This window comes from Mirounga angustirostris, unplaced genomic scaffold (assembly GCF_029215605.1).
Source record: "Mirounga angustirostris isolate CCGP_5_RB_7025 unplaced genomic scaffold, mMirAng1.0.hap1 SCAF_15, whole genome shotgun sequence".
NCBI lineage: Eukaryota > Metazoa > Chordata > Mammalia > Carnivora > Phocidae > Mirounga > Mirounga angustirostris.
In genome coordinates, this window is record NW_026991723.1 from 30,704,172 (window position 1) to 30,848,350 (window position 144,179).

General features: G+C 37.3%; 2 protein-coding genes across 2 annotated transcripts; one reads left to right on the forward strand and one right to left on the reverse strand.

The window, feature by feature from the left end:
* Window positions 1–21,189: 21,189 nt before the first annotated feature.
* ZNF782 (zinc finger protein 782) lies at window positions 21,190–87,043 on the reverse strand. Its single transcript, XM_045882386.3, has 5 exons — window positions 86,940–87,043; window positions 84,729–84,784; window positions 79,813–79,939; window positions 30,443–30,538; window positions 21,190–24,232 (listed from the first exon to the last, which is right to left on the reverse strand). Exons 1-5 carry the CDS (start codon window positions 86,950–86,952, stop codon window positions 22,359–22,361), a joined length of 2,166 nt encoding a protein of 721 aa, XP_045738342.1. The 5' UTR covers window positions 86,953–87,043; the 3' UTR covers window positions 21,190–22,358.
* Window positions 87,044–91,373: 4,330 nt separating this feature from the next.
* LOC123849340 (large ribosomal subunit protein eL32-like) lies at window positions 91,374–91,804 on the forward strand. Its single transcript, XM_045881938.2, has one exon. The coding sequence runs from the start codon at window positions 91,397–91,399 to the stop codon at window positions 91,802–91,804; it is 408 nt and encodes a 135-aa protein (XP_045737894.1). The 5' UTR covers window positions 91,374–91,396.
* The last annotated feature ends 52,375 nt before the right edge of the window (window positions 91,805–144,179 follow it).

Consider the following 144,179-nt stretch of genomic DNA (forward strand, 5'->3'; position numbering starts at 1 on the left):
TAAGCAATTAAAAGACAGTTTCTAGAGTTTTAAAAGTTAAACTTCTAAAGTTCCTAAGTTCTTTTTTTTGTTTTAAAGATTTTATTTATTTATTTGACAGAGAGAGACAAAGCGAGAGAAGGAACACAAGCCGGGGAAGTGGGAGAGGGAGAAGCAGGCCTCCCACTGAGCAGGGAGCCCGATGCGGGGCTTGATCCCAGGACCCCGGGATCATGACCTGAGCCGAAGGCAGACGCTTAACAACTGAGCCACCCAGGCACCCCAAAAGTTCCTAAGTTCTTAAAGAATACAAATGTTTTAAAAATATAAGTCTTCTCAGCTCCTTTCTAGGAAACCCTACCTCTTCACTCCTATCCCATGCCTGAGACCCTGCTCCACACCTGAGAAAACCTGGCCTGGGCGTGCTGAGATAGGCCACAGACCCATCCTTCCCTACCCCGCCCTGAATCCAGTGCTGTCAATGTAGATGCAGCACCAGGACAGTTACTAATAAATATTTGCAGAGGGATACTCTGAAGCTATAAAACATACTGTTTCTCCTTAAAGTATCATTCACCAGTTTAGCATTCATTTGTGGATCTTGTCTGATTCAGTTATTACTCTGGTGTTCTAATGGTGATTTTTAATTTCCCTCATTAGTCTAAGAAAGCATAAAGCAGGCTGTGATGTCTGGGAGCTGGTCTGACACTTAGAGAGAGCCTGGCTGTGAGTAAAACTGTCTGGAGCTCATAGCTAAACAGTGGTGCTTTCTTGCTGGACCTAAACAATCTCACTGAACACAAGCAGATGAGGTCATTTTGTGACCATTGTGATGTAACACAAACAAGATCACTGTTTTGCAAGAGTAAAGACAAAAACAAGGCTGCTCTGCCACTCTCAAAATACCAAGCATCCCCCTCTCTGCTGTTACAAGTGACTGTTGCTTTTTTTTTTTTAAACAACACCCAATCCTGAACAAACTCAGTGGCTTTGGAACCAATGCAAAATGAACGAACTAAAGCTCAAATCCTATAACTTCTTTCTAACACTCTCTTACTGAAACCCTTTATCATTCCCATGTAATGTGTACTCTATCTCATTTCACTGACTATTAAAATCTAAATTGTTCAATTTGCATGTGTGTTCTGAATGTATTTGGCTAAATTACATTGACATCTTCTATAGTTATTGATTGGAATTCTGCAAGGAAGATTTGTCCCTTCTCCCCTATGTACTTATTTATTCAATCACTTGTTTTTATCTGTATGGACACATGGAGATTTATTTCACTCTTTGGGCTACAATCCATTACTATATTTTTTATTTTGCTGAATATGTGCCATTTTTGGCCATTGGGAGCTCTTTCAGGCTGGTTCTGTGTCTTTTTTTTTTTTTTCTTTAAATAGGCATTACTTTGTAGAACAGTTTTAGGTTCACAGCAAAATTCTGCAGAAAATACAGAGTTCCTGTATACTTCCTGCCTCCACATATGTACGGCCTTCCCCACTATAAACATCCTGTACCAGAGTGTGGTTCATTTATTACACTTGATGAACCTACATTGATATATCATTATCATCCCAAATCCACAGTTGACATTAGGATTCACTCTTGGTATTATACATTCTATAAGTTTTGACAAAGGTATCCACCATTAAAGCATCATACAGAATAGTTTCATTGCTTTAGAATCCACTGTGCACTTCCTGTTCATCCTTGCCTCCCCTCCAACTCTTGCTAACCACTGATTTTTTCCTGTCTCCATAGTTTTCCTTTCTCAGAATGTCATTATATTTGAAATCATATGGTATAAAGCCTTTTCAGATTGGCTTCTTTGACTTAGTAAGGTGCATTTAAAGTTCCTCCATGTCTTTCCATGGTTTGACAGCTCCTTTCTTTTTAGCACTGAATAATCTATTATTGTCTAGGTGTCCCACAGTTTATTTATTCATTCACTTAATGAAGGACATCCTGCTTATTTCCAAGTATTAAAAATTATGAATAAAGCAGTTATAAATATCCATGTGCAAGCTTCTGCATGGACTTAAGTTTTCAACTCATTTGGGTGAACCCCAAGGAGCATGAATGCTGGATCAGATGGAATGAGTGTGCATAGTTCGTAAGAAATTGCCAAATTGTCTCCCAAAATGGCTGAACCATTTCGCATTCTCACCAGCAATGAATGAGAGTTCCTGTTGCTACTCATCCTCACCAGCATTTGGTGTTGTCAGTGTTTTGGATTTGGTCATTCTAATAGTTATGTAGTGGTGTTTATTGTTGTTTTAATTTGCAACTGCCTAATAACATAGGATGTTGAGCATCTTTCTTTTTTTAAGATTTATTTATTTGAGAGAAAGAGAGAGAGCACGAGCCTGTGAGCAGGGGGAAGGGCAGAGGAACAGGGAGAGAGAATCTCAAGAAGACTCCCTGCTGAGCATTGAGTCCCACATGGGGCACAATTCCAGGATGAGATCATGACCTGAGCCCAAATCAAGAGCTTAACTGACTGAGCCACCCTGGTGTCCCTTGAATATCTTTTCTTATACTTGTCATCTCTATATTTTCTTTGGTGAGGTGTCTATTCAGATATTTTGCCCGTTGTTTCATCAGGTTGTTGGTTTTCTTATTGTTGAGTTTTTAACAGTTTTTTCTATATTTTATTTTTTTCCATATTTATTTATTTTTTTATTATGTTCAATTAGCCAACATATAGTATATCATTAGATTTTGATGTAGTGTTCAATGATTAATTAGCTGAATATAACACCCAGTGCTCATCACCACACATGCCCTCCTTAATATCCATCACCCGGTTACCCCCTCCCCCTAACCCCCTCCCTCCTGTAACCCTCAGTTTGGTTCCTGGAGTCCTGAGACTCTCATGGTTTGTCTCCCTCTCTGATTTTTTCCCATTCAGTTTTCCCTCCTTCCCCTGTGGTCCTCCACATTATTCCTTGTGTTCCACATATGAGTGAAACCATATGATAATTGTCTTTCTCTGATTGACTTATTTCACTTAGCATAATACCTTCAGTTCCATCCATGTCGATGCAAATGGTGGGTCTTCATCCTTTCTGATGGCTGAATAATATTCCATTGCATATATATTTTTTATTTTTATTTTTTATTGTTATGTTAATCACGATACATTACGTCATTAGTTTTTGATGTAGTGTTCCATGATTCATTGTTTGCGAATAACACTGAGTGCTCCATTCAGTACGTGCCCTCTTTAATACCCATCACCAGGCTACCCCTTCCCCCCACCCCCCTCCCCTCTAGAACCCTCAGTTTGTTTCTCAGAATCCATAGTCTCTCATGGTTCATCTCCCCCTCTGATGTCCCCCCTTCATTTTTCCCTTCCTTCCTATGTTCTTCTTCTTCTTCTTCTTCTTTTTTTTTTTTTAACATATAATGTATTATTTGTTTCAGAGGTACAGGTCTGTAATGCAATAGTCTTGCACATTCACAGCACTCACCATAGCACATACCCTCCCCAATGTCTATCACCCAGCCACCCCATGCCTCCCACCCCCCACCACTCCAGCAACCCTCAGTTTGTTTCCTGAGATTAAGAATTCCTCATATCAGTGAGGTCATATGATACATGTCTTTTTCTGATTGACTTATTTTGCTCAGCATAATACCCCCCCATTTCCATCCACGTTGTTGCAAATTACAAGATTTCATTCCTTTTGATGGCTGCATAATATTCCATTGTATATATAGACCACATCTTCTTTTTTTTTATTATTATGTTGTGTTAATCACCATATATAACATCATTAGTTTTTGATGTAGTGTCCCATGATTCATTGTTTGCGTATAACACCCAGTGCTCCATGCAGAATGTGCCCTCTTTAATACCCATCACCAGGCTAACCCATTTTCCCACCCCCCTCCCCTCTAGAACTCTCAGTTTGTTTTTCACAGTCCAGAGTCTCTCACGGTTCATCTTCCCCTCCGATTTCCGCCTCTTCATTCTTCCCCTCCTGCTATCTTCTTCTTTTTTTTTTTAAACATATAATGTATTATTTCTTTCAGAGGTACAGATCTGTGATTCAACAGTCTTGCACAATTCACAGTGCTCACCATAGCACAGAGCCTCCCCAATGTCTATCACCCAGCCACCCCATCCCTCCCACCCCCCACAACTCCAGCAACCCTCAGTTTGTTTCCTGAGATTAAGAATTCCACATGTCAGTGAGGTCATATGATACATATCTTTCTCTGATTGACTTTTTCGCTCAGCATAATAACCTCCAGTTCAATCCATGTCATTGCAAATGGCAAGATTTCATTCTTTTTGATGGCTGCATAATATACCTTGTACATATATACTACATCTTCTTTATCCATTCATCTGTCAGTGGACATCTTGGCTCTTTCCACAGTTTGGCTATTGTGGACATTGCCACTATAAACAGCGGGGTGCACGTACCCCTTCGGATCCCTACATTTGTATCTCTGGGGTAAATACCCAGTAGAGCATTGCTGGGTCGCATGGTACCTCTATTTTAAACGTTTTGAGGAACCTCCATACTATTTTCCAGAGTGGTGGCTGCACCAGCTTGCATTCCCACCAACATTGTAGGAGGGTTCCCCTGTCTCCGCATTCCCGCCAACATCTGTCATTTCCTGACTTGTTAATTTTAGCCATTCTGACTGGTGTGAGGGGGTATCTCATTGAGGTTTTGATTAGGATTTCCCTGATGCCGAGTGATGTTGAGCACTTTTTCATGTGTCTGTTGGCCATTTGGATGTCTTCTTTGGAAAAATGTCTGTTCATGTCTTCTGCCCATTTCTTGATTGGATCATTTCTTCTTTGGGTGTTGAGTTTAAGGAGTTCTTTATAGATTTTGGATACTAGCCTTTTATCTGATATGTCATTTGCAAATATCTTCTCCCATTCTGTCGGTTGTCTTTTGGCTTTGTTGACTGTTTCTTTTGCTGTGCAAAAGCTTTTTATCTGATGAAGTCCCAGTAGTTCATTTTTGCCCTTGCTTCCCTTGCCTTTGGCGATGTTTCTAGGAAGAAGTTGCTGCAGCTGAGGTCGAAGAGGTTGCTGCCTGTGTTCTCCTTTAGGACTTTGATGGACTCCTGTCTCACATTTAGGTCTTTCAACCATTTGGAGTCTATTTTTGTGTGTGGTGTAAGGAAATGGTCCAGTTTCATTCTTCTGCATGTGGCTGTCCAATTTTCCCAACACCATTTGTTGAAGAGACTGTCTTTTTTCCATTGGACATTCTTTCCTGACTTGATAAAGATTGCTTGAGTTGAGGGTCCATTTCTCTGCTCTCTATTCTGTTCCATTGATCTATGTGTCTGTTTTTGTACCAGTACCATACTGTCTTGATGATTACAGCTTTGTAATAGAGCTTGAAGTCCAGAATTGTGATGCCAGCAGCTTTGCTTTTCTTTTTCAACATTCCTCTGGCTATTCGGGGTCTTTTCTAGTTCCATATAAATTTAAGGATTATTTGTTCCACTTCTTTGAAAAACGTGGATGGTATTTTGATAGGAATTGCATTGAATGTGTAGATTGCTCTAGGTAGCATTTACATCTTCACAATATTTGTTCTTCCAGTCCATGAGCATGGAATATTTTTCCATTTCTTTTTGTCTTCCTCAGTTTCTTTCATGAGTGTTTTATAGTTTTCTGAGTACAGATCCTTTGCCTCTTTGGTTAGATTTATTCCTAGGTATCTTATGGTTTGGGGTGCAATTGTAAATGGGATTGACTCCTTAATTTCTTTCTTCTGTCTTGTTGGTGTATAGGAATGCCACTGATTTCTGTGCATTGATTTTATATCCTGCCACTTGACTGAATTCCTGTATGAGTTCTAGCAGTTGTGGGGTGGAGTCTTTTGGGTTTTCCACATGAAGTATCATATCATCTGCAAAGAGTGAGAGTTTGACTTCTTTGCAGATTTGGATGCCTTTTATTTCTTTTTGTTGTCTGTTTGCTGTGGCTAGGACTTCTAATACTATGTTGAATAGCAGTGGTGATAGTGGACATCCCTGCCGTGTTCCTGACCTTAGGGGGAAAGCTCTCAGTTTTTCCCCATTGAGAATGATATTCGCTGTAGGTTTTTCATAGACAGCTTTTATGATATTGATGTAAGTACCCTCTATCACTATACTCTGAAAAGATTTGATCAAGAAAGGATGCTGTACTTTGTGAAATGCTTTTTCTGCATCTATTGAGAGGATCATATGATTCTTGTTCTTTCTTTTATTAATGTATTGTATCACATTGATTGATTTGCAGATGTTGAACGAACCTTGCAGCCCAGGCATAAACCCCACTTGGTCCTGGACCATTTTATGTACTGTTGGATCCTATTGGCTAGTATTTTGGTGAGAATTTTTGCATCCATGTTCATCAAGAATATTGGTCTGTAATTCTCCTTTTTGATGGGGTCTTTGTCTGGTTTTGGGATCAAGGTAATTGTGGCCTCATAAAACGAGTTTGGAAGTTTTCCTTCCATTTCTATTTTTTGGAACAGTTTCAGAAGAATAGGTATTAATTCTTGAAATGTTTGGTAGAATTCCCCTGGGAAGCCAGCTGGCCCTGGGCTTTTGTTTGTTGGGAGATTTTTGATGACTGCTTCAATTTTCTTAGTGGTTATGGGTCTGTTCAGGTTTTCTATTTCTTCCTGGTTCAGTTTTGGTAGTTGATACATTTCTAGGAATGCATCCATTTCTTCCAGATTATCTAACTTGCTGGCATAGAGTTGCTCATAATATGTTCTTATAATTGTTTGTAATTCTTTGGTGTTGGTTGTGATCTCTCCTCTTTCATTCATGATTTTATTTATTTGGGTCATTTCTCTTTTCTTTTTGGTAAGTCTGGCCAGGGGTTTATCAATCTTGTTAATTCTTTCAAAGAACCAGCTCTGTTCTACTGTTCTTTTGGTTTCCATTTCATGGATTTCTGCTCTGTTCTTTATTATTTCTCTTCTCCTGCTGGGTTTAGGCTTTCTTTGCTGTTCTTTCTCCAGCTCCTTTAGGTGTAGGGTTAGGATGTGTATTTGAGAGCTTTCTTGTGTCTTGAGAAAGGCTTGTATTGCTATATACTTTCCTCTTAGGACGGCCTTTGCTGCATCCCAAAGATTTTGAACAGTTGTGTTTTCATTTTCATTTGTTCCCATGAATTTTTTAATTCTTCTTTAATTTCCTGGTTGACCCATTCATTCTTTAGGAGGATGCTCTTTAGCCTCCATGTACTTGAGTTCTTTCCGACTTTCCTCTTGTGATTGAGTTCTAGTTTCAAAGCATTGTGGTCTGAAAATATGCAGGGAATGATCTCAATCTTTTGGTGCAGGTTGAGACCTGATTTGTGACCTAGGATGTGATCTATTCTGGAGAATGTTCCATGTGCACTAGAGAAGAATGTGTATTCTGTTGCTTTGGATGGAATGTTCTGAATATATCTGTGAAGTCCATTTGGTCCAATGTGTCATTTAAAGTCTTTATTTCCTTGTTGATCTTTTGCTTAGATGATCTGTCCATTTCAGTGAGGGGGATGTTAACGTCCCCTGCTATTATTGAGTTGCTGTCGATGTGTTTCTTTGCTTTTGTTATTAATTGGCTTATATGATTGGCTGCTCCCATGTTAGAGGCATAGATATTTACAATTGTTAGATCTTCTTGTTGGATAGACCCTTTAAGGAGGATATAGTGTCCTTCCTCATCTCTTATTACAGTCTTTGGTTTAAAATCTAATTTGTCTTATATAAGGATTGCCACCCCAGCTTTCTTTTGGTGTCCATTAGCATGGTAAATGTTTTCCACCCCCTCACTTTCAATCTGGGGTCTCTTTGGGTCTAAAATGAGTCTCTTGCAGACAGCATATTGCTGGATCTTCTGTTTTTATCCAATCTGATAGCCTGTGTCTCTTGATTGGGGCATTTAGCCCATTTACATTCAGAGTAACTATAGAAAGATATGAATTTAGTGCCATTGTATTGCCTGTAAGGTGACTGTTACTGTATATTGTCTGTGTTCCTTTCTCGTCTATGTTGCTTTTAGTCTCTCTCTTTGCTTAGAGGACCCCTTTCAATATTTCTTGTAGGGCTGGTTTTGTGTTTGCAAAGTCCTTTAGTTTTTGTTTGTCCTGGAAGCTTTTTATCTCCCCTTCTATTTTCAATGACAGCCTAGCTGGGTATAAAATTCTTGGCTGCATATTTTTGTCATGTAGTGCTCTGAATATATCATGCCAGTCCTTCCTGGCCTGCCAGGTCTCTGTGGATAGGTCTGTTGCCGATCTAATGTTTCTACCATTGTAGGTTACATATCTCTTCTCCTGAGCTGCTTTCAGGATTTTCTCTTTGTCTCTGAGACTCATAAGTTTTACTATTAGATGTCGGGGTGTTGACCTATTTTTATTGATTTTGAGAGGAGTTCTCTGTGCCTCCTGGATTTTGATGCCTATTTCCTTCCCCAAATTAGGGAAGTTCCCTGCTATAATTTGCTCCAATATGCCTTCTGCGTCTCTCTCTCTTTCTTCTTCTTCTGGGACTCCAATTATTCTAATATTGTTTCATCTTATGGTATCACTTATGTCTTGAATTCTGCCCTCGTGATCCAGTAGTTGTTTCTCTTTTTCTCAGCTTCTTTATTTTCCATCATTTGGTCTTCTATATCACTAATTCCCTCTTCTGCCTCATTTATCCTAGCAGTTAGAGCCTCCATTTTTTATTGCACCTCATTAATAGCCTTTTTGATTTCAACTTGGTTAGATTTTAGTTCTTTTATTTCTCCAGAAAAGGTTTCTCTAATATCTTCCATGCTTTTTTCCATCCCAGCTAGTATCTTTAAAATCGTCCTTCTGAACTCTAGTTCTGACATCTTACTAATGTCCGTATTGATTAGGTCCCTGGCAGTCTGTACTGCCTCTTGTTCCTTTTTTTGAGGTGATTTTTTCTGTCTTGTCTATTTGTCCAGAGGAGAATAGATGATTGAGAGAACAAAATGCTAACAGGCTAACAATGACCCAGAAAAATATACACTAAACAAATTAGATGAGACCTGAAACCAGGGGAAAAGAAAGGGAATAAAAAAAGAAAAAGAAAAAGAAAAAGAAGACAAAAACAAACAAACAAATAACAGAATATGATCAAATATGATCAGGCTGGTGCATAGATCAGTGCCACACACTAGATTTTGGGCGTATTTTGGTCCTTTAGAAGAACATGCCTCCCAAAATTTTAAGGAAAGAAAAACTTATATATGTACAAAAATAAGGGTTAATATGATGAAGTGGTGCAATATGAATGTAAAGATGATAATTATAAAGGATTTTATAATAGGAATTGATAAGATAAGAAGTTTGTTGAAAGAAGAAAGAAGAGGATTTAAAAAAAAAGAGGGAGAGAATGTGATCAGGCAGGAGATTAGAACAAAGCCATACACTAGAGATTTAGGGTATATTTGGTCTGTTAGAAGAAACTGTATCCCAAAATTTTAAAGAGAGAACAACTTATATATATGTATCAAAAATAGGGTTAACTACTATGAAGGGGTAGAATATGACTCTAAAAATGAAAACTAAAAAAGGTATTTTAAAAAAGGGATTGATAAGATGTTGGTTGAGAAAGGGAAAAAGAAAAATTCAAAAAAGAAAAAGGAAAAAGAAAGTTTAAAAATATTAACTTTGAAAGCCTAAAGAATCATGGGGAAAAAGCCATGAATTCTATGTGCAGTATTCCCCTAGCGCTGGAGTTCTGCCATTCTCATTGATCGGTGAACTTGTTCTCGGTTGGTGGTTCTTGCTGATCTTCTGGGTTAGGGGCCTGTTGCTGTGGTTCCCAAATGTCTTTGCCGGAGGCGGCATTGCCCCGCCCTTGCCCAGTCCAGGCTAAGTAATCTGCTAGTGTTTGCTCTCCGGAGCTTTTGTTCCCTGAAAGCTTTAAGTTTGGCCTTGGAGGATGAGAGTGAAAATGGCGGCCTCCCAATCTCTGCCTCGGAGGAGTGGAGAACTCGGGGCCGCACACCTCAGTGTGCCCCCAGAGAAAAGCAGTCAATCACGCCCATCTCCCCAGTCTCCTGCCGCGCCCCGTGCTCACCCGGCCTGTGACCGAGCATTTCTATCTCTGGCACACGACCCTGTGTGGAGTCTCCAAACCCAGCAGATCCCTGCAGTGCGCTCCCACGCCACTCCTCCCAGTGGAGGAAGAGGAGTCTCCCCGGATCTGCCACTTTTTGGGTTCCTGCTGGAGGAGCAGTGGCCCGACTGTGCCATGGATCACGGTTTATGGCAACCCCAAGCTGAGAGCCTGCGCCGCGGCTCCAACTCTGTAGCCAGCTTCCCTGTTTTGATACCTGGGAGTTCTGCCATACTCAGGCAACACTGGTCTTTCTGTGACCCCAATGGTCCTGAGACCACACTGTCCCAGTGAGGGTTCCACCCCCCCCCCCGCTTTAGCCACTAGAGCGACGTCCCTCAGCGGAGCCGACTTCTAAAATTTCCAATTTTGTGCTCTGTTGCTCTATCACTTGCCAGTAGTGGCTGATGGAGGCCCCCTCCCCTGCCTTCTATCATCCCAAATATTGCCTAGGATTCACTTCTCCACATGTCCTACCTTCCAGAAAGTGGTTGCTTTTCTGTTCAGAGAGTTGCTGCTATTCTTTTCTTCGATCTCCTGTTGAATTCATAGGTGTTCAGAATGGTTTGATCCATATCTAGCTGAATTCCTCGGACCAGAAAAAATTTAGGTCTCCTACTCTTCCATCTTGCTCCTCCACCTCCATTGTATATATGAACCACATCATCTTTATCCATTCATCTGTTGAAGGACATCTTGGCTCCTTCCACAGTTTGGATATTGTGGACATTGCTGCTATAAACATTGGGGTGCAGGTACCCCTTCTTTTCACTACATCTGTAACTTTGGGGTAAATACCTAGTGGTGCAATGGCTGGGTCATAGTGTAGCTCTATTTTTAACGTCTTGAGGATCCTCCATACTGTTTTCCAGAATGGCTATACCGGCATGCATACTCACTAGCAGTGTAAGAGGGTTCCCCTTTCTCTACATCCTCACCGAACATTTGGTGTTTCCTCTCTTGTTAATTTTTGCCATTCTAACTGGTGTAAGGTGGTATCTCATTGTGGTTTTGATTTGTATTTCCCTGATGCAAAGTGATGTTGAGCATTTATTCGTGTCTGTTAGACATTTAAAAAAAAATTTTATTATGTTATGTTACTCACCATACATCATTAGTTTTTGATGTGGTGATCCACCGTCCATTGTTTTCTTATAACACCCAGTGCTCCATGCGGTATGTGCCCTCCTTAATACCTATCACCAGGCTAACCAATCCCTCCTCCCCATTCCCCTCTAAAACCCTGTTTGTTTCTCAGAGTCCATAGTCTCTCATGGTTCATCTCTCCCTCCAATTCCACCCCCTCATTTTTCCCTTCCTTCTCCTAGTGTCCTCCATGCTATTCCTTATGTTCCACCATATGATAATTGACTTTCTCTGCTTGACTTATTTCACTTAGCATAATCTCCTCCAGTCCCATCCACGTTGATGTAAAAGTTGGGTATTCATCCTTTCTGATGGCTGAGTAATATTCCACTGTAGATATGGACCACATCTTCTTTATCCATTTATCTATTGAAGGGCATCTTGGCTCTTTCCACAGTTTGGCGATTGTGGACATTGCTTTTATGAACATTGGGGTGCATATGGCCCTTCTTTTCACTATATCTGTGTCTTTGGGGTAAATACCCAGGAGTGCAATTGCTGGGTCATAGGGTAGCTCTATTTTTAAAATTTTGAGGCACCTCCACACTGTTTTCCAAAGTGGCTGTACCAACTTGCATTCCCACCAACAGCATAAGAGAGTTCCCCTTTCTCCACAACCTTTCAACATTTGTTGTTCCTTTCCCTGTCAATTTTTGCCATTCTAACTGGTGTAAGGTGGTTTTGATTTGGATTTCCCTCATGGCTAATGATGATGAACATTTTTTTCATGTGTCTGTTAGCCATTTGTATGACTTCTTCAGAGAAGTGTCTTTTCATATCTTCTGCCCACTTTTTGACTTGATTATTTGTTTTTTGGGTGTTGAGTTTGAGAAGTTCTTTATAGATCTTGGCAAGGGAAACAAAAGCTAAAATGAACTTCCAAAAGTTCATTTTAGCTTTTGTTTCCCTTGCCTTTAGAGACATGTCTTGAAAGAAGTCGCTGTGGCCGATGTCAAAGAGGTTACAGCCTATGCTCTCCTCTAGGATTTTGGTGGATTCCTGTCTCACATTTAGGTCTTTCATCCATTTTGAGTTTATCTTTGTGTATGGTGTAAGAGAATGGTCCAATCTCATTCTTCTGCATGTGGTTGTCCAATTTTCCCAGCACCATTTATTGAAGAGACTGTCTTTTTTCCATTGGATATTCTTTCCTGATTTGTCAAAGATTATTTGACCATAGAGTTGAGTGTCCATTTCCGAGGTGTCTATTCTGTTCCATTGATCTATATGTCTGTTTTTGTGCCAGTACCATGCTGTCTTGATGATCACAGCTTTGTAATATAGCTTGAAGTCAGGCATTGTGATGCCCCCAGTGTTGGTTTTCTTTTTCAACATTCCCCTGGTTATTTGGGGTCTTTTCTGGTTCCATACAAATTTTAGGATTGTTTGTTCCAGCTCTGTGAAAAATGTTGATGGTATTTTGATAGAGATTGCATTGAAAGTGTAGATTGCTCTGGGCAGCATAGACATTTTCACAATGTTTATTCTTTCAATCCTAGAGGATGGAATGTTTTTCCATCTCTTTGTGTCTTCCTCAATTTCTTTCATAAGTGTTTTGTAGTTTCTAGAAAATAGGTCCTTTACCTCTTTGGTTAGGTTTATTCCTAGGTATCTTAGGGTTTTTGGTGCTATTTTAAATGGAATTGATTCCTTAATTTCTCTTTTTTCAGTCACATTGTTAGTGTATAGAAATGCAACTGATATCTGTTCACTAATTTTGTATCCTGCCACGTTGCTGAATTGCTGTATGAGTTCTAGTACTTTGGGGGTGCTTTGTATATTTTAGATAGCAGTCCTTTATCAGATATGTCTCTTGTAAATTTTTTCTCCTAGTGTGACTTGTCTCCTCATCCTGTTGACAGTGTCTTTTGCAAAGCAGAAAATTTTAATTTTAATGAAGTCCAGTTTATCAATTCTTTCTTTTATGAATCATGAGGTCTTTGGTGTTATACCTAAAAAGTCATTGCCAAACCCAAGATCATCTAGATTTTCTCTTATGTTATCTTTGCACTTTACATTTAGGTTTATGATCCATTTCAAGTTAATATTTGTAAAGGATGTAAAGTCCTGGTACTTCTTTTTGATGTGGGCATTCAGTTGTTTCAACACCATTTTTTGAAAAATCTGTCATTCTCCATTGTGTTACTTTGTTCTTTTTTCAAATATCATTTGACTATATTTGTGTGGGTCTATTTCTGGGCTTTCCATTCTGTTCCATTGATCTATTAGTCTTTTCTTTCACCATTCTTTCTGCCCCATTGTCTTGATTACTTTAGCTCTATAGTAAGTCTTGAAGTGGATAGTGTCAGTCCTCTGACTTTGGTTTTCTCTTTCAATATTATGTTGGCTAGTCTGGGTCTTTCGCCTCTCTATATTACATTTAGAATCAGTTTGTATCCATAAAATATAAATATTTCTGGTATTTTGATTGGGATTACATTTAATCCAACATTGAATCTATACATCAAATTGGGAAGAACTGACATCCTGGCAATATTGAGTTTTCCTATTCATAAACATGGAATGCCTCTCCATTTGTCTAGTTATTCTTTTATTTCTTTCATCTGAGTTTTGTAGTTTTCCTCATATAGATCTTGTACATTTTTTGTTAGAATTATATTTAAGTTTTTCATTTTGGGGCAGTGCTAATGTAAATAGTATTGTTTTTAATTTCAAATTCCACTTGTTTAATGCTGGCATATAGGAAAATGATTGGCATTTGTATATATCCTGTAGCCTGCAACCTTGTTATAATTGCTTATTAGTTCCAGTTTTCTTGTTCATTCTTTCAGATTTTCTACATAGGCAATCACATCATCTGCAAACAAAGATGGCTTTCTTTCTTTTTCCCCAATCAGTAAGTTTTATTTCCTTTTCATGTCTTAATGTAAGACTTCCATATTGTTGATTTAATTTCTTTAATAGATATAGTCCTACTCAGATTGTCTATTTTTTTCTTTTCCGTTTAAGATTTTATTTATTTGAGATAGAGAAAGAGAATGAGCAAGGATGAGGGGCAGAGGGAGAAGCACACTCTCTGCTGAGCAGGGAGCCCAATGTGGGGCTCAATTCCCAGACCCTGGGCTCATAACCTAACCTGAGGCAGACACTTAACTGACTGAGCCACCCAGGTGCCCCTAGATTGTCTATTTTTTCTTGTGTGAGTTTTGGTACATTCTGTCTTTTGAGGAATTGGTTCATTTCATCTAGGTTATCACATTTGTGGCCAGAGTTATTTATAGTATTCCTTTATCATCTTTTTAATGTCCACAGCATCTGTAGTGATGTCCTTTCATTTCTGATATTAGTTACTTGTGTCTTTTTTTCTTTTGACTGGGTAGAGGTTAATCAGGTTTATTTTTAAAAGAATCAGGTTTTGGTTTCATTGTTTTTCTCTATTTGCTTTTGTTTTCAATTTCATTGATTTCTGCCCTAGTTAATACTTTTCTTTTGTTTACTTTGGATTTGTTCTTTCTTTTCTAGTTTTCTAAGGTGGAATCTTAGATGATTGATTTTAGAGCTTTCTTCTACAAGGCTACAGAGTTCCCTCAAAACAGTGTTTTCACTGCACCCCCCAAAATTTGATAAGTTGTTTTTTCATTTAGTTCAAAATATTTTAAAATTTCTATTGAGAGTTCTTTGACTCACATGTAATTTAGAAATGTATTGCTTAATCTCCAAATATTTGGGCATTTCCCAGCCTTCTTTCTATATTGATTTCTAGTTTAATTCCATTGTGGTCTTAGAGCATAGATTGTGTAATTTTTGTTCTTTTACATTTATTAATGTTTTAGATGTAGAATGTGGTCTATCTTACTGAATGTTCCATGTGAGCTTGAGAAGAATGTGTATTCTGCTATCATTAGGTGAAAGAGTCCGTAGGTGTTAATTATATCAGTTAATTTATGGTGCTGTTGAGTTCAACTATGTCTTCACTTGTTTAATGCCTGCTGGATCTATCTATTTCTGATAGAGGGCTGTTGAAGTCTCCAACTGTAATAGTGGATTCATCTATTTCTTCTAGCAGTCCTATCAGTTTTTGCCTCATGTATCTTAATTCCATGTTGTTAGGCACATAGACATTAAGGATTGTTGTGATTTTTAGGAGCAGAGAGTCCCTCCTGTGCTCGCTGACCACAACCAATTTCCCTGCTCCACTGCTTGGGCACTCTATTGGTTCAGGCACCCCCGTTGGTTCTTGTCTCCTGGGATTCTAAGACCACAATGACCCACCTAGAATTCTGCCCTTTTCATCCCCTGAGCCCTTTTCAGAAAGGGGTGTCTCTCCCTGGAGCAGATTTCTAAGGGTTCCGATTTTGCACTCTGGTGTTATATTACTTTCCAGTAGCCAGTTTGTGGAGGCCCCCTCCCCCCTCTATTTATCTTCTGACATTTCCTCTCAGATTCATTTCTCCACACCTCCTACCTTGCAAAAAGCAGTCGCTTTTCTGCTTGTAGAGTTCCAGATATATTTTCTTACATCTCAGGCTGATTTTGTGGGTGTTCAGGATGGTTTGGTAGATATCCAGCTAAATTCAAGGGACCAGATGAAACAAGGTCCCCTACTCTTCTGCCATGAGACTTACTTTACATCCAAAGACAAATTGGTTGATATTGAAAGGATAGAAAAGATATTCTATGCAAACAGTAACCAAAAGAGTGCAGGGATACCTGTATTATCAGACAATATAGTCTTTAAATAAATAAAGGTTATTATGCGAAGTGAAATAAGTCAATCAGAGAAAGACAATTATCCTGTGAGTTCACTCATGTGGAATTGAAGAAACAAAACAGAGGATCATAGGGGGAGGGAGGGAAAAATAAAATAAGATGAAATCAGAGATGGAGACAAACCATAAAAGACTCTGAACTATAGGAAACAAACTGAGGGTTGCTGGAGGGGAGGTGGGTGGGGTGATTGGGTAACTGAGTGATGGGCATTAAGGAAGGCACAAGATGTAATGAGCACTGGGTGTTATATGCAAATGATGAATAACCGAACTCTACCTCTGAAACTAATGACACACTATATGTTAATTAATTGAATTTAAATAAAAATTTTAAAAGGTTATTAAAAATTATGTTAATAAAAGTTTCAATACAGCAAGCTATAACAACTATAAATAATTACACATATAATAAGATCAAAATAAGAAGCAAAAATAGGCAGAATCAAGGGAGAAACAGATATTTCTATAATAACAAGGAGATTTCAATCTCACTATCAATAATGATTGTACAACCAGACAGAAGATAAGGAAACAGAAGACTTGTGCAACGAAATAAAAAAACTAGATCTAACAAACATTTATAGAACACTGTACTAAACAACAGAATACACATTTGTGTCAAGTGCACATGGGGCATTCTTCAGGAGAGACCAAACATTAGGGCACAAATTAAGTCTCAATAGATTGCAAAAGAAAGGTATTATACATAATCTCTTCTATGACCATAGCAGGATGAAGTTAAAAATTAGTAACAGAAGGAAAACTGGAAAATTCAAATTTGTGGAAATTATAAACAACACTCTTAAACAAACAATAGACCAAGTTAGAAATTACAAGGGAAATGAGAAAATACTTAGAGACAATGAAAAGGAAAAGACAATATATCAAAATTACTGGATTCAATAAAAACAGTGTTGGGGGTGAAATGCATAGCTAAATAATATAAAAACATTGGAAAAATATGCCAAAGAGCAGGCTAAGCCACACTTACTTTAAAACATTGCATTTTCTTCCACAAAAATATAGAATAATATGAAAACAAATTACTAGTGTGTTTGATTGTTAGAAGCATCATTCAAGCACTCCTTTCTTTGGTAAACCTCTATTAAGCAGGGTGCTGTGCCCAGGCTTAACAAAGTGTACACTTAAATGTGGTCCAGAGCTAAAGTCATACCAAATGTTATCTGTAGTTGCTTTGCCCTCCTTCAGGTGCAGAGGCCACTCTTGCTCTCAAAGACCACACAGAAAAGAAGGCAAATGTGTGGGAAGTGTTGCTCAGCAGTCTCAGTGGTGCAACAAGCCAACCATTACAGCTGTTATGATCCCCAGGACCCTGAAACTGCCCAGCACTATAGCAGGCATCAAGAGCAGGCATCAATCTCTGCTGGTGTCACATGGTTACCAACCCAGACTTTCCCCTTCCATGAAATCAGGCAGTACCAGAAATCACAGACATATGGATCCTCAACAGTCTTTTACAAACAGTCTGAGAAGTTGCTCAAACCTTGCAGCCTGACCTGTACTTCCAGAGTAGGTCCATTAGGGCTTTATAGGAAGCCCCCAAAGCCCACATGGTTGGCCTGTTTGAAGACACCAAGCTCTGTAGCTATCTATTCCACAAGGCATAGTCTTGTCAGGTCCTACAGTTGCAGTGGGGCTTCTATGGGACAAGCACCTGGTCTGTGGGCCCATGATAGGAGGTTTATCCTCTTATGGGGATACAGATGTTGGATTTTGCTTTTCCCAAGGATGTTACTAAAACAGATAATGCAAATGAAAAAATTAAGGACTGAAACACTGGCCCTCATAATATTTGGATATAAGGCATTTATGCAAGGAATAAGGTTTAGCAATTAAAACTGATGTCAACTTAATGATTTCTGTTGCAGACTTATGTTCAGTGGACACCATCCTTTCGCTATAATCTTGTATGCTGTTTTCCTATATCTTGTGAATACTGTCTTCTGCTCTGTTCCAATAATTTTGACATAAAATAAATTATGCTATCAAGCAAAAGACTGCTTTTGGGCTCATCATGCCATTTGATTTCACCTCCTCTGGCTCCTAAAACATTTACAGGTAGGGTCATGCCCACACCACTGATGAGAATAAGTTTTTCTTAGGAATATGGAAGGGCCTCTGAAAATTGAGCTCAATGTCTCCTCAAGTCCTTGTTAAAATTTTCCTTCAACCCAGAAGATGAGTTCTCAAACTGTGGCCCAAGTCATGCCCCCATGAACTCCATACACTGGCAGGGGATCTTCTACTACTTGAAATGGTGTTTTTTCCAGGTCCTGACACACCTGTGATGAAGAATGTGAAACCTCATGGCTTTTGCCCATGATTAGAGACAAGTCAGGGGCAGATCTCTGAGTCCTTTTTTTTTTTTTTTTTATGGCAGTCACCATGTGATTCCATTATGCAAAAGAACTCAGGATGTAGTTCCTGTGTTAAAAGGCATTATTGGTCACACATGAAATCACTTTCAATACAACAGGGAAACAACTTAGGGCAGTGGTGGTATCATATGCTAAAAGCATTTAGAAAGTGTGTATGTGTGTGTTTGTGTTATTAGTACTATCCTCAAGTGTGGCTTCTTTCTAGAATGTTTATACATCTTGTGTATATGCCTGCTACCCTGGACTGTAGCGGAGAACCCAAGTGACAATACTTCTTAGTTCTGGCTTCTAAAAACTTCTATCAGAGAGAATATTAGGGGAAAAGGGGGAGATGTAGACTCATTGGCGGTAGGGGCTTTTTATGTCTTTGTTCAAAAACAATTTCCTGGGAACTAGACACTTAATGTTTTGGGCTTAGTCATGTCAGCAAGTTAGCAGAGCCCAAGGTTTCAAGCACTTTAGGGATGGTGTCATCAGATAGAGTTAGAAAAATTGATGCCATCATAATGTGAGGAACTCCCATCCAATCAAGGCTAAGTCTCCTTTAGGTCTAGTTTATCCTTTTGTTTTACTATGAACTATAATCTTGCTTTAAGCTTTTTTAAAGAACACATTCACTTTGATTTTTAGCATTAGTAAAATAATGATGAGAGTTATTATTTATTGCCCATTTACTCTGTGCCAGGTTTGGTTTTAAGTGATTGACATAGATTAATTCAGAAAATGCTCCCAAAATGGATTGTAGGTAATTACTATCATTATGCACCTTTCACAAATGAGGAAACTGAGGAACATAAAGAACTGACTTGCCCCAGGTCAAAGCCAAACAGGAGGGGGAAGGGAATAAATACCCAAGTAGTAAAGTCAATAAGCCCCTTGGCACATGCTGGGTCTCATAATATACATAATAAAGTTCACTTTTATGATTTTTAAAATCAACTGTACTAACACATAATTTATGTAAAATAAAGTGCATGCATTTTTTGTACATTTTGATGAGTGGCACTTATTCAGCTTTGTAAACACTATCATAACCTAAATATAGAACATTCCATCACACTAGAACATTCCCTTGTTCCTCTATCCAGTGAATCCCAAACCCCACTCCTAGGCAACCAATGATGTGCTTCCTATCCCTCTATATTAGATGCCTTTTCTAGAATTTCATAGAAATGGGATCATACAGGTTCTTGTGCTTGGCTTCTTTTCCCAGACTAACCTTATTGAGATTTATCAATGTTGATACATCCATTAGTAGCACTTTCTATGCTGAGTGTTATTCCATTGTAAGGTAATATCACTATTTACACAATTTATCTGTTGATGGACATTTTGGCTCTAATTTGGCGCTACTGTGAATAAAAACTCCTTGAACATCTTAATAAAATTCTTTAAAAAAACTTAAAAAAATTTTTTGGTACAGTGTATGTTTCTTTGGGGGCAAATATCTAGAACTAAAATTGTTGTTTGTAGGTATGATACCGTTAACTTTATAAGGAACTATCAAAGGGATTTGTAATACTATCACATTACAATTTTATTTTGCATTCCTTGATGACTAAAGCTTTGGACATCTTTTCTAGTATTTATTGGCTATCTATATATCTTCTTTTCTGAAATGCCTGTTTTAATCTTCTGTTTTGCCCATTTTAACTAGGTTGTTTGTATTATTATTGCATTATAATTTTTAAATCTGTATTAGTCTCAGAGGAAGAACTTAGTGATTCATCAGCTGCATACAATACCCAGTGCACAGTACTTCAAGTACCCTCCTTAATGCCCATCATCCAGTTGCCCCATCCCCCCACCCACTTCCCTTCCAGCAACTCTGTTTGTTCCCTATATAGGGTTGAGTCCCTTATGGTTTGCCTCCCTCTTTGTTTTCTTATTTTATTTTACCTTACCTTCTGCTATGTTCATCTTTTTCATTTCTTAAATTCCACATGCGTGAAATCATACAGTATTTGTCTTTCTCTGACTGATTTATTTAGCTTAGTATAATATCCTCTGGTTCCATCCACATTGCTGCAAATGGCAAGATTTCATTCTTTTTGATGGCTGAGTAATATTCCATTGGATATGTATGTGTATGTGTGTCTGTGTGTGAATACCACATCTTTATCCATTCATCTGTTGATAGACATCTAGGCTCTTTCCATATTTTGGCATATGTTTTAAATGTATTGGTGACCCTGAGATAATATAAAAGTACACACAAAACATTGTTTGGCTTCTTTGAAAGGAAACTGTTTAGTAACAATAGTCTTTCCTATATGCACATGTCAGAAAGAAAGAAGGAGAAATGAAATGTAGTATGGGATTCTGACTTTTCAGCTATTTCCTGTAAAAGGTTTGTTATTAATCTACATGTGGTAAAATGTAGCTGATGTCAGAACAGTTACTGAGCAAGGGGTACATAATTCTATTATAATGATGTTGAGTTCCAGTACACATATAAATACCTGGTAAGTGGCAGGCATGTATACAAACTCACATAGATAAAAAATAGAGAACTCAGAAAATATTCACATACATTCCATGCTGTTCAGTTTATGCAATTTATTTCTTATTCTTCTAAAGCATCTTATTCTAGTGAATGTCTAGGTTATCAATATTGTTATGTTTGTTTTCATAATGAATATGAAACAATAGTCTTATGGAACAATTTCTAAGCAGACGCTATTACTTACCTTTCTCAAATTGATAGATTCTCCCCCTGTAACACATTCTGAGAAAGATTAAAGTTTGATAACTTGCTGAAAACTTTCATACATTTACAATTCAATTATCAGATAGTTAATGAAATATTATTTTTTTGGTAAAATATTTCCTAGGTATGTTGAAATGTTGAATTTCTTCCACTGATATTTACCTGACCGATGAGGAGTTGTTGTGGATAAAAACTATGGTCATTCAGGATATTGTCAGGGGTTTCTCCTGTGTCAGGTTTCTGATATATGCTGAGTTCAGATATCCACAGAAATCATATTCATAGGCTTTATTAGTTGAGGGTTGGTGAGTATATGTTAGTATAAAGTATACCCAAGCCTGTAGAAACTCAGTAGAGAACAAGTTTATTTCCTCGCTGCAAAAAGGTGGTGTACATGGAGGAGAAAACTCCATTCCAGTCACTCTTTACCCTGTTTCCTTGCATCTTGTATTCTCCCATCTTCAGTGCATGAGCCCCATGGTTTCACTGGTAGTAATCTCCACTCCATTCTGATAAGGGACAGGAGAAAAACTGAGAATTTGAGGAATGTATTAAATGAGACTGGTCATTGACACCCACATCCACATCCTACTAGCCAGAGGTTATTAATATGACCCCATTTGGATGATACTGGTTGAGAAATTTGGACGAGGTGTGGCATGAGGGAAAAGAGTAAATGGTTATTGGTGAACAATTAATAGTCTATATGGCATATGGGGATTACTTCTGTGTAAGTCAAATTGAGGGCTGATTTGTAATAGAAGAATTCCCCACATCCATTATTTCATTTTTTTGTCTGTGTTGAAATACTGTGAGTTCTTTAACCTTTAAGTATTTTCTGTTGTACTGAGAAAGCTGGCTTTTGGCTAAAGGTTATCAAACACTTATTACATTCTCAGTTTTCTCATTATCATTTCTCTGATGATGAGTAAATTTTGATAACTGACACAAAGTTTTCACATTTTTATTACATTCCCAGACCTTTTCTGCAGTGTGAGTTTTCTGAGGATTGAGTACAGAGTACTTCTCACATTATCTTTGTAATTTCTTTGCTGGGTGAGTTCTCTGATCCATGATGAGGACTGCACTCTGGCTGCAAGACTGCCCATATAAAATATATTCCAAGAATTTCTCTCCTGTGTAAGTTCTCTGATGTTTTTGAAGGTATGTATCTTGCAGAGGAACTTGCACTTGTTTATTCTATCCATCGGGTTCTCTTTCTTTTTTATATTGTGAGATTTGATTTCTGGCTCAAAGTTTTTCCATATTCTTTACATTCATATACTTAACTCCCTGTGTGAGCTTTCTGATGTTCTCTAAGGCTTGATTTCTGGCTGAAAGTTTTCCCGCATTTATCACATTTATAGGGTTTCTCCCCTGTGTGAGTTCTCTGATGTACTCTGAGGTTTGACTTCTGGCTGAAAGCTTCTCCACAGTGATTACAATTAAAGGGCTTCTCTCCTGTGTGAGTTCTCTGATGTTTTCTTAAGACTGACTTTTCACTGAAAGCTTTTCCACATTCATTACATTCATAGGGTTTCTCCCCTGTGTGAGTTCTCTGATGTCCTCTGAGATTTGATTTCTGCCTGAAAGTTTTTCCACACTCATCACATTTATAGGGCTTCTCCCCAGTGTGGGTTCTGTGATGCACTCTGAGGTTTGATTTCTGGCTAAAAGCTTCCCCACAATGATTACATTTATAGGGTTTCTCCCCTGTGTGAATTCTATGATGTCCTCTAAGTTGTGATTTCTGACCAAAAGCTTTCCCACATTGATTGCATTTATAGGGCTTCTCCCCTGTGTGAGTTCTATGATGTTTTCTTAGACCCGACTTCAGTTTGAAAGCTTTCCCACATTCATCACATTTATATGGTCTTTCCCCTGTGTGAGTCCTCCGATGATTTCTTAGGCCTGACATGTGGCTGAAAGATTTTCCACATTCATTACATTCAAAGGGTTTCTCCCCTGTGTGAGTTCTCTGATGTACTATGAGGATTGACTTATAGTTGAAAGATTTCCCACATTCATTACATTCATAGGGTTTCTCCCCTGTGTGAGTTCTCTGATGTATTCTTAGACCTGACTTTGCACTGAAAGCCTTCTCACAACCATCACATTTATAGGGTTTCTCTCCTGTGTGAGTTCTCTGATGTTTTCTTAGGCGTGACTTCTCACTGAAAGTTTTCCCACATGCATGACATTTGTAGGTTTTCTCCCCTGTGTGACTTTCCAGAGGCTGAATCAGGAATGAATTCATAGTACAGGATTTTCCACATTCATTACATTCATAGGGTTTCACTGTTATGTGAGTTCTCTGATGTATGTTGAAAGCTGACTGGCAACCTAATGTCTCTGTACATGTGTCATAGTCAGAGGATTTGTCTGTTGTGTGAGTTCTCTGATGCACTGGGAGGGCTGGATTATGGCTGAAATTCTTTCCATATTCAAAGGGTTTCACTCCTACATGAATTTTCTGATGTTCTCTAATGTGTGATTTTTGGCTGAAAGGTTTCCCTTCTGTGTCAGTTCTTTGAGTGATCCTACTGAAATTATTTCTGTTTTCAGTACATTGATATTCATTAAATTCATAATGACTCTTCTCCTCTGGATTACTGCTATGAGAGACTATAAGAGTTGATTTATCACATTGTTTTCCCCCAAATTTACTGAATTTATAAGATTTCACTTTTGGGTGGGTACTCCCAGATGTAATGAGGGCAGTCTTTTCAAGGAAAGCTTTTCCACATTCATTGTACTCAGAAGCTTGCTGCAAAGTCTGAATTGCCTGATGCTGAATGACTTTCTCTTTATGACTGAATGATTTCACATTTTTACTATAGACAAATGATTTCTTTCCAGTATTAGTTCTGCCCTCCTTAATACTGAGGAGCCATTTCTCACATACAGTAAGCTCATGAGCCTTCTTTCTTGAATACTGACAGTGTGGAGTCAATGAGCTGAGACGCAGGTAAGTAGGCTCTGTAGTGTCAAATTTATAGGGCATTGTTCTTGCAGGTAAAATGTTTATGTCCAGATTACATGGTTTTTCTGAAATCTCTTCTGCTGTAGTCAATGATTTGTTGGTGAATAAAACTTGCCACAAATATTTGCCTTGGTTTTCTAGGCTCTTCTCTGAGAGTTGATTAGGTTGGGAGTCTTCTAGAAATGAGAAAATTAAAAATACTTTAAGATATTTAACACACTTCTTATGGAATGGGACTTATAGATATATGCCCTATTATGTATTTGATGCCTCAGTTTCCCAACAATAAAGTAATTCCAAGTATATAGTCTCTTTTTGTTAAAAAAAAAAAAAGCTTTTTGTAGTAGCAAGAGAAGAAACTAGAAAAAAATATACATACGTATTTGGCCTCTTAAAATATAGTTTTCAGAATTGGTTAAAGAAGAAGATATAAAGGAAAGGAACAATTGAGAATGGAGAATATATTCAAGAGAGTTAGATCTTGGGAACAGAAAAGACAGGAAAAAAGTAGTGAATGGGATGAATTCAACAAAGATTATGGAACTAAGTAGATTAAAAGGCTTCCAATGGATTTATCGGAGGTAGAATTTGCATTAGGGAAAAATACAAGTCTAGATTCTTAGTCAAATATAGATTAAAATGGTAGCATAATCATTAGACTATATGATTACGGTTGGAGCTCCATTTTTTCCAGTCTATACAAAACACTAAAACTAATTTATAACGGTACCAACTAACTCATGGTGAAAGAAAAAAAGTTTGCCACGCTTTAATTCTCTCTGTGGTATCATTCACAGAAACATAAGTGTATCAGTATAAATAAAAAAAAAATGATGGGCATTAAAGTAATTTTTCCACCTATATTGGAGTCACTGCTCTATCCTGGTTCTGGTACTTTGTTATTATTGTCCAATAGTGAATATCTCTTGGTCATCAAACCTTAACTTTTCTCTTTTCAACTTGCTCATAATTTTCCCCAAACTAGTCTTGCTTGCCCAATCTTTGATTCTGTTTTTCAACATATCTAGTTTTTTTTTTTTTTTTTTGACTGTGAGAACCTTAAGGATCATGTTTCAAACTGGCCCTAAAAACTACAAATATCCTTTATATTTATTCACCATAAGTTTCTTATGCATAGGGGTGCCTGGGTGGCTCAGTCATTAAGTGTCTGCCTTCGGCTCAGGTCATGATCTCAGGATCCTGGGATCGAGCCCCGCATCAGGCTCCCTGCTCAGTGGGAAGCCTGCTTCTCCCTCTCCCACTTCCCCTGCTTGTGTTCCCTCTCTTGCTGTGTCTCTCTGTGTCAAATAAATAAATAAAATCTTAAAAAAAAAGAAAGCTTTAAAAAAAATTTTTCTTATGCATATTTGACTGTTATTGCCCTGCTACTACCCACACTCCTAGCAAAAACGTCAGGCCTATGCTAAAAATACTTGAAAGCCTTGAATACACTGCCCTAGGTGCCAAGAGATGAAAGATTTAAGTGATTCAGGGCAAATTTCACACTAACATGTTCATTTTGTGTTCTAGCTACCATTCCACCAGTCCAAAGTATTTTCTGCTCTAATCTTGCTATCAGTCCCCATTAAATGGTTCTTTTCCAGCAGTAACTTTATACTCACACTCTTTCCCTAAATTGCCCTCCATTCTAGTCTTAGGACTATAATAAATCTAGATGCCCTTCAGGTACAGCAAAGCTATCTTCATTAAACTTAACAACAGAAAGGCTTCTAATATCTTCTCACAAATTTAAGCAACATTTATTTTAAAATCTGAAAGAAGTATCATTCTGCCTGTATCATTCATTTCAACAAGGGATATATAGAGAGTACCCATATTTGTGACTCATGATTTTTAAAGTAAATATCATAACCCAAATCAGGAGGCATCTTAAAATTGATGGCAAGCCAGTAGTTAAATGGGCAGCATTTTCTCTTTCTTGGTTGTACTTAAAATACTGGTTCATCTTTTAATCAACAGTACCTATATTATATGAAATATATTTTATGCAGATTTGCTCACTTTTCCAAAATGAAACCTTCACTGTGATATTCTTTGCATCCTTCCGTAATACGTCAGTGGTCCATAAAAAGCAGTGTGCTTCAGAATTACCTAGAGAGCTCTGCACACACAAGGGCTCAGATCAATTGCTGATCTACACTTGAGGATTCAAAAATCCTAAAAATTTGACTTGGGCATTAATTTATGAATAGTGTCTTCTGAATTAATCAATATGAAATAATTATCTCCATCTCATTTTGGAATCAACCCACAATGTTATTAAAAATATTTACCATATAATACATACCAAAGTAGAAGAATGAAACAGACCATTCTTTTGGGGGGAATGATAATCCAGGTGAGAAAAGGAGCTCATCTCATTCAATAACCGTATCTAGCACAATAACTGTATCTGGCACAGATATTTTACTATCTTTTGACACATCCATCAAATGATTTAAGAGTTTACAGAAGAGATAAAATAGGCTAAAATATTCCAAGATTATATTACAGAAGTAGGAACCTGTCCCCAAACTTATAATGAATAATAGTGCTTTCTTTCCTTTTTCTGGCTGAGGTTAGCTATTTTTTTTTAATTAATTAATTTATTTGAGAAAGCAAGAATGAGAGAGAGAGAGAGAGTACATGAGAGGGGGGAGGGTTAGAGGGAGAAGCAGGCTCCTCGCTGAGCAGGGAGCCCGATGTGGGACTTGATCCAGGGACTCCAGGATCATGACCTGAGCCGAAGGCAGTCGCTTAACCAACTGAGCCACCTAGGCGCCCCAGAGGTTAGCTATTTTATTTACTTTTATTTCAAGGACTACCTTTTGCCTTATAATTTATACTATTATAGTTTTTATTACATCTTTTATTTTTTATTATTATATGTATATAATAATATAAGTATTATTTACTTTTATTACATCTTCCTTGCTTGTTAAAAAAAGGACACTTGATCCGTGTTTTTCAAAGGTCAACTGGTCAAGGGGTGCTGACCACCCCCCATGCAGTTGGAAATCTGTGTATAACTTCTGACTCCCCAAAAACTTAACCACTAATAGCCTACTGTTGACCAGAAGCCTTACAATAAGATAAACAGTTGATTAACACATATTTTGTAATTTACATGTATACTGTATTTACATGTATACTGTATATGTAATTTACATGTATACTGTATTTTTACAATAAAATAAGCTAGAGAAAAGAAAATGTTATTAAGAAAATAAAATACATCTACAGTAGTTTATTGTATTTATTGAAAAAAATCCGTGTATAAGTAGATCTGTTCAGTTCAAACCTGTGCTGTTCAAGGGTCAACTGTATATGAGATTAAAAATTCTGCACTGCTTTATCTACAGTCCAAAGGTTCTAATAGACATGTTTTTCAATAAGAACTTTTTCTGAATATTGTATAATTTTGATTTACCTTTTGATAAAATAGGTTTTTGAAAGATATATATTCATCATTGATTTTAAGAGAGGGATTTTAACTTTTCTCATATTGTTTGCAATTTACAGTGTTATTGAAAAATACTATCTCTACTTTGTGGAATTTATTGTTATCCAAAATACTTTTACATTTTCTCAGTGTTCCAAGGACATTTAAAAGGAGGTTTGTTCTTTGTTTTCAGAATAGAGTTTTGAAAGACACTTAATAGATTCATTTTATATTTATAATGTCTAGACCAGAGGTTGGGAAACTCTCTGTAAAAGGCCAGAGAGTAAATGTTTTGGGCTTTGCTGGTCATGCAGTCTCTGTTGCAATTATAGTTGACCCTTGAACAATGTGGGGATTAGGGGTGCCAACCCCCAGTGCAATTGAAAATATGCATGATAATTTTTGAATCACCAAAAACTTAACTATTAATAGCCTGCTGTTGAATGGAAACTACCAATAACATAAAGTTGATGAACACATTTTGTATATTACATGTATTATATACTGTATTCTTATGATAAAGTTAGCTACAGAAAAGAAAATCATAAGAAAGAGAAAATACATTTACAGTACTGTACTGTATTTATTTGAAAAAAATCCACATAGAAGAGAACCTGAGCAGTTAAAGCCTATGTTGTTTGCATAGTTCAAACCAATGTTACTCAACTCTGCCCTGTAGTGTGAATACATAAACAAATGGACATGGCTATGTGTTCCAATAAATGTTTCTTTACCAAAAAAAGCAGCAGGCAGGATTTGACCTGGGGCTAGTTTTCTGAGCCTTATTCTAGACTCCACTGAGTCTGGTATGAAATCAGAGGGGCATATTAAGGTCTACTATATCTAATGTATACCTACTTCTCCTTATATCTCTTGCCAGTTTTTGTTTTATGATAATTTTGCTGTGATAGTTTTGTTGATAATTTATTTGGTACACTAATATTCAAAACTTTTATATGTCCTTTAAAAACTTTTTTAGCTTTATCAAAATATCCTTTTTTTTTAAAATCTGTTTTTGACATGAACTGATTCTTAAGTATTAGTTAGGTAATTAAATTTGAGTTTTAAAATGCTTTTGGCTTAACAATTCATGACCATATTTCAAACTTTATACATTACTTTTTAGGCATATCTCTTTGATACAATCTGATAGCATGTTTTCTTAATAGGTGAATTTAATTCATTTACATTAGTTGATATGGCAGGTATGCTTACCTTACCGTATATTATGTGGTGTGTTTGCATAGCTTTCGTGCAACATGTTTAACACAGCAGGCCTGAGACTGTTACCCTTAGATGGCTGACTTGCAAGATTAGCCCATGGCTGGCATCTGTGAACTTAGATTTTGAGATGGTTCCCAAGAACCTAGTCTCTAATGAACTTTCCAGGTAGACAAAATTCACTGCTGGGGGTCTTAGAAGCTCACACCTGGTTTCCTCTGGACTTTGCCCCTTTTCTCTTTGCTGATTTTGCTTTGTACCAATCATTTCATGTTATAAATCTTAGCTATGAGTATGACTATATGCTGAGTAACAAAGAATCAATGAATGGGGTATGTGGTAGTTGTCCTGGGGACTCACTCTTTTTTTTTTTTATTTGAAGTATACTTGACACATAATATTATTGGGGACTCTACACAACTTTCTAAGAAACTTTACTAGTAACAGGTCTGTTATCTTTGCTCTATCACACATATTTAACTTCTAATAATTAGGAAGGCTGCAGTTTGCTCCAGTAGTTATCCTTTCTAATTATGTTATGTAATTGCTTAATCATCTATACATTTAGATGACATCTAGTAACTCATTATTATATAATGAAAAATTATGGTTCCTTTCTCTTTTCTAATTTGCCTATTCTCAATTTTAGTAGCTTTATTAATTTTTCTTAGTTTTTATCTTTTTACTGTTAAGAATATGGAATTCATTATTTAACTTTTCAGCTTCAAACGGAATACTTAGTTCCCATCTTTGCAGCAATGTCTGCAATAGCCAAACTGTGGAAAGAGCCGAGATGCCCTTCAACAGATGAATGGATAAAGAAGATGTGGTCCATATATACAATGGAATACTACTCAGCCATCACAAAGGATGAATACCCAACTTTCACATCAACATGGATGGGACTGGAGGAGATTATGCTAAGTGAAATAAGTCAAGCAGAGAAAGTCAATTATCATATGGTTTCACTTATTTGTGGATCATAAGGAATAGCATGGAGGACACTTGGAGAAGGAAGGGAAAAATGAAGGGGGGGAAATCGGAGGGGGAGATTAACCACGAGAGACTACGGACTCCGAGAAACAAACTGAGGGTTTTAGAGGGGAGGAGGGGTGGGGGGATGGGTTAGCCTGGTGATGGGTATTAAGGAGGGCACGTACTGCATGGAGTAATGGGTGCTATACGAAAACAATGGATCGTGGATCACTACATCAAAAGCCAATGATGTATTGTATGGTGACTAACATAACACAATAAAATAAAATTAAATTAAAAAAAAGATGAGAATATGCTCATGCTTACAACCTACTCCTTGTGTTAGCTGGCCCCTTTCACATTTTATTAGATCTATTATTTTTATAATTTAAAATGTAAAATCCGGGGCGCCTGGGTGGCTCAGTTGGTTAAGCGACTGCCTTCGGCTCAGGTCATGATCCTGGAGTCCCGGGATCGAGTCCCGCATCGGGCTCCCTGCTCGGCAGGGAGTCTGCTTCTCCCTCTGACCCTCCCCCCTCTCATGCTCTCTCATTCTCTCTGTCTCAAATAAATAAATAAAATCTTTAAAAAAAAAAAAAAATGTAAAATCCTCTAAAAGGACAGTGCTGAAAAACATTTTAAACTGCTCACTTCCAGCTGATCGCTTTGTTTTTGTTTTTGTTTTTTTTTAGCTGATCACTTTGGATCTAATTTTTTGGATGCCTTCTGCCAGTATTCAATAACTCACCTGGGGAGCTTTTTCTTAGAAATTCTTTCTTTAATAACCATGGATCTTCTCCTTGTTCCAGTGTGAAGATCAGTTCTGGTTTTGTAAAGCAGTACCCTGTAAATGGGAAATAATTTAGCACTTGAGTTAGCTGCATATGTTTCACTGTTTCTGAATATGAAGGAAGGTATAGTTTCAAAAATGGCACATTCAGGGTGCTCACTACAACTTTTCTGGGAGGAGAGTGATCACAAAAAATATTTTCTAATGCTTATAAAGGATCAATCTTATTAAACCCCCAAATCACAAGCCTAAGTAATATTAAATTCTAAAATGCTCAATGTCTGTGTTTTAAAGAAGAGATTTCAGAAGGACTTTCCAAACTGGCCATAATAGAGTAAAAGGAACTGATTTACTTCTCCATATCACACATCTAAAAAAGTGTACAAACTATATAAAATGGTTATTAGACTTTAGACACCAGGCAGTGCAGACAGGAATACCTGACAATAGGAAATCAAATGAGGTGAGTCCTATGACTATCACGTGTTGATACAAAATGAACATAATCTTTAAAAAATTTTAAAGAGAAAGGAAGAGTTTTATTTGAGCCCAAGTTAGGACAACTGCCAGGGATACACAATCTTCACAAGCAAGGGAGTGCTCCAGAGAAGGAACATTTCGTGCAGGGTTATATATGTTCTTGACATAGAGTTACAAATCATCAAGATGAAGGACACTCCAGAAAGTTACAGACTTTATCTTATGTTTTTATTATATGCAAGGCTGTACGACTTTAATCTTATGGGAACCAGGGAGAGTTTTTTTGGTTTTGTTTTTCTTATCTTTTGTTTGGAATGCTCCTTTTTTTTAATTGAAGCAGATGTACAATGTGTGCTCGGGGCAGAAACAGAGCTAATGCTTTGAGGTTTTGTCAAGTCATTTTAGTCTTAGTAAATGTTAAAGTATAGCTTCTCTGGGAGCCCAGGAGCAGGGCCCACAAACATTAAAAGCTGAAAATTTCCTTTATCACATAACTTACTGCCAAGAAGAGTTTAACTCACAGAACAAAAGAACCAAGAAAGCCTAGCTGACTCAGTAAGTTGAAGTAACATAACTGAATTTTTAAAAAAGATTTTATTTATTTATTTGACAGAGAGAGACACAGCGAAAGAGGGAACACAAGCAGAGGGAGTGGGAGAGGGAGAAGCAGGCTTCCCGCAGAGCAGGGAGCCCGATGCGGGGCTCGATCCCAGGACCCTGGGATCATGACCTGAGCCGAAGGCAGACGCTTAATGACTGAGCCACTCAGGCGCCCCTAACATAACTGAATTTTAAGGAAGTCATGACAACTAGAATTGTTAAGGATGAAATACTAGAGAAGAAAAAGCTGTACTGATATGGAGTCTTAGAGATTTGCAGAAGAGTCTCCTAAGTACTAACTTATGCAAGTATGTAAGAAAAATACTCAAGGAAGAGGAAAGACGAGTGAAAAAGAGTAGGCTGAGAAAATTATCAAAGCATACACAGATGTAGGAAGCTTCTGTTGCCACCAGACAGGGTAGAAAAATTTCGTACTTCATGGCCAACTGGGAAGAGTACCAGAAGGATGTTTATTGCTTAATATAAGAGTCAAATTAGTCCTAAAGCAAGCTCTGAATCTAACATAACACAGCTTAAAGCAATCCTTGAAATAATCAAATTAATTCCAAATAACTTAACTACATACCAGAAAAGGCCTCAAAAGATTTAAAATACAACAAAACTAGTAGCTAACAATATATTATCAGTATTATCAGTGCTCAATAAGATAAATGTACTTTTGATTCCCTTTATCAGTTTCATCCTTCCCCTCACCCACCTCCATCTGGCAACCACTAGTTTGTTTTCTGCATTTAAGAGTTTGTTCTTTTTGTTTGCTCTCTTGTTTTTTGTCTGTTCATTTGTTTTGTTTCTTCAATTCCAATATGAGTGAAATCATATGGTAATTGTCTTTTTCTGATTGACTTATTTCACTTAACATTATACCCTCTAGGTCCATCCATGTAATTGCAAATGGCAAGATCTCACTCGATGAAGAGAAAATCTTAAGTAGCTAGAAAAAGGTATAATATGGATAGAGGAACAAAGAATGCCTCCTTCTTGTCAGAAATTATATAAGCCACAAGACAATGAAGTGACAATTTTAAAATACTGGAAGAAAAAAGTCAACCTATAGTTCTATATTTAGCAAATATAAGACATTTTCAGACAAACAAAAGCTGAATTTATCACCAACTGACATACATTACAGAAGAAGCTAAAAACATTCTTCAGACAGAAAAAAAATGCTATTGGGTGGAAATTTAGATTTATACATAGAAATACAGAGCACCACAACCTGGAAATCTGATATAAATATAAAATATACTTTTCTCATATTTAGAACTTTTAAAAAATGGTAAATTATCTTTTAAAATAACAACCACCATACACTGTAAGGTTTGTAACATATATATTATATATATGTATGTGTATGTAAAATATGTGACAACAGCACAAAAGATGGAAGGTAAAAAATGGACAATTACAAAAATCTCATAAATGTAGTAAAAAAATATTTGAAGGCAGATTGTGTTAAGTTAAAGATGTATGCTGTAAATGCTTAAGTAACCACATAACCACATAAGACAGGCACAGCTATAAACCACTTACATAGATGTAATGAAATCATTAAACATACAGTTAATCCAAAGAAAGCAGCAAAAGTAGAAAAATGGGAAAAAACAGACTGCAAAAATAGTACACGGCCATATACAGTTCATTTAATGTTAAATGTAAATTGCAGTTAAAAGGCAGAGATTGACAGATTGGATATAAAAGCCAGATCCAAATACATGATGTCTACAAGAAATCCACATTAAAGACACAGGTAAGTTATAAGTAAAAAGAACAAAAAAATGCCAAGCAAACATAATTAATAGAAAGTCTGAGTGACTTTGTTAATATCAAAGTAAAATTCAAAAGAAAGGAATATTATCTGGGATAAAGAGAAATACTGCACAATGATGAAGGGAATAATTCATCAAGAGGACAAAACAATCCTAAATATTTTTTCATCTTATGAAACTACTTCAAAGTATATAAAGCATATCCTGTTAAAACTAGAAGAATAACCAAATCCACAATTACAGCTGGGCAGTAACAGCATTTGTCTTAATAACTGATAAAACAAGTAGATGAAAAGTAACTAAGGACAAAGAAAAACTGAACAATATTATTAACATGACCTAATTCCCATCTATAGAAGACTGGTCCATGGTTAAAAAATGACTCAACTATATCCTGTCCACAGTAAGTTCATTTCATAAATATTGTTTAAATGGTTTTCCCTTATATAAAGGTAAAGTTTTTCTCTTGTTGCCTTTAAGATCTTTTGTCTTTAGTTTTCTTAAGTTTGAAAGTCATGGGGGGCACCTGGGTGGCTCAGTTAAGCATCTGACTCTTGATTTTAGCTCAGGTCATGAAGTCAGAGATGTGGGATCAAGTTCCGTGTCAGGATCCACACTCAGAGTGGAGTCTGCTGTTCCTCTCCCTCTGCTTCTCCCCCTGTGCTCCCACTCTCTCTTTTTCTCTCTCTCTCAAATAAATAAATAAAATCTTAAAAAAAGAAAAAAAATTCATGGAGTTCATGGCATGGATTCCTTTGGTTTTAGTCTGCGTGGAGTTTGCCCAGCTTCTTCAATATAGGCTTATGCCTTTTGCCAAATTTGGGAAATTTTCAGCCATTATTTCTTTGAATACTTTTCCACCTTTCCTTATGGGACTCCAAAGACAAAAATGTTAAGAAATTTTGTTGCAGATCCATAGTCCCTGAGATTCTGTTCAATTTTGTTATCTATTTTATTTTCTGTAATAATGGGCCATTATTCTATATAAAGTTATATGATTTTTTTCTCTGTCCTCTCCATTCTGCTGCCGTGCATATGCACTGAATTTTTAAAAAATAAATTTTTTATTTTAGAATGTCTTTAAATTCACAGGAAAACTGCAAGGATAGGAAGGCAAATTTCTAAATATGCTGTACCCAATTTACCCTACTGTTAACATTACTAGAAGTTTTGTCACAACAAATAATATAATGTTGACAATTATTAAATAAAATCCATACTTTGATATTCAAATTTTCCCCTTAATCTCATTTCTCTGTTCCACAATTCCATCCAGGATACCACATTACATTTAGTTATCATGTCTCCTTAGACTCCTCCAGATTATGAGTGACTTGCCTTGGTTTTGATAACCTTGACATTTAGAAGATACTGCAGAAAAGTCCTTCAGTGTGGGCTACTTATCTGATGTGTTTTTGGGATAAAAACGGAGTTTGTGTTTTGAGGATAAAGACTATAAAGGCAAAGAGACTGCTATCCTTATCCCATCTTATGCTATCAGCATGACATCATTTTCTTTCAACTTTAAATTCTAGTTAGTTAACATACAGTGCAATACTGTTTTCAGGAGTAGAATTCAGTGGTTCGTCACTTACATACAACATCCACTGTTCATCATAACAAGTGCCCAGCTTAATACCCACCACCCATTTAGCCCATCCCCCACACATCCCCATCAACCCTCAGTTTGATCTCTATCGTTAAGAGTCTCTTATAGTTTGCTTCCCTCTTTTTACCCCTCCCATATGTTCATCTGTTTTGTTTTTCAAATTCCACATATGAGTGAACTCATATGTTATTTTGTCTTTCTCTGACTGACTTATTTCACTTAGCATAATGTACTCTAGCTCCATCCACGGCATTGCAAATAGCAAGATTTTTTTGTGTGTGGCTGAGTAATATTCCATTGTACATATATACCACATCTTCTTTATCCACTCATCAGTTGATAAACATCTGGACTCTTTCCATAGTTTGGCTACTGTTGATAATGCTGCTATAAACAGCTTGATGCATGTGCCCTGGCAAATCACTATTTTTGTATCCTTTGGGTCAATACATAGTAGTGCAATTGCTGGATGATAGGGAGTTCTGTATGTATGTATGTATGTATGTATGTATTTATTTATTTGGAGTGAGAGAGCAAGAGAGAGAGAGAGAGAGCACAAGCAGGGGGAGGTGCAGAGGGAGAGAGAGAAGCAGATACCCTGCTAAGCGGGAACCTGACATAGGGCTCAATCCCAGAACCCTGGGATCATGACCTGAGCTGAAGGCAGATGCTTAACTGACTGAGCCACCCAGGTGCCCCTAATTTTAACTTTTTGAGGAACCTCCATATTGTTTTCCAGAGTGACTGCACCAGTTTGCATTCCTACCAACAGTCCAAGAGAGTTCCCCTTTCTCTGCATCCTCACGAACACCTGTTGTTTCTGGTGGTGTTAATTTCAGCCATTCTGACTGGTGTGAGGTGGCATCTCATCCTGGTTTTGATTTGTATTTCCCTGATGGTGAGTGATGTTGAGCATTTTTTCATGTGTCTGTTAGCCATCTGGACGTCTTCTTCAGAAAACTGTCTATTCATGTCTTCTGCCCATCTGTTAACTAGATTATTTGTTTTTTGGGTGTTGAATTTGGTAAGTTCTTTATAGATTTTGGATACCAACCCTTTATCAATATGTTGTTTGCAAATATCTTCTCCCATTCTGTAGGATGCCTTTTAGTGTCTTGATTGTTTCCTTTGCTGTGCAGCAGTTTTTTATCTTGATGAATCCCAATAGTTTGTTTTTGCTTTCGTTTCCCTTGCCTCTAGCACCATGTTTAGTAAGAAGTTGCTCCAGCTGAGGTCAAAGTGCTAGCTGCCTGTGTTCTCCTCTAAGATTTTGATGGTTTTCTGTCTCCCATTTAGGTCCTTCATCCATCTTGAATTTATTTTTGTGTATGGTGTAAGAAAGTGGTCCAGGTTCATTATTCTCCATCAATATGACTTATCACTAATAATAACCTGGACGACCTGGTTGAGGTAGTTACCCCCCCAACCCCATGCATATGGGGAAGTCACTAGGCACAGCCTGCTAAAGGGATAGGGAATTCTGCTCCACCTCCTTGAAGGTGGAGTAATCACATAATTTATTAGGAATTCTTCTGCTTGAAGATTTTTCTATTCTCTCATTTATTTACTTATTCAATCACTTACTCATATCAGGATGGACTAATGGGTAGTCCATACTTTGGGTTATACATTAAGTTATATTAATGCCTAAATTGTGGCAGTTTTGGCTACAGGGAGCTTTTTCAGTTTGGCTCCTCTGTTCTTGATATACCCCCATCATTCAGGTTTTTGAGCATTTCCTTCTGTTCCTCTGCACTTACCTTGTATGTTTCATGCCTCATCCTTAGAATCAGCCATTTCTCCAAGGAACTTTGGTTCCTCTTATTGGAGAATGGTATTAAAAACTACTAATACATCTATTTCAATTTCCAATTTCTGTATAATTTAGTTTTGGAAGATTATGTGTTTCTATGAATTTGTCCCTTTCATCAATTTGTTGGCATACAATTGCTCATAGTGTTCTCTAATAATTATTTTTATTCCTGTAAAATTGGTAGTACTGTCTCCACTTTCATTTCTAATTTAGTAATTTGAGTCCTTTCTTTTTTTCTGAATCTAGCTATGGCTTGGGAATTCTGTTGATCTTTTCAAAGAATCAATTTTGGTTTCATTGGTTTTCTCTTCTGTTTTTCTATTCTTTATCATTTCTATTGTCTCATTCCATCTGTTAGCTTTTAGTTTGCTCTCTTTTTCTGTAGCTCCTTAAGGTGTAAAGTGAGGTTCTATTGGTGTGGGCTTTTTTTTCTTTTAAAGATTTTATTTGAGAGAGAGAGAGAGCACAAGAGCATGAGCAGGGGAAGGGGCAGAGGGAGAGGGAGAAGCAGACTCCCACTGAGCAGGGAGCCCAATGCAAGGCTAGATCCCAGGATCCCCAGATCATGACCTGAGCTGAAGGCAGATGCTTAACTGACAGCCACCCAGTTGCCCCTCTTTTTTCTTGTTATATATACCTTTTCTTGTTTAAGGTATAAGGTTCATAGCTAAACTTCCCATCTTAGTGTTACTGTTACCGTATCCCGTAAGTTTTTGTGTGCTGTGTCATTTTCATTCTGTCAAGGTATTTTCTAATTTCCCTTGTGATTTTTTTCTTTGACTCATTGGTTGTTTAAAAGTATGATGTTTATTTTCCATTTATTCATGACATTCATTTTCCTTCTGTTATTGATTCTTTAGTTTCATTAATTGTGATTGGAACAGATACTGCATATGATTTCAATCTTCTAAAATGTATTAAGACTTGTTTTGGTCTAACCTGGAGAACAAACCATGTGCATATGAAAAATATGTAGTGTACTGTAGTTGACTGGAGTCTTCTATACAATTGTTACGTTCAATTGGCTTATGGTGCTTTTCACGTCCCTTTTTTCTTTGGTTGGTCAATCCATTGTTGGAAGTGGAGTATTATTGCCATATAACTGTGTGTTTCTCCCTTCAGTTATGTTCATGTTTGCATATATAATTTTGGGCTCTGATGTTAGGTGCAAAAATGTTCACAGACATTATGCCTTCTTGGTGAACTGACACTTTTAGCAATATATAATGTTCTTTTTCATCTCTTTTAACAGTTTCTTACTTAAAGTCTAGATATTAGTATAGCCTCACCTCTTTTGGTTATTATTTGCATAGTATATCTTTTTCCATCTTTCATTTTCAATTTATTCATGTCTTTAGCTCTAAGTTGTCTCCTGTAGAGAGCACAGTTTGATCATTTGTAAAAAAATTCATTCTGCCAATCTCTTACCTTTTTTCCATTTAAATACTAGTTAACTATAATGTATTATTAGTTTCAGGGGTAGAATTTAGTGATTCCTCACTTTCATATAACACCCAGTGCTCATTACAAGTGCCCCCCCCCTTTTTTAAGATCTTATTTATTTGTCAAAGGAATAGAGATAAATAGAGCGAGCGAGCACAAGTAGGGGGAGTGGCAGGCAGAGGGAGAAGCAGGCTTCCTGCTGAGCAAGGAGCCTGATGCAGAACTTGATCCCAGGACTGGGACCATGATCTGAGCGAAAGGCAGATGCTTAACTGACTGAGCCACCCAGGCGTCCCATCAATTGCCCTCTTTAATGCCCATCACCAATTGCCCTATTCCCCACCAACTCTGTTTATTCCCTACAGTTAAGAGTCTCTTATAGTTTGCTTCTGTTTTTATTTTATTTTTCCTTCCCTTCTCCATATGTTCATCTATTTTGTTTCTTAAATTCCACATGAGTGAAATCATATGGTATTTGTCTTTCTCTAATTGACTTATTTTGCTTAGCATAACACGTAATTGTTCCATCCATGTCATTGCAAATGGCAAGATTTCATTGTTTTTGATGGCTGAGTAATATTCCACCACACACACACACACACACACACACACACACACACACACACCCCTTCTTTATCATCTGTCAATGGACATCTGGGCTCTTTCCATATTTTGGCTATTGTGCACATTGCTACAATAAACACTGGGGTGCATGTGCCCCTTTGAATCACTATGTTTGTATCCTTTGGGTAAATACCTAGTACTGCAATTGCTGAGTCATAGGGTAGTTCTATTTTTAACTTTCTGAGGACCCTCCATACTGTTTTCCAGATAGGCTGGACCAGTTTGCATTCCCACCAACAGTGCAAGAGGGTGTCCCTTTCTCCATATCCTCACCAGCACCCATTCTTTCCTGAGTTGTTAATTTTAGCCATTCTAACTGGTGTGAGATGGTATCTCATTGTGGTTTTGAATTGTATTTCTCTGATGATGAGTGATGTTGAGCATTTTTTTCATGTGTCTGTTAGCTATTTTCATGTCTTCTTGGAGAAATATCTATTCATGTCTTCTTCCCAGTTTTTGACTGGATTTTTAATTTTTGGGGTATTGAGTTTGCTAAGTTCTTTATAGATTTTGGATACTAGCCCTTTATTTGCTATGTCATTTGCAAATATCTTCTCCCATTCCTTGGGTTGCCTTTTAGCTTCTTTGTTTCCTTTGTTGTGCAGAAGCTTTTTGTCTTGATGAATCCCAGTAGTTCATTTTTGCTTTTTTTGTCCTTGCCTCTAGAGACATGTCTAGCAAGAACTTGCTGTGGCCGAGGCCAAGGAGGTTGATGCTTGTGCTCTCCTCTAGGATTTTGATGGATTCCTGTTTCACATTTAGGTCTTTCGTCCACTTTGAATTTATTTTTGTGTATGGTGTAAGAAAGTGGTCCAGTTTCATTCTTCTGCATGTATTTGTCGATTTTTCCCAATAACCATTTGTTGACAAGACTGTCTTTTTCCCGTTGGATATTCTTGCCTCCTTTGTTGAACATTAACATTGTTTGACCATGTAGTTGCAGACTCATTTCTGGGTTCACTGTCTGTTCTATTGATCTATATGTCTATTTTTTTTGTCTGCCTGTACCATACTGTTTTGATTACTACAGCTTTGTGTAATATAACATGAAATCTGGAATTGTTATACCTCCACTTTTGTTCTGCTTTTTCAACATTGCATTGGCTACTTGAGGGCTTTTGTGGTTCCATATAAATTTTAGAATTGTTTCTTCCAGGTCTGTAAAAAATGCTGGTGTTATTTTGATAGGCATTGCATTGAATGTGTGTAGGTAGCATAGACGTTTTAACAATATTTGGTCTTCCAATCCATGAGCATGGAATGTTTTTCCATTTTTTTGTGTCTTTCTCAATTTCTCTCATAAGGATTCTGTAGTTTTCAGAGTACACTTCTTTATTAATAGGTACCTTATGATTTTTGGTACATTGTAAATGGGATCGATTCCTTGACTTCCCTTTCTGCTGCTTCATTGTTGGTGTATAGAAATGCAACAGATTTCTGTGTGTTGATTCTATAGACTGCGACTTTGCTGAATTCCTGTATGAGTTTTAGCAATTTTTTGGTGGAGTCTTTTGGGTTTTTTACATAGAGTATCATGATGTCTGCAAAGAGTGAAAGTTTGACTTCTGTGCTGATCTGAATGCTTTTTATTTCTTTTTGTGGTCTGATTGCTGAGGCTAGGACTTCTAGTACTATGTTGAACAAAAGTGGTGAGAGTGGACATCCCAGTTTTGTTCCTGACCTTAGGGGAAAAGCTCCTAGTTTTTCTCCATTGAGGATGATATTAGTTTTAAGTCTTTTGTATATGGTCTTTATGATGCTGAGGTATGTTCCCTCTATCCCTATTTTGTTGAGAGTTTTTATCAAAAAGGATGCTGTATTTTGTCAAATGCCTTTCTAAACTGAGAGGATCATGTGGTTCTTATCCTTTCTTTTATTAATGTGGTGTACCATGTTAATTGACTTGTGGATGTTGAACCACCCTTGTAGCCCAGGAATAAGTCTCACTTGGTCTTGGTGAATAATCCTATTAATATACTATTGGATCCTATTGGCTGGTATCTTGTGGAGAATGTCGGCATCCATGTTCATCAGGGATATTTGTCTATAATTCTCCTTTTTAGTAAGGTTTTTGTCTGGTTTTGGGATCAGGGTAATGCTGGCCTCATAGATTAAGTTTGGAAGTTTTCCTTTCATATCTATTTTCTGGAAAAGTTTCAGAAGAATAGGTATTAATTCTTCTTTAAATGTTTGGTGGAATTCCCTGGGAAGCCATCCAGCCCTGGACACTTGTTTGTTGGGAGATTTTTGATTACTGCTTTAATTTCCTTGCTGGTTATGTGCCTGTTCAGGTTTTCTATTTCTTCCTGTTTTAGTTTTGGTCGTTTATATATTTCTAGGAATGCATCTGTTTCTTCCAGATTGCCTAATTTGTTGGCATATAATTACTCATAATATTCTCTTATAATCATATTTCTTTGGTGTTGGTTGTGATCTCTCCTCTTTCATTCATGATTTTATTTATTTGGGTCATTTCTCTTTTCTTTTTGATAAATCTGGCTAGGGGTTTATCAATTTCTGTTAATTCTTTCAAAGAACCAGCTCCTTGTTTCACTGACCTGTTCTGTTGTTTTTTTTTAAATTTCTGTATCACTGATTTCTGCTCTAATCTTTATTATTTCCCTTCTCCTGCTGGATTTAGGCTTTATTTGCTCTTATTTCTCCAGCACCTTTAGATGTAAGGTTAGGTCATGTATTTGAGATTTTTCTTGCTTCTTGAGGAAGGCCTGTATTGCTATATACTTCCCTCTTTAGACCGCCTTTGATACATCCCAAAGAGTTTGGACTATTGTGTTTTCATTTTCATTTGCTTCCATGTATTTGTTAATTCTTCTTTAATTTCCTGGTTGACCTTCATTCTTTAGTAGGATGTTCTTTAACCTCTCTGTATTTGTGGTCCTCCCAAGTTTTTTTCTTGTGGTTGACCTCAAGTTTCATAGCACTGTGGTCAAAAATGTGCATGGTATGCTCTCAATCTTTGTACCAGTTGAATCCTGATTTGGGACCCAGTATGTGATCTATTCTGGAGAATGTTCCATGTTCACTGGAAAAGAATGTGTATTCTGTTGCTTTAGGATGAAATGCTCTGAATATATCTGTTAAGTCCATCTGGTCCAGTGTGTCATTCAAAGCCCTTGTTTCCTTGTTGATCTTCTGCTTAGATGATCTGTCCCTGGCTATGAGTGGGGTGTTAAGGTCCCCTAGTATTATTGCATTATTCCCAATGAGTTTAAGTTTGTTATTAATTGATCTATATGTTTGGCTGTTCCCATGTTAGGGGCATAAATATTTACAATTATTAGATATTCTTGTTCGATAGACCCCTTTATTATGATATAGTGTCCTCCATCTCTTATTACAGTCTTTGGTTTAAAATCTAGTTTGTCTGATATAAAAATGGCTATTCCAGCATTGTTTCCATGTCCATTAGCATAATGAATGATTCTCCACCCCCTCATTTTCAATCTGGAGGTGTCTTTCCATCTAAAATAAGTCTCTTATAGACAGCATATCAATGGGTCTTTTTTTTAATCCATTCTGATAGCCTGTGTCTTGACTGGAGCATTCAGCCTATTTCCATTCAGAGAAATTTTTGAAAGAGATGAATTTAGTGCCATTGTATTACCTGTGAAGTTGCCGTTCCTGTAGATTGTCTCTTTCTTCCTAGTCTTTGTTACTTTTGGTCTTTCTGCTTAAAGGGTCCCCTTTAATATTTCTTGCAGGGCTGGTTTAGTACTGATGAACTCCTTTATTTTTTGTTTGTCTTGGAAACTCTTTATCTCTCCTTCTAGTCTTAATGACAGACTTGCTGGATAAAGTATTCTTGGCTGCGTATTTTCCCCATTTATCTGCTCTAAATTTTATTATTTCCTTCCTTCTGGGCTCAGGTCTTGTTTTTCCAGTTCCCAGAGACATAAAGTTGTTTATTTAATGTTTTTTATTTTTTAATGTAGGCATTATTGCTATAAACTTCCCTCTTAGTACTGCTCTTGCTGCATCTTATAACTTTTAGCATGTTGTGTTTTTGCTTTTGCTTGATTCAAGATAGTTTTTACATTCCTTTTTCATTTCTTTTTGAACCAATATTTATTTAACTCTGTGTTTAGTTTCCACATCTTTTTAATTTTCCTATTTTCTTGCTGTTGAATTCAGTCTTCTAAAATTTGTTAAGATTTAGTTTTTTACCTAACATGATTATCCTGGAAAATAATGTGTGTGCTTGAGAAAATTGTTTGCCTCTGATGGATGGAAGGTTCTATATATGTCTGTTATATCCAATTGGTCTATCATGTTGTTCAAATCAGCTGTTTATTAATTTTTATGTCTAGATTTCTTTCCATTATTGTAAGTTTGCTGTTAGCTTCTCTGCTTAGCTCTATTTAGGTATAGCCTGGAGATATTGCAAGTTCAGCTCCAGGTCATCACAATAAAATGAATACTGTATTACAGCAAGTCAAATGAATTTTTTGGTTTCACAATGCATATGTTATGCTTACATTATACTGTAGTCTATTAAGTGTGCAATAGCATTATGCTAAAGAAACAATGTACATACATATAAAAGAACATCGCAACTACAAAATTCTAATCATCATCTGAGCTTTCAGAAAGTTGTAATCACAACAGTTTACCTTTAGCAAATATTATAATAGAGAAAAGTTTTTAAAATTTTAATTCCTGTACAGTTAATACACAGGGTTATATTAATTTCAGGAGTACAATATAATGTTTCACCAATCTGTCCATTGCTCAATGTTCATCAAGATGAGTGTACTCTATTCCCCTTCACCTATTTCATCTGTACCCCCACCCACCACCCCTCTCTCTCCTAACCATCACTTTGTTCTCTATAGTTGAGAGTCTGCTTTTTTGTTTCTCTCTTATTTTGTTGTTCATTTATTTTTTTCCCTTCAATTCCACATATTAGTGTTATCTGTATTTGTCCTTTTCTGACTTATTTCAGATTTTATTTTTTTGATTTAAAAGATTTTATTTATTTGACAGAGAGAGACACAGCAAGAGAGAGAACACAAGCAGGGGGAGTGGGAGAGGGAGAAGCAGGCTTCCCGCCGAGCAGGGAGCCCGATGCGGGGCTCGATCCCAGGACCCCGGGATCATGATCTGAGCTCAAAGCAGACGCTTAATGACTGAGCCACCCAGGCGCCCTGTATTTGTCCTTTTCTGACTTATTTCTCTTATTAGCATCATACTCCAGTTCCATCTGTGTGTTGCAAATGGCAGGATTTCATTCTTTTTTATGGCCAAGTAATATTCCACTGTATCTATATACCACAACTTCTTCTATTTATGGACACTTAGAGTGCTTCTATATCTGGGTTATTGTAAATAATGCTTCACTAAACATAGGGGTGCATGTATCCCTTTGAATTAGTGTTTTTATATTTGATGGGTAAAATACCCAGTAGTTTGATTACTGGATCATAGGGTGGTTCTATTTTTAACTTTGTAATAAACCTCCACACTGTTTTCCACAGTGGCTGTACCAGTTTGCATTCCCACCCATAGTGTATGAATATTTCTTTTTCTCCATATCCTTGCCAACACTTGTTGTATCTTGTGTTTTGGATTTTAGCCATTCTGACATCTCATTGTGGTTTTGATTTGCATTTCCCTGATGATCAGTCATGTTGAGCATCTTTTCATGTGTCTGTTGGCTATCTGGATGTTTTCTTTGGAGAAATGTCTGTTCATGTCTTCTGCCCATTTTTAATTGGATTATTTGTTTTTGGGGTGTTGAGTTTTATAAGTTCTTTATAGATTTTGGAGACTAACCCTTTAACAGATCTATCATTTGCAAATACCTTCTCCCATTCAGTAGGTTGCCTTTTAGTTTTGTTGATTGTTTCCTTTGCTGTGCAGAAATTTTTATTTTGATGTAGTCCCAATAGTTTATTTTTGCTTTCATTTTCCTTGTCTCAAGAGACCTATCTGGAAAGATGTTGCTATGGCCGATGTCAAAGAAATTACTGCCTATGTTCTCTTCCAGGATTTTTATGGTTTCAGGTCTCACATTTAGGTCCTTAATCCATCTTGAGTATTATTGTGTATGGTGGAAGTGGTCCAGTTTCATTCTTTTGCACATTGCCATCTAGTTTTCTCAGCACCATTTGTTGAAGAGACTGTCTTTTTCCCATTGCATGTTCTTGCCTTTGTCGAACATTAATTGACCATGTAGTTGTGGGTTCATTTCTGGGCTTAATGTTCACTTCTATTGATCTATGTGTCTATTTTTGTGCCTGTACCATACTGTTTTGATTACTACAGCCTTGTGTAATATAACTTGAAATCTGGAATTGTGATATCTCGTTTTGTTCTACTTTTTCAAAACTGCTTTGGCTATTTGGGGTCTTTTGTGATTCCACACAAACTTTAGGATAATTCTAGTTCTGTGAAAAATGCCTGGTATTTTGGTAGGGATAACATTAAATCTGTAGATTGCTTTGGGTAGTATGTATATTTTAACAGTATTTTTTTCTTTCAATCCATGAGCATGGAGTATCTTTGCATTTGTTTGTGTTGTCTTCAATTTCCTTCATAAATGTTTTATAGTTTTCATAGTACAGGTCTTTTCATGTCCATGGTTAAGTTTATGCCTAGGTATTTTATTCTCTTTGGTGCAATTGTAAATGGGACTGTTTTCTTAATTTCTCTTTCTGCTACTTCATTATTGGGGTATAGAAATGCTGATTTAGTATCCTGCCAACTTGCCATATTCATTTATCAGTTTCAGTAGTTGTTTGGTTGGAGTCTTTTGGGTTTTCTATATATAGAGCCAGGTAATCTGCAAATAGTGAAAGTTTTACTTCTTCCTTACCTATTTGGATGTCTCTTACTCCTTTTTCTTGCTTGATGCTGTGGCTAAGAGTTCCAGTAGTATGTTAAATAAAAGCAGTGAGAGTGGACATTCTTGTCTTGTTCCTAACCTTGGGAGAAAAGCTCTTGGTTTTTCCCCATTGAGAATGATGTTAGCTGTGGGTGTTTCATATATGGCCTTTATTATTTTGAGGTATGTTCCCTCTAAATCTACTTTGTTAAGAGTTTTTATCACGAATGGATGTTGTACTTTGTCAAATGCTCTTTCTGCATCTATTGAAATGATCCTATAGTTTTTGTCCTTTCTCTTATTGATGTGATGTATCACACTGATTTGTGAATAATGAACCACCCTTGAAACCCAGGAATAAATCCCACTTGATTGTGGTGGATGATTTTTTTTAATGTATTATCTGATTTGGCTTGCTATTTTGTTGAGGTTTTTTTGTATCTATATCCTTCAGATCTTCATCTTTTTTTTTGTGGAGTCTTTTATCTGGTTTTGGTATCAGGGCAAATGCTGGCCTCTTGGAATGAATTTGGAAGTTTTCCTTCCACTTCTACTTTTTTTGGGGGGGTATAGTTTGAAAATAATAGGTATTAACTTTTATTTAAATGTTTGGTAGAATTCACCTGTGAAGCCATCTGGTCCTGGACTTTTGTTTTTTGGGAATTTTTGATTACTGACTCAATTTCATTGCTTGATAATAGGTCTGCCCAAATTTTGTGTTTCTTCCTGTTTAAGTTTTGGGAGGTTATGTTTCTAGGAATTTATCCATTTCTTCTAGGTCAATTTGTTGGCATATAATTTTCCTAATCTCTATAATCCTTTGTATTTCTGTGGTGTTGGTTGTATTTCTCCTCTTTCATGTCTGATTTTATTTGAGTTCTCTCTCTCTCTTTTGATGAGTCTGTCTAAAGGTTTATCAATTTTGTTAATCTTTTCAAAGAACCAGCTCTGCGTTTTATTGATCTGTTGTTTTTTTAGTTTCTATTAAGTTTATTTCTGTGTTAATATTTTTTTTTTAAAGATTTTATTTATTTATTTGACAGAGAGATAGCGAGAGCAGGAACACAAGCAGGGGGAGTGGGAGAGCGAGAAGCAGGCTTCCTGCCGAGCAGGGAGCCTGATGTGGGACTCGATCCCAGGACCCTGGGATCATGACCTGAGCCGAAGGCAGACGCTTAACGACTGAGCCACCCAGGCGCCCTATTTCTGTGTTAATATTTATGATTTCCTTCCTTTTATTGGTTTGGGGTTTCATTTGTTCTTTTTCTAGCTCCTTTAGATGTAAGGGTAGTTTTTTGAGATTTTTCTTGCTTCTTGAGGTGGGCCTGTATTGTTATAAACTTACCTCTCAGAACCACTTTTGCTGCATCCTGAAGATTTTGGACCATTGTATTTTCATTTTCGTTTGTCTCCATGTATTTTTTTGTTTTCTTCCTTGATTTCTTGGTTGACACACTCATTGTTTAGTAGCATGTCACTTAACTTTCATGTATTTTTGCTCTTTCCAGATTCTTCTGTTTGATTTTCATAGCATTATGATCAGAAAAGATGCATGGTATGACTTCAGTCTTTTTTAATTTGTTGAGACTTGTTTTACCTCCTAATATGTGATCTATTCTGGAGAATGTTGAAAAGAATGTGTATTCTGCTGTTTTAGGGTGGAATGTCCTGAATATATCTATAAGATCTATCTGGCTAATGTGTCATTCAAAGCCACTTGTTGATTTTCTGTTTGATCTAGCCATTGATGTAACTGGGGTGTTAAAGTCCCCTAATATTGCTGTATTACTACACCAATTATTTTCTTTATGTTTATTATTATGTGCTTTATGTATTTGGGTGCTTCTGTGTTGGATTCATAAATATTGTTATATCTTCTAATTGGGTTGTTCCCTTTAAAATTATATAACATCCTTCTTTGTGTCCTGTTACAGTCTTTGTTTTAAAATCTCTTTTGTCAGGACACCTGGGTGGCTGAGTCAGTTAAGTGTCTGCCTTCAGCTCAAGTCATGATCCCAGGGTCCTGGGATCAAGTCCTGCATTGGGCTCCTTGCTTAGCGGGGAGCCTGCTTCCTCCTCTGCCTGCTGCTCCCCTGTGTGTTCTTTCTCTCTCTGACAAGTAAATAAATAAAATCTTAAAAAAAAAAAAAATCTCTTTTGTCACTGGTTACCAGAATGGATGTGGGTGGAGGGATGGGTTAAATAGGTGATGGGGTTTAGGGAGTGCACTTGTTGTGATGAGCACCAGGTGTTGTATGGAAGTGCTAAATCACTATATTGTACACCTGAAACTAATATTCTGTATATTAACTAACTGGAATTTAAATAAAAGCTAAAAAAATAAAATAGTATATATTGACTACCCATGTATTAAGTAAATAAACCTATTTTGTCCAAATAAGTATTGCTACCTCAGTTTTCTTTTCATATCTGTTTGCATGACAAATACTTCTCCATCCCTTCACTTTCAATCTACATGTGTCTTTAGTTCTTTTCTTCTTAAAGATTTTATTTGACAGAGAGAGAGAGTGTGAGGGAGTGTGAATGCACAAGCAGCAGGAGTGGCAGGCAGAGTGAGAGGGAGAAGCGGGCTCCCTGCGGGGAGCCTGATGCGGGGCTCTATCCCAGGACCCTGGGATCATGACCTGAGCCAAAGGTAGCCACCCAGGTGCCCCGTCTTTAGTTCTGAAATAAGTCTCTTGTAGGCAGCATATAGATGGGTCTTGCTTTTTTTTTGCCTTCTGTCAACCTATATCTTTGATTGGAGCATTTAGTCCATTTACATTCAGTGTAATTATTGAGAAGTATGTATTTACTGCCATTTTGTTGCTTGTTTTATGGTTGTTTTTGTTTTTCTCTGTTCCTTCCTTCTCTTGCTCTCTTCTCTCACTGCTCGTCAGCTTTCTTTAGTGCTATATTGGGATTCCTTGCTCTTTATTTTTTGCATATTTGTTACTGATTTCTGCTTTGTGGTTACCATTCAGTTCATATATAACATCCTTTGTATATAGCAGTCTATATTAAGTTGATGTTTACTTATGTTTGAACCCATTATTTACTCCCCCCCATATTTTTTTAAATATTAATGTCTCTCTACTTGTTGTGGGCAGGGTTTAGTTCCTGTATATGGTGTCATACTTTACCTCCTTTTATTTTGTGAGTCCCTTGACTAATGTGTTTAGATACACTTATTTTTACGGCTCTTGTGCTTCTTACTTTTCTTACTCCTACTTATGGTCTTTTTTTTTTCTTTTTAAAGATTTTATTTATTCATTTGAGACACAGAGATACAGAGAGAGGGAGCATGAGCAGGGAGAGAGGCAGAGGGAGAAGGAGAGGCAGAAGCAGACTCCCCGCTGAACCAGGAGCCCAATGCAGGGCTCAATTCCAGGACCCCAGGATCACGACCCAAGCCGAAGGCTCAGACGCTTAACCATCTGAGCCATCAGGCGCCCCTATGGTCTTTTTTTTTTTCCCCCCACTCAAAGAATCTCTTTTAACATTTCTTGCAGCACTGGTTATTCATCATGAATTCTTTTAACTTTTGTTTGTTTTAGAAGTCTCTATTTCTTCATCTATTCTGAATGATAGCCTTACTGATAGAGTATTCTTGGCTGCAGGTTTTTTCTTTTCAGCACTTTGAATATATCATGCCACTCCCTGTGGCCTATAAAATTTCTGCTGAAAACCCAGCTAATAACCTTATGGGGTTTCCCTCGTATGTAACTCTTTTCTTTACTCTTACCGCTTTTAAAATTCTCTCCTTACCACTACTTTTTGCCACTTTAATTACTGTGTATCTTGGTGTAGACCTCCTTGGGTTGCTTTTGTTCAAGGCTCTCTGTGTCTCCGAGACCTGGATTTCTGTTTCCTTCCCAGATTTGGGAAGTTTTTAGCTCTTATTTCTTCAAAATTTCTGCCTCCTTTTCTCTCTTCTCCTTCTAGGATCCATATAATGGGAGTGTTAGTATGCTTCAAGGTGTTGCTAAGTTCCCTAAATCTATTTTCATTTTGTGTTAGTTTTTTTCTCTCAGCTGTTCAGCTTTATTGCTTTCCTCCAGGTTGCTGATCCATTCTTCTGCCTCCTCTAGTCTACTATTCATTCCATCTAGTGATTTTTAATTTCATTTATTGAGTTCTTTGATTGGTTCTTTTGTATATTTTGTATCTCTTTGTTAGGGTAGCCCTTAACTCAAATTTTTTGAGTAATTTTATGAACATTAATTTCTCTATCAGTCATACTAATTATCTTCATTTTGCTTATGTCTCTTGCTGTGCTTTTGTCCTCATTTAGGACATATGCCTCTGTGTCCTCATTTTGCCTAACTTTCTGTGTCTGTTTCTATGTGTTAGGAAAGTCAGCTGCATTTCCTGCCCTTAAAAGTAGTTGCCTTACGAAGAAGCGATTCTGTAGTGCCCTGCAGTGAAGTGTCCCCTGGTCACCAGAGCTCCAGAGGTGTCTCCTACGTGTCTTGCTTGTGCTTTCTTTTGTGGCGGAGGCACTTTTTCCTTCAGTACAGTTGTCTTCAAAGTCTCTCTACTTGTTGTGGGCAGGGTTTAGTTCCTGTGATGATAGTGGTCACTTTGGGGCTGCCTTGGGCTTGATGAGTCAGACCAGGTATTTTCCAGATGCAGTAGCACTGAAGTGCAGGGCACTTTCCCTGTTTTGTTCCCTGAAAAGTTTTCCTTGGTGGGTGGGACCTGCAGTCAGACCAGGTGTCTGCCCCCAGCCCATTGCTGGGACCATTGTTTGACTGTAGTGTGTGGTTATCTTTCTCTCTCCCTGTTGCTGTCCCTTGTGGCTGCTTGCACTCTGCCAGCCTTGTCACAGTGCTTTGGATGGGCTCTGGCCAAGTATATTGGAGGGGGTGGATCCACAGAAAGACAGAGGGTGAAGGTTGAAGGTGGGATGCACAGTGTTAACAAAAGGTTTGGGAGGGTCCTCTGTGGGAAGAGAGCTGGTTCTGAGGCCTCGTTGGAGGTGGCATGTCCATGGGGGAATGGGAGTAAGGTGGGCACTGTTAGCAAGTTAGGTAGCGAGTACTGGCACTATGCTGATTCCCGCAGGTTGCTATGCCGAGGGGTGGGGGTGGGGGAGGGAAACGGTGCCTGCCAACTCCTTTATTCCTGGAGAAGTCTGATTGATCCCTGTCCCACCAGCATAGGATCTAAGATTAGTAAACAAATCTCCATCCGATATTCCCTAGGCCATTTTCAAACCTCTACTTCTATGCTATATCACTGCAGGGCTGTTGAGGGGGGGAGGGACTCCGTTTCCTCTCATCCCCCTGCTCTCCCAGAGGTTAGGCCATTGCTTTTTCAGGTGTTAAGTCCCACTGATTGTAAGAACTCAGGAAATTTGGCCCCTCTGGTATTCAAAGCCAAATGTTACAGGGATATATTTTTCCTGTATGGCCTCCCCACTGTGAGAGTCTGTTTTTCTCCACACCCTTGGAGAGAGGCATCCTTCTCTTCCCATAGGCAGTCCCATGCGCCATTTAGTTCCCGACTGTATCTTTGGCCTTCTTCACTCTTTGATATGGCCTCTTCTCCACCTTTAGTTGTGGAGTTTGTTCTGCCAGTCTTCAGCTTGTTTTCTGGGTTATTTACACTGATGTGAGTGAGCATCATCTCGTATCCATGGGCTGAGGTGAACTTAGGGTGTTGGGATTAAAGTATGAAATCACCCTTACCTGGCTTGCTAAAACGTAACATGGAGGCCACTGGGGGCGATGGAAGGTTTCAGAGAAGGGCATAGGCCTTTGGAATGCCAATGCCTGCACAACCACTCTGCCGTAGGAATGCTGCAGGGAGTTGCTTTCCCTGAAGCTTTCTTAGCACAAACAGCTGCCCTGTGATCTAAAAAATGTATGCATTGTCTCCTAAAGCTATGTTTAGCAGAGCAACTGATCAGTACGTTGTATCTTTATTGTAATCAGACTCTTCTATTTTCTGTAAGACCCCTTGCCACACATCACTTGCTGGAGAAACAGAGTAATAAAGATTTATGGTTATCCTGAAGCATGAGTAAAGGTGAGAGCAAAGAAGAGCAAAGGGTCTTCGTCTCTGAGTGTTGACCCCCTTGCCTTCTCCTCTCTTTCACAGCAAAGTCTGGAGTAATCTCTCATCCATCACTGGCCATTCCCGGCATTAGGGTCCTTCTACTCTGCCATCTTCCTGGGAAGTCCTAATGAAAACGTTTGAAATATTTTGAGAATTACCAAAATGTGATACAGACAGAAAGTGAGCAAATGCTGTTGAAAAAATGGCACCAACAGACTTGCTCAGTGCGGGTTTACCACCAGTCTTCAATTTATGCAAGAAGTAATATATGTAAAGTGCAATAAAGCAAAGCACAATAAAATGAGGTATGCCTGTATATGCGTATGTGTGTGTATATATACACACACGCTCTGATGTTAGGTGTGTATATAATTGTTATATCTTCCTGTAGAATTGATCCTTTATCATTACATAATGACCTTTGTTTCTATAGAGTTTACTTTATGTCCATTTTGTTGATATTAAGTATAGCCACTGTGCTTTCTTTTGGTTACTATTTACATTAAATATCTTTTTCCATCCATTCTCTTTCAGTCTATATGTGTCTTTATTTTATATTTTTTAAAAAGATTTTCTTTATTTGACAGAGAGCAAGACAGCAAGAGAGAGAGAGAGCACATGCACACAAGCAGGGGGAGTAGGAGAGGGAGAAGCAGGACTCAATTCCAGGACCCCGAGATCATGAACTAAGCCGAAGGCAGACACTTTATTGACTGAGCCACCCAGGCACCCGGTCTCTATGTGTCTTTAAATCTAAAATGAGTTGCTTGTAGACAACATATCTCAAATTATCAAAAGTCAACAGGATCTTGTTTTTTTAATTCATGCAGGTATCCTATGCCTTTTAAATTTAATCTGCTTACATTTATTTTTGGTAGGTGAGGACTTATGCCATGCTATTAATCATTTTCTATTTTGCAGTTTTTTGTCTTTTTCTTCCTGTCTTAACATCTTTATTATTTAAAGATTTTTTTTATGTTAATTTGCTTTGATTCTATCTTTGGTGTATCTATTAGTGTTTTGTTTGAAGTTACCTTGGCTATTGCAGAAAATGTCTTATAGTTATAACCATCTATTTTAAGTTAATAACAGCTTAATCTCAGTTGCACATAAAAATTCTGTAGTTTTACTCTTTTCCTCACTATTTTATATTCCTGTAATCAGAGTTCTTTTTATATTATCTATTAACAAATTTTTGTATTAGTTAAAAGTAATTTACATACCACTATTACAGTGTTACATTATTCTATGTTGCCTATTTATTTTTATTAATGAGATTTATGCTGTCATATACTTTTGTGTTTTCATTTTGATTTGAAGAATTCCTCTGGTTAAGCATTTCTTGTAAGGCAGGTCTAGATAGATGGTAACAAACTCCCTTGGTTTTTGTTTGTGTGGGAAAGACTTTACCTCTTCTTCATTTGTAAAGGATAATTTTGTCAGGTATAGTATTCTTTTGGAAGGCTTTTTCTTTTAGTGTTTTGAATATATCATCCCAGTGTTGCCTATCCTGCAAGGTTCCTGCTGAGAAATCGAATAGTTTAATGTGGGTTACCTTCTATTTGATGAGTCACTTTTCGCTTGCTACTTTCAAAAATCTGTAACTTTTGATAATTTGATAATGATGTGCCTTGGTGTGCTCTTATTTAAGTCCTTGGAGTTTCATGAATCTGGATGTCCATTTCCCTCCCTAGGTTTGAGAATTTTTTAGCCATGATTTCTTTAAATAAACTTTATGTTCTTTTCTCTCTTTTCCTGAGACTCTGAGAATGTGTGTACTGGTTCTTTTGGTGGTGTCCCATAACTCTCGAAGGTGTTCTTCATTCTTTTTCATTGCTTTTTCTCCTCTGACTAGATAATTTCAAATGACCTACCTTCAGATTTACAGATTATTTCTTCTTGATGAAATCTGCTGTTGACACTCTCTATTACATTCATTGTGTTCTTCAGCCCCAGAATTGTTTTAGTATTTTTATGATTTCTATCCCCTTGTTGAACTTATTTTGTTCATGAAATGTTTTCCAGGTTTCACTGAGCTTTCTGTGTTCTTTTGTAGCTTACTGATCTTCCTTAAAACAATTATTTTTAGTTCCTTGATAGACAATTTGTAGATCTCCATATCTTTGGGGTTAGTTACTGTAAATTTATTCTTTTCCTTTGGTAGTATCATGTTTTCTTATTTTTTTTCCCTGTTCCTTGTAGTTTTGTGCTGATATCCTTTGTAGGAGCATTCACTTCTTTTAACTTTACAGACTGGATTCAGTAAAGCCCTTCACCTAAGGGTGGGTATGAGGGGGCTAGTTGGGTCTGGTGTGGCAGTTCCAACCCTGTAGGGGCAGCATGGTGTGGACTTCAGGCAGCTCCAACAGCTGAAGTCAGCATTGGGGGTTGTTGGCAGTGAAGGCTGCAGGTGTCTACAGCAGCAGCAAAGGCTGCTGGGGTCCTTGGTGGCAAAGGCTGCTGGACTTTCCCTGGTCTCCTCTGCCCCAGAGATGGATGTGATAGCCAAGAGGTTCTCTTTTGGTGCCAGGGTGCAGGCACACAGAATGACAGCACTGAAGTCCAGGACTCAAGCATGTTCACGGTGTTGCCAGGGTGCCATGGCTCCAGCCCCAAAGGGAACACAGTAGTGTCTCCTGCTCCAGAGGGTCACAGTAACATGGCCTCCAGGCAGCTCTATCAGTTAGGGTAACCATAGGCAAAGACTATATGTGTCCTCATTAGAAAAAGTTGCAAGATGTCTTGTGACAGTGAGGACTGTTAGGGTCCATGGTAACAAAGGCTGCAGGGGTCCTTCGGCTCTTCTTTTCTCCCAACAAAGGAATATAGCTGAGAGAATTCCTCTTGGCACTTTTTTCTATGATTACATTCTCATGACTTATTTATTTTATAAATGAAAGTTTGTACCCTTTAACTCCCATCACATATTTTAAGCTTCCATACCTCCTGCTACTAGCAACCACCAATCTGTTCTCTGTTCCTATGAGCTTGGTTTTTGTTTGTTTTTAGATTCCACATAAGAGTGAGATCATACGCTGTTTGTCTTTCTCTGTCTGTTACTTAGCATAATGCCCTCAAGGTCATGTTGTCACAAATGGCAAGATTTCATTCTTTTTTAGGGCTGAATAATACTCCATGGTAAACAAGTAAATAAATACAAATAAACATAAATGTAAATACATTTTTTTAATCCATTCACCTGTCAATGAACACTTGGGTTATTTCCATTATCTTGGCTATTATAAAGCTACAGTGAACATGGGGGTGAATATATCTCTTTGAATTAGTATTTTCATTTTCTTCAGATAAATACTCAGAAGTGGAACTGCTGGATCATATGGTAGTTCTATTTTTAATTTTAATACTGTTTTCCATAGTGATTGTACCAATTTCCATTCCCACCAATAGTGCAGAAGGATTTTCTTTTCTTCACATCCTCACCAACACTGTTATTTCCTGTTCTTTTGATAATAGCCATTCTAACAAGTGTGAGGTGATATCTCATTGTAGTTTTGATTTAAATTTCCTCAATGATTAATAGATGTTGAGTACCTTTTCATGTACTTGTTGACCATCCAAATGTCCTCTTTGGAAAAATATCTATTCAGATGTTCTGCCCATATTTTAAATGAACTGTTTGGTTTTTGCTGTTGAGTTATAGTTCTTTATAGATATATGGCTTTTCAAGTATTTTCTCCCTTTCAGTAGGTTGCTTTTTTTTTTTCATTTTGTCTATGGTTTCTTTGTTCTCCAGAAGCTTATGTTTTATGTAGTCCTACTTGATTTTTGCTTTTGTTGCTTGTGCTTTTGATGTAGAATCCAAAAAAATCATCACCAAGACCAGTGTCAAAGAGCTTGCTGCCTTTGTTTTCTTCTAGGAGTTTTATGGTTTCAGGTCTTACACTGACATTTTTAATGCATTATGAGTTAATTTTTGTGTATGGAATAAGATAATGGTCGTTTCATTCTTTTGCACATGGCTGTCCAGTTTTCCTGACACCTATTTAAGAGACTGTCCTTTCTCTATTGTATTCTTGGCTCCTCTGTCATGTTAATTGACCATATATGCATGGGTTTATTTCTGGGCTATTTCATTGATCTGTGTGTCTGTTTTTATGCCAATACCATATTACTGTGATTACCACAGCTTGGTAATATAGTTTGAAATCAGGGGGTGCGATGCCTCCAGCTTTGTTCTTTCTCAAGATTGCTTTAGGTATTTGGGGTCTTTTGTGGTTCATACAAATTTTAGAATTGTTTCTTTTGTTACTTGATAGTGACTGCACTGAATCTACAGACTACTTTGGGTAGTATGGGCTATTTAACAATATTAATTCTTCCACTCCATGAGCACAGAATATCTTTCCATTTATTTCTCTTCAATTTTTTCATCAATGTCTTATTGTTGTCAGTGTACGTGTGTCTTTCACCTCCTTGGTTAAATTTATTCCTAGGTAGTTTATTTATTTATTTTTTTTTATTGTAACTGGGATTTTTTTTTCTTCTGATAGTTGATTTGTGTATAGAAACACAACAGATTTCTACATAGTGATTTTTATATTCTACAGCTTTATTGAATTGATGTAGTAGTTTTTTCCATAGAGTCTTTAGGCTTTTCTATGTGTAGTTTCATGTCATCTGCAAATAGTGACAGTTTTACTTCTTCCTTACCAATTTGGATGCTTTTTATCTCTTCTTCTTCTAGCCTAATTGTTGTGGCTAGGACTTCCAATAGGATGTTAAATAAAAATTGTGAGAGTGGACATCCTTATTCCTAATCTTAGAGGAAAAACTTTCATCTTTTTACCATTCAGTATGATGTTAGCTGTGGACTTGTCATATGTGGCCTTCATTATGTTTAGATACATTCCCTCTGTACCCATTTTGTTGAGAACTTTTATTATAAGTGGATGTCGAATTTTGTCAGATGTTTTTTCTGCATACTGATATAATCACATGATTTTTATCCTTTATTTTGTTAATGTGGTATATCGTACTGATTGATTTGGAGATGTTCAACCATCTCCATCCTTGCATCTCTGGAATAAACTCCACTTGATCATGCTATGTGATTTTTCACTGTATTGTTGAATTCAGTTTGCTAACATTTTGTTGAGGACTCTGCATATATTTCGTCAAGGATATTGGCCTCTAATTTTCCTTCTTGTGGTGTTCTTGTCTGGTTTTGGTATTAGAGTAATGCTGGTCTCATAAAAGGAGTTTGCAAGTGTTCCCCCCACTCTTCCTTCACATTGTTTAATTGGATTTTTTTTTTTACCATTGAATTTTAGGAGTTTATAATGAGTTATTTGCCAAATGTATGATTTGCACATTTTCATACTAATCTGTGACTTGTCTTCTCATCCTCTGTATAAGGTTTTTTGCTGAGTCTACATCTTTAATTTTGCTGAAGTCCAATTTATCAGTTTTGTTGTTATATCTAAGAATGCTTCATCAAGTTTTTGGTCCAAAGGTTTTCTCCAAATTTTAATTTAAATTTATGGAGCATTTTGAGTTAATTTCTATATAGTGAAGTTTGAGTTTTTCTTTTTCATTCCTTTTTTTTTTTTTTTTTGCTGTGGATATCCATTTGCTCTGTACCATTATCTTTCTTCCACTGAATTGTCTTTTCCTTTGTCAAAAATCAGTTGGCTGTATTTTCAAGGGTCAATTTCTGCATTCTTTAAAAATCAGGTAGTGATGCTTCCCACATTATACTTCTTGTTGAACACTGTTTTATCTGTTCTAGTTACGTTGGCTTCACATATAAATTTGGAATAATGCTGTTTCTTTTTTTTAAATCTTGCTTGTATCAGTTACAAATTTTGTAAGAGTTAATATCCTGACTGTGTTGCAATCCAGAAACAAACTATACACGCTTATTTAGAACTTTGATTTTTTTCATCAGGGTTTTGTAGTTTTCAGCATAAAAATCCTGTTCCAAGTTTTGTTCAATTAAACCTTAGTATTTCATTATTTTGAGTGATGGTAAATGGCACTGTATTTTACTTTGCTTTCTCATCAGTTGCTAGTTTATAGAGTATTTTTATATGTTCTTTTATGTGGGGACCTTGGTGAACTTTTTTGGGAGTGGTGAAAGCAGACATATTTGTCTTGTTTCCAATCTTAGAGAGAAAGCATCCAGTCTTTCACCAGATGATATTATTTAGCAGGAAGTCTTTTTTTTTTTTAAGAGATTGTATTTATTTATTTGAGAGAGAGAGAGATAGCCAGAGAGGGAACACAAGCAGGGGGAGTGGGAGAGGGAGAAGCAGGCTTCCCGCCGAGCAGGAAGCCCGATGCGGGGCTCGATCCCAGGACCCCGGGATCATGACCTGAGCCGAAGGCAGACGCTTAATGACTGAGCCACCCAGGTGCCCCTAGCAGGAAGTCTTTTACAGACATTCTTCATCAGCTTGAGGAAGCTCTCCTCTATTTCTAGTTTTCAGAGAGTACTTCTTATGAATGGATGTTGAATTTTGTCAAAAACATTTTTTGTATCTACTGCTGTAATTCTGTGGTTCTTCTTTACCCATTAATGTGGTAGACAATACTGACTGATTTTTGAACACTGACTCAGCCTTGCATACTTGGAATAAACCTTACTTGGTCATGTCACATAATCCTTTTTATTTATTTACTGCTAAAGTCCATTTGCTAATATTTTAAAAGTAGTTTTACATCCCTGTTCATGAGAGAAATTGGTCTGCAGTTTTGTACTGTCTTTGTCTTAGGATTCACATCAGGATAATGCTGACCTCATAAAATTAGTTTGAAATTGTTCTCTCCTTTTCTATTTTCTGGAAGAGATTGTGTGGAAATTGTGTTTAATTTTCTTTAAATGTTTGGTAGAATTCTCTAGCAAAAATATCCTGTTCTGGAGATTTCTTTTCTGTGTGTTTAAATTACAAAATCAATTTCTTTATTGGTTATAGGACTATTTAAATTATCATTGTTGGGTTCATTGTGGTATTTTTGCTTTCCTACCAATTAGTCCCTTTTATCTCACTTGTCAGATTTAGGTGTATAGAATTCTCTACAATGTTCTTATTATCATTTTGGTGTCTGTGGGTGCTGTGTTTTTTATATCCTTGTTTTATTTGTCATATTGATCATTTGTCTTCTTTTCTCTCATTCACTGTTACTAGAGGTTTGTCAGTTTTATTGTTCTTGTCATCCAGCCTCTTCTATCACTGGTTTTTCTTTATTGTTCTTCTGTTTCCAATTTCATTGATTTCCACTGAGTTTTCCTTCTGCTGAAGTTGGGTTTATTGTGCTCTTTTATACTTTCTTAATGTGAGATTATATACACTACTGATTTGAGACATTTTCTCTTCTCTAATGTAAACATTTAGTGCTACAAATTTCTCTCAGCACTCCTTTAGCTTGTACAAATTATGTATCAAGTCACTAAAACAAATCCTTAATTTGTATCTTTTAGTGTGTCTCCTTCTTTGATAGATTACAGTATGTGATCTTAAAGAAATATAATTAAAACATAATATTTACTTAATACTCACTATTTGGTAGACACCTATGCAATTCTCCAACTATTTAATAGCATAGTCTTTGATTTTCCTAGGATAGTATGAACACTCAGCCAAGTACTCGACTAAGTACTAGAAAAGTAATTATGAACAAAATACAGAATGTCTACTTTCAGGAAGCTCAGCACTCTTGGGGCAAATTTAAATTAAATCACAGAAACAAATGTAGCTCTGCAAATTTGATAAGCATCAGGAAGCAAAAACATACAATGTAATATTTCTAACAGTAGTACTTGACTTCAGGGAGCCCAATAAAACCTTTCCATAAAAAATGTGTGCTATTTGTTGAAGCTGGGTGGGGAGGGGTTCACTGGATTATTTACTATTTTTATAAAAGTTTTCAAACTCAAAGAAAAAGAAATGTTAAGATAAAATGAGGCTTGAGGAAATCTTTAAGGAAAGTGTAGGAATAACTGAAATAAGGAAATATGAGCATTCCAAACAGAGAAAAGAACAAGTACCAAGATCCTTGTAAGAAAAGAAGACCGTGAGCACCAGGTCCTAAAAACAGATAGTAAGGCTGCAACAAAAAAAGCAAGAGGGCACATGGTACAAGATGTGGCAGATAATCAGAATATATTTTCTTGAAGCCATATTCTGAAGTTTTTAAGCAATCAATAGCCAGTGAGTGTTCTAAGTAAAATAGTAATACAATCTCATCTATTTTTAAGAAATATAAATTTGGGGCACTATAATATTTCCAGATGCATTAGCTTTTACCCAACAATCTCATCTCTAGGAATTGATCTTAAAGGTATATTTGCACAGGTACAAAATAATATATGCACAAGATTATTCATTACAGCATTGCCAGTAATAACAGTAAAATATAAAAACCCAAATGTTCATCACTGACTAGTTAATAAACTTGGGTTGCATCTACCCACAGTGAAGACCATGCATCCATAATACAGATAAGAGCTTACACACAGGTAATGAGTAATCAGTATAATGTTAAAAAGAGAGAATAGTGTGTACAGAAAGCTCTCTTTTGAGTAAGAAAGGAAGACAGACAGAAATTATGTAATTACTTATATTTGCAAAAAGGAAACACGAAGAAAAATCAGAAAGCAATAAAAGTAGGACAGGAGGGAAATGAATGGAGGGGACAAGAATGGAAATGAGACTTTGAATATACCTTTTAATATAGTTTGGGTTTTTGAACTACATAAATATTTTCTGTATTTAAAAAATCACACTAAATTTAAAAGCAATTCTTAAGTGTGAAAATTTCTGAGGCTGATGGTTCCAGATAAGATTAGTTAGACATACTTCACCCTGTCCCTCCCCTTAAATCCATCTAAAATCCTAGACATCATATATAAAGCAAACATACGAAGACAGTACTATTGTCTACTTTGGACAGTAGAACAAAGGAAAGAGATTGGCTAATGATCTTAGAACTCAAGAAAGAACAGCCAGTTTCCTGAGTTTTATATTTTCTAACACATTTAAATTCAATACTGGATAAAACCAACATAGACAATCTAATCTGTGCAAGCCAATGTGCACAGAAAAAATAATCTCAGTAAAGACTGCTTTCTCTAGACAAGTAAAAGGAAAGGGGCAATCTAGAGAGAAAATTTTAGACAACTGCTTTACTTCAGCTGTATCCATGAAAAAAATTGATGTCTGCCTCTATCAGTAAAGACTGACTTCTGCCATCATTCTGCAGTAACAAAGTACCCCTCCACCTTTCCAGTAGGGTGATGTCAGAGGAGGACTAGTAGAGAGTCAAGACTTCACCACTGACGAGCAGCAAAAACTGGCCCCAATTCCTAACTCATGGTGTAGACAGAGGCTAAGTGGAAAGCCTAGACTCCAAACTTCACCCAGCAGTATTCTCTCTTTAGCTGCCATGATGTCAGAGGAAGTGTACTAAAACTGAAGGCTAAAAAGATCCAGAATCTCGTAATGCCTAGAATGTCCAGGATACAGTTAAAATAATGATAACAATAACAATCTTTGAGGTTATATATATACACAAGATTATCTTTAAAAGATTTTATTTACTTATTTGACAGAAAGACAGTGAGAGAGGGAACACAAGCAGGGGGAGTGGGAGAGAAAGAAGTAGGCTTCCCGCTGAGCAGGGAGCCCGATGCAGGGCTCGATCCCAGGACCCTGAGATCATGACCTGAGCCGAAGGCAGACGCCCAACCAACTGAGCCACCCAGGCACCCCATGAGATTATTATAGCACATGAATAAGGTAATGACAGCATTAGCAGAAGGGATGGCAAGGGCCACAGGAATACTCTGTTATAAGATATGTACACTATATGTTACGTGGTATGGTTATGGAATTGTAGAACGGACATAGATTACTTAAAAATTATGTCAATAGCAAGCAACCACTAAAAAGATTTTAGAAGTATAAATAATACATCAAGAGAAGGAATAAAATGGATTCATATAAAATGTTCTTGGAAGCAAAGAAGGCAAAAAGAAAAAAGGAATTGGTGGGGAAACCAAAGGACAAATTCAATGAATAGAAAGTTACAAAAATTTAACTACATCAATTAGTCACCAAACTATTTGGTGTAAAAACACCAAATAAAAGAGATTGTCAGGGCGCCTGGGTGGCTCAGTTGGTTAAGCGACTGCCTTCGGCTCAGGTCATGATCCTGGAGTCCCGGGATCGAGTCCCACATCGGGCTCCCTGCTCAGCGGGGGGTCTGCTTCCCCCCTCTGCCCTCTTCCCCCTCTGCCCTCTTCCCTCTTGTGCTCTCTGTCTCTATTCTCTCTCTCTCTCAAATAAATAATATCTTAAAAAAAAAAAAAGAGATTGTCAGATACGATAAAAAAAAAGGTAGGAGGGAACTCTATGCTGACTATAAGAAACACACTTTATATGCAAAGACTCAGAACGGTTAAAAAGTAAGAGATGTAGAAAAATATACCATGCTAATACTTACCAAAGGGAAAAAAAATTGAATTGTATTAACTTCAGAGAAAGTACACTTCAAAACATGGAAGATTACCAAACACCACACACATTACCAGGACATTACCTACTGATAAAGGGGTCTACTCTCTAAGAGGACATAATAATTCTAAGTGTTTATTCACCTAAAAATAGAACTTGAAAACGTATGAGGCAAAAAACTGATAAAATCGAGAAAAGAAATAGACAAAACTCACTGTTAGATTTGGAGCCTTAAACTCTACTCTCTCAGCATTGATAGATCAGGAAGGCAGATAGTTACTAAGGATATAGATGGCTTGAACATCACTAGCAACCAACCTGGATCTATTCACATATATTAAAGCTATTCCAACAACAGAAGTATACACATTCGCCTGAAGTATACATGAAACATTCACCAAAATAGAACACATTCTAGGTCAAAAACCATATTTTAACAAATTTAAATGTATAGACATTTAAAAAAATATGTACTCACATTACAGCAGAAGTAGATAAGAAATCAAGTACAGAAAGATAGATGAGTATTCCCAAATATTTGGAAATTAACCAACATACTTCTAAATAATGCATCAAATAAGTCACAAGAGAAATTCAGAAAATATTTTTAAATGAAAATAAATTTGTGTAATGCAGTTAAGCAGTACACAGAGAACACTTTATAGCATTAAGTGCATGTAATAGAAAAGAAGAAAGATCTTAAATTAGTAACCTAAGATTTCTTTCTTCTTTTTTTTTTTTGGATCAGGTTCCTTTTTTCTTTTCATTTTCTTCCCCCTCTCTTTTTGGAATAAGGCTTATAGTTTTTCTCACTGTCTGCCTGGGTTTTTTGGTTGGTGTTATTGTTCCATTTACTTTTCTCTTTTTTAGAACCAGCATTTTTTTTTTTACTCTCTCTTTTCCTTCTTTCTTTTTTTTTCGGGTTTTTTTCAACAAACAAATCAAAGCACATCTAGATAAAGGTCCAAACACTCCCCACTGCAAGCAGAAGAAACTCTGCAGGGGATGGGCCAGTGAGAAAGAACAGCCAAAATACAACAGCAGAGTGCACACAGCATACACCAGAAACACTTCCCGAAGTGCCAGGCCCTAGACAGTGTATGGTCTCTTAATATAGCATTACTCTGAGGTGCAGGAAACATAACAAGCTTTCATAACATGTACAAGATAAAACTTAGCCAAAATGACAAGATGGAGGAATTCTCCCCAAAAGAAAGGTCAGGAAGACATCACAGCCAGGGACTTGCTCAAAACAGATATAAGCAATATATCTGAACAAGTATTTAGATCAACAGTCATAAGACTACTAGCTGGACTTGAAAAAAGCATGGAAGACACCAGAGAAACCCTTACTGCAGAGATAAAAGACCTAAAAACTAGCCAAGCAGAAATAAAAGATGCTATAACTGAGATGCAAAACAGACTGGATGAAATTACTACAAGGACTGACGTAGCAGAGGAGGAAATAGGTGATAAAGAAGATAATATTATGGAAATAATGAAGCTGAAAAGAAGAGGGAAAGAAAACTATTAGATCATGAAGGAAGACACAGAATTAAGAGATTCCATAAAGCGAAATAATATCTGTATCATAGGAGTCCCAGAGGAAGAAAGCAGGGGAAAAGGGGCAGACGGTTTATTTGAACGAATTACAGCTGACAAGTTCCCTAATCTAGGGATGGAAACAGGCATTCAAATCCAAGAGGCACAGGGAACCCCCCCAAAATCAACAAAAACAGGTCAACACCACGACATATCATAGTGAAATTTGCAAAATACAAAGATAAAGAGAGACTCCTGAAAGACACTCAGGACCAGAAGTCCTTAACCTACAAGGGTAGACACAAAGGCTGGCAGCGGACCAATCCACAGAGACCTGGCAGGCCAGAAAGTAGTGGCATGATATATCCAATGTGCTAAATGGGAACAATATGCAGCCAAGAATATATCCAGTAAGGCTGTCATTCAGAATAGAAGGAGAGAAAGTTTCCAGGACAAACAAAAACTAAAGGAGTTCATCAACACTAAACCAGCCCTGCAAGAAATATTAAAGGGAACACTTTGAGCAGAAAAAGAGACCAAAAGCAACAAAGACTAGAAAGGAACAGAAACAGTCTACAGGAACAGCGACTTTACAGGTACTACAATGGCACTAAATTCATCTCTTTCAATAATTTCTCTGAATGTAAATGGGCCGAAAACACCAATTAAAAGACAAAGGGTACCAGAATGGAGCAAAAAAAAAAAAGACCCATCGATATGCTGTCTACAAGAGACTCATTTTGGACCCAAAGACACCTGCACATTGAAAGTGAGGGGGTGGAGAATCATTTATCATGCTAATGGACATGGAAACAATGCTGGAGTAGCCATCTTTATATCAGACAAACTAGATTTTAAACCAAAGACTAATAAGAGATGAAGGAGACACTATATCATAATAAAGGACACGGAAACAATGCTGGAGTAGCCATCTTTATATCAGACAAACTAGATTTTAAACCAAAGACTGTAATAAGAGATGAAGGAGGACACTATATCATAATAAAGGGGTCTATCAAACAAGAATATCTAACAATTGTAAATATTTATGCCCCTAACATGGGAACAGCCAAACATATAGATCAATTAATAACAAACTTAAAGAAACTCATTGAGAATAATGCAATAATACTAGGGGACCTTAACATCCCACTCATAGCCAGGGACAGATCATCTAAGCAGAAGATCAACAAGGAAACAGCAGCTTTGAATGACACACTGGACCAGATGGACTTAACAGATATATTCAGAGCATTTCATCCTAAAGCAACAGAATACACATTCTTTTCCAGTGAACATGGAACATTCTCCAGAATAGATCACATACTGGGTCACAAATCAGGATTCAAGTGGTACAAAAAGATTGAGAGCATACCATGCACATTTTTGGACCACAGTGCTATAAAACTTAAGGTCAACCACAAGAAAAAACTTGGAAGGACCACAAATACACAGAGATTAAGGAACATTCTACTAAAGAATGAATGGGTCAACCAGGAAATTAAAGGAGAATTTAAAAAATACATGGAAGCAAATGAAAATGAAAATACACAGTCCAAACCCATTGGGATGCAGCAAAGGTGGTCCAAAGAGGGAAGTATATAGCAATACAGGCCTTCCTCAAGAAGCAAGAAAAGTCACAAATACATGATCTAACCTTACACTTAAAGGTGCTGGAAAAATAAGAGCAAATAAAGCCTAAATCCAGCAGAAGAAGGGAAATAATAAAGATTAGAGCAGAAATCAATGATACAGAAATAAGAAAAAAAGAGTAGAACAGATCAATGAAACAAGGAGCTGGTTCTTTGAAAGAATTAACAAAAATTGATAAACCCCTAGCCAGACTTACCAAAAAGAAAAGAGAGAGACCCAAATAGATAAAATCATGAACGAAAGAGGAGAGATCACAACCAACAGCAATGAAATATTATAAGAGAACATTATGAGCAATTATATGCCAACAAATTAGGTAATCTGGAAGAAATGGATACATTCCTAGAAACATATAAACTATCAAAACTGAAACAGGAAGAAATAGAAAATCTGAACAGACACATAACCAAGAAGGAAACTGAAGCAGTAATAAAAAATCTCAACAAACAAATGTCCAGGGCTGAATGGCTACCCAGGGAAATTCTACCAACATTTAAAGAAGAATTAATACCTATTCTTCTGAAACTGTTCCAAAAAATAGCAATGGAAGGAAAAGGTCCAAACAACCTCTATGAGGACAGCATTACATTGATCCCAAAACCAAAGACCCACTAAAAACAAGAATTACAGACTGATATCCCTGGTGAATGCAAAAATTCTCCACAAGATACTAGCTAATCCGATCTAACAGTACATTAAAAGGATTATTCACCATGACCAAGTGGGATTTATTCCTGGGCTAGAAGGGTGGCTCAACATCTGCAAATCAATCAATGTGATACACCACATTAATAAAAGAAAGGATAAGAACCATATGATCCTCTCAATAGATGCAGAAAAAGGCATTTGACAAAATATTGCATCCTTTCTTGATAAAAACTCTCAACAAAGTAGGAACAGAAGGAACATATGTCAACATCATAAAGGCCATTATACACAAGAGGGAAAAAACTAAGAGCTTTTCTCCTAAGGTCAGGAACACGAAAGGGATGTCCACTATTGCCACTGTTGTTCAACATAGTACTGGAAGTCCTAGCCTCAGCAGTCAGACAGCAAAAAGAAATAAAGGCAACCAAATCGACAAAGAAGTCAAATTTTCATTCTTCACAGATGACATGACACTATGTAGTAAAGCCAAAAGACTCCACCAAAAAACTGCTAAAACTGAGAGGAATTCAACAAAGTTGCAGGATATAAAATCAATGTACATAAGTCTGTTGTATTTCTACACATCAATAATGAAGCAGTAGAAAGAGAAATCAAGGAATTGATCCCATTTACAATTGCATCAAAAACCATAAGATACCTAGGAATAAACCTAACCAGAGAGATAAAAGATCTGTACTCTGAAAACAACAGAATACTTATGACAGAAATTGAGGAAGACACAAAGAAATGGAAAAACATTCCATGCTCACGGACTGGAAGACCAAATGTTAAGATGTCTATGCTACCCAAAGCAATCTACACAGTCAATGCAATCCCTATCAAAAGAACACCAGCATTTTTCATAGAGCTAGAACAAACAATTCTGAAATTTATATGGAACCACAAAAGACCTCAGATAGCCTAAGCAATGTTGATAAAGTAGAACAAAACAGGAGGCATCACAATTCCAGACTTCAAGCTGTATTATAAATCTGTGATCATCAAGACAGTATGGTACTGACGGAAAAACAGACACATAGATCAATGGAACAGAAGAGAGAACCCAGAAATGGGCCCTCAACTCTATGGTCAACTAATCTTTTACAAAGCAGGAAAGATTATCCAATGGAAAAAAAGTCTCTTCAACAAATGGTGTTGGGAAAACTGGACAGCAACATGCAGAAGAATGAAACTGGACCACTTTCTTACACCATACACAAAAATAAATTCAAAATGAATGAAAGACCCAAATGTGAGGTAGGAATCCATCAAAATCCTAGAGGAGAACACAGGCAGCAACCTCTTTGACCTCAGCACCAGACACTGCTTGCTAGACACATTTCCAGAAGAAGGGAAACAAAAGCAAAAATGAACTATTGGGATTTCATCAAGATAAAAAGCTTCTGCACAGCAAAGAAAACAGTCAACAAAACTAGAAGGCAACCTACGGAATGGGAGAAGATATCTGCAAAGGTCTTATGAAATAAAGGTCTAGTATCCAAAATCTACAAAGAACTTATCAAACTCAACACCCAAAAACCAAAATATCCCGTCAAGAATTGGGCAGAGGATATGAACAGACATTTCCCCAAGGAAGACATATAAATGGTAACAGACACATGAAAAAATGCTCAACATCACTTGGCATCAGGGTAATACAAATCAAAACCATAATGTGATACCTCCTCACACTGGTCAGAATGGCTAAAAATAACAACTCAGGAAACAACAGATGTTGGTGAGGATGCAGAAAAAGGGGAACCCTCTTACACTGTTGGTGGAAATGCAAACTGGTGCAGCCAATCTGGAAAACAGTACGAAGGTTCCTCAAACAGTTAAAAATAGAGCTATCCTATGACCCGGCAATTGCATTACTAGGTATTTATCATAAAGATACAAAAATAGTGATTCGAAGGGGCACATGCACCCTAATGTTTATAGCAGCAATGTCCACAACAGTCAAAATATGAAAGAGCCCAGATATCCACCAACTGATGAATGGATAAGGAAGATGTGGCATATATATACAATGGAATATTACTTAGCCATCAAAAAGAAAGAAATCTTGCCATTTGCCATGATATGGATGGCACCAGAGTGTATTTTGCTAAGTGAAATAAGTCAGAGAAAGACAAATACTATATGATTTCACTCACATGTAGAATTTAAGAAACAAAACAGATGAACATTAAGGGAAGGACGGGAAAAATAAAATAAGACAAAAACACAGAGGGAGACAAACCATAAGAGACTCTTAACTCTAGGGAACAAACTGAGGGTTGCTAGAGGGGGGTGGGTGTGGGGGTAATTGGGTAATGGGCATTAAGGAGGGCACTTGATATAATGAGCACTGGTTGTCATATGAATTGATGAATCACTAAATTCTACCCCTGAAACTAAACTAAAATAAACTAAGATAAAGTAAAATGAAATAAAATAATATTTTTACAGTAAAAAAAATTAAGGCTAGAGCAGAAATAAATGTCATGGAGAAGATAATAGAAAAAGAGCAAAACTAACATTTGGTATTTTGAAAAAATAAAGCAAACAAACCCTTGGGCTAGACTAAAAAAGAAACAACTCAAGTAAAATAAAAAATGAAAAGAGGAGATATTATAACAGATTCCTTAGAAATAAAAAGGATCCAAAAAAAGAAATAATAAGGATCATGAAGGACTAATATGAACTATGTAAACAAACTGATTAATGTAGAAGAAACGGATAAATTCCTAGAAATATACAGTCTACTACACCTGAATCAAGAGGAAAGAAAAAGCCTAAACAGATCTATGACAAATAAGGAGATTGAATCATTACTCAAAAATCTGACAAAGAAAAGCCCAGGGTCCAGAAGGCTAAGCTGCAGAATTCTACCAGACATTTAAATATCAATCTTTCTTCAAGTCTTTCAAATAATGGAACAAAGAACATTTCCAAACTCATTTTATGAGGTCACCATTGCCTTGATTCTAAAATCAGAGGACGACATCACAAGAAAAGAAAACTATAAGCTAATATCCCTGATGAACATAGATTAAAAAATTCTCAAAAGACCAGCAAACTGAATTTAGCAGCAGATTTAAAAGGATCATTATATCATGAATAAGTAGGATTTATCCCTGGATGCAAGGCTGTTTACATGCAAATCAATCTGTGATACACCACATAAAGAAATGAAAGAAATAAAAACACGTGGTCATATCAAAAGAAAGAGAAAAATCATTTCACAAAGCTCAACATTCATTCATAATTAAAATTCTCAACAAAACAGATCTAGAAGTACACTTCCTCAATACAATAAAGGCATATATGAAAAGCCCACAGTAAACATCATAATGGGGGAATACTGAAGGCTCTAAGATCCAGACAAGGCAATGATACCCATTCTCACCAATTCTCTTCAACACAGTATTGGAAATCCCACCAAGTGCAATTAGACAAGAAAAAGAAATAAAATGCATCTAAACCTGAAGGGAAGAAGTAAAATTATCTCTTTACAGATCACATGATTCTCTATGTAGAAAACCCTAGACAATAAAAAAATCTGTTAAAACTAATAAATTTAGTAAAGTTGGAAGATACAAAATCAACATGGTTTCTATATACTAACAATGAATTATCTGAAAAGAAAATTTAAAACCACTTGGGAATAATAAACTTAACCATGGAGCTGAAAGACTTGTATACTAAATATTATAAAACATTGACAAAAAATTAAAGAAGATACAGATGAATGGAAAGACATTCCATGTTCATGGATTGAGGAATTAATAGTTTAAAATGTCCACACTACTCAAAGTGATCTACAGATTCAATGCAATTCCTATCCAAATCCCAATGGTATTATTTACAGAAGTAGAAAAAAAAAATCCTAAAATTCGTATGTAACCACAAAAGACCCTGGATTGCCAAAGCAATCTTGAGAAAGAACAATGCTAGAGGCATCACACTTCTGGACTTCAAAATATATTACAAAAAGCTATAGTAATGAAAACAGTATGGTATTGGCATAAAAACAGTCATATAGACCAATGGATTAGTACAGAGGCCCAGAAATATATCCATACATCTATAGTTAACTGGACTTAAACAATGGTGCCAAGAATACACAATGGAAATAGAACAGTTTCTTCAATAAATAGTATTGGGAATACTGCATATCCACATACAGAAGAATGAAATTGGACTGTTTATCTCAAATTACACACAAAAATAAACTCAAAATGGATTAAAGACTTAAACATAAGATCTGAAAATCATAAAACTCCTAGAAGGAAACATAGAGAGAAAGCTCCTTAACATCAGTGTTGGCAATGGTCTATTGGATATGATACCAAAAGCACAAGCAACAAAAGCAAAATTAGACAACTGAGACTACATCAAACTAAAAAGCCTCTAGAGAGCAAAGGAAACAAAAGAGTGCAAAGGCAACCTATGGGGGAAAATATTCAAAAATTATAATAAGGAGTAAATACCCCAAATATATAAAGAAGTCACACAGCTCAATAGCAAAAAATCAAATAATCAGATTAAAATAATGGGCAAAGGACCTGACATATCTCAAAAGAATCCATACAAATAAACAAGTAAATGAAAGTGTGTTCCACATCACTAAACATTAGGGAAATGCAAATCAAAACCAATGAGGTATCACCTCACACCTGTTAGAAAATGAGGTATCACTTCACACCTGTTGGAAAATGGTGATTATCAAAAAGACAAAAGATAACACATGTTGGATGTGGAGAAAACATAACCCTTGGGCACTATAGGTGGGGATGTAAAGTGGGGCAGCCATTATGGAAGACTGTATGGTGGTTCCTCAAAAAAGCTAAAAATAGAACTACCCTGGGGCGCCTGGCTGGCTCAGTCAGAGAGCATGTGACTCTTGATTTGGGGGCTGTAAATTCAAGTCCCACGTTGGGTGTAGAAATTACTTAAAAATAAAATCGTAAAACAAAAATCGAACTACCCTATAATTCAGCAATTCCATTTCTGGGTGTAGGTCCAAAGAAAATGAAATCCAGGATCTCAAAGAGATATCTGCACTCCCATGTTCTTTGCTACTTTATTCACAATAGCCAAAACACAATCTAACTGTCTGCTGATGGATAAATGATTAAAGATGTGTACACACACACACACACACACACACACACAGGAACATTACTCAGCCAAAAAAGGGGAAGAAAATCCTGACATCTGCCCCAACACGAATAAACCTTGATGGCATTATGCTAAATGAAATAAACCAGATAGAGAAAGACAAATATTGATCTCAGTGGATCTAAAACAGTCAAACTCATAGAAAAAAAATAGAATGGTGGTTGCCAGGGGCCAGGAAGATGGGGAATGGGGAGATGTTGGTCAAGGGGTACAAAGTTCAGTTATGCGAGTGAGATACCTAGGGAAAGGAAATATGGCAGAGGAGTAGGGGACCCTATTCCAACTGGTCCCCGGAACTGAGCTGGATATCTACCAGACCACTCTGAGCACCCACGATATCAGCCTGAGATGTAAGAAGATCTGGATCTCTACAAACAGAATATCGCGGGCGGTTGGTTTAGAGGTACAAAGCAGGGAGCCGTGATTCTGCAAGCAGATATCGGAGGATAAACGGCAGCAGGAGAGAGCCTGGCCATGGGAATCCTACACTGCCGGTGAGCGACAGCCTCACGCACTGGGGATGGGGCACAGACTCGCAGACCGGTAGCGGCAGGAAAAGGACTTTAGGGCAGCCCCCCAGGAGGGAAACCCAGAGCGGTGGGGTCGCGCATGCAAACTGGGAGTGGCTGGCGGTTTTAGAAGCACAAAGGGCAGAGACGTGCCCCAACCTGGAGGCAGGACTGGGAGCGCTGCGAGGGGCGCACAACCCAGGACGCTGCAGCTTATAGCAGCACAGACAGAAATGGAGATAGTGTGGCCTGGAGAGCCCGCTGAAGAACAGACTGTGATCTCTCTGCTCTGAGACAGAGGGTTGGAAACAGTCTCCTCTGCTCTGACTCTTGGGAGACCCGGAAAACCGCCAGGGAAAGCCGCCAGAGAACAAAAGCCCCAAAAAACTGGTTCCCACTGAGCCCATCCCCCGCCACAGGGGGGGAGGGCAACTCCGCCCAAACACGGTTGCCTGAGTAACAGCGTGGCAGGCCCCTTGCCCAGAAGACAGGCTGGGAAAACAAGAGGCCAGCAACCCTAAGGTCCCTAGAAAACAGGTGCATCTTGCTTGGGTTCTGGTCAATAATTTGGACTCTATACATTCACTCAACCACCCATCAATAGAATGACTAGGAGGAGGAGCCCCCCAAATAGAAAAGACTCAGAGATTATGACTTATGCTGCAGATTTACAAATGGATGCAGATATAACCAAGATGTCGGGAGATGGAATTCAGGCTAGCAATTGTGAAGACAATAGCTAGAATGGAGAAATCAATTAATGGCAACATAGAGTCTCTAAGGGCAGAAATGAAAGCTGAATTGGCAGAACTTAAAAATGCTATCAAAGAGATCCAATCTAATCTAGATAATCAAACAGCTAGGGTAACTGAGGCAGAAGAACGAATTAGTGACCTGGAAGACAATTTAATAGATAAAAAGGGAAAAGAGGAAGCCACGGAAAAACAACTCAGAATCCATGAAAATAGAATCAGAGAAATAAAGTGACACCATGAAGCGTTCCAATGTCAGAATTATTGGAATCCCGGAGGGGGTGGAGAGAGAAGACTAGAAGATATATTTGAGCAAATCATAGCTGAGAACTTCCCTAATCTGGGGAATGAAACAAACATTCGTGTCCTAGACGCAGAGAGGACCCCTCCTAAGATCAAGGAAAACAGGCCAACACCCCAGCATGTAATAGTAAAACTTGCAAATCTTAGAACCAAGGAAACCATCTTAAGGGCAGTTAGGGGGAAGAGATTCCTTACGTCAGAGGGAGGAACATCAGAATAACATCAGACCTATCCACAGAGACCTGGCAAGCCAGGTCTGGCAAGGCATATTCAGGGTACTAAATGAGAAGAACATGTAGCCACGAATACTTTATCCAGCAAGGCTGCCATTTAGAATGGATGGAGATGCAGAGCTTCCAAGACCGGCAGAAACTGAAAGAATATGTGACCACTAAGCTGGCCCTGCAAGAAATATTAAGGGGGGTTCTATAAAAGGAGAAAGACCCCAAGAGTGATCTACAACAGAAATTTACAGGGACAATCTATAAAAACATCTTCACAGGCAACATGATGACAATTAATTCATATGTTTCAATAATCACTCTCAATGTGAATGGCCTAAACGCTCCCATAAAACGGCACAGGGTTGCAAACTGGATAAAAAGACAGGACCCATCCATATGCTGTCTACAAGAGACTCATTTTGAACCTAAAGATACATCCAGACTGAAAGTGAAGGGATGGAGATCCATCTTCCATGCCAGCGGACCTCAAAAGAAAGCTGGGGTAGCAATTCTTAGATCAGACAAATTAGATTTTAAACTAAAGTCTGTAGTTAGAGACACAGAAGGACACTATATCATTCTTAAAGGGTCGATCCAACAAGAAGATCTAACAATTGTAAATATCTATGCGCCCAACATGGGAGCAGCCATCTACATAAGCCAACTGTTAACCAAAATAGTCACATTGATAACAATACGTTAATTGTAGGAGTCCTCAATACTCCACTCTCAGCAATGGACAGATCATCTAAGCAGAAAATCAACAAGGAAACAAGAGCTTTGAATGATACCTTTGACCAGATGGACCTCATAGATATTTACAGAACATTCCACCCTAAAACAACAGAATACTCATTCTTCTTGAGTGCACCTGGAACTTTCTCCAGAACAGACCACATATTGGGTCACAAATCAGGTCTCAACCGATAACAAAAGATTGAGATTATTCCCTGCATATTCTCAGATCACAATACTTTAAAACTGGAACTCAATCACAAGAAAAAATTTAGCAGAAATTCAAACACTTGGAAGCTAAAGACCACTCTGCTGAAGAATGTTTGGGTCAACCAGGAAATCAAAGAACTTAAACAATTTATGGAAATCAATGAGAATGAAAACACATCGGTCCAAAACCTATGGGATACTGCTAAGGAGGTCCTAAGGGGGAAATACATAGCCATCCAAGTTTCACTCAAAAAAACAGAAAAATCCCGAATTCACCAACTAACTCTACACCTTAAAGAAGTAGAGAAAGAGCAACAAACGATGCCTAAGCCATGCATTAGAAGAGAAACAATTAAGATTAGAGCAGAGATCAAGGAATTAGAAACCAGAAACACAGTAGATCAGATCAATGAAACTAGAAGCTGGTTCTTTGAAAGAATTAATAAGGTCGATAAACCACTGGCCATACTTATCCAAAAGAAAAGAGAGAGGACCCAGATTAATTATGAATGAAAGAGGAGAGATCACAACTAACACCAAGGTAATAGAAACAATTATTAGAAATTATTATCAACAACTATATGCCAATAAACTGAGCGATCTGGATGAAATGGAGGCCTTCCTGGAAACCTATAAGCTGCCAAGACTGAAACAGGAAGAAATTGACAACCTGAATAGGCCAATAACCAGTAACAAGATTGAAGCAGTGATCAAAAACCTCCCAAAAAACAAGAGTCCAGGGCCTGATGGATTCCCTGGGGAATTCTACCAAACATTCAAAGAAGAAATAATACCTATTCTACTGAAGCTGTTTCAAAAAATAGAAAGAGAAGGAACACTTCCAAACTCATTCTGTGAGGCCAGCATTACCTTAATCCCCAAACCAGGCAAAGACCCCATCAAAAAGGAGAATTTCAGACTGATACCCCTGATGAATATGGATTCCAAAATCCTCAACAAAATCCTAGCTAATAGGATCCAAGAATACATTAAAAGGATCATCCACCATGACCAAGTGGGATTTATCCCCAGGATGCAACGGTGGTTCAACATTTGCAAATCAATCAATGTGACAGAACACATTAATAAGAGGAGAGAGAAGAACCATATGGTCCTCTCAATTGATGCAGAAAAAGCATTTGACAAATTACAGCATCCTTTCCTGATTAAAACTCTTCAGAGTATTGGGATAGAGGGAACATTCCTCAAGTTCATAAAATCCATCTATGAAAAACCCACAGCAAATATCATCTTCCATGGGGAAAAGCTGAGAGCCTTTCCCTTAAGATCAGGAACACGTCAAGGATGCCCACTCTCGTCACTATTGTTCAACATAGTACTAGAAGTCCTAGCAACCGCAATCAGACAACAAAAAGAAATAAAAGGGGGGCGCCTGGGTGGCTCAGATGGTTAAGCATCTGCCTTCAGCTCAGGTCATGATCCCAGGATCCTGGGATCGAGCCCCACATCAGGCTCCTTGCTCAGCTGAGAGCCTGCTTCTCCCTCTCCCTGCTGCTCTGCCTACTTGTGCTCTTTCTCTCTCTGTCAAATAAATAAATAAAATTAAAAAAAAAAAAAAGAAATAAAAGGTATTCAAATTGGCAAAGAAGAAGTCCAACTCTCTCTTTTTGGAGATGACATGATACTTTATGTGGAAAACACAAAACACTCCACCCCCAAATTACTAGACCTCATACAGCAATTCAGTAATGTGGCAGGATACAAAATCAATGTACAGAAATCAGTTGCTTTCTTATACACTAACGACGCAACTGTAGAAAGAGAAATTAGAGAAACGATTCCATTTACAATAGCACCAAAAACCAGGGCGCCTGGGGGGCTCAGTCGTTAAGCGTCTGCCTTCGGCTCAGGTCATGATCCCAGGGTCCTGGGATCGAGTCCCATATTGGGCTCCCTGCTCTGTGGGAAGCCTGCTTCTCCCTCTCCCACTCCCCCTGCTGTGTTCCTGCTCTCGCTATGTCTCTCTCTGTCAAATAAATAAATAAAAAATCTTTAAAAAAAAAATTAAAAAAAAAAACCCAATAGCACCAAAAACCATAAGATACCTCGGAATAAACCTAACCAAAGAGGTAAAGGATCTATACTCTAGGAACTACAACACACAAAAAGATGGAAAAACATTTCATGCTCATGGATCGGAAGAGTAAACATTGTTAAAATGTCTATGCTGCAAGCAATCTATACCTTCAATGTCATCCCGATCAAAATTCCAATGACATTTTTCAAAGTGCTGGAACAAACAATCCTAAAAATGTATGGAACCAGAAAAGACCCTGAATCGCTAAGAAGTGTTGAAAAAGAAAAACAAAGCTGGGGGCACCATGTTGTCCGATTTCAAGCTATATTACAAAGCTGTGATCACCAAGATAGCATGGTACCGGCACAAAAACAGACATATAGACCATTGGAACAGAATAGAGAACCCAGATATGGACCCTCAACTCTATGGTCAAATAATCTTTGACAAAGCTGAAAAAAAATATACAATGGAAAAAAGACAGTCTCTTCAATAAATGGTGCTGGGAAAAGTGGACAGCCACATGCAGAAGAATGAAAGTCGACCATTCTCTAACACCATACACAAAGATAAACTCAAAATGGATGAAAGACCTCAATGTGAGACAGGAATCCATCAAAATCCTAGAGGAGAACATAGGCAGTAACCTCTTTGACATCGGCCACAGCAACTTCTTTCAAGATACATCTCCGAAAGCTAGTGAAACAAAAGCAAAAATGAACTTTTGGGACTTCATCAAGATAAAAAGCTTCTGCACAGCAAAGGAAACAGTCAACAAAACAAAGAGGCAACCCACAGAATGGGAGAAGATATTTGCCAATGACACTACAGATAAAGGGATGGTATCCAAGATCTATAAAGAGCTTCTCAAACTCAACACCCAAAAAAAGAAATAATCAAGTCAAAAAATGTGCAGAATATATGAAAAGGCACTTCTCTGAAGAAGACATACAAATGGCTAACAGACACATGAAAAGATGTTCATCATCATTAGCCATCAGGGAAATTCAAATCAAAACCACACTGAGATACCACCTTACACCAGTTAGAATGGCAAAAATTGACAGGGAAAGAAACAACAAATGTTGGAGAGGTTGTGGAGAAAGGGGAACCCTCTTACACTGTTGGTGGGAATGCAAGTTGGTACAGCCACTTTGGAAAACAGTGTGGAGGTGCCTCAAAAATTTAAAAATAGAGCTACCCTATGACCCAGCAATTGCACTCCTGGGTATTTACCCCAAAGACACAGATGTAGTGAAAAGAAGGGCCATATGCACCCCAATGTTCATAGCAGCAATGTCTGCAATAGCCAAACTGTGGAAAGAGCCAAGATGCCCTTCAACAGATGAATGGATAAAGAAGATGTGGTCCATATCTACAATGGAATATTACTCAGCCATCAGAAAGGATGAATACCCATCTTTTACATCAACATGGATGGGACTGGAGGAGATTATGCTAAGTGAAATAAGCAGAGAAAGTCAATTATCATATGGTTTCACTTATTTGTGGAACATAAGGAATAGCATGGGGGACATTAGAAGGAAGGGAAAAATGAAGGGGGGGACATCGGAGGGAGAGATGAACCATGAGAGACTATGGACTCTGAGAAACAAACAGGGTTTTAGAGGGGAGTGGGGAGGGGGGATTGGTTAGCCCAGTGATGGGTTTTAAGCATGGCACGTACTGCATGGAGCACTGGGTGTTATACGAAAAGAATGGATCGTGGATCACTACATCAAAAACTAATGATGTATTGTATGGTGACTAACAAAACATAATAAAATTTTTTAAAAAAGTTCAGTTATGCAAGAGGAATAAGTTATGAAGATCTGAGTATAGTCAATAATACTGTATTGTTTACTAGAAATTTGCCAAGAGGCAAATTTTAAGTGTTCTCACCACAAAGAAAACAAAGGTAACTAGGTCAGGTCATAGATATGTTAATTAGCTTGACTGTGGCAATTGACTCACAATGTGTACATATATCAAAATATCAAGTTGTACAGCTAAAATGTATAATTTTAATTTGTCATTATATATCAGTAAAGATGGAAAAAATGCACAAAAGCCATAAACAGACACTTTCCTAAGGATACATACATGGCACGGGAGCATTAGAAATATTTAACATTACTAGCTATTAAGGAAATGCAAATTAAGACTATGATGAGCTACCACTATATACCCATTACAACCACTATTACAAAAAATAGTTACAATACCAAATACTAGGAAAAATAGGGAGTAACTGGATTTCTCATACACTGCTGGTGCAAATGGAAAATTGTGCAGCCATTCTGAAAAATAGTTTGGCAGTTTCTTAAAGAGTGAAACGTATACTTACCATACAACCCCAATCATACTCCTAGGCATTTATCCCAGAGAATAGTAATTTATGTTCATATAAAAACTTTGACATCAATGTTCATAGCAGCTTTATTTATAATAGCCCCTAATTAGAAACAACCAAAATGTCTTTTAACAGGTGAATGGCCAAATAAATGTTATATTCACACAGTGGGATACTAGGTAGATGAAGAGTGGATTAGTAGTTGGTAGAGATTAGGGATAGTGTGGGAGAGGGGATGGGTATGATTATGAAGAGGTAGCATGAAAGAAATCTTTGGGGCAATAAGACAGTTTTATATCTTAATTGTTGTGGTGATTACACAAATCTCCACATGAGATAAAATGGTGTAGAGCTATTCATACACACTGTACCAATGTCTATTTACTGGCATTGATATATTATAGTTATGCAAGATATAAGCATTGAGGAAAACTTTTAAAGAATAAAACTGTGCCAATTACCATCATTAAAAAATTTCTTCCAAAGTATATGTAAAATAACAATAATTGGAAAACATTTTCTTCTTAAAAGGGCAAGACAAAGATAGAGGAAAAAAGCTTGCAAAATATATATTAGACAAAGGTCTGAACTTCTGAGAAGATGGAAAACCCCAAAAAACTAAACTAAAAAAATGGAGCTGAAAATGTGATCACTCCATTAAAGGAGATTATTACTGGTAAAAAAAAAGCCCATGAAAAGAGGTTCCAAACTGTTAATCATCAGGGAAATACAAATTAAAACACCATAAGATATAACTAGATCCTAACTAGAATGGTTAAAAATAATAAGACTTATCAAGCCAAATGTTGGTAACCAGAGAGCAATGAGAACCCTGACATTGCTCACAGGCATGAAAAACAGTAGAGCCAACTTAGAAACATTTGGCAGTTTCTTATCAAGTTACATATAAACTTACCACTCGTAGGTATTTACACAAGGGAAATGAAAACATGTTGATACAAAGACTTGTATAAACGTTCACAGCAGTTTTATTCATAATAGCCCCGAACTGGAAGAAAGCCCATGGATCTATCAACTGAAAGGATGACACACACACACATCCATGAGTCTCAAAAGCATTTATGCTAAGTGAAAGAAGCCAGGCAAAAGAGAGTATATATATACTTTACGGTTCTATTTATACAAAATTTGAGAAAAGGCAAAGTGCTTGAATTAGAAAGCATATCAGTGAGATAGAGAGTTAGGGATGGAGGTAGGGGACTCACCGCAAAGGGGTACAAGAATCTTTTAGGGGTGATGGAAACATTCCAAATTACGAGTTTGATGATGAAAATCTACTACATAATTTTTCAAAACTCATTGACTTATATACTGAAAAGTCCTGAGTTTTATTTTCTGTTAAACACATCTCAACAAAAGTGATTAACATTTTAAAAAGAAAAAAGAAAAACCAGAATATGCAGTCAAAAGGGAGTCACGTGGTAAGGTGTGCTCACCCACTGAGACGAGGTGGCTGTAGTTCTCTAGCATCACATCTCGGTACAGAGTCCTCTGAGCAGAGTCCATCTGCCGCCACTCCTCCTGGGTGAACTCCACAGTCACATCCTTGAATGACACTGACGCCTGCAACAGGACATTTCTGATCAATCTGAGGCCAGAATCAGGGACATGGAAACAATTTTTGGAAACTAAGTCTTACTATGTTTACCTTAGAGTTTAAAACAAAATGCTATAAAGGATGACTATCATGGCCCTAACTCTGTCTTATACTTTGGGGATATGCACACAGTTAGTTTAAAAAAAAAAAAAAATCTCATGCTCTGATTTATTTATTTATTTTTAATTTATACACATATATTGTCAATATAATGAGAAAACTTAGTGCCTTATTTTTTAAGGTAAAGTTATTATAATAGGATTCCTGTATACATTTCCCATACACCAACAGATTATGCTGAGCACTTGGTACAGTATACACGTATCAATCTGGAGATCTCTGCTGGGGTAATAGAGAACTAACGAAGAGACACATGTAAGACTGGGGAAGTATTTACACACCACCAGATTCATACTTCAGGAGCAATGCTTTAGAACAGGATTTCTTCAACTTGGCACTGCTAACACTGTGGGACAGATAATGCTATTTCTGTGAAAGACTGTCCTGTGTATTTTATTTTATTTATTTATTTTTTATTTATTTATTTGACAGAGAGAGACACAGCGAGAGAGGGAACACAAACGGGGGGAGCTGCAGAGGGAGAAGCAGGCTCCCCGTTGAGCAGGGAGCCCGATGTGGGACTCGATCCCAGGACCCTGGGATCATGACCTGAGCTGAAGGCAGACGCTTAACGACTGAGCCACCCAGGCGCCCCTGTCCTGTGTATTTTAGAATATATATCAATATCTCTCTCTTCTACTGATTAGATGCCAGCAACATCCCAGTTGTGACAATCAAAAATATCTCCAAACATTGCCAAATGTCTCCTGGGGAGCAAAATCATCTCCAGTTAGGAACCATTGCTCTGTATAAAAGGTGGACAATATCTTAAGCAGCAAAACAAAATACCCAATTTAAGAGATGGCTTATACTAAAGCAAAGTTAAAGAATGGGAAATTAATCCTTATAGGAAACAAAATCTTCTCATTATTTTCCTGTGCACCTATATACAGAGATGCTGCATAAGCAACTGGGTAAATACGGATGCCATATGTAGAGATTAGAAGAATTAAGTACAAGTCAGAGATTGGGTCATTGTGAGGCAGATGTTCTTCGTTTGCACTCAAAACACCTGTAGAAAATATAGATGGAATTATTTATTTCATTGTTGGTTGCATGACTTTGGAACAGACAGAGGTCTAAAATGAAAATAAGGAATTAGGAGATATCAGTCATTAAGATGGTTAACTGAAGTCATCAGAAAAAAAGGGATCGCTCAAAAAGGACACAGAAACAGGAGAGAAAAGGACCAAGTAGAGAATTCAAGGGAATAGCAAAATTTCAGGCAGGTAGAAAAAGAAAGGCCATGAAGACTGAGAAAGAATTCTGAAATGGTAGAAAGAAAAACTGGAAAGATTAGAGTACTGGAAATTAAAAGGAAGAAGAATTAAAAGCATGATTCCTCTAGTTCAAGGGAATAGATTGAGCATACACATTTACCTCCCTGCCTTTAAAAACACACTCAGGTAAAATATGAAACCTACTATAAAAATGACAAAAGAGGAATACAGAGAAACGTCCCAGCAGAAGGCCCCAAAATTTGAACAAATTCTGGAAGATAGAGGGTAAGATAATATTAGATAAGCAAAACATGAGAATGTTGGCCACACTTTAATACAAACATAGACCTGGGCAGAAGGAGCAGGGAAGTGATGAAAGTCTAAAAAGACATCCAACCTTAAACTGAACAGGACCTAGAACCAAGTGTGTAATAGGAAGAATGAGTAACACAGTAAATTTCCTATTGAATACAAGTGACATCATTCAAATGCGTGAGAAAAGTCTGGACCCCAAAATGTCACAGGGTAACTAGATGGCCACCTGGGAAAAGACTGTTTCTTGTACCACAGAGCAGGATAAAAATTAAAATGTATTCAAAATCTAACTGTAAAAAATAAAATCAAATTTCAGAAGACTACACAGAACAATTATTTTACATTGGAGTGGGAAATGCCCAATTATGACTGAAAATCCAGGAACATTAATGAAAAAACTCCTAGATTTGACATAAAAATCAAATGCTCTGGGGTGCCTGGGTGGCTCAGTCGGTTAAGTGTCTGTCTTCGGCTCAGGTCATGATCCCAGGATCTTGGGATCGAGCCCGCACTGGGCTCCCTGCTCAGTGGGGAGCCTGCTTTTCCCTCTCCCTCTGCCCCTCCCTGTTGCTCGTGCACACTCGCTCTCTCACTCTCTCACACATGCTCTCTCTCTCAAATAAATAAAGAAAATCTTTAAAAAAAATCAAATGCCTTTATGACAAAAAAAAAATCACGAGCAAGGCAAAATTACAAAACCTTTAGGGAAATTGTGCAATGTATATCACAGAGAAAGGGCTAGAATGTTATAGTGGATACAGTAATTAAAATCAGTACATCAATAGGAAAACAGGTAAGGGATGAACAGTTCAACAGAAAAAGAAATATAGATTAATTACAAACAAAAAAGAATGTTCCACACCTCACTCATGAGAAAAGCTTATAAAACTAAACTGAGATTATTTTAATCGCATTGGTAAAAATTCAGAATTTGACAGCATGCTCTATTTGCAAGGTTGTAGAAAAGAAACACACACTCCCAGATTGTTGGCTCTACCTTAAATTACATCCAGAGTTTGACCACTTCAAAGCAACTAACACCATTATGATCATAATTTCTTGCTAGGATTATAGAAACAGACTCCTATATTGTTCCTGCTTCTAGTCTAGGGTCTATCTTCAGACAGTAGACAGTGTTATTCTTGAAAACTGTAGTCAAAACTATCCTTCTGTGTCAAACCCCAAATCCTCAAAACCCTCCATATCACCTAAGTGAATGGAGAGAGATACTGTATTCATTAATTGGAAGACTCATTATGATCAAGATGTTAATTCTTCCCAAGTTGATCTCTACACTATAGATTCTGTGGATTCAGTGCAATCAAAATCAAAATCTCAGCAGGCTCTTTTGAGACAGAGAGGAAGATTTTCAAAACTTTCTATAAAGAAGCAAAGGACCTAGAATATCCAAAACAATTTAAAAAAAGAACAAAGTTGGAAGACTCACATTATCTGATTTCAAGAGTTACTGTAAAGAGACAACTCATCAAGATAGGTCTGGTATTAGCAAACGGATTAACACCAGTCATCAGAAGTGAACAGAGTCCAGAAACAGACCCTACATGCATTACTAATTGGTTTCCCACCAAGATGCCAATGCAATTAATGGACAGAGTATATTTTTGTCAACAAATGGTGCTGACAGGTGGGTAGGTAAAGGTAGAGAGCACAAATATGACAAGTATATGTCCCTCAATTCCCAATATTTAGAGTCCACTGCCTGCACAGAATATTAAGACCCTCAGACCCTGAAATTCTAGGTTTCAGATTGGGCCAACTAGAACATATTTTGTCCTTTTCTGATTAGCAGCCTTTATGCTAAAATAAAATTTAAAAGCTGATCAAAAAAGGAATTACTGTTATAACAGATAAAGACTTTGAAATCCTAAGACAATGCTATTAACAAATTCATGAAAATACATTTAAAAATGTAAATAAAATGAACAATTTTCTATGAAAACATAATATCAAAAGTTATATTAAGAAAAATATAGGGGTGCCTGGGTGGCTCAGTCAGTTAAGAATCTGAGTCTTGGGGCGCCTGGGTGGCTCAGTTGGTTAAGCGACTGCCTTCGGCTCAGGTCATGATCCTGGAGTCCCTGGATCGAGTCCCGCATTGGGCTCCCTGCTCGGCAGGGAGTCTGCTTCTCCCTCTGACCCTCCCCCCTCTCATGTGATTGCTCTCTCTCATTCTCTCTCTCAAATAAATAAATAAAATCTTTAAAAAAAAAAAAAGAATCTGAGTCTTGATTTCTGCTCAGGTTATGATCTCAGTGTCATGGGATCAAGCTCTGCATCGAGCTCTGTGCTCAGCAGGTACTCTGCTTGAGATTCTCTCTCTCCCTCTCCATTTGCCCCTCCCCCCATGCTTTTTCTCTCTCTCTGTCAAATAAATAAATCTGAAAATAAAAGAAAAAAATACAAATCCAATATAGGCTTATGACTAATAAGTCAACAACCAGGGTCTTCACGCTAAAGTCTTCTAAAGGTCTAAATCTATATGTAAATTTCATAAAAATCCTCATGTAATACAATTTTCTCTAAATTGCTAGAAAAGGAGCAGAAAAGTTCTCCATTTACTTTCATAAAACTATGACCACGATACCATACTTGGACAGAGAAACAAGAAAGTATAGTCTAATCCAACTTGTGGATACAGAAATATAAACCCTGAATATAGTATTAGCAAAAGGCCTGAGGAAAATATGTAAGAAGCAACTTACTACACTTATTAGCAACTAGGGTGTATACAGGAATTCAAGTTAATATTAGAAAATATGTTACACTGTTTACAGTATTCAGATGAAAGGAAATAAGCTCTAGTTTTACTCCAATCCATACACAAGAGACAATCAATAATTCAATGCACATTCATGACTAACATGAAATCTTAGCAACCTGGTACATGGAGGGAACCTAACCCTACTCTAAGAAAGGTTACCTACCAAAAGCTGAAAGAAAACATCACAGCTGATAGTCAAACTGTATATTTTTGCTCAAGATTGATGTTTCTAGTTGTTCTTTTCCATTTAATGCATGGATCCTTCTAGACCTCATAAATCCATTACAATACTAAGTGGGGAATAAATGAAGAGCTCACCTGAGCTGTGTTCATTTTCTGTGGCTCTTGGGAGAGTGTAGAGAACTGTGGTTCAGCTGAGGGGACAGAAAGAAGACAGAGGTCACGAGATCTGGCCTATCTTACAGCTCCTACACTCACCTCCCCAAATCTCAGCACCCCAGTGGAGGATCATCCATCCTCCTCATAGGCACGGGACCCTCTGGACCTTGAAAAGGAATGAGAAGGAGCATGTACAGGCAGCACCACCTGTCTGGTGTCACTCTGAAATGATCATGGGCTTAAATCTGCAATTTTTTTACTGAGTGAACATAAAATTTTCTTGACTGATTTAACAATAACGCATGTGTTCTTGTGACTAACACAAAGCAACACGTTAGTTGAATTAGAGTACGCCAAAGGATGAGACACTATTCTTTCAGTAAAATTACCTTAGCAGACAAACGCTCAGCAATCATCATTTACATATTTTTCTCAGTAATATTATTTACCCCCTGGTATAGAAATCCATGGCAAGCCTACTAAAAGAGATGGGATGCTTCAAGACAGGAATTTTTAATTGTTTTAGCGGTGGCCCCTTTGATAAGATGCTTTTGGTGACTTACCTGGAAGAGAGTAAGCTCCACTCTTTTCCTCCTAACTCTCTCACAAACTGGGTTTTCCCAAACAAGTCATTGAACCTTCACTGAAGCTTTCAAAAGAGAAGTAGATGACCTCGGAAAACACTTCCCTTATCAGCATTCTGGAATTCTGTGAGGTCAGGATAATGTCACTAGTGTCACATGTGGGGATAGACAGGTGGGACAGCAGTGCAACATCTATAGAGTGAGGGCCATTTAAGGGCAGTGGAGACAGAATTTCCTCCCTCTGCCTGGTTATCCCTTACCCCCAAACCTTGCTGTCACAAGCTCTCCAAGAAGTGGCCTTTCCTGAGCAGCCTGCCCCTGGACCACCCCAGCTCACTTCACTCTTCTCAAGGCTGGCCCCAACCCTCCTGTCACACAGTGTGGTTTATCACTAAGTCTAGCTTATTCTGGGTAAGGGGATCAGGAACTGCTTCTGACCTTGCAAATCTAGGATCTGCTCCTTTCTGGCCCTTCTGTCTCTTCTCTAAAGCTCTGGAGAGAGGTCTAAGGTCAGAGGGGTGCTCTCTTCCAGGTAAGACTCCTATTCACAGAGGTCCCTGCTTCCTACCCCACAGGGGTTTACCTTGTTTCAAGGCAATTGGACATGGACCTAAAAACTCATTTTAGGGGCAAAACCAAGAGTCTTGGAATTTATTATAATGTCACACTTAAAAGACAGCCTGACAACACAGAAGGGGACAGGAACCTGTCTGACCCAAGGGACCTGAAGACACACTAAAAATACCAGAGTAAATTTGATATATGGTCGGATTCCATCTACATTCACCTTCCCTTATATCCTTGGGGATTTGGGGACAGGCCACTTTGCTAAGTGCTGTGAACGCTGCAATGCTGGTTTCAGGCAGGGGTGATATTTAGACAATGCCTGAGACTGGAAGTAAAGCACACTTGCCCTTGAATATGAACTCCCTCACTGCTAGCTTGAGACCTGGGCACATCATTCCACCAAGCTGAACCTGGGTTGTTTTTTAATTTTTGTTTGTTTTTTATTTGTTTTAAGTGGTTGTGAGGTTATGTTAAACCATCCAATGCAAACAACAGTGTTTTCTAACTATAAGAGCAGCTGTCATTTACGCAGGGCATAATGCCCGGAACTTGTCTAAATACTTTACAAGTGATGACTTAGATCTAAGTTTCAAAACAACCCCATGGAATAGTCATATTAATATAATTTTGAGATGAGAAACCGTCTCTTACCCAGGTTCCTTCTATCGCCTCTGCTGGAATTTACCCGGGCCTTTTCTGGCTCCCGAGCTCAGGCTCTCACCGCACTCACAGTCACCATCAGCGTTTTAAACGCACTTTGCCTCCCGCCGCCACTAAGTCGGGCTGCAGGCGTGCCCAACCACACTGTCCCTACACACCCAGGACCGCACTGAGCCCCTACTCAAGACCAGGCTCAGCCCCACCTGCGCGCCCGGCGCCGGAGGGCCAGGGTTCTCCCCCTACCTCCCCACACACCCCCACCGGCCTTCTGTCGGTCGAGGGCTGGCCGGGGCGCCTACCAGGGTATCCCCCAAACTTCCCGCTCCCGGCCCTAGACACAAGCGCTCCCCTCCCATAGAGAGCTTCCCTGCACTCTCACCCCAGGGGCGCATCCTTTACTTTCGAGGAGAGTAGACCCGAGGGCTCTCAAACAGCTCTGCTGCAGAGGAGGCGGAGCTACGGCTGCCCTTGCGCAAAAGGAGCCCCGAATTCTCTTCCCAGAGTGCCACGCGGCGAACTAAGAATACAGGACTACATTTCCCGTAGACCTCCGCGGCTACTTTTCATGTTGCTCTTTTGGCATTTCCGTGTTTTAGAAAGCTAGAGGCTGCTGGTTTTTGTTTTGTTTTGTTTTTTGTTTTTAAGATGTTTTATTTATTTATTTGACACAGAGAGAGCGCGCGAGAGAGACAGAGAGCAAGCACCAGCAGGGGGAATGGCAGGCAGCGGAGAAGCAGGCTCTCTGCTGAGCAAGGAGCCCCATGCGGAACTCAATCCCAGGACCCCGGGATTATGACCTGAGCCAAAGGCAGCCGCTTAACCGATTGAGCCATCCAGGCGCCCTAGAGGCTGCTGTTCTTAAAACTCTCACGCCCAGGTTCTCTCCAAGATGGAAGAGATTAAGGGTGAAATTTGAACTCTGCTGCCAAATGCAAAGGGTGCTCCTCTATTGGCTCTCTGTTGAAATAGCATTTCCCCCCTTTGGTTATTTGGAGACAATGGGAAAACTTGAATATGGATCGGATATTGAAAATACTAAAATTACGGTTACTTAGGTAAAGTGTGAAAAAAAATTGAAGTTATGCAGGAAAAATGATTTTGTAAAAAAAAAAGGCATGACGACTGAGGTATTTAGGATTGAAATGATAAAGCTATAAAATTATAATCATAATTTTTCAACCTGAGACTTCCACCCTGTCCCTTTACAGCCACCGGGCCCACCGACCCCTGAGCTCCCACCTGGTGCCCTTGGAGCCCAGTGTGGAGCTTCTACTGGGGGTCAAGACAGGTGCTGTAGGTGTGGATGTATATAGGATGTTTTTTGATGAATTATCTTTTTCAATAAATTTTTATGTTAGTTATCTTGGATTTCCATGTGCATACCAACAAATTTGCTTGTTTTTTGCTGACATTTATAATTCTTTGTCATTCTCTAAGGAATTACAAGTAAAAGCACAAAATGGGTCAAACTATATTAAATCAATCATAATTGACTTTAACATAAAGATCACTAATGGAGGAAAAGTAGTCATTACATATGTTCATTTAAAAAACATTTATTGAAAACCTGCTGTGCAAGAGACATTCTAGATGCTGGGATAGATATATCAGATAAAAGATCAAATTCCCTATCCCCGTGGACTTTATGGTCAGAGTTGTTTTGTGGACCTATTAGGATCCCCTCAAGAAACAGGCGTCAATTGTCAAGAAACAATAGGACCCTGAGGAGAGTCTAATAAACAGGGCTCTAAAAGCATGGGTAGGGTTGGTAAATCATCCTATAACTCGTGATGATAAGGAGGCATTATCACCACCAGGTTCATAGTGAATATAGGTAATGTTACCAGAACCTGGCAGAAAAGGCTACCCTTATAAGAGCAGTGGCCTTAGGAAGAGAAACATAATGGCCATTAATTACATGGCTCAGCACAAAGAGCCGAAGGAATAAATACCCAAACCTCACTTGTACTCTTCCCTCTAATGTCCTATCCTCAGTTAAGCATTTATAAACCTCATTTAATACCTATTCTTAGAATTCCATCCACATATATCTCCTCCAGACCTTTTTGTCATCAAATTTCCAGTCTTATTCTTGTCTATCCCCCTACTACTCAACAACTCATTGAGCTATTGGACATGAATCAACACAAAATTCAAGACATGTCTCTTCTTCACAAAGTGAACAATTAAATAAAACTCCTCAAAACTGCCCACTGGGAGGATTTCTTTTCCACACATTTCAGAACCACCCCTAAGTGAGACTGCAATTGCAGCAGCCATAACTTCCCATGATGACACTATACACTGAAGATTCGAGTTGAAGGAGATTTGACTGGCTTCCTTGGAGACTTTTGGGGAAAGATTAATTGTATATACTGATGACTAAGTGTGAGGAATTTTGTCAAAGGGACCCCATCTGCCCTTCAGTCAAAGCCTCCTGTCTTTAAAGTAGGATATATCAAGGACTGGCAAAAGGATCTGAGGCCCTGTTACAATAACTTTTGTTAATTTTCTGCCCATGAGACCCAGAATTTCATACATAGATATATATCTTAAGAAGTATTGTAGGAGGGTGTCCATCTACTTCATTTTGATGGACTTCATGATCAAAGAGCCACCACTGCAGATCCCTTCAGGTCACTAAAAAAGATGAGTGCACATGAGAATGACTCAGAATTTTAAAAAAATATTTGTCGGGATCCCATTAGAGAAACACAAGCATATCTCAAATATATAGTGGGATGAGTTCCAGACTACCACAATAAAGTGAATATTGCACTAAAGTGAATCAAATGAAATTTTTTGGTTTCCCAATGCATATAATAGTTATGCTTATGCTATATTGTTGTTTACTAAGTGTGCAATAGCATCATGTGTTAAAAACAATGTCGTCTTAATTAAAAATACTTTATTGATAAAAGATTTGTCCTCTGAGCTTTTAGCAACTCATAATCACTGATCACAGATCATCATAACAAATATAATAATAAAGTTTGAAATATTGTGAAAATTACTGAAAAGTGACCCAGAAACATGAAGTGAGCAGGTGATGTCAGAAAAATGGTGTCAATAGACTTGCTTGATTGTGCTTTTGCACTTTTTACAATTTGAAACCTTTAATTTGTAAACCGATTTATGACAAATTAAAACCTTCAATTTGTGAAGAAAAAAACCCACCACAATATCTGCAAAGCAAAATAAAATGAAGTGCAATACAATGAGTTATGTCTATATATATTTCATTGGTGTGAAATGCACCATGGGCTGCTCCTGAGCCCACAGTGAGTATACTTGTATTGATAAATTTGGCCCTGTCCAAACATAATTCATCCTTCTTGGCCTAATATTCTAAGGATCCACCCACATATATGCTATTTAGTTTCAGCTTGTACTATTGAGCAAGATCCTGAGTTCCTTTGTGTGTGTGTTTTAATTTCTGAATTAGCCTTGCAATTTCCCTTCTGAGCATAGCTGGTTTTTTATTCCCATTATGGGCCTTGAGTCAGCAAGGGAAGCTGTATAGGGAAAGCCTGAAGACAGTGTGCATTCTTTTTGAGTGATAAGTTGTATTAAGATCATCCCTTAGGATTTAGAGAGAAATAGAGGACAGCCACTGTCAGAAGTAAGTTAACCCTCACTTCTTTTTTTTTTTTTTTAAAGATTTATTTATTTATTTATTTGAGAGAGAGAGCACATGAGAGGGGGGAGGGTCAGAGGGAGAAGCAGACTCCCTGTCGAGCAGGGAGCCCGATGCGGAACTCGATCCAGGGACTCCAGGATCATGACCTGAGCCGAAGGCAGTCACTTAACCAACTGAGCCACCCAGGCGCCCAACCCTCACTTCTTTTTCTCAGCTCCTCCCAAGCAGTGGTTTTTAGTATATTATAAAGGTCTTACAGTTGCAGAGAGTGTGCCAGTTACAATGAAACCTGGACTGCCTTGTAAGCCTCAAAGGTCTAATATACCTTTAATGCCTAGTTGTACACCAAAGGCAAAGTGCACAGAACAGAAAATAGCTATTCTGACCAACTGTTAGTAGACGTTTGACCATATCCTTCTTTTCTGATAATAATTTTGGGCTTCTTGGATGCTTGGTAAATCCATGTAAGTGAAGGAATATCATTTCCTCACCTTTATCTTGACCTCACTCAAAGTCCACTCTAGCAGGGATTGGGGGAGAAGTTGTACTTACCTGGTGTCGATCCTCATATGGGTAGTGATAATTTTATAGAATATTTAGGACTGTACTGTCTCTCTTGAAGGTATTCTTTTATTCAAACCTTATCTGAATGAGTACTTAACATAAATTCCATCTATTGAGATCCCAAATATATTAGATCATTTTTTAAACTTTTCAGACACCCCTATCTAGGAACTCTCCCTCTTGATTTCTGTAACTATAGATTTGTTTTGTCTTCTCTAGAGTTTCATGCAAAAGGAATCACACAGTGATACTCTTTTGTGATGGCTTTTTTAAAATTCAGGATAATAATTTAGAAATTCATCTTACAGTTGAATTCTAGCAATGCAGAAACAGAGACACACAGGGAGAAACAACTGCTTATGAGATCAATGGGTACTCAAGGTGCCCAAAGGTTCAGGCTATATCTGAATCCAAGGACATGTGCTCATTCCAGTTTTCTGGTTCCTAGACTTTCCCAATAAATGTCTCACATCTCATCTAATATACTTTCTCAAATTGTGGGTCCAGTAGTTATCATAATTTTTTTGAAGAAATAGTGGCCCCAAACTCCCCAAATTTGTTAAAAATATTAATTTACAACTCTCTTCCTCGGCGCTGCCTGCAGAGGTGGCAGCCATCTGTTACTGGGCATCATGGCTACCCTCAGACCTCTGGTGAAGCCCAAGATAGTTAAAAAGAGGACCAAGAAGTTCATCCAGCACCAGTCAGACCGCTATGTCAAAATTAAGCACAACTGGTGGAAACCCAGAGGCATTGACAATAGGGTGCACAGAAGATTCAAGGGCCAGAACTTGATGCCCAACATTGGTTATGAGAACAACAAGAAAACAAAGCACATGTTGCCCAGTGGCTTCCAGAAGTTCCTAATCCACAACGTCAAGGAGCTTGAAGTGCTGTTGATGTGCAACAAATCTTACTGTGCAGAGATTGCTCACAGTGTCTCCTCCAAGAACCACAAAGCTATTGTGGAAAGAGCAGCCCAGCTGGCAATCACAGTCACCAATCCCAATGTCAGGCTGTGCAGCAAAGAAAATGAATAGACAGCTTGTTGTGCATGTCATATTTGTGTTAATAAAACCATAAAACTACCATAAAAATATTAATTTACACATCTAAGAAGCTTAATGAACCACAAGTAGGAGAAATTCAAAGAGATTTATACCTAGACACATCATAGTCGAAGTGTTAAAAGCCACACGCAAAGAGAAAATCTTGAAAGAAGCAAGAGAAAAACAATTTTTTAAAAAGACTTTATTTATTTGAGAGAGAGCATGAGCAGGGGGAGGTGCAGAGTGAGAGGGAGAAGCATGCTCCCCACTGAGTGGGGAGCCAGATATGGGTCTCAATCCCAGGACCCTGAAATCATGATCTGAGCCGAAGGCAGATACTTAACTGACTGAGCAACCCAGACACCCTGAGAAAAATAATTTAATATGTACAAGAGAGCATCAATATAAATAATGTCTAACTTCCCATCAGAGAAAATGGACCCTTAAAGGCAGTGGAATGATATATTCAAAATGCTGAAAGAAAAAATGGCTAATGAAAAATTTTTTATCCAGTGAAACTATCTACCAGTTATAAAGGTAAAATAAAGTCATTCCAAAATTTAAAAAGATTGAGAGGACTCCTTGATATCAGAACTGATTTATCACAAATACTAAAGAAAATTCTTTGGAATCTGGAAAGGAATGACACCAGATGGCAGCTCAAATTAACTGGAAAAAATATAGAGTGTAGAAGTAATAAATATCCATGTTAAAAATAAAAGAATCTAAATACATTTTCATGTTTCTTCTGTTAAATTCTTTAAAAAACATAACTTTGTGTAAAGAAATAATTATAACACTGTAACATTGATTTGCAATATATAGATGTAATATATATGAAAATAATAGCACAAAAGGGGAAAAGAATGGAGTTATGTTAGAGAAAACATTTTATATTTCATGGGAATCAAGTTAACATTAATTTGAAATAAACTGTGGTGAGTTAAGATGCATATTGGAATTTCTAGAGCAGACACTAGGAAAATAGTTTACAAATATAGTAAAAAATAATCAAAAAAAGAATTAAAATGATATACTAAAAGATTTATTTAACACAAAAGAAGTTAGTAAAGGAAGAACAGAGGAACAAAGAAGGCTAAAAACAGAAAACAAAATAGCAAAATGGCAACTGTAACTCTGAACCTGTTAATAACTGCATTAAATACATATGGTCCAGAAAACCTAATTAGAAAGCAGAGAATGGCAAAATATATAATAAAGCAAGATCCAAATGTAACAATCTACAGAGGACACACCTTGGATTCAAAGACAAACAGGTTGAAATCAGAAGAATGCAAAAGAGGACGGGAGATGACAGAAGAGTAGGAGACCCTCATTTCACCTGGACCCTTGAATTCAGCTAGATATCTATCAAATCATCCTAAACACCTGTGAATTCAACCTTAGATCCTTTTTTTTTAAAGATATAGATCCATCTCTACCTCTACATCTATTCACACACACTTTTACTAAAGTAGAATAATGTGGTATATGCTCTTCTGTGTGCATTTTCTTTCTTTCTTTTTAAATTAACATATAATGTATTATTTGCTTCAGGGGTACAGGTTCAACCCTAGATCTAAAAAAAGAATTGCTGCAATTCTCCAAATAGAAAAGCAACCACTTTGTGCAAGTGGCATGGAAAGCCTTTAGGGAACAAGAGCCACATAGAGCAACCCGAAGCAGCTTACACTGAGCCCAGGCCCCTGGCAAGGGGTGGTGCAACTCCACCCAGGCAAAGACACCCGAGAATCAGTGCAACAGGCCCTTCCCCCAAAAGACTGGCAGGAATGTCAGGCTAATACCAAATTTATGGATCACACAAAACTGAAAAACTCCTGCACTAGGGGAAAATAGTATATAGAATACAATCAAGACTTTTTCTCATGATTCTTTAGTCTTTCATTTTAACATTTTTTTCTTCCTTTTCAACTAGTTTCTTATTTTATCAACTCCTTATTTAAAGTCTTTTTTGTATTTTCTTTTTTACATTTATATTTTATAGATATATTCTTCATTTTTGGATTCCTTTCACTATATTCAAATTTATTTTTGTATATCTATAAGTTTTTCTTTCTTTACAGTTTTGGGATTTAGTGTCCTCTAACAAACAGACCAAAATACACCCAGGACCAAGTCGATCACACTGTTTTGTCCACCTGGGAGATTAATTCTCTCCCCCTGCCACTTTTTTCCTTTTCTTTTTTGGTTTCTGATCTCTTCAGATTATTCTAGGGTGTATTTTGCTGGGGTCGTGTTTGACATTTTTTATTTTGTTCTCTCATTCATTTATTTTTCTCTAGACAAAGTTACTAAAAGGAGAAATTCACAAAAAAGAAAGAGCCATAGGTAATACTTTCTGCCATAGACTTAGTCAATATGCATATAAGTAAAATGTCAGGCATAAATTTCAGAATAATGATTATAAAGATACTAGCTGGGCTTGAAAAAAGCATAAAAGACACTAGAGAATGCCTTAGTGTAGAAATGATATCTAATCAGGCCAAAATTAAAAATGCTCTGAGATGCAGTCTATATTGGATGTTCTAACAGCTAGGGTAAATGAGGCAGAAGAGAGAGTAAATGACACAGGAGACAAATTGATGGAAATGAAGGAAGCTGAAGAAAAGAGAGAAGAACAACTAACAGACCATGAGGGGAAGCTTTGAGAAATCAACAATACCATAACGTGAAACAATATTAGAATAACTGGAGTCCCAGAGGAAGAAGAAAGAGAGAGGGACAGAAGGTATATTTGAACAAATCATAGCTGATAACTTCTCTAATATGGGGAAGGACACAGGCATTTAAGTCCAGGAGGCCCAGAGGACCCCCCTCAAAAATCAATAAAAATAGATCAACACCTGACATATAATAGTGAAACTTGCAGATTTCAGAGATAAAGAGAAAATTCTGAAAGAGATCCTTAACCTACAAGGGTAGGAACATTAGGGTAGCAGCAGACCTATCCACAGACACCTGGCAGGCCAAAAGGGCTGGCATGATATATTCAGGGTACTAAATGAGAAAAACATGCAGCCAACAATACTTTATCCAGCAGGGCTGTCACTCAGAACAGAAGGCGAGATAAAGAGCTTCCAAGACAAATAGAAACTAAAAGAATTTGTGATCACCAAACTAGCCCTGCAAGAAATTTTAAGGGGGATACTGTAAGCAAAGGGAGACCCCAAGAGTAACAGACCAGAAAAACACAGAGACAATATACAGAAACAGGTACTGTACAGACAATACAATGACACTAAATTCATATCTTTCAATAGATATGCTTGGAGAGAGGAGCAAGATGGTGGAGGAGTAGGAGACCTAAATTTCGTCTGGTCCCAGGAATTCAGCTGGATAGGGATCAAACCATTCTGAACACCTACAAACTCAACAGGAGATCAAAGAAAAGAATAGCAACAACTCTCTGAATAGAAAAGTGACCACTTTCTGGAAGGTAGGACGTGTGGAGAAGTGAATCTGAGGCGATATTCGGGAGGATAGACGGCGGGGGAGGGGGCCTCCCTCGGCTGCTTCTGGCAAGTGATAGAACCACGGAGCACAAAATCAGAACTTTTAGAAGTCGGCTCTGCTGAGGGAGGTCGCTCCAGTGGCTAAGCAGGCAGTGGAACCCTCCTGGAATAGTGTGGTCTCAGGACCCTTGGGGTCACAGAAAGACTGGGGGTGCCTGAGTGTGGCAGAGCTCCCAGGTATTGGAGCAGGGAAGCCGGCTGCAGAGATGGAGTCGAGGAGTGGGCTCTCAGCTCAGGATTGTCATAAACCGTGATCCACGGCACAGTCGGGCCACTGCTCCTCCAGCAGGGACCCAACAAGCAGCAGATCCGGGGAGACTCCCCTTCCTCCCCCAGGAGGAGCGGCACAGGAGCGCAGCATAGGGAAATGCTGGGTTTGGAGACTCCACACGGGGTCGGGTGCCAGAGATAGAAATGCTCAGTCACAGGCCGGGTGAGCATGGAGTGTGGCTGGAGACCGGGGTGACGGGAGTGACTGACTGCTTTTCTCTGGGGGCGCACTGAGGAGGGGGGCCCCAAGTTCTCGGCTCCTCTGGGGCAGAGATTGGGAGGCTGCCATTTTCACTCTCGTCCTCCAAAGCTGTACGGAAAGCTCGCAGGGAACAAAAAAGCTCCCGAGTGCAAACCCGAGCAGATTACTTAGCCCAAACCGGGCAAGGGCGGGGCAATTACGCCTCTGGCAAAGACATTTGGGAACCACGGCAACAGGCCCCTCCCCCAGAAGATCAGCGAGAACAGCCAGCCAAGACCAAGTTTACTGATCAATGAGAATGGCAGAACTCCAGCGCTAGGGGAATACAGCACATAGAACTCATGGGGTTTTTTTCCATGATTCTTTAGTCTTTCAAGTTAATTTTTTAAACTTTTTTTTTTGAATTTTTCTTTTTCCCCTTTTCAACCAACATCTTATCAATCCCTTTGTTAAAAAAAAAATCTTTTTTATTTTTCATTTTTAGAGTCATATTCTATCCCTTCATAGTAGTTATCCTTATTTTTGGTATATATATATACGTTGTTCTCTCTTTGGGATACAGTTCCTTCTAACAGACCAAAATATACCCTAAATCTCTAGCGCATGGCTTTGTTCTAGTCTCATGCCTGATCACATTCTCTCCCTTTTTTTTTTAGTCCTCTTCTTTCTTTTTTCAACCAACTTCTTATCAATTCCTTTTATAGTATCTTTTATAATTTTCATCTTTACAGTCATTCCATCCCTTCATCGTATTAACCCTTATTTTTGTACATATATAAGTTTTTCTTTCTTTAAAATTTTGGGAGGCACTTTCTTCTAACAGACCAAAATATGCACAAAATGTAGTGTGTGGCACTGATCTATGCACCAGCCTGATCATATTTGATCATACTCTGTTTTTTTCCGTTTGTTTTGTTTCTGTTTGTTTTTATCTTTATCTTTTTCTTTTTCTTTTTCATTTCTTTCTTTCCCTTTCTTTTCCCGCAGTTTCAGGTCTTTTCTGATTTGTTTAGTGTATATTTTCTGGGGATGTTGTTACTCTGTTAGCATTTTGTTCTTTCATTCATCTATTCTCTGGACAAAATGACAAGACAGAAAAAATCACCTCAACAAAAAGAACAAGAGGCAGTACCGACTGCCAGGGACCTAATCAATACGGACATTAATAAGATGTCAGAACTACAGTTCAGAATGATGATTTTAAAGAAACTAGCTGGGCTTGAGAAAAGCATGGAAGTTATTAGAGAAACCCTTTCTGGAGAAATAAAAGAACTAAAATCTAACCAAGTCGAAATCAAAAAGGCTATTAATGAGGTGCAATAAAAAACGGAGACTCCAACTGCTAGGATAAATGAGGCAGAAGAGGGAATTAGTGATATAGAAGACCAAATGATGGAAAATAAAGAAGCTGAGAAAAAGAAACAACTACTGGATCACGAGGGCAGAATTCAAGACATAAGTGATACCATAAGATGAAACAATATTAGAATAATTGGGGTCCCAGAAGAAGAAGAAAGAGAGAGAGACGCAGAAGGTATATTGGAGCAAATTATAGCAGGGAACTTCCCTAATTTGGGGAAGGAAACAGGCATCAAAATCCAGGAGGCACAGAGAACATCTCTCAAAATCAATAAAAATAGGTCAACACCCCGACATCTAATAGTAAAACTTACGAGTCTCAGAGACAAAGAGAAAATCCTGAAAGCAGCTCAGGAGAAGAGATATGTAACCTACAATGGTAGAAACATTAGATTGGCAACACACCTATCCACAGAGACCTGGCAGGCCAGAAAGGACTGGCATGATATATTCAGAGCACTACATGGGAAAAATATGCAGCGAAGAACACTATATCCAGCTAGGCTGTCATTGAAAATAGAAGGAGAGTTAAAAAGCTTCCAGGAAAACAGAAATTAAAAGAATTTGCAAACATGCAACCAGCCCTACAAGAAATATTGAAAGGGGTCCTCTAAGCAAAGACAGAGCCTAAAAGCAACATAGACCAGAAAGGAACACAAACAATATATAGTAACAGACACCTTACAGGCAATACAATGGCACTAAATTCATATCTTTCAATAGTTACCCTGAATGTAAATGGGCTAGATACCCCAATCAAAAGACACAGGCTATCAGATTGGATAAAAAAAACAAGACCCATTGATATGCTGTCTTCAAGAGACTCATTTTAGACCCAAAGACACCCCCAGATTGAAAGTGAGGGGGTGGGGCGCCTGGGTGGCTCAGTTGGTTAAACGACTGCCTTCAGCTCAGGTCATGATCCCGGAGTCCTGGGATCGAGTCCCACATTGGGCTCCCGGCTCGGCGGAGAGCCTGCTTCTCCCTCTGACCCTATCCCCTCTCATGCTGTTTCTCTCTCTCTCTCTCTCTCTCTCTCTCTCTCAAGTAAATAAATAAATAAATTCTTAAAAAAAAAAAAAAAGAAAGTGAGGGGGTGGAAACTATTTACCATGCTAATGGACACCAAAAAAAAGCTGGGGTGGCAATCCTTATATCAGACAAATTAGATTTTAAACCAAAGTCTGTAATAAGAGATGAGGAAGGACACTATATCCTACTTAAAGGGTTTATCTAACAAGAAAATCTAACAATTGTAAATATCTATGCCCCTAACATGGGAGCAGCCAATCATATAAGCCAATTAATAACAAAAGCAATGAAACACATCGACACAATACAATAATAGTGGGGAACTTTAACACCCCCCTCACTGAAATGGACAGATCATCTAAGCAAAAGATCAACAAGGAAATAAAAACTTGAAATGACACACTGGACCAAATGGACTTCACAGATATATTCAGAACATTCCATCCCAAAGCAACAGAATAGACATTCTTCTCTAGTGCACATGGAACATTCTCCAGAATAGATCACATCCTAGGTCACAAATCAGGTCTCAACCGGTACCAAAAGATTGGGATCATTCCCTGCATATTTTCAGACCACAATGCTTTGAAACTAGAACTCAATCACAAGAGGAAAGTTGGAAAGAACTCAAATATATGGAGGCTAAAGAGCATCCTCCTAAAGAATGAATGGGTCAACGAGGAAATTAAAGAAGAATTAAAAAATTCATGGAAACAAATGAAAATGAAAACACACTGTTCAAAATCTTTGGGATGCAGCAAAGGCCGTCCTAAGAGGAAAGTATATAGCAATACAAGCCTTTCTCAAGAAACAAGAAAGGTCTCAAATACACAACCTAACCCTACACCTAAAGGAGCTGGAGAAAGAAGAGCAAATAAAGCCTAAACCCAGCAGGAGAAGAGAAATAATAAAGATCAGAGCAGAAATCCATGAAATAGACGCCAAAAGAACAGTAGAACAGATCAACGAAACAAGGAGTTGGTTCTTTGAAAGAATTAATAAAATTGATAAACCCCTGGCCAGACTTATCAAAAAGAAAAGTGAGATGACCCAAATAAATAAAATCATGAATGAAAGAGGAGAGATCACAACCAACACCAAAGAATTACAAACAATTATAAGAACATATTGCAACTATATGCCAGCATATTAGTTAATCTGGAAGGAATGGATGCATTCCTAGAAACGTATCAACTACCAAAACTGAACCAGGAAGAAATAGAAAACCTGAGCAGACCTATAACCACTAAGGGAATTGAAGCAGTCATCAAAAATCTCCCAAAAAACAAAAGCCCAGGGCCAGATGGCTTCCCAGGGGAATTCTACCAAACACTTAAAGAAGAATTAATACCTATTCTTCTGAAACTGTTCCAAAAAATAGAAATGGAAGGGAAACTTCCAAACTCGTTTTATGAGGCCACAATTACCTTGATCCCAAAACCAGACAAAGACCCCATCAAAAAGGAGAATTACAGACCAATATCCTTGATGAACATGGATGCAAAAATTCTCACCAAAATACTAGCCAATAGGATCCAACAGTACATTAAAAGGATTATTCACCTCAACAAAGTGAGATTTATCCCTGGGGTGCAAGGTTGGTTCAACATCCACAAATCAATCAACATGATACAATACATTACTAAAAGAAAGAACAAAGAACCATATGAACCTCTCAATAGATCCAGAAAAGGCATTTCACAAAGGACGGCATCCTTTCTTGACCAAAACTCTTCAGAGTATAGGGATAGAGGGTACATACCTCGATATCATAAAAGCCATCTATGAAAAACCCACAGCAAATATCATTCTCAATGGGTAAAAACTGAGAGCTTTACCCCTAAGGTCAGGAACACGGCAGGGATGTCCACTATGACCACTGCTATTCAACATAGTATTAGAAGTCCTAGCCACAGCAATCAGTTAACAAAAAGAAATAAAAGGCATCCAAATCGGCAAAGAAGAAGTCAAACTCTCACTCTTTGCAGATGATATGATACTTCATGTGGAAAACCCAAAAGACTCCACCCCAAAACTGCTAGAACTCATACAGGAATTCAGTCAAGTGGCAGGATATAAAATCAATGCACAGAAATCAGTGGCATTCCTATATACCAACAACAAGATAGAAGAAAGAGAAATTGAGGAGTTGACCCCATTTACAATTGCAGCCCACACCATAAGATACCTAGGAATAAATCTAACCAAAGAGGCAAAGAATCTGTACTCAGAAAACTATAAAATGCTCAGGAAAGAAATTGAGGAAGACACAAAGAAATGGAAAAACGTTCTATGCTCATGGATTGGAAGAACAAATATTGTGAACATGTCAATGCTACCCAGAGCAATCTACACATTCAATGCAATCCCCATCAAAATACCATCCACCTTTTTCAAAGAAATGAAACAAATAATCCTATAATTTGTTTGGAACCAGAGAAGACCCCGAATAGCCAGAGGAATGTTGAAAAAAAAAAAAAGCAAAGCTGGCGGCATTACAATTCCAGACGTGAAGCTCTATTACAAAGCTGTCATCATCAAGATAGTATGGTACTGGCACAAAAACAGACACATGGATCAATGGAACAGAATAGAGAGCCCAGAAATGGACCCTCAACTCTATGGTCAACTCATCTTCAACAAAGCAGGAAAGAATGTCCAATGGAAAAAAGACAGTCTCTTCAACAAATGGTGTGGGGAAAATTGGACAGCCACATGCAGATAAATGAAACTGGACCATTTCCTTACAGCACACACAAAAATAGACTCCAAATGGTTGAAAGACCTCAATGTGAGACAGGAGTCCATCAAAATCCTAATGGAGAACACAGGCAGCAACCTCTTCGACCTCAACAGCAGCAACTTCTTCCTAGAAACATCCCCAAAGGCAAGGGAAGCAAGGGCAAAAATGAACTATTGGGCCTTCATCAAGATAAAAAGCTTTTGCACAGCAAAAGAAAGAGTCAACAAAACCAAAAGACAACCAACAGAATGGGAGAAGATATTTGCAAATGACAATTCAGATAAAGGGCTAGTATCCAAAATCTATAAAGAACTTCTTAAACTCAACACCCAAAGAAGAAATGATCCAGTCAAAAAATGGGCAAAAGACATGAACAGACATTTCTCCAAAGAAGACATCCAAATGGCCAACAGACACATGAAAAAGTGCTCAACATCACTTGGCATCAGGGAAATCCAAATCAAAACCTCATTGAGATATCACCTCACACCAGTCAGACTGGCTAAAATTAACACGTCAGGAAATGACAGATGTTGGCGGGGATGCAGAGAAAGGGGAACCCTCCTGCACTCTTGGTGGGAATGCAAACTGGTGCAGCCACTCTGGAAAACAGTATGGAGGTTCCTCAAAAAGCTGAAAATAGAGCTACCATATGATCCAACAAGTGCACTACTGCGTATTTACCCCAAAGATACAAATGTAGGGATCTGAACGGGTCGTGCACCCCAATGTTTATAGCAGCAATGTCCACAATAGCCAAACTATGGAAAGGGCCAAGATGTCCATCAACAGATGATGGATAAAGAAGATGTGGTACATAAATACAATGGAATATTATGCAGCCATCAAAAGGAATGAAATATTGCCATTTGCGATGACGTGGATGGAACTGGAGGGTGTTATGCTGAGCGAAATAAGTCAATCAGAGAAAGACATGTATCATATGACCTCACTGATATGAGGAATTCTTAATCTCAGGAAACAAACTGAGGGTTGCTGGAGTAGTGGTGGGGGGTGGGAGGCATGGGGTGGCTGGGTGATAGACATTGGGGAGTGTATGTGTTATGGTGAGCGCTGTGAATTGTGCAAGACTGTTGAATCATAGATCTGTTCCTCTGAAACAAATAATACAGTATATTAAAAAAAAGGAAGAAGATAGCAGGACGGGGAGAATGAAGGGGGGGAAATCGGAGGGGGAGATGAACCATGAGAGATCGTGGACTCTGAAAAAGAAACTAGGCTTTGTTGGGGGGTTGGGAGGATGGGTTAGTCTGGTGTTGGGTATTAAAAAGGACATGTTCTGCATGGAGCACTGGGTGTTATACACAAACAATGAATCATGGAACACTACATCAAAAACTAATGATGTAATGTATGGTGATTAGCATAACATAATAAAAAAAAAAGACAAAAAAATAGATACGCTGAATGTAAGTGGGCTAAATGCTCCAGTCAAAAGACATAGCATATCAGATTGATAAAAAAGCAGGACCCTGGGGCTCTTGGGTGGCTCAGTCAGTTAAGCATCTGCCTTTGGCTCAGGTCAGGATCCCAGGGTCCTGGGATTGAACTCCGCATTGGGCTCCTTGCTCAGCGGGAAGTCTGCTTCTTCCTCTCCCTCTGCTGCTCCCCTGCTTGTTCTCTCTCTCTCTCTGTCAAATAAATAAATAAAATCTTAAAAAAAAAAAAGCAGGACCCATTCATATGCTGTGTACAAGAGACTCATTTTGAACCTAAAGACACATCCAGATTGATAGGGAGGGGATGGAGATGCTAATGGAGCTCAAGACAAAGCTGGGGTAGCAATCCTCATACCAGACAAATTAGATTTTAAACCAAAGACTGTAGTAAGAGATATAGAGAAACACTATATCCTCCTTAAAGGGTCTATCCAACAAGAAGATCTAACAATTGTAAATATCTATGCTCCCAGTGTGGGAGCAGCCAATTATATAAACCAGTTAACCAAAATAAAGAAACATACTAATAATAACACATTAATGGTAGGAGACTTCAACAACCCACTCACAGCAATGGAAAGATCATCTAAGCAGAAGATCAACAAAGAAACAAGAGATTTGAATGACACATTGGACTAGATAGACTTCATAGATATATACAGAACATTCCATCCTAAAACAACAGAATACTCATTCTTCTCAAGTGCACATGAAACTTTCTCAAGATCACAAAATGGGTTACAAATCGGTTCAAAACATATGGGATACTGCAAAGGCTGTCCTAAGAGGGGAGTACATAGCCATCGAAGCCTCTCAAAAAATTAGAAAAGTCCCCAATGCACAAGGTAACCTTACACCTAAAGGACATGGAAAAAGAACAGCAAATAAAACCTAAACCAAGCAGGAGAAGAGAAATCATAAATATTAGAGTAGAAATCAATGAAATAGAAACCAGAAAAACAGTAGAACAACAGGTCAATGAAACTAGAAGCTGTTTCTTTGAAAGAATTAATAGTATTGATAAACCTCTGGCCAGACTTATCCAAAAGAAAAGAGAAAGGACCAAAGTTAATAAAATCATGAATGAAAGGGGATAGATCATGACTAATAAGGAAATAGAGACAACTATTAGAACTTATTATCAGCAGCTATATGCCAACAAATTAAGCAATCTGGAAGAAATGGATGCATTCCTGAAACTTATAAACTACCAAGACTGAAACAGGAAGAAATAGACAATCTGAACAGACCAATAAGCAGCAGGGGAATTGAAGCAGTAAACAAACCCCCCCCACCACCACCAAAAAAAGCCCAAGAATCCAGGGCCTGAGGGCTTCCCAGGGTAGTTCTACCAAACTTTTAAAGAAGAAATCATACCTATTTTACTGAAGCTGTTTTGAAAAATAGAAATGGAAGGAAAACTTCCAAACTTGTTCTATGAGGCCAGGATTACCCTGATCCCAAAACCAGACAAAGACCCCATCAATACAGAGAATTACAGACCAATATTCCTGATGAACACGAAGGCCAAAATACTCACCAAGATCCTAGCCAATAGGATCCAACAGTATATTGAAAGGATTATCCAACATGGCCAGGTGAGATTTATTCCTGGGATGCAAGGGTGGTTCAACATTCACAAATCAATCAATGTGAGAGAACACATTAATAAAAGAAGAAACAAGAACCATATGATCCCCTCAACTGATGCAGAAAAAGCATTTAACAAAATACAGCATCCTTTCTTGATTAAAACTCTTCAAAGTATAGGGATAGAGGGAACATACATCAATATCATAAAAGCCATCTATGGAAAGCCCACAGCAAATATCATTCTCAATGGAGAAAAACTGAGATCTTTTCCCTTAAGGTCAGGAACACAACAGGGATGTCCACTCTCACCACTGTTGTTCAACATGGTACTAGAAGTCCTAGCCTCAGCTATCAGGCAACAAAAAGAAATAAAAGGCATTCAAATTGGCAAAGAAGAAATCAAACTCTCTCTCTTCACAGATGACATGATACTTTATGTGGAAAACCCAAAGACTCCACCTTAAAATTACTAGAACTCATACAAATTGAGTAACGTGCAGGATACAAAATCAATGCACAGAAATCAGTTGCACTTTTATACACTAACAGTGTGACTGAAAAAAGAGAAATTAAGGAATAGATCCCATTTACAATTGCACCCAAACCCCTAAGATACCTAGGAATAAACCTAACCAAGGAGGTAAAGGACCTATACTCTAGAATCTACAGAACACTTATGAAAGAAATCGACGAAGACACAAAGAGATGGAAAAACATTTCCTGCTCATGGATTGGGAGAATAAACATTGTTAAAATGTCTATGCTGTCCAGAGCAATCTACACTTTCAATGCAATCCCTATCAAAATACCTTTGACATTTATGACAGAGCTGGAACAAACAATCCTAAAATTTGTGTGGAACTAGAAAAGATCCCAAATTGCCACAGGATTGTTGAAAGAGAAAACTAAAGCTGGGGGCATCACAATGCCTGACTTCAAGCTCTATTACAAAGCTGTCATAATCAAGACAGTATGGTACTGGCACAAAAACAGACACATAGATCAATGGAACAGAGTAGAGACCCCAGAAATGGAGCCTCAACTCTATGGTCAACTAAACTTTGACAAAGCAGGAAAGACTATCCAATGGAAAAAAGACAGTCTCTTCAATAAATGGTGTTGGGAAAATTGGACAGCCACATGCAGAAGAATGAAACTGGACCATTCTCTTACAGCATACACAAAGATAAACTCAAAATGGATGAGACTTCAATGTGAGACAGGACTCCATCAAAATCCTAGAGAACACAGGCAATAACTTCTTTGACATCGGCCACATCAACTTCTTTCAAGACACATCTATAAAAGCATGGGAAACAAAAGGAAAAATGAACTATTGGGACTTCATCAAGATAAAAACTAAAAAACAAACAAGATAAAAAGCTTCTGTAAAGCAAAGGAAACCCTCAACAAAACTAAAAGCCGGGCGCCTGGGTGGCTCAGTTGGTTAAGCGACTGCCTTCGGCTCAGGTCATGATCCTGGAGTCCCGGGATCGAGTCCCGCATCGGGCTCCCTGCTCAGCAGGGAGTCTGCTTCTCCCTCTGATCCTCCCCCATCTCATGCTCTCTCTCTCTGTCTCATTCTCTCTCTCAAATAAATAAATAAAATCTTTAAAAAAAAAAAACTAAACTAAAAGTCAACCTATGGAATTGGAGGAGATATTTGCAAATGTCTTATCAGATAAAGGGCTAGTATCCACGAAGTATAATGAACTTTCCAGACTTCATACCCAAAAAGAAATAATCCATTCAAGAAATGGGCAGAAGACATGAACAGAAAGTTCTCCAAAGAAGACATCCAAATGGTCAACAGACACATGCAAAACTGTTCCACATCACTTGGCATCAGGGAAATACAAATCAAAACCACAATGAGTTACCACTTCACATGAGTCAGAATAGCTAAAACTAACAAGACAGGAAAAAACAAATGTTGGCGAGGATGTGGAGAAAGGGGATTGCTCTTCCACTGTTGGTGGGAATGCAAGCTGGTACAGCCACTCTGGAAAACAGTATAGTAGTTCCTCAAGAAGTTAAAAATAGAGCTACCCTATGACTCAGCAATTGCAGTACTAGGTATTTACCCCAGATATAAAAATGTAATGATCCAAAGGGGCACATGCACCCCAATGTTTATAGCAGCAATGTCCACAATAGCTAAACTATGGAAAGAGCCCAGATGTCCATCAATAGATGAATGGATAAAGATGTGCTACATATATACAATGGAAAATTACTAGGTCATCAGAAAGGTTGAATACTTACCATTTACATCAACATGGATGGAACTGGAGGTTATTATGCTAAGTGAAATAAGTCTATCAGAGAAAGACAATTATTGTATGGTTTCACTCATATGTGGAATATAAGAAACATCTCAGTGGATCATAGGGGAAGGGAGGGAAAACTGAATGGGAAGTAATCAGAGAGGGAGACAAACCATGTGAGACTCTGAAGTATAGGAAACAAACTGAGGGTTGCTGGAAGGGAGGTGGGTGAGGGAATTGGGTAACTGGGTGATGGGCATTAAGGAGGGTACGTGATGTGATGATCACTGGGTGTTGTATGCAACTGATGAATTATTGAACTCTACATCTGAAACTATGTAATATATATTGGCTAATTGAATTTAAAAGTTAGAGTCTGTTTCTTGGTTTGCCTCTCTCTCTCTTCTTCCCCCTCCTTCGCTCATTTGTTTTGTTTCTTACGTTCCATCTATGAGTGAAATCACATGGTATTTATCTTTCTCTGACTGACTTATTTCTCTTAGCATGATGCTCTCTAGCTACATTCATGTCATTGCAAATGGCAAGATTTCATTCTTTTTTTTTTCTTTTTAAGATTTTATTTATTTATTTGAGAGAGAGAATGACATAGAGATAGCATGAGAGGGGGGAGGGTCAGAGGGAGAAGCAGACTCCCCGCTGAGCAGGGAGCCCGATGTGGGACTCGATTCTGGGACTCCAGGATCATGACCTGAGCCGAAGGCAGTCGCTTAACCAACTGAGCCACCCAGGCGCCCGGCAAGATTTCATTCTTTTTATGGCTGAGAAATATTCCATTGCATATGTATACTACAGCCTCTTTACCCATTCTTTTGTTGATGGACATTTGGGCTGTCTCCATAGCTTGGCTATTGTAGATAATGCTGCTATAGACATAAAGGCACACGTATCCCTGTGAATCAGTATTTTTGTAATTCTTTGGGTAAATACTTAGTAGTGCAATTGCTGGATCATAGGGTAGTTCTATTTTCAACTTTTTGAGGAATCTCCATACTGTTTTCCAGAGTGGCTGCACTAATTTGCATTCCCACCAACAGTGCAAGAGGGGTCTTGTTTTCTCCACATCCTCACCAACACCTGTTTCTTGTGGTTTTGATTTTAGTCATTCTGACAGATGTGAGGTGATATCTCATTGTAGTTTTGATTTGTATTTCTTTGGTTATAAGTGATGTTGATCATCTTTTCACGTGTCTGTTGGCCATCTGTACATCTTCCTTGGGGAAATGACTGTTCATGTCTTCTGCCCATTTTTTAACTGAATTATTTGTTTTTTGGGTGTAAGAACTGTATAAGTTCTTTATACAGTTTGGCTACTAACCTTTCTTGGATATGTCATTTGTAAATATCTTCTCCCATTCCATAGGTTGCCTTTTAATTTTGTTGTTTCCTTTGCTGTGCAGAAGATTTTTATTTTTATTTATTTATTTTTTCTTTTCAATGTTTTATTTGAATTCTAGTTAGTTAACATATAGTGTAATATTTGTTTCAAGAGTAGAATTTAGTGATTCATCACTTACATTTAACACCCAGTGCTTATCATAAAAAGTGCTGTTTTTAATACAAATCACCCATTTAGGCCATCCCCTTCCCACCTCCCTCCATCAACTCTCTGTTCTCTATCATTCAGAGTCTCTTATGGTGTCTCTCTTTCTCTCTCTCTGTCTTCCCCCTTACCATATGTTCATCTGTTTTGTTTCATTAATTCCACATGAGTGAAATCATATGATATTTGCCTTTCTCTGACTGACTTATTTCGCTTAGCATAATACACTCTACTTCCATCCATGTTGTTCTAGATAGCAGATTTCTGTTCTTTTTGATGCTAAGTATATATATATATATATATATATATATATATATATATATATATATATATATATATATACCACATCTTCTTTATCCATTCATCTACTGATGGACATCTGGGTTCTTTCCATACTTTGGCTATAGTTGATAATGTTGCTATAAACATCAGGGTACATGCTTCCCCTCAAATCCATATTTTTGTATTGTCTGGGCAAATACCTAGTGGTACAATTGCTGGGTCATAGGTTAGTTCTATTTTTAACTTTTTGCAGAAACTTCATACTGTTTTCCAGAGTGGCTGCACCATTTTGCATTCCCACCAATAGTGTAAGAGTGTTCCCCTTTTTCTGCATCTTCACCAACACCTGTTGTTTCTTGTGTGGTTAATTTAGCCATTCTGACAGGTGTGAGTTGGTATCTCATTATGCTTTTGATTTGTATTTTTCTGATCCTGAGGGATGTTGAGCATGTTGTCATGTGTCTGTTAGTTATCTGGATGTCTTCCTTGGAAAACTGTCTATTCATGCCTTCTGCCCATTTCTTAACTGGAAAATTTGTTTTTTGGGTTTTGAGTTTGATAAGTTCTTTATTTATTTTGGATACTAATCCTTTGTCAGATATGTCATTTATAAGTATCTTCTTCCATTCAATAGGCTGCCTTTTAGTTTTATTGATTGTTTCCTTCACTGTGCAGAAGCTTTTTATCTTGATGAAGTCCCAGTAGTTTATTTTTCTTTTGTTTCAATTGCCTCTGGTGACGTGTCTAGTAAGAAGTTTGGATAGCAGAGGTCAAAGAGATTGTTGCTTGTGTTCCTCTCTAGGATTTTGATGGTTTCCTGTCTCACATTTAGGTCTTTCATCCATTTTTAATTTATTTTTGTGTATGGTGCAAGAAAATCCAGTTTCATTCTGCATGTTGATGTCCAGTTTTCCCAACACCATTTGTTGAAGAGACTGTCTTTTTTTCCATTGGATATTATTTCCTGTTTTGTTGAAGATTAGTTAACCATATAGTTGTTGGGTCCAATTCTGGGTTCTCTATTCTGTTCCATTATCTGTTTTTGTGCCAGTACCATACTGTCTTGATGACTACAGCTTTGTACTATAACTTGAAATCCAGAATTGGATGCCTCCAGTTTTGTTTTTATTTTTCATCCGTCTGTATTTTATTTTATATTTTATTTTATTTAGATTTATTTAGATTTTATTTATTTATTTGAGAGAGAGAGAGAGAGAAAGAGAGAGGATAGGGGCAGGGACAGGAGGAGAGGGAGAAGCAGACTCCCCACTGAGCAGGGAGCCCAACATGGACTCAATCCCAGGGCCCTGAGATCATGACCTGAGTTGAAGGCAGACAATTAACCCCACTGAGCCACCCAGACACCCTGATTTTGAATTTATTTTTGTGTATGATGTAAGGAAGTGGTCCAGTTTCATTATTCTGCATGTGGCTGTCCAGTTTTCCCAACACCATTTGTTGAAGAGACTTTTTTTCCCCCATTGGATATTCTTTCCTGCTTTCTCAAAGATTAGTTGACCATATAGTTGTGGTTCCAATTCTGGGTTCCCTATTCTGTTCCATTGATCTATGTGTCTGTGCCAGTAGCATACTCTCTTGAAGATTACAGCTTTGTTATATAGCTGGAAGTCTGGAATCATGATACCTCAAACTTTGCTTTTCTTTTTCAAGATTGCTTTGACTATTCAGGGTCTTTTGTGGTTCCCTGAAAATTTTAGAATTGTTTTTTCTAGCTCTATGAAAAATGCTGGTGGTATTTTGATAAGGATTGCATTAAATGTGTAGATTGTTTTGTGTTAGTATGGACATTTTAACAATGTTTGTTCTTCCAATCCATGAAAATAGAATGATTTTCCTTTTTTTTTGTGTCCTCTTCACTTTCATAAGTATTTTATACATTTCAGAGTACAAATCTTTTACTTCATTAGTTAGATTTATTCTTAGGTACCTTATTGGTTTTCATCCAATAGTAAATGGGTTCCATTCCTTGATTTCTTTTTCTGCTGCTTTGTTATTGGTTCATAGAAATGCAACAGATTTCTGTACATGGGTTTTATATCCTACTACTTTGCTGATTCATCTATAAGTTCTAACAAATATTTTGGTGGAATCTTTCGGGTTTTCTACATAGAGTATCATGTCATCTGCAAATAGTGAAAGTTTTACTTCTTCCTTGCCAATTTGGATGCCTTTTATTTCTTTTTGCTGTCTGATTGCTGAGGATAAGATTTCTAATACTATGGTAAATAACAATGGTTAGAGTGGACATCCCTGTCTTGTTCCTGACCTTAGAGGAAAAGATCTCAGGATTTCCCCATTGAGGATATTTTGTTGTGGGTCTTTCATATATGGCCTTTATAATGTTGATATATGTTCCATCTATTTCTACTTTGTTGAGGGTTTTTATCAGGAAAGGATGTTGTCTTTTGTCAAATGCTTTATATTCATCTATGGAGAAGATCGTATGGTTCTTATTCTTTCTTTTATTGATGTGCTATATCATGTTGATTTATTTGTGAATATTGAACCAGCCCTGAAGCCTAGGAATAAATCCCCCTGATCAAGGGGAACAGTTCTTTTAAAGTACTGTTGGATTTAACTTGGTAGTATTTTATTGAGAATTTTATGATTTCACTCATATGTGGAACTTAATAAACCAAATAAATGAATATAGTGGGGAGAAAAAAGAGAGGCAAACCAAGAAACAGACTCTTGACCAAAGAGAACAAACTGAGGATTACCAGAAGGGAGGCTTGGTGGGGGGGAAGGGTTAAATAGGTAATGGGGATTAAGGAGTATACTGCTGTGATGAGCACAGGGTGATGTATGGAAGTGATGAATCACTATATTGTACACTTGAAACTAATATTATCCAGTATGTTAACTAACTGGAATTTAAATAAAAACTTTTTAAATGAAGAAGACGAAATATATATATATATAATGGAATATTACTCAGCCATAAAAAGGAATGAAATCTTGTCATTTGCAACAACATGGGTGAGTGAAATACATTTTTATCTCATATTGAAAATGCAGCTTTTATGTGGGTGAAGGATTGCAGGATTGCTGTAAGGCATACCTACAGACTGTAATTTGATTCAAGAAAAAAATATATAACTTAAAAAAAAAAAGGAAGATGAAGGCTCTAAAGCTGGAGAGTTTAAAGCCAACAAAGACAGTTTGATACTTTTTGAAAGTTCAGCTTCAAAAATATCAGGATAACAGGAGTAGCACCTCTGTTGACCAAGAGGCAACAGATGAGTTCCTAAATGCCATTAAGAAAAACATTGAGGAAAATGGATATCTGCCTGAACAGTTTTTTAATGCAGATGAAGGTGCCCTATTCTGGGGGGGGGGGGAATGCCACAAAAGACATTTATTATTAAGGTAGAGATGTGAGCACCAGGATTTAAGGCAGGAAGGGATAGGCTAACTCTACTGTTTTGTGTAAATATAGTCATGTTAATAATCAGGACTACCCTAAGCCTTGAAGACAAAAGATAAATATCAGTTGCTACTCTTTTAATTGCACAAGAAGAAGGCTTGAACTTTTGTGGATTGGTTCCATCAATGCTTTTGTCCCTGAAGTGAGGAAGTACCTTGCCAGTAAGAGACTGGCTTTAAAATTTTTTTTATATTGGACAATGTCCCTGGCCACCCAGAACCCCATGAGTTTAAAACCAATGGTTTGCCTCCAAACACAATGTGTCTATTTCAGCCTCTAGAACAGGGGATCATAAGGACTTTTCAGTCTCAGTACACATGGTATTCTATGGAAAGGATTATCAATGTTATGGAAGAGAACCCCAATTGAGAGAGCATTATGAAAGTCTAGAAAGGATTATACCATTGAAGATGCCACTGTTGTTATAGAAAAAGCCATGAAAACCTGAAACAATAAATTCCTGCTGGAGAAAACTGTGTCCAGATGGTGTGCATGATTCACAAGATTTACAACAGAGCTAATCAGAGAAATTATGAAAGAGATTGTGGATATGGCAATAAAAGGTGGGGGTGCAGGGTTTTAAAATATGAATCTTGGAGAAATTCAAAAGCTTGTCTAGTGTTAGTGATATGTATAACGTCTACAGCGTTTTGTATCATATAAGATAATATTGATGTAGGTATTGACAGATGATTCATCTTGTAAAGAGATGATGTAAACTCAGGGTATTGGGAAATACAGTACAGTACTATAAATGTATTTTCTTTTCCTTATCATTTTCTCAATAACATTTTTACTTCTCTAGCTTAGTTTACTGTAAGAATATAGAATGTATTACATATAACATACAAATATGTGTAATTACCTCTATATTATTGGTAAGTTTTCTGGTCAACAGGAGGCTATTAGTAGTTAAATTTTAGTAGTTAAGCTTCTAAAGAGTCAAAAGTTATATATGGATTTTCAACTGCATGGGGAGTCAGCACCTTTAACCCCTATGTTGTTCAATGGTCAACTGTAAATACATGTAAACTGAGTCCTCAAAATAAAATACAGAGATAATAATACTGGCTTACAAAGCAAAATCTGCACATACAGTCTCTTAAACATATATATTTAAATATAGACACAGTTATGTTAAAAAATAAGGGGGTGGAAAAAAAGAAGTACCATGCAAATACTAGGCATAAGAAAGTTAGTGGGGCTATTTTAAATTCAAATAAAATTTAGATTGACATAGAAAAGGAGAAACATTTTATAATCATAAAACTCATTTAATTGAAATCATAGAAATTCTGTGTATTTATCTGTAACAAATTTCCATAATAAGTAAAATCTGTATCTGTCAGAACTAAATGGAAAATATACCAATACAAATCATAGTTGGGTGTGTCAATGCCATTCTATTAGTAATTAATGAAATAATAAAAAATCAGTAAGTATATAGAACAGCTGGCTAATACTATAACTCAATTTGACTTTATTGATATTAATAGAATGTTACACCACAAAATGGCAGAATACATTTAAGTACAAATGAAATGTTCATCATGTTAGTTCTTAGGCTGAAGCATAAAGACAAACTCCAGTATATTTTAAAAGATAAAAACCATTCAAATGTCTGAGCATAAAATTAAAAATCAACAACAATTAGATGCTAAGAAAATCACCAAATATTAAAATTTAAGCCACACACTTCCAAATAATCCATGGGTACTAGAAGATATCACAATGTAAAGTCAAAAGCATATTGAAGTAAATGATAATGAAAACAGACAATAAAAAAATGTTGAGATCTACCTAAGGAAATAGTGAGTGAAAAATGCTTAAAGAACAAAGTGTTAAACTCATTGATCCATATAAGATGCTAGAAAAAGAAAAGGAAATTAACCTAAGGTAAATAGATGTAATTAAATAATAATGATATGAGTAGAAGTCAATTCAATAATTTAACCCTGTATCTTCCATATATTTACCATTTCATCTCTTTTTTTTTTTTTAGAGATTTTATTTATTTATTTGACAGAGACAGAGACAGTGAGAGCAGGAACACAAGCAGGGGGAGTGGGAGAGGGAGAAGCAGGCTTCCTGCTGAGCCGGGAGCCCGATGCGGGACTCGATCCCAGGACCCTGGGATCATGACCTGAGCCGAAGGCAGTCGCTTAACCAACTGAGCCACCCAGGCGCCCTACCATTTCATCTCTTTTTAATAATGATTTATTATGTGTGAGGAATTTTTTTAAATGATTTAAATTTAATCCATTTATTTTTCTTGTTTCCTATTTTATGTACTTATGATAGCCTAAGGCCTCTGTAAAAAATACAGAATTTCATAAAGAATGAAAAACTAGTGAAGCTGAAATTAAAAATGCTATAACTGAGCTGCAAATCTGACTGGATGCCATGACAATGAGGATGGATGAATCAGAAGAACAAATCAGTGATGTCGAAGATAAAATTATAGCAAATAATGAAGCTGAAAAGAGAAAAGAAAGGTAATGGATCATGAAGGGAGACTTAAGGAACTCAGTGACTCCTTAGCATAATAACATTTGTACCATAGGAGTCCCAGAAAAACAGAGAGAAAAGGGGGCAGAAAGTTCATTTGAGCTGAAAATTTCCCAAATTTGGGGAATGAAACAGACATCAATATTCAAGAACCACAGAAAACTCCCATTAAATTCAACAAAAGCTGGCCATCACCGAGACATATCATAGCCAAATTCACACACACACACAAAAACACAGACAAGAAAGGATTCTTAACCTACAAGGGAAAACAAATTAGGATCAAAGCAGATATGTCCTGCCAAGTTTCCCATTTAATGTGCTGGATAGGAAAAATATATAGTCAAGAACACTTTATCCAGCAAGGCTGTCATTTAGAATAGAAGGAGAGAAACAAACTTTCCTGGACAAACAAAAAGCAAAGGAGTTTGTGACCACTAAAAGAAATATTAAAAGATCCCTGCAAGAAATATTAAAGGAGACTCTGACTGGGGGGAGTGGGGGAAGACCAAAAACAACAAAGACTAGAAAGGAACAGAGAACATTACCAGAAACACCAACTCTACAGGTAACACAATGGCACTAAATTCACATCTTTCAATAATCAATCTGAATGTAAATGGACTAAATGCTTCAATCAAAAGACATAAGATATCAGAATGGATAAGAAAAAAAAGACCCATTTATATGCTGCCTACAAGAGACCCATTTTAGATCTAATGACACCTACAGATTGGAAGTGAGGAGATGGAGAACCATCTATCATGCTAATGGATGTCAAAAGAAAGCCAGAGTAGACATACTTATATCAGACAAACTAGATTTTAAACCAAAAACTGTAACAAGAGATGAAGAAGGGCATTATATTATAATGAAGGGGTCTATCCATCAAGAAGATCTAACAATTGTAAGTCCTTATGACCCTAACTTGGGAGCATCCAAATATATCAATCAAATTATAACAAACAGGGTGCCTGGGTGGCTCAGTCGTTAAGTGTCTGCCTTCGGCTCAGGTCATGATCCCAGGGTCCTGGGATCAAGTCCCACATCGGGCTCCCTGCTCGGCGGGAAGCCTGCTTCTCCCTCTCCCATTCCCCCTGCTTGTGTTCCTGCTCTCGCTATCTCTCTCTGTCAAATAAATAAATAAAATCTTTAAAAACAAAAAAAAGCAAAAAAAATTATAACAAACATAAAGAATCTCATTGATAATAATACAATAACAGTATTACAATAACAATAAGTACTGGGACTTTAACACTCCACTTATAGCAATGGACAAATCATCTAGGCAGAAAATCAACAAGGAAACAATGGCTTTGAATGACACATTGGAAGATATATGAAGAACATTTCATCCTAAATCAGCAGAATACACATTTTTCTTGAGTGTGCATGGAATATTTTCAGAATAAATACTATAGTGGGTCACAAATCAGCCCTCAACAAGTAAAAAAATATTGAGATCATACTATGAATATTTTGAGACCACAATGCTATGAAACTTAAAGTCAACCACAAGAAAAACTTGGAATGACCACAAATAACATGGAGGTTAAAGAACATCCTAGTAAAAAATGAATGGGTTAAACAGGAAATTAAAGAAGAATTTAAAAAATACATGGAAGCAAATGAAAATGAAAGCTAGACAGCCCAAAACCTTGGGGTGCAGCAAAGGAAGTCCTAAGAGGGAGGTATATTGCAATACAGGCCTACCTCAAGAAACAAGAAAAATCTCAAATACACAACCTAACCTTACACCTAAAGAAGCTAGAAAAGAAACAGCAAATAAAGCCTAAAGCCAGCAGAAGGAGGGAATTAATAAAGATTAGGCCAGGAAAAAATGATACACAAACAAAAAACTGAGTAGAACTGATCAATAAAACTAAGAACTGGTACTTGGAAAGAATTAATAAAATTAATAACCCCCTAGCCAGACTTATCAAAAAGAAAAGAAAAAGGACCCAAATAGATAAAATCACAAATGAAAGAGGAGAAATCACAACCAACCCCACAGAAATATGAACAATTATAAGAGAATCTTATGAAACATTGAATGTCAACAAACTGGGCAACCTGGAAGAAATGGACAAATTCCTAGGAACATACAAACAACAAAACTGAAACAGGAAGAAATAGAAAATTTGAACAGCAAAGAAATTGGATCAGTAGTCAAAAATCTCCCAACAAACAAAAGTCCAGGGCCAGATGGCTTCACAGGGGAATTCTATCAGACATTTATTTATTTATGTATTTATTTATTATTATGTTATGTTAATCACCATACATTACATCATTACTTTTTGATGTAGTGTGCCATGATTCATTGTTTGCGTATAACACCCAGTGCTCCATGCAGAACGTACCCTCTTTAATACCCATCACCGGGCTAACCCCTCCCCCACCCCCTCCCCTCTAGAACCCTCAGTTTGTTTCTCAGAGTCCACAGTCTCTCATGGTTCGTCTCCCCCTCCGATTTCCCCCACTTCATTCTTCCCCTCCTGCTATCTTCTTCTTCTTTGTTTTTTTTAACATACAATGTATTATTATTTTTTTTAATTTTTAAATTTTATTATGTTATGTTAGTCACCATACAATACATCATTAGTTTTTGATGTGGTGATCCATGATCCATTCTTTTTGTATAACACCCAGTGCTCCATGCAGTACGTGCCCTCCTTAATACCCATCACTGGGCTAACCAATCCCCCCTCCCCACTCCCCTCTAAAACCTGTTTGTTTCTCAGAGTCCATAGTCTCTCATTCATCCCTCCCTCTGATTCCCCCCCCTTCATTTTTCCCTTCCTTCTCCTAATGCCCTCCATGCTATTCCTTATGTTCCACAAATAAGTAAAACCATATAATTGACTTTCTCTGCTTGACTTACTTCACTTAGCATAATCTCCTCCAGTCCCATCCATGTTGATGTAAAAGTTGGGTATTCATCCTTTCTGATGGCTGAGTAATATTCCACTGTAGATATGGACCACATCTTCTTTATCCATTTATCTATTGAAGGGCATCTTGGCTCTTTCCACAGTTTGGCGATTGTGGACCTTGCTGCTATGAACATTGGGGTACATATGGCCCTTCTTTTCACTACATCTGTGTCTTTGGGGTAAATACCCAGGAGTGCAATTGCTGGGTCATAGGGTAGCTCTATTTTTAAATTTTTGAGGCACTTCCACACTGTTTTCCAAAAGTGGCTGTACCAACTTGCATTCCCACCAACAGTGTAAGAGGGTTCCCCTTTCTCCACAACCTCTCCAACATTGTTGTTTCTGGCCTTGTCAGTTTTTGTCATTCTAACTGGTGTAAGGTGGTATCTCAGTATGGTTTTGATTTGAATTTCCTTGATGGCTAATGATGATGAACATTTTTTCATGTGTCTGTTAGCCATTTGTATGTCTTCTTTGGAGAAGTGTCTGTTCATGTCTTCTGCCCATTTATTGACTTAATTATTTGTTTTTTGGTTGTTAATTTGAGAAGTTCTTTATAGATCTTAGATACCAGCCCTTTATCTGTAGTATCATTTGCAAATCCCATTCTGTGGGTTGCCTCTTTGTTTTGTTGACTGTTTCCTTTGCTGTGCAGAAACATTCCATGCTCATGGATTGGAAGAATAAACATTGCTAAAATGTCTATGCTACCCAGAGCAATATATACGTTCAATGCCAACTCGATCAAAATTCCAATGACATTTTTCAAAGTGCTGGAACAAACAATCCTAAAATTTGTATGGAATCAGAAAAGACCCTGAATTGCCAAGGAAATGTTGAAAAAGAAAAACAAAGCTGGGAGCATCACGTTGCCTGATTTCAAGCTATATTACAAAGCAGTGATCACCAAGACAACATGGTGGCACAAAAACAGACATATAAACCAATTGAACAGAATAGAGAACCCAGATATGGACCCTCAACTCTATGGTCAAATAATCTTTGACAAAGCAGGAAAAAATATGCAATGGGAAAAAGACAGTCTCTTCAATAAATGGTGCTGGGAAAATTGGACAGCTATATACAGAAGAATGAAACTCGACCATTCTCTAACACCATAGACAAAGATAAACTCAAAATGGATGAAAGACCTCAATGTGAGACAGGAATCCATCAAAATCCTAGAGGAGAACGTAGGCAGTAACCTCTTTGACATCAGCCACAGCAACTTCTTTCAAGATACATCTCCAAAGGCTTGTGAAACAAAAGCAAAAATGAACTTTTGGGACTTTATCAAGTATTTGTCTTTTTATTTCATTTAGTATAACATTTTCAGGGTTCATCTATGTTGTAGCATGTATGAGAATTTCACTCCTTTTAAGGCTGAATAATCCATTGTATGCATGTACCAGATTATCTTTACTCATTTATGTGTTAGTGGATACTTGAATTCTTTCCACCTTTTGGCTACTGTAAATAATGCTGCTATTAACTTGGGTGTACAAGTAACAATTTGAGTCCCTTACAATTCTTTTGGGTATCTATCTAGGAGTGGAATGCAGGATTATAAGATAATTCTATGTTTTACTGAGGAACCACCTAACTGTCTTCCACAGCAGCTGTACCATTTTTCATTCCCACCAACAATATGCAAGGGTTCCAATTTCTCTACATCCTTGACAACAATTGTTATTTTCCATTTTTTCTTTTCTTTTCTTTTTCTTTTATTTTTTATTTTTAAAGTAGGCTCCATGCCCAGCATGGAGCCCAGTGCAGGGTTCGAACTCATGACTGTGAGACCAAGACCCGAATGGAGATCAAGAGTTGGACACATAACCAACTGAGCCACCCAGGCACCCCTCTTTTTTCTTTTAATAAGACCCATCCTAGTGGATGTGAAGTCATATCTCACTGTGTTCTCAATTTGCATTTTTCTAATGTTAAGTGATGTTGAACATCTTTCCACATGCTTAATTTCTATTTGTTTATGTTCTTTGGAGAAATGTCTATTCAAGTTTTTTGTTCATTTTATAATAGGTTATGTTGTTGTTGCATTTTAGAAGTCCCCTATACATTCTGGATAATAATCTCTTTCAGATATATGATTTGCAAATATTTTGTCTATTCTGTGAGTAGCTTTTTCACTCTATTGATTATGTCCTATTATGTACAAAAGTTTTAAATTTTGAAGTCCAATTTACCTGTTTTCTTTTGTTGTTTGTGCTTTTGGTGTCATATCCAAAAAAAAAAAAAATCATTGCCAAATTTAATATCATGAAGATTTCACCCTATATTGTCTTCTAAGAGTTTTATAGTTTTAGATCTTAGATTTAGTTCTGCAATCTATTTTGAGTTAATTTTTGTATGTGGTGTAAGATAAGGGTCCAACTTTGTTCTTTTGCATATAGTTTTCTCCATACCATTTGTTGACTTCCCTTTCCCTATTGAATGGTTTTGGTTCTTCTGTCAAAAATAACTTGACTGGGGCGCCTAAGTGGCTCAGTCAGTGACGTGTCTGCCTTCAGCTCAGTCAGTGAAGTGTCTTCCAGGGTTCTGGGATCAAGCCAGGTGTGGGGCTCCCTGTTTGGCAGGGAGTCTACTTATCCCTCTCCTTTTGCCCCTCCCCCTCTGCTCATGCTCTCTCTCTCACCCTCTCTCTCAAATAAAGTCTTTAAAAAATGACCATATGTGTAAGAATTTATTTCTAGACTCTTAATTCTATTCTCTATGTGTCCTTATGCCAGTACCACAGTGTTGTGATTCCTGGAGCTTTATAATAAGTTTTAAATTAGAAGGTGTAAGTACTCCAACTTTTTATCTTCTTTTTCAAGATTATTTTGGCTATTTGGGTCCTTTGAGATTCCATATGAACTTTAGGATGTGTTTTTCCATTTCTGAAAAAAAAAAAAGTGCTGCTGGGATTTTGATAGTTTGCATTGAATCTGTCATTTTGGGTAGTATTGTCATCTTAATAATATTAGATTTTCCAGTCCATGAACACATGTCTTTCCACTTATTTTTGTCTTTTTAAATTTCTTTCAGCAATGTTTTGCAGTTTTCAGTGTACAAGTCTTTTGCCTCCTTGGTTAAATTTATTCCTAAGTGTTTTATCTATTTATTTTCTGATGCTGTGCAAATGGAATTGTTTTTTTTTAGTTTCTTTTTTGGATTTTTCATTGCTCTAGTGTATATAAGTGCAACTGATTTTTGGATCTTAATTTGGATCCTGAAACTTTCCTGAATTGATTTATTAGCAACCTTCCTGAATTAGTTGCATTTGTGTGTGCATGTGTAATCTTTGGGGTTTTCTACATATAAGATCATATAATCTGCAAAGACGATTTTACTTCTTCCAATACAACCTGGATGTCTTTTAAAAATTATTTTCCTTGCCTAATTGCTCTGTAATAGAAATTCCAATACTATATTGAAAGAAGTGGTGAAAGGAGCCAACTTTGTCTTGTTCCTGATCCTGGGGAAAAATTTTTAAATCTAACCATTGAGAATATTATTTGTGGATTTTTCATTTATGCCTTTTATCATGTTGAAGAAGATGCCTATGATTCCTAGTGCATTGAATGTTTTTATCATGAAACTTCATTGAATTTTTTCAAATGCCTTTTCTGCATTATATGAGATGATCATATGTTCCCCCCTTATTCTATAAATTTTTTAAAGGTTTTATTTATTTATTTGAGAGAGAGAGAGCACAGCAGGGGAAGGGGCAGAGGGAGAAGGAGAAGCAGGCTCCCCGCTGAGCAGGGAGCCCCATGGGGGACTTGATCCCAGGACTCCATCCCAAGAACCCTAGGATCATGACCTGAGTCAAAGGCAGACACTTAATGGCCTGAGCCACACAGGTGCCCCCCATTCTATTAATGTGCTGTATTACATTGATCAACTCTTATGTATTGAATCATCCATGCAATCCAGGAATAAAACTCACTTGGTCATGGTGTATAATTTTTTTTTATTATGTTATGTTAATCACCATATATTACATCATTAGTTTTTGATGTAGTGTTCCATGATTCATTGTTTATGCATAACACCCAGTGCTCCATTCAGTATGTGCCCTCTTTAATACCCAACCAGGCTAACCCATCCCCCCCACCCCCCTCCCCTCTAGAACCCTCAGTTTGTTTCTCAGAGTCCATAATCTTTTTAATATGGTGTTGGGTTGGGTTTGCTAGTATTTGTTGAGGATTTTTGCATCTATATTCATAGGAAATATTGGTTTGTTGTTTATTTTTTCTTATAGTATCTTTATCTGGCTTTTGTATCAGGACAAATTGGCCACATAGGATGGAGTTAGGAAGTGTTCCCTCTTCTTAAAATTTTTGGGAAGAGTTTGAGAAGGACTAGTGTTAATTCTTTTAAAAATGTTTTTTTAACCAGTGAAGGTATATGGTCCTGGGCTTTTCATTGTTGGTAGATTTTGATGACTTATTCAATCTCCTTACTAGTTACAGGTATATTTAGATTTTCTATCTCTTCATGAATCAGTTTTGGTAGATTTTGTATTTCTAGGAATTTGTCTACTTTTTTCTAAGTTATCCAATTTGTGGGTGTAGAATTGTTCATTGTTCCCTCAGTCATTCTAGCTTAAGGTCTGTCAATTTTGTTGATCTTTTCAAAGAACAACTATTGGTTTTGTTGATTATCTCTATTGTTTTTCTATTCCCTATTTTATCTATCTCTGTTTTAATATTTATTATTTCCTTCCTTCTTCTAGCTTTGGGCTTCATTTGTTTCCTTTTTTTTTTGGTGTGGTTCCTTCACATGCAATGTTAACTTATTGATTTGAGATCTGTATTCCTTTCTAATGTATGCATTTACAACTATAACTTTTTAAAAATTCCAGTATAGTTAACATACTTCAGGAATACAACATCGTGATTCAACAATTCTATACATTACTCAGTGCTCACTGAGATAATTGTAGTCTTAATCCCCTTCATCTCTTTCACCCATCACCCCACCTACCTCCCCTCTGCTAACCATCAGTTTGTTCCCTATAGTTAAGAGTTCAGCTTTTTAGTTTTTTTTTTTTAATATTGCTGATTTGTTTTGTTTCTTAAGTTCTGCATATGAGTGAAATCATATGGTATTTGTTTTTTCTGACTGGCTTATTGTGCTTAGCATTATATTCTCTAGCTCCATCCATGTTGTTGCAAATGGCAAAATTTTATTCTTTTTATGGCTGAGTAATGTTCATTTTATATATATATATTTTTTCACATCTTCTTTATCTATTCATGTATCAGGGGAAAGTTGGGCTACTTCCATACTTTGGCTATTGTAAATAATGCTGCAATAAACACAGGGGTGTATATATCTTTTCAAATTAGTATTTTTGTATTCTTTGGGTAAATAACCACAGTGTGATTACTGGATCATAGAGTAGTTCTATTTTTAATTTTTTGAGGACCTCCATACTGTTTTCCACAGTGGCAGCATCAATTGCAATTCCCACCAACAGTGTACGAGAGTTCGTTTTTCTCCATATCCACACCAACATTTGATGTTTCTTGTGTTGTCGATTTTAGCCATTCTGACAGGTGTGAGGTAGTATCTCACTGTAGTTTTGATTTGCCTTTCCCTGATGATGAGTGATATTGAGCATCTTTTCATGTGTCTGTTGGTCATCTGGATGTCTTCTTCAGAAAAATGTCTGTTTATGTCTTCTGCCCATTTTAAAATAAGATTATTTTGGGGAGTGTTGAGTTGTATAAGTTCTTTATATATTTTGAATACTAACTCTTTATCAGATATGTCATTTGCAAATATCTTCTCGCACTTAATAGGTTATCTTTTAGTTTTGTTGACTGTTTTCTTTGCTGTGCAGAAGGTTGGGTTTTTTTAAAATTTTTATTGTTATGTTAATCACATACATTACATCATTAGTTTTAGATGTAGTGTTCCATGATTCATTGTTTGTGCATAACACCCAGTGCTCCATGCAGAACGTGCCCTCTTTAATACCCATCACCAGGCTAACCCATCCTCCCACCCCCCTCCCCTCTAGAACCCTCAGTTTGTTTTTCAGAGTCCATTGTCTCTCATGATTCATCTCCCCCTCTTATTCCCCCCTTCATTCTTCCCCTCCTATCTTCTTCTTCTTCTTTTTTTTCTTAACATATATTACATTATTTGTTTCAGAGGTGTAGATCTGAGAATCGACAGTCTTGCACAATTCACAGCGCTTACCAGATGTGCAGAAGGTTTTTATTTTGATGTAGTCCCAACAGTTTATTTTTGCTTTTATTTCCTTTGCCTGGGGAGACATATCTAAAAAATATTGTTATGGCAGATTTCAGAGAAAACACTGCCTGTGCTCTCTTCTAGAATTTTTATGGTTTCAGGCTTGTGTATGATGTAAGAAAGTGGTACATTTTCTTTTTTTTTTTTTTGATGATAACTCCAGTTTTTTCAACACCATTTGTTGAAGACTCTTTTTTCCATTGCATAGTCTTATCTCTTTTGTCAAAGATTAATTGACCATATAGTTGTGTATTTATTTCTGAGCTCTTTATTTTGTTCTATGGATTTATGTGTTTATTTTTATGCCAGTACATTTTTGTGTTTCAATTACTATAGCTTTGTAGTATAACTTGAAATCTGGGATTGTGATATCTCCAATTTTCTTCTTTTTCAAGAGTTCTTTGGCTATTCAGAGTCTTTTCTGGTTCCATACAGATTTTAGGATTATTTGTTCTGGTTCTGTGAAAAAATGTTGCTGTATTTTGATAGGGATTGCATTAAATCCAAATATTGTATTGAGTAGTACGGCATTGTAACAATATTTTTCCTTCGAAACTGTGAGCATGGACTATCTTTCCATTTTTTTGTGTTATCTTTAGTTTCCTTCATCAATGTTTTATAGTTTTCAGAATACAGGGTTGTTTGTTTTTGTTTTTTTTTGTTACAAGTTTTTATTTAAATTCTAGTTAGTTAACATATGGTGTAATATTAGAGTCAGGAGTAGAATTTAGTGTTTCATCATTTACATATAATACCCAATATTCATCACAACAAGTGCCCTCCTTAATACCCATCATCCATTTAGCCTATCCACCAGCCCATCTCCTTTCCAGCAACCCTCAGCTTGTTTTCTATTGTTAAGAGTCTCTTTTATGATTTTTCTTCCCTCTTTTTTTTTCTTCCCCTATGTTCATCTGTTTTGTTTCTTAAATTCCACACGAGTGAAATCATATGGTATTTGTCTTTCTCTGACTTATTTTGCTTAACATAATACACTCTAGCTCCAACCATGTCATTGAAAATGGTAAGATTTCATTCTTTTGGATGGCTGAGTAATATTCCATTGTATATGCATACCACAACTTCTTTGTTCAACATTGATGTATGTACATTTGGGCTCTTTCCATAATTTGTCTATTATTGATAATGTTGTTATAAGTATCAGGGTGCGTGTGTCCCTTTGAATCAATATTTTTGTATCCCTTGGATAAATACCTCGTAGTGAAATTGCTGGATCGTATGGTAGTTCTATTTTTAACTTTTTGAGGAACTTCCATACTGTTTTCCAGAGCGGCTGCACCAGTTTGCATTCCCACCAATAGTGTAAGAGGGTTCCTCTTTCCCCACATCTTCCCCACACCTGTTATTTCCTGTGTTGTTAATTTTAGCTATTCTGACAGGTGAAATGAAAATGAAAACATGACAGTCCAAAACCTGTGGGACACAGCAAAAGTGGTCACAAGAGGGAAGTATATAGCAATGCAGACTTACCTCAAGAAACAAGAAAAATCTCAAATACACAACCTAACCTTACACCTAAAGGAGCTAGAAAAATACCCCAACAAATGAAACCTAAAACCAGTAGAAGAAGGTAAACAATAAAGACTAGGGAGAAATAAAAGCTATATAAACAAACAAACAAACAGTAGAAGAGATCAATGAAACCTAGGAGCTGGTTCTCTGAAAGAATTAATAAAATTGATAACCCCCGGCCAGACTTATCAAAAAGAAAAGAGAAAGGACCCAAATAAATAAAATCATGAATGAGAGAGGAGAGATCACAGTCAACATCACAGAAATACAAATAATCATAAGAGAATGTCATGAAAAATTATATGCCAACAAACTGGGCAATCTGTAAGAAATGGATAAATTCCTAGAAACATAGAAACTATCAAAACTGCAACAGGAAGAAATAGAAAATTTGAAGAGACCCATAATCAGTAAAGAAATTGAATCAGTAGACAAAAATCTCCCAACAAAAGTCTAGAGCCAGATGACTTCACAGGGGACTTCTACCAGACATTTAAAGAAGAATTAATACCCATTCTTCTTAAACAATTTCAAAAAATAGAAATGGAAGAAAAACTTCCAAACTCATTCTACAAGACCAGCATTACCTTGATCCCCAAACCAGGAAAAGACCCTACTAAAAAGGAAAATTATAGGCCAATATCCTTGACTAACATGGATGCAAAAATTCTCAACAAAATACTAGCAAACCTCGGCCACAGCAACTTCTTGTTAGACGTGTCATCAAAGGCAAGGGAACAAAAGCAAAAATAAACTATTGGGACTTCATCAAGATAAAAAGTTTTTGCACAGTAAAGGAAAGAGTCAACAAAACAGTTACCTTTTAAGGTAACCTATGGAATGGGAGAAGATATTTGCAAATGACATGTCAGATATAGGGATGGTATCAAAGATGTATAAAGAACTTCTCAAACTCAACACCCAAAAAACAAATAATCCAGTCAAGAAATAGGCAGAAGACATGAACAGACACTTCTCCAAAGAAGACATACAAATGGCCAACAGACATATGAAAAAATGCTCAACATCACTCAGAATCAGATAAATACAAATCAAAAGCACAATGAGATACCACCTCACACCAGTCAGAATGGCTAAAATTAACAAGTCAGGAAATGACAGAGGTTGGTGAGGATGTGAAGAAAAGGGAACCCTTCTACACTATTGGTTGGGAATGCAAGCTGGTGCAGCCACTTTGAAAAACGGTATGGAGGTTCATCAAAAAGTTCAAAATAGAGCTACCATACGATCCAGCAATTGCACTACTGGGTATTTACCCCAAAGATACAAATGTAGTGATCCGAAGGGGCACCTGCACCCCAATGTTTATAGCAGCAATGTCCACAATAGCCAAACTATGGAAAGGGCCCAGATGTCCATCAACAGATGAATGGATAAAGAAGATGTATATATATACAATGGAATATTACACAGCCATCCAAAAAAAGAAATCTTGCCATTTACAACGACATGGATGGAACTAGAGGGTATTATGCTAAGTGAAATTAAGTGAATCAGAGAAAGACAATTATCATATGATCTCACTGTTATGTGGAATTTAAGAAACAAGGCAGAAGATTATAGGGGAAGAGAGGAAAAAGTGAAACAAGACAAAACCAGAGAGGGAGACAAACCATAAGAGACTCTTAATCATAGAAAACAAACAGGGTTGCTGGAGGGGAAGGGGGTGGAGGGATGGGGTAACTGGATGATGGACATTGGGGAGAGTATGTGTTGTATTGAGCACTGGGTATTATATAAGACTGATGAATTGCAGACCTGTACTCCTGAAACAAATAATACATTATATGTTAATTAATTGAATTAAAAAAAAATGCTGCAATGTCTTGGGGGGGAAAGAATATAAAAAAAGAAGAGGTGGTATATATATACAATGGAATATTACTCAGCCATTAGAAAGAATGAAATCTTGCCATTTGCAATAATATGGATGGAACTACAGGGTATTATGCTAAGTGAAATAAGTCAGAGAAAGATAAATACCATAAGATTTCATTCACATGTGGAATTTAAGGAACAAAACAAATGAACATAGGGGAAGGGAGGGAAAAATAAAATAAGACAAAAACAGGGAGGTAAACAAACCATAAGAGACTCTTAACTATAGGAAACAAACTGAGGGTGGCTGAAGGGGAAGTGAGTGGAGGGATGGGGTAACAAGATGATGGGCATTAAGGAGGTCACTTGATGTAGTGAGCACTGGGTGTTATATGTTACTGATGAATCACTAAATTCTACCTCTGAAACTAATAATATGCTATATGTTAATTAAATTACATTTAAATAAAAAATTTAAAAATACTAGCAAATAGAATCCAACAGATCTTTCAACTTCTTGGTTAAGTTTATTCCCAAGTATTTTATTCTTTTGGTGCAATTGTAAATGGGAAATATATTTTTTTTAAATTTCTGTTTAGTGTATAGTTAGTGTATAGAAATGCAAAAGATTTCTGTACATTGATATTGTGTCCTGCAACCATACTGATAACTGAATTTATTAATTCTAGTTGTTTGTCTGGTGAGGTCTTCAGGGTTTCTATATATGGTCCCATGTCATCTGCAAATAGTGAAATTTTACTTCTTTACCATTTTGGATGACTTTTATTTCTTTTTCTTGTCTGGATGCATGGCTAGGGCTTTCAGTACTATGTCGAATTAAAGTGATGAGAGTGGACATCCTTGTCTTGTTCCTGACCTCAGGGGAAAAGCTATCAGTTTTTCCCCATTGAGTGATATTAGTTATGGGTTTTTCATATATGGCCTTTATTATATTGAGATATGTTTCCTCTAAACCTACTTTGTTGAGGGTTTTTATCATGAATGGAGGTTGTACTTTCTCAAATACCTTTTCTGCATCTATTGAAATGATCATATGTTTTTTTTATCCTCTTGTTGATGTGATATCATTTTGATTGATTTGTGAATATTGAACCACACTTGCATCCTGGGAATAAATCCCACTTGATCATAGTGAATGATTTTTTAAAATGTATTGTTGGATTTGGTTTGTTAACATTTTGTTGGGGATTTTTGCCTCTATGTTCCTCAGAGATATTAGCCTTTAGTACTTTTTTTTTTTTATGGTGTCTTTATCTCATTCTGGTATCAAAGGTAATGTTGGCTTCATAGAATGGATGCTTTCCTTCCACTTTTATTCTTTTGGAATAGTTTAAGAAGCTTGAAATTGAGAAGTTGAGAAGTTTTGAAATAGTTCTTCAAATGTGTTTTAGAATTTACCTGTGAAGTCATCTGGTTCTGGACTTCTGTTTGTTAGTTTTCTTTCTTTTCTTTTTTTTTAATTTTATTTATTTATTTGAGAGAGAGAATGAGATAGAGAGAGCATGAGAGGGGGGAGGGTCAGAGGGAGAAGCAGACTCCCTGCTGAGCAGGGAGCCCGATGTGGGACTCGATCCCAGGACTCCAGGATCATGACCTGAGCCGAAGGCAGTCACTTAACCAACTGAGCCACCCAGGCGCCCTGTTAGGAGTTTTCTGATTACTGAGTAAGTTTCACTGCTGATAATTGGTCTGTTAATATTTTTTATTTCTTCCTGCTTCAGTTTTGGGACATTATATATTTCTGGGAATTAGTCCATTTCTTCTAGGTTGTTCAATTTGTTGGCATAGAAATTTTCTTAAAATTCTCTTATAATCCTTTGCATTTCTGTGGTGATTGTTGTTACTTCTTTTATTTCTGATTTTGTTTATTTGAGTCCTTTCTATCTCTTTTTCTTTCTATCTCTTTTTGGATGAGTCTGGCTAAAGGTTTATCAATTTTGTTGATTTTTTCTAAGAACCAGCTCCCAATTTCATTATTCTGTTCTAGTGTTTGTTTGCTTTTAGTTTCTATTTCATACTTCTGATTTAATCTTTATTATTTCTTTCCTTCTATTGGTTTTTGGTTTTGTTTGTTCTTTTTCTAGCTCCTTTAGGTTTAAGGTTAGGTTGTTTGAGATTTTTCTTGCTTATGGAGGTAGGCCTGTATTGTAAAAATGTCCCTCTTAGAACTGCTTTTACTGCATCCCAGAGGTTTTTGACTGTTGTGTTTTCATTTGCATTTGCATTTGTCTCCATATAATATAATATCCTTTTTCCCCTTGATTTGGTTTGGTATTTTTGAATGTGCAGACTTGTTTTGTGGACTAATATGCAATCTATTCTTGAGAATGTTCCATGTGCACTTGAAAAGAGTCTGTATTCTACTGTTTTAGGGTGGAATGCTCTGAATATATCTATTAGATCAATCTGGTCTAATGTATCATTCAATGCTAATATTTCCTTTTTTATTTTCTATTTGGTTGATCTATCCTTTGATGTAAGTGGGGTATTAATGTCCTCTACTATTGTTGTGTTACTATCAGTTACTTCCTTTATGTTTGCTTTTAACTGCTTTATGTATTTGGGTGCTCCCATTTGGTTGCATAAATATTTACAACTGTTATATCCTTTTTTAAAATTTAATTTCATTTTATTATGTTATGTTAGTCACCATACAATACATCATTAGTTTTTGATGTAGTGATCCATGATTCATTGTTTTCGTACAACTGTTATATCCTTTTGTTGGACTGTTCCCTTTATGGTTATATAATGTCATTCTTTGTTTCTTGTTACAGTTTTTGTTTAATATTCTATTTTGTCTGATATAAGTATTGCCACACAGACTTTATTTTGACATCCATTTGCACGATAAATGTTTCTCTATCCCTTCACTTTCAATCTGCATGTGTCTTTAGGTCTGAAATGAGTCTCTTATAGGCAGTAGTGATTTGAGAAGTAGTTACAGAAATTCTTGACATTGAGCCAGATTGGGAGAAAGGATTTTATCTGGATGTAGAAGATTATCTCATAGTAGTTCTAATTCTTGCCAGTGATTGTTGAAGCTGTCCACCAACAGTGTGATTCCAGCTTTTGGCTTCTCAACCCGAAAAACAACTTCTTGAGGAAGTTCTATGACAGCTTGAAGTATGATGTGAAGAAAGTAAAAGAGGTGGTCTATAATCTCTCATTCTGGGGCTTCAGTAAGGAGACCACAATGGCTTGTGCAGAGAAATAAGAGACTCTCCTTGCACTTGGCCCTGCTGACCTCAGCAGTTGCTGGTGAGGGTGGGCACAGTGCCTCTCAAGGTAGTTAGGATTGCTAAACACTGTGCTTTATTTTCTTAACCAGTGTGTGGTGTAAGTATCAAAACTGAAACAACTTTTGGAGGGGGGAGGGGTAAAAAATAGCCTTCACAAGGACAGATTTTCTTTGTTTCAGTGAATTTGCTCTGTACTTCAGTTCTGTCAAAAAGTGTAAATGTCAGTCTGTTGGTAGAGTCCTTTTCTTGCTTATCCTGGTGCTGTTGATGTACTGAGAAGTTTAGTGTCTTATGTTTATTTTTTAAAAAGGGTGTGTAGCTTAATTTCCATATATTGGTGAATTTTAAAGTTTTCTTTCTCTTTTGTTTTCTAGTTTTGGGATGAGAAAGCACATTTTTATAATTTCAATCTTTTAAAATTTATTAAGATTTGCTGTGTGTTCTAACATATAATCTGCCCTGGAAGATGATCCATATGCACTTGAGAAAAATGTCTACTCTGCTATTATTTGGTGATGTGTTCTGTATATATGTTAAGTCTAATTAGTTGTAGGTTGTTCAAATCATCTTTATCCTTATTAATCTTTTGACTGGTTGTTCTATCCATTATTGATTGTGAGTATTGAAGTCTCCAACTATTATTGTAGAATTATTGATATCTCCTTTCAATTCTGTCAATTTATGTTTCACAAATTTTGGGGTTCTGATATTCAGTGCATATATATTAGAATTGTTATATCTTTTTGATAAATTAATTCTTTAATCAATAATATAATATCCTTTGTCTCTTGTAACAGTTTCTGACTCCACCCATTAAGATCCCCTTTTAGAAAGCCCTGGACAACCTAGATAAGTAACCACTTGAATGTCCTCACTTTTCCTTTCCCATGCCTTAATTCCTGCTCTTATGTTTTAAATTCACCAATAGGAGCGAAACTGCAAAACCCTAGGGACCCCACCTGCCACCCCAATAAAGGCAGAGCCCCAGGTTTGCACCTTCTCCCTTCTCTCTTTTTCTACCTATGACCTTGTGATGTGGCCCTCTAGCATGCCCGTACTCTCCAGGACTTGTGAGTAATGAAACTTGAGTTTTTGAAGTTCCCTGACAGTCGTTTCTGAGGTGCAGCTTACAATCATATGTAGAGCCACAGGGGCTGGTCCAACTACAACATTGGTTCCAGTTGGGAAGTGTCTGTGGGGGTCATCACAAGCAGCACAGGACCAAGTGAGTGCCTCAGGCATCCCTAACTGATAACATCATCATTGATAGGCTGAGACTATCAGATGAAACAATAGTCATTTCTCTCTTGCTGCTTTGAAGATTCTCTTTGTCTTTTGATTTTTTTTGAATTTCATTAATATAGTTTATTTTTAAAATATACTATTATTTATATATTTTTATTTTTTATTATTTTTTTGAATTAATACATTTTTCTTTTTTTATTATGTTCAATTAGCCAACATATAATACATCATTAGTTTTTGATGTAGTGTTCAGCTATTAGTTGTGTATAACAAACACCCAGTGTCTTTTGATAGTTTGATTATACTGTGTCCCAGGGTGAGTTTCTTTGAATTTATCCAGCTTGGAGTTTGTTCACCTTGTAGAATCATATCTTTCAGTAAATTTGGGGAAATTTTTACCATTATTTCTTAAAATAATCTTTCTGCCCACTTCTCTCTCTTTTTCTGGGATTACTGTATTGTGTATGATTGTTTATTTGATGTTGTCTCACAAATCCCTTAGTGTCAACACACTTTTTTTCATTCTTTTTTCTTTCTGTCAACGATTTCAACCATCCTACCTTCCATATCATGGATTCTTTCTTCTGTCTGCTCATATTTGCTGTTGAATCCTTTAATGAATTTTTCATTTCAGTTATTACTTTACAGCTCCAGAATTTCTGTTTCTAATTTCTCATTATTGATTCTCATTTGTTCTTCCATAATTTCCCTGATTTCCTTTAGTTTTTTGTCCATGCTTTCCTTTAGTTCTTTGGGAATATTTAAGACAGTTGTTCTAAAGTTTTGTCTAGTAAGTCCAATGTCTAAGCATCCCAGGAACAGTTTCTATCAATTTATTTTGTTCCTTTGAAGGGGCCATGCTTCCCTGACTCTTTGTATGCACTGTAATTGTTTTGTCAAAATCGTTTATTTGACTATTATAACATGGTAACTCTGGAATTCAGATTCTCCCCTTTTCTCAGGGTTTGGTGTTTATTTTTTGATTGTTGAAGACCGTGGTACTCTATTTTTTGAGACTTTTTTTTTTTTGCAAAAACTATTCTTTGCTGTGTGTGATCACTGAAGGCTCTATTCCTTTAGCTCAGGTTTAGCTAATTTTTTAAAAAAATATTTATCTATTTATTTATTTTAGAGAGAGAAGATAGAGAGAGGGAGAGAGTAGAGGGAGGGGCAGAGGGAGAGAATCTTCAAGCAGACTCCCTACCAAGTGTGGAGCCCACAATCCATGAGATCACAACCTGAGCTAAAACCAAGAGTTGGATGCTCACCAAACTGAGCCACACAGGTGCATCTGTTTAGATAATGTTTTAATGAAGATTTCCTTGAATACCATGAACTCCCCTAGGCTTGGCAAATTGGCTTTAAGTTAGAGCAGTCCTTCAACCCTTAGCTAAGTTTGCTCTGAGCCTAGGGATCAACCTAAGGTGAAAGCTTAAAGTTTTCATAGGTCTTTCTTGGCATGCATGTGGCTTTCTAAATTCCCTTGTGGAATTTAATCTATACATGGCTGCTTCTGAATGTCTTAATTTCTCAAATAGCTCACTTTAGCTTCTTTAGACCTTAAATGGCCTGTTATATATTTCCACTTGTAATCTCTTGCCCCAGACATCTGTGGGTCTTATAGCTATTAACAGCAGTGCCTACCACTTATCTGCCCAAGTTTCAAGTTATATGAAATAGACAAGTGCCTTGTATCTGCCTGGTTAAAACAGGTATGCACAATAACTTGCAACCAAGGTCTGCTTTGCTCCCTGGTTCAAGGAAAGGAACTGGAAACTGGGCTGCTGCTGCTTCAATACCAAAACCACCATCATGCCCCAAAGGGGTTAGGGAAAGGATGAGTAGAAATGTCACAAAACTTTCCTATTAGTTTGAAGATGATTTTTCTGTTCAGATGTTTGCGTGATTGCTATAAACCTTTGACTATTTTGGGGTTGTCTGGGTGGCACAGTTGGTTGAATGTCTGACTTGGTTTTGGCTCAGGTAGTGATCTCAGGGTCATGAGATTGAGCCTGTGTTGGGTTGTGTGCTCAGTGTGGAGTCTGCTAAAATTTCTCTCTCCCTCTCCCTTTGCCTTTCCCCTCTACATGCTCACTCGCTCTCTAAAATAAATAAATAAATCTAAAAAAAATTCTAAAAAAACCAAAACAAAACCAAAAACCTTTGACTATTTTCTGCAGTTATGACAAAGTTGGTTCAGACAGTCTCTGCTTGTTTTTTGTTTTTGTTTTTGTTTTTTCTCAGTAGTTCTGTGGGGAAACAAGAGCTTGGATTTTCCTACTCCACAATTGTGCTTAAGTATCTGAATAAAGAGATTTTTAATTCAATTTAAAGGTTTTTAAATAATCAGATTTTAGTTTTGTTCACATTATTTTCAATTTCTAGTTTTATTGAACTGAGATATTTCTACTTTGTGGAATTTATTGAAAAATTTTTTTGGTTCCAATGTACTTTTATATTTTCTGAATGTATCACCAGCATTGGTTTATTCTTTATTTTTAGAGTACACAGTTTGAAAGACATATCTAGATACTTATTAGATTCACTTTTTAAATATCCTATATATATATTTTAGAGTAGATTTTCTTAAATTTGTCACTATTAACATTTAGGACCAGATGACTCTTGGTTGGTGTGTGCATATGAGGTAATGGAGGTTGTCCTGTGCATTATAGGATATTTAGCAGCATTCCTAGCTTCTACATGAAATAGTAGTAGTATCATCTCTCAGTTGTGACAACCAAAAATGTCTCCAGACATTGCTAAATGTCTTGTGGTGGGCAAAATCACCCTCTGTTGAAAACCACTGTTCTAGAGTATGGATTAGCAAACTTTTTTTTTTTTTTCAGTAGAAGACCAGATAATAAATATTTTAGACTTTGTAGGCAATATGGTCCTATCACTGGACAACTATACCTTTGTAGTGTAAAGGCAGTGGTTAACAATACATAAAAGAACTGAAGTGGCTGAGTTCCAAAAATCTTAATTTATAAAAACAGGTGTCAGGTTGGATTTGGCTCAAGAGCTATAGTTTGCCAAACTTTGTTCTAGAACTTCAGTTGTTCTCTACTACATTTGGTATAAACCCAGAGAGTATATTAAGGTTTACTATATATAATTTGTTTCCCTTTCTCCTTATATCTCTTATAATTTTTGTTTTATGGATCCTGATAATATATTTGATACACAGATCTTTAAAACTTTTATTACCCCCTCAAAATTGTCTTTTAAAAACATCATTTGAGTGCTCTTTTGATTTTTTTTAAAGATCTTATTTATTTATCTGAGAGAGAGAGAGAATGAGAGAGAGAACACGAGCAGGGTGAGGGGCAGAGGGAGAAGCAGTCTCCCTGCTCAGCAAGGAGCCTGACAGGGGGCTCAATCCCAGGATCCCAGGATCATGACCTGAGCTGAAGGCCAATGCTTAACCAACTGAGTCACCCAGGCACTGATCTTTTTCTGATTTAATATTATTTTGCCTGAATTTACCCTGCAGCACCTAGGTAAACCTGAATTATCTGTATTTTTATTGGCTTACGAATTTATTATTTTACATTTCAAAGTTTCTACATTATTTTGGGGGTATATCTCTTTTTTATAACCTAATAGCATTTAAAGGTAACTTTAACTTCTTTAACTTCTTGATGTAGCAGATATATTTGTTTTACTTTATGTTGAATTATGCCATAAAAAAGGTAAAAAAAAAATTTAGTAATAGTTCTGTTTTTATTGTTCCATTGATTTTTCTTTTACTAATTAAGAATGCTGTGTTTTTGCTTTACTAGGTACATTTGTAATTACAAACTTGTGTATTTTATCTTTATTTACTTAATATCAAATAATTCCATATTACTGAACCAATGATAAAATTAATTTTTTTCTCTCTCTTTCTAACCACCCTTTAATCCCCAATTTTACTGCCTTTTAAAATATTTCTATTTTTATCATTTTACCATTAAATACAACCTATAACTTGATTTGTTAGTTGTAAATGATATACTGGGCTCCCAGCTTTTAAAGATCAGAAAATCAATATATTTACATTGCATTGGTTATGTTACACCTTCACCTTCCATATTATATTGGATCTATTCTTTGTAAATTTCCAAAGATAAAGGCCTTTAAAAATTCCCATCTGTAAATCACTTTGGATTTAATATCTCCTGGATACCTTCTGCTAGTACTCAATAACTCACCTGAGTGGCTCCCATTTAGAGATTCTTCCTCTAATAATCATGGATTTTCTCCTTCCTCCAATTTGAAGATCACATCTGGTTTTCTAACACAATACTCTATAAACAGAAAATAATTAGGATTTGGATCAGCTGCATGGGCTTCAGTAATTCTGAATGTAAAGGAAGGTGCAGCTTCAGGAGTTGCATATTGATGGTGTTCATCTGAGGTGCTCATTTTTGAGGAGGTGACAAAAGAATGAATCTCCTTAAATCCCTGAATCTCGGGACCAAATAATATCAAATTCTAAAAATGGCCCAGGTGTGTTGGGTTTTATAAAAGGGACCACATAGGAACTTCCACTTAACTTCCACATGTCAAAAAAAGTAGAAAACCATACAAAATTGGACAACATGAGTGCAAGACAGGAACTCTTAGGAAAAAGGAAACAAGTTGTGAATGCTCTTTTTGCCAGAGTTTGGGAAATTTCTATGCCACAGCATAGTAAAGGGAAACCAAAAAAAGCCTGGCATCCTCAATAGGTTGAGACAGTGTTAAGAGTTTAGAATGCTGAGGCAATTAGAATTTGCCAGACAGGGTGCCTGGTGGCTTAGTCGACAAAAGCGACTGCCTTTGGCTCAGGTCATGATCCTGGAGTTCCAGGATTGAGTCCCCCATCAGGCTCCCTGCTCACTGGGGAGGCTGCTTCTCCCTCTGACCCTCCCCCCTCTCATTCTCTCTCTCTCTCAAATAAATAAATAAAATCTTTAAAAAAAATTGCCAGACAAAATACTGGAGAGGAAAGAGTGGTACTAAGTGAGAGCCATGAGATCTGCAGAAAGGTCTCTATGAGTCTTTGGTTGAATATGGACTTCTGAATGCATGTCAGAAAACTACTCAAGGTTGGGGAAAGAACTGCTGCTGGGAAGGAGTAGAGTGGAAAGTCACCAAAGTATACACAGAAAAGGGCAGTTTGTTATCCCACTGGCCAGAGTAGAAAGATCTCTTAATTCACAGAGGATTCAGTATAATAACGTGAAAGATTCTACATTGGTACAGGAGCAAAATTAGCCCTAAACTAGATGCTCTAGGTGCTCTGAATGCAACAAAACAAAGCTTAAAAGCAGACCTTGAAAAGATAAAACTAATTTCAAATAACTTAATTTTATTCCAAAGCCCCCAAATATTTTAAAATACCAAAATATATAGCACCCAACAATGTAAAATCCACAACAACTAGCATCCAATAAAAAATTACAAAGTATGCAAGGAAGCACATATGATCTTTTTAACCAAGAGAAAATCTAATCAATAGAAATAGAACAGGATATGACACATACGATAAGTGTAGCAATCATGAACAAACAGGACTGCATTCTGAGGCAGTGACATGGCCAGGTCTCCTCACCCACTGGGATGAAGTGGCTGTAGTTCTCTAGGATCACATGTCTGTGCAGGGTCCTCTGAGCAGGGCCCAGGGGCTTCCACTCCTCCCCAGTGAACTAAACACTCACATCCTCGAATGACAGCGCTGCCTGTAACAGCACATTTCTGATCAATCCTGTGTGTTTAGAAACTGGTGACATGGAAAATACCTTTGAAAACTCATATAATGTTTACTGTTGAGAGTTTAAAACAAAATATTATAAAATAATAAATAAAATATAAAATGTTATTAAAACCCTAACTCTGTCTTATACTCTGGGGTATCATATAATTAGTACAAATATTATTCTCATGCCTTAATTCATTTGTATATATTTCTAAAATATGTAAATATGCTAAGCGTTAATATACTAGTGATAAAACTTGGTATCTTTTTAAAGATAAAGTCATTATAAATAGGCTTCCTGTAATCATTTCCTGTATATCTGTGACTCATCATGAGCACCCTGTAGGATACACACACCCTCACCCCAAGTCCTCTGCTGGAGTAATGGAGAATCAATAAAGAGATACCTTTAAGGAGGTAGTACTCAGAATTTCACAAGCACATATTTATATTCATTTGCATTTCAGAAGCACATATTTATATTCAAATGATTCCCAACAGAGGTACCAAGGCAATTCAATGGAGAAACTATGTACTTCTCAACAAATGGTGCTGTAACTTTCAAACATATATAAGGAGAAAAAAAATGAAATGCTTGTGATCATATTAGCCAAATATTTCTTATATAAGACAAGAAAGTATAAGTCACTGTTATGGACTGAATTCTATCCCCTACGTATGTCGAAGCCCTAACCCTCAATGTGACTCTATTTGGAGGTAGGGACTATAAGAAGGTAATTAAGGGGGGGTGCGTGGGTGGCTTAGATAGTTAAGCGTCTGCCTTTGGCTCAGGTCATGATCCCAGGGTCCTCCCTCTCCCTCTGCCTCTCCCCCTGCTCATGCTCTCTCTCTCTCTCTCTGTATCTCTGTCTCAAATGAATATATAAAATCTTAAAAAAAAAGAAGGTAATTAGGGTTAAATGAAGTAACAAAGGTGGGGTCCTGATCTGATAGAACTGGTGGCCTTATAAGAACAGGAAGAGGCACAGGAGAACTCTGTTTCTGTGTGTACACAGAGGAAAGGCCATGTGAGGACACAGTGAGAAGGTGGCCCTCTGTAAGGCAGGAAGAGAAGTCACACCAGAAACCAACACTGATCATATCTTGCCCTTGGACTTCTGTTGTTTAACCTACCTGGTCTGTGGTATTCTGTTATGGCAGCCTGAGTAGACTAATATACTCATAAAAGAAAAATATTTTGGGCACCTGGGTGGCTCAGATGGTTGAGCGTCTGCCTTCGGCTCAGGTCATGATCCCAGGGTCCTGGGATCGAGTCCCACATCGGGCTCCCCGCTCAGCGGGGAGCCTGCTTCTCCCTCTGACCCTCTCCCCTCTCATGCTGTTTCTCTCTCGCTCGCTCTCTAAAAAATAAATAAATAAAATCTTTAAAAAAAAATAAAAGAAAAATATTTTAAAGACTACAAAAACTGATAAATTTAAAACCTCTGCTCTTTTTTTTTCTTTAAGATTTTATTTAAATTCCAGTTAGTTAATATAGTGTAATATTAGTTTCAGGTGTACAAATTAGTGGTTCAACACTTACATACAACACCTGGTGCTCATCATAAGAACTGCACTCCTTAATCTCCATCATGTATTTCATCCATAACCCCACCCACCTCCCCTCTGGTAACCATCAGTTTCTTTTCTGTAGTTAAGAGCCTGTTTCTTGGGGCACCTGGGTGGCTCAGCCATTAAGCATCTGCCTTCGGCTCAGGTCATGGTTCCAGGATCCTGGGATCAAGCCCCGCATCGGGCTCTCTGCTCGGCAGGAAGCCTACTTCTCCCTCTCCCACTCCCCCTGCTTGTGTTCCCTCTCTCGCTGTGTCTCTCTCTGTCAAATAAATAAATAAATAAATTTTTTAAAAAGAGTCTGTTTTGGTTTCCCTCTGTTTCTTTTTTCCCTATGGTCTTTTGTTTCTTAAATTCCACATATGAGGGAAATCATATGGTATTTGTCTTTCACTGACAGAATTATTTCCCTTAGCATAATACTCTCTAGCTTCATCCATGTCATTGCAAATGGAAATATTTCATTCTTTTTTATGGCAGAGTAATATTCGTGTGTGTGTGTGTGTGTACCACAGCTTCTTTATCCATTCCTCTATTGATGGACATTTAAGCTGTTTCCATAATTTGGTTATTGTTGATAATGCTGCTATAAACATCAAGGTGCATGTATCCCTTTAATGTAGTATTTTTGTATTCTTTGGGGAAATACCTAGTAGTGCAGTTGTTGGATCTCAGGGTAGTTCTATTTTTAGCTTTTTGAGGAATATCCATACTGTTTTCCAGAGTGGTTACCCCAGTTTGCATTCCCACCAATGGTGCAGGAGGGTTCCCCTTTCACCACATCTTCCCCAACACCTGTTGTTCTTGTGTTCTTGATTTTAGTCATTCTGGCAGATGTGAGGTGATATCTCATTTTAATTTTGATTTGTATTTCCTAGATGATGAATATTGTTGAACATATTTTCATGTGTCTGTTGACCATCTGGATGTCTTCTTTGGAAAAATGTCTGTTCATGTCTTCTGCCCATTTCTTAATTGGATTATTTGTTTTTTGGGCATTGAGTTGTATAAGTTCTTTATGTATTTTGGATGCTAACCCTTTATCAGATATGTCATTTGCAAATATTTTCTCCTATTCTGTAGGTTGTCTTTTAGTTTTGTCAATTGTTTCCCTTGTTGTGCAGAATATTTTTATTTTGACGAAGTCTCAATTGTTTATTTTTGCTTTTGTTCCCCTTGCCTCACGAGACATAACTAGAAAGATGTTGCTACAGCTAATGTCAAAGAGATTACTGCCTGTGTTCTCCTCTAGGATTTTAAGTTTCCTGTCTCACATTTAGGTCTTTAATACATTTTGAATTTATTTTTATGTATGGTGTAAGAAAGTGATCCAGTTTCATTTTTTTTGCATGTTGCTGTCCAGTATTCCCAACACCATTTGTTGAAGAGACTACCTTTTTCCCATTAGATCTTCTTTCCTGCTTTGTCAAAGATTAGTTGACCATATAGTTGTTGGGTCCATTTCTGGGTTTTCTGTTCTGTTCCATTGATTTATGTGTGTCTATTTTTGTGCCAGTACCATACTGTCTTAATGACTACAGCTTCGTAATATAGCTTGACATCCGGAATCATGACACCTCCAGCTTTGCTTTTCGTTTTCAGGATTGCTTTGGCTATTCAAGGTCTTTTGTGATTCCACACAAATTTTGTTCTAGCTCTGTGAAAAATGCTGGTGGTGCTTTGATAGGGATTGCATTTGGCTTTTCTTTTTCAGGATTGCTTTGGCTATTCAAGGTCTTTTATAGTTCCATAAAAATTTTAGGATTGTTTGTTCTAGCTCTGTGAAAAATGCTGGTGGTATTTTGATAGGGATTGCATAAAATGTATAGATTTCTTTGGATAGCATAGACATGTTTGTTCTTCTTCCAATCCATAAGCATGGAATTTTTCCCATTTCTGTGTGTCCTCTTCAATTTCTTTCATAAGTGTTCTGTAGTTTTCAGAGTACAGATCTTTTACCTCTGGTTCAGTTTATTCCTAGATGTCTTACTGGTTTTGGTGCAGTTGTAAATGGGATTGATTCTTTGATTTCTTTTTTGGTTGCTTCATTATTGGTGTATAGAAATGCAACAGATTTCTGTACATTGATTTCATATCCTGCCACTTTGCTGAGTTCATGTATGAGTTCTAGTAACTTTTTGTGGAGTCTTTCGGGTTTTCTACATAGAGTATTATGTCATCTGCAAATAGTGAAAGTTTTACTTCTTCCTTGCCAGTTTGGATGCCTTTTATTTCTTTGTGTTGTCTGATTGCTGAGATTAAGACTTGCAGTACTATGTTAAATAACAGTGGTGAGAGTAGACATCTTTGTCTTGTTCCTGACACAGAGGAAAAGCTCTCATTTTCCCCATTGAGGATGATATTAGCTGTGGGTCTTAAGTATGGGGCTTTTATGATGTTGAGGTATGTTCCATCTATCCCTATTTTGTTGAGGGTTTTTAATCAAGAATGGACGCTGTATTTTCTCAAGTGCTTTTTCTGGATCTATTGAGAGGATCATATGGTTCTTATTTTTTCTTTAATTGATGTGCTGTATCATGTTGATGGATTTGTGAATATTGAACTACCCCTGCAGCCCAGGAATAAATCCCACTTGATCGTGGGGAATAATTCTTTTAATGTACTATTAGATTCGGTTTCCTAGTATCTTGTTGAGAATTTCTGCATCCATATTCATCAGGGATATTGGCCAGTAATTCTCCTTTTTAGTGGGGTCTTTGTCTGGCTTTGAGATCAGCTTACTGCTGGCCTTGTGGAATGAGTTTGGAAGTTTTCCTTCATTTATATATTTTTTGAAATAGTTTAAGAAGACTAGGTATTAACTCTTCTTTAAATGTCTGGTAGAATTCCACTGTGAAGCCATCTGGCCGTGGACTTTTGTCTGTTGGGAGATTTTTGATTACTGATCCAATTTCTTTGCTGGTTATGGGTCTGTTTAGCTTCTCTTTTTCTTCCTGTTTCAGTTTTGGTAGTTTGTATGTTTCTAGGAATTTGTCCATTTCTTCCAGATTGCCCAGTTTCTTGGCATTTAATTTTTCATAATATTCTCTTATACTTGTTTATATTTCTGTGGTGTTGGTTGTGATCGCTCCTCTTTCATTTATGATTTTATCTATTTGGGCCCTTTCTCTTTTCTTTTTGATATGTCTGGCTAGGGGTTTATTAATTTTATTAATTCTTTCCAAGAACCAGCTCTTAGTTTTGTTAATCTGTTCTCCTTGTTTGTTTGTTTTTTTATTATTTGTTTCTATATCATTGTATTTCTGACCTAATCCCTTCTTCTGCTGGATTTAGACTTTATTTGCTGCTCCTTTTCTTGCTCCTTTAGGTGTAAGGTTAGGTTGTGTATTTCAGATTTTTCTTGTTTCTTGAGGTAGGCCTGTATTACAATATACTTCTCTCTTAGGACTGCCTTTGCTGCATCTCAAAGTTTGGGCTGTCTAGCTTTCATTTTCATTTACTTCCATATATTTTTAAAATTCTTCTTTAATTTCCTGGTTAACCCATTCATTCTTTAGTAGAATGTTCTTTAACCTCCATGTATTTGAGGTCTTTCCAAATTTTTTTCTTGTAGTTGATTTCAAGTTTCATAGCATTGTGGTCTGAAAATATGCATCGTAAGACCTCAGTCTTTTTGTACTTGATGATGGCTGATTTGTGACCCTTTATAGGATATTCTGGAGAATGTTCCATATACACTGGAGAAGAATGTATATTCTGCTGCTTTAGGATAAAATGTTCTAAATATATCTCTTAAGTCCATCTGGTCCAATGTGTCATTTAAAGCCATTTCTCCTTGTTGCTTTTGGCCTAGATGATCTGTCCATTGCTGTAAGTGGGGTGTTACAGTCCAGGACTACTGCTATTGTATCATTATCAATGAGATTCTTTATGTTTGTTATAAATTGAATATATTGGGTGCTCCCAAGTTGGGGGCATAAGTATTTGCAATTGTTAGATCATCTTGATGGATAGATGACTTCTCCATGATATAATGCCCTTCTTCATCTCTTGTTACAGTCTTTGGTTTAAAATCTAGTTTGTCTGATATAAGTATGGCTACTCCAGCTTTCTTTTATTGTCCATTAACATGATAGATGGTTCTCCATTGCCTCACTTTCAATAGGTGAATGTCTGTAGGTCTAAAATGAGCCTCTCATAGGCAGCATATAGATGGGTCTCATTTTTTGTCCATTCTTATACCCTATGTCTTTTGATTGGAACATTTAGTTCATTTACATTCAAAGTGATTATTGAAAGATATGAATTTAGTGCCATTGTCTCACCTGTAAAGTTGGTGTTTCTGGTGATGTTCTCTGTTCCTTTCTAGTCTTTATTGCTTTTGGTCATTTATCCCCCATACAGAGTCCCCTTTAATATTGCTTGCAGGGCTGTTTTAGTGGTCACAAACTCCTTTGGTTTTTGTTTGTCTGGCAAACTCTTTATCTCTCCTTCTATTCTGAATGACAGCCTTGCTGGATAAAGTATTCTTGGTGGCATATTTTTTCCATTCAGCATGTTGAATATATCCTGCCACTTCTTTCTGGCCTGCCAAATTTTCTGGACAGATCTGTTGTGAAACTGATCTGTCTTCTCTTGTAGGTTAAGGGCTCTTTTTCCCTTGCTGATTTCAGGATTTTTTCCTTGACTGTTTATTTTATGAATATGACTCTGACATGTCTTGGTGATGTCTGGATTTTTTTTAATTTAATGGGAGTTTTCTGTGGTTTTTGGATTTTGATGTCTGTTTCCTTCCTCAGATTAGGGAAGTTGGCTATAATTTGCTCAAGTAAATTTGAGAATTTTTCCCTCTCTTCCACTTCTGGGACTCCTATGATACAAATGTTACTATGCTTTAAAGTGTCACTGAGGGGCACCTGGGTGGCTCAGCCATTAAGCATCTGCCTTCAGCTCAGGTCATGGTTCCAGGATCCTGGGATGGAGCCCCGCATTGGGCTCCCTGTTCAGCAGGAAGCCTGCTTCTCCTCTCCCACTCCCGTTGCTTGTATTCCCTCTCTCGCTGTCTCTCTCTCTGTCAAACAAATAAAATCTTTGGGGAAAAAAAAGAGTCATTGATTTCCCTAGATCTATATTCATGATCCAGTACCTTTCTTTCCCTCTTTTTTCAGCTTCATTATTTTCCATAATTTTATCTTCTGTATCACTGATTTGTTCCTCTACTTCATCCATCCTCGTGGCAATGCATGCATTCAGTTTTGCATCTTGGTTATAGAATTTTTAATTTCATCCTGACTAGATTTTAGTTTTCTTATCTCTGCAGTAAGGGATTCTCTAGTGTCCTCTATGCTTTTCTCAAGCCCAGCTAGTATCCTTATGATTATTGTTTTAAATTCTGGTTCAGATATCTTACTGTATCTGTATTAATTAAATCCCTGCCTGTGACTTCTTCCTGTTTTTTCTTTTGCAGTGAATTCCTCCATTTTGTCATTTTGTTTGAGTCACTGTTTTTGTGTGTGTGATTGTTAGGAAGGTCTGTTGTATTCCCGCTCCTGAGAGTAATGTCTATATTACAAAGAAGTTAAGAAAGAAAGAAAGAAAGAAAGAAAGAAAGAAAGAAAGAAAGAAAGAAAGAAAGAAAGAAAGAAAGAAAAAGGAAGGAAGGAAGGAAGGGAGGAAGGAAGAAAGAAGAAAGAAAAAGAAAGAAAGAAAGAAAGAAAGAAAGAAAGAAAGAAAGAAAGAAAGAAAAAGAAACTAGATCATAGGTGTGTTT

Excerpts from the sequence above, each read along its gene's own strand:
- ZNF782 (XM_045882386.3), bottom strand. Across the intron at positions 79,940-84,728 it reads AGAAAATGAACACAGCTCAG|GCGTCAGTGTCATTCAAGGA; the intron begins GTGAGCTCTTCA and ends GTCCTGTTGCAG. Across the intron at positions 30,539-79,812 it reads CAGCCACCTCGTCTCAGTGG|GGTACTGCTTTACAAAACCA; the intron begins GTGAGCACACCT and ends TCCCATTTACAG.
- LOC123849340 (XM_045881938.2), top strand. The coding sequence starts at position 91,397 with ATGGCTACCCTCAGACCTCTGGTGAAGCCCAAGATAGTTAAAAAGAGG.